Raw genomic sequence first — 132,678 nt, forward strand, 5'->3', positions numbered from 1 at the left:
TCACCCCCTCTCCTTGCCCTGCTTGCTTCCAGCACAGGATTAATTTTACCTTCAATATTTTGCCTAGGGCACTCATGCAACACTCAGTCTAACTTGGTGTCAGTTAACAAAAACTAGTCATTTGTAAAAATGGCCTTTGATGTGGGGCCGTTGATTATCCTCAGTGAGACTCTGTAGTGCTCAGAGTTTGAGGTATGCTGAATTAAGCCCACATTGGACCTAATTAACGATGAGACTGGCAAGGAAAGGCAAAGTCCTGTCTCCCGAAAGCAAGATGCACCAAGAAAGTGTTGGAGCAGCTGTGTCAGCTGCCAATCAGAGGCATCCCGCCCATCAAAGGAGAGCAGGTGAGGCCCCTTGGCATCTAAGAGAAGTTCCTTGAAACCCCCTTAGGAGAAGCAGCAGAGCCTCACCTGATAAAACAGCAGCAACAATGCGAAGCTAATGTTATAATTAACAGCACTCTTAAAGGAATTCTGGGTACCCGAGGCTTTTCCATGCTCACAGTCCTCTTCTTCACAAGCATAAACTTCCTTGAAATTCAATGTTGCCAAATCTTCAGAATTCCAATCTGCACAGAAAGGCAGCTTCTGCCGCCTGCTCTAACCTGCCCCCAACTTGGCTCCTCAAGCATCTGCGCTCCCACTTCCCACTCCATCTTCACTCCCTTCCACAGGTGGCCATAACTTCCTTCTCCAAGGCCTGAACCCTGAAACCTGGCTTGGAGATCTGAAGGAGCAGCAATGAAAACCACTGCCCAAGACACAACTGAGTGGAGCTCAGTTAGTCCATCCTACCTGCTCCTCCTCCTCTGGAAGATGACTTACATTAACAACAAATGCACTTTAAAAGCCCAGCTTTTCTCCAAACATAGCTGAGCCATCACTGCTGTTTTTTACAAATGACTGAGATTGCTAACTTTAGCCCACACTAGCTTCGGTTCAAGGAACCTATTTTATAGTAAGGTTCTCTGGCTTAACCTCAATCACTTATTAAGAAAGATAAAAATCTGTTATCCCAAAAGCAGACTTTAAAAAAAAAAAGATAAATGAATGTTTAAATAAAGGCTTTCTATTTCTACTTACAGGGCTCTCCTCACTAAAGGACTGGATTGTGCTTTTAAGTGATAGGTGCAGCTCTCTGCAAACAAGATTATATTTGGATAGGGTTCAAGGGAACAGAATATTTGAAATATTCATTAAAACTGACTTGAACAAGCCATAAAATACAGTCTCAACCTAATTCCTTAGGTAATTCCTTAGGTAAACAAGCAGCCTTAACTCCCATTGGAACTGGCTAACAATGAGACCGACAAGGAGCAGACAGGTCAGCTGCCCGTCAGAAGCAGCATCCCCCTCAAAGGAGAGCAGGTAAGGCCCCTGACAGCCGAAACCCTTTTGACTTTACTCTTTTTCCTCATTCTAGTTTGTCCCCCTTGTCCTGTCCTCCCTTTCCTTAGCTTTACACCTGACGCTGAGCCATTTTACCAGCAAATAAACCTCAGCGAAGCCAGTCTGATGATAGTTTACAATGGTGTCATTTCAAAGTCATTAAGTCATTAAAATTCCTGGTAAACATAGCTTACCAAAACTCACACATTAAAATGACAGCCAGTTCACTAGCATGGCTGTGTAAAAACTATCACATCAGCAGGGATAAACGCCCTTCTAAGAGTATGTGTGGCAACATGTCATTCTCAAATAACCGATCCCTCCCAAGGGGGTTAATAGCCTTCATTTCTAGGATCTCTCAGTTACCTCATAACTCTCTCTCTCAACCCTAATATCTACTTAAGCAGTTTAACCCCCAATACCTAATTAATCATTTTTATTTATTTATTTATTTTTTGAAAAACAGATATGAATTGACTCTGGAAGTGTTTGAAGGAAGAGAGTAGCAGCCACGACGTTACAGAGTTGTACTCAAAAAGCCAGAGCCCCTGTTTTAAGTTGTGAAAATGAAGAAGGCATAGTTTGGCTAGAGAGTGCCCGTTTATCCAGGTTCTTCAAAGCCGAGCCACCCCACCTCCTCCAGCATGTACTACTCAAAGCTGCTGGCTTGCTCCTGTGAACACTGAATGTGATAGCTTGTGTAACTCCATACTTATCCTCCTTGGCCAAAGCAGGAAGGAGCAGAGATGTGGGTCAGAAAATCTGGTCTCTGCTGATGCAAACAAGAGGAACCAGCCCAATCTCTACTTCCCTCGAAACTTTTCAATGAGGTAGGTGATTTTTTTTTTCTTCTGTGGAAGACTCCAAGAAGTTTTAAAAATGAAAGAATATACCTGAAACCACGTGGTTCACAATAAGCAAATGAATGTTTGGAAGCCTTCAGTTGGCCCCAGCACTGCAAACATAATAAACAATGCATTAAATGAGTACTATTTGTGACTTCAGTACTCATTAGCCCTATTTTACTGATGGGAAAATCTGGGCAAGCCTATTCAACTGGATGGAACCAGTTTTCTAACAGATAAAGTGAAAGCGATTCTCACATTAGCTCTTGCAGTGCAAAGTCGGCCATGCTGTACACTCTACAGAAGAATGTCTCTCCTTTCCTCTGAACGCAGGAGAGTGTTACGCTTGCTTTAGAAAGGCAGTGGTAGCGCACACCTTTAATCCCAGCACTTGGGAGGCAGAGGCAGGCGGATTTCTGAGTTCGAGGCCAGCCTAGTCTACAGAGTGAGTTCCAGGACAGCCAGAGCTACATAGAGAAACACTGTCTCGAAAAAAACAAACAAACAAACAAACAAAAACCCAAACAAACAAAAAGACAGGAACCGAATCTTGGAAGGACGAGAGCTTGCTTAGGTTGGAGGTAAGGAGAATCCCGAAGTCCTGTTTGGAGTCAGATTTGTTCATTTCTAAGTCAAGATTGTCTCCATCCCACCAGGCCCCGTTCTGGAAGATGCTCAGAGATTTCTGTTTCCGCCCAGCGGTTCCCCCAGAAGGCTTTGCGAGCTCCCTGGCAGAACTGGCCTTCCTTTGTTTTTGTTAGGAAACGCGGCTTTAATTGGTTTGTTGTTTCTTACAGGATGGTAAGATGACAATGTCGTTTGACATCATGTCTCCGAGACAAGAGATCTATGTCCATCATTTGTCAGGCAGGTTGTTGTTATAGGAGGAGAGCTTTTGGAATATCAAACCGGGTTGCTGTGAGACAACTTAGGAATCACATTAGCATTTTTGCCTCTCTACAAACAGTACTCTTTTCTTTAGCTCAATGTTAGAGCTGCGAAGAGAAAACGTTACAGTACTCCACGCGGTTAGTACGGGGGCAAAAACAAAAGCCAGGGGTGCAGGCCTACTTGAGAAACTAGTAAATGAAGACACTGCCAAGCTTATTCAAGACAAGAGTAAAAGCAGCTTTCTGCTCGCTCAAAAGGAGACTCATGCTGCCACCTAGTGACGCTGTGGAAAAATGCTCATACGATACCAGAAGTAGGTTGGAGCCTGAGGAATGGCTGGAATTATTCTGTGATGTATGAACAATAGGCAAGCAAGAATAGGTAGGTTTTGAAGATCGGGAAACTGGTTATTTATTTGCTAGATATCTAATGGATGTCTGCTATGTACGCTCCTAACACTTCCAGGAACTAGGGGTGTTGTGGTGAGTCAAACAGACTAAACAAGCAAATGAACAGGTTAGTTCCTACCTTCATGGAGCCTGTAAGCATCTGGCTATAATACCCATGAACTCATCTTAAATTCTAAACAACCACAGGAGCAAATCTTTTCCATGTTAAAGAAGAGATTGCTAAGCACAGAGAGGTGAAGAAACCCGCTGAAGGTGGCCAAGGGCTGAGTCCCAGACTTGAACCCAGGAAGTGAGGAGACATCAAGATTTTAATCAGTAACCAACACTGAATAACCTTTGCCTTCTGTCAGACACATGAGGAGGAAGATAAGTGTTCCTGAGTGACTGCTTATTTGTGTTTGTCTGAGAGGACGTGGTGGGTGATCGTGTGCACATGTGTGTCCATATGAGCAATGAATTCACAAATAGGCACACTCACTGCATTTCTGCGTGCATAATTACTCATTGTACACATACATGTATTTTATCACTGTTTCACCACCAACCATGTTTTTCTGAGCACCCGTGCTGTGTTAGGACTCCACATAAGACTCAGGGATAAACGTACCAAAACTTGGGGTTGCATCCTTTATAGGCATTGGTTGTTTTGTTAGGACAGATGATAATCTCAGACATAAATCAAAGTATGTGCTTCACATGTAATATGACAAGGCTTCAAGCACCAGTCATGATTCGCCACAGGGGCACAAGAGAAAGGCCCACCGTGCATACAAACCGTGATTGTACAGCATGGCTGGAAAGGCGTGTCACAACTTAAGTGCACAGAAACAGACACAACAAATTCTACCTCACACACATCCTGGTTGATCTTTCACACTTTTAAGTCTTTGATTGTAGAAAAGTGCACCTGTGCTATGCTGTGTGAGTAATTAGTTGTGAGCCTTTAAGTTGACTTGTTAATCTTACACTATTAGCTTTTATATAAATATGTGTCTGGCCACAAACTACATCCAAATCAAACACCTCAATCGCTTCCCTAGCCACTTCCCAATTAATGATCCTTCACCAAAGTTGAACCTCTTACAACCAGTATCCAGTATACATGAGGATAATGTCCCTATGTTACCTTATTCGATATGATGTCTGAAAGGACCATCCAAATTCTTTTGTGAAGCTATACGTCATTCTTTTGTTTCGTTTTGTTTTTTGTTTTTTGTTTTTTCGAGACAGGGTTTCTCTGTATAGCCCTGGCTGTCCTGGAACTCACTTTGTAGACCAGGCTGGCCTTGAACTCCAAAATCCACCTGCCTCTGCCTCCTGAGTGCTGGGATCAAAGATGTGTGCCACCACGCCCGGTGCTATACGTCATTCTTTTTTCACTTACTTTATGTTGTCTTACTTCCTGATTGGTCATAACTTACTTGTTCTAAATTGGGTTCTTTCTTTCTTTTTAAGAATTATTTATTTTATATGTATGAGTACACCATAGCTGTCCTCAGATGTACCAGAAGAGGGCATCAGATCCCATTACAGGTGGTTGTGAGCCACCATGTGGTTACTGGGAATTGAATTGTGGACCGCTGGTAGAGCAATCAGTGCTCTTAACCACTGAGTCGTCTCTCCAGCCCAAATTGGGTTATTTCTATTTGCAATCTGTCATAGATAAGGCTGCTAATGAGCCTCCCCTTGCACACATCTTGCAGGAGCGATATTCTTGTTCGGTTAGGCAACCTGCACAGGATGACTGTATTTCCATGTAGTAAATACTATTCCAGAGGGTTTCAGAATAGCTACACCAATTCATACTCTACCTGGCTGTGTCTTCAGCATGTGATATTGTCAGGCCTTTGGGGTTTAGCCATTCTGGTGGGTATACATGGGTATTTGACTGTGGTTTTAATAGGCATTTTTCTAATGAGCACTGTGTTATGTGCTCAATAGACATTTGTCTGTATTCTTTAGTTAGGTGCATATTCAAAGGTGTCTGTCCCTCCTTTAAATGTTTTCTTAGGGATTATATATCTTCTCTATGGAGGATATATTTCCCCTATCTGTAACTTACCCTTGTACTTTCTTGATTCTACATTTTAGAAGTCAGCAGAATTTTTCTAAATAGTGCCAAATAGTAGCTATTTTAGGCTTTGCAGGGTGTGTGATCTTCGTGGCAACTAGCCAACTCTCCCATGGTATTACTATAGCAGTTAGAAAGTCTACCATTGAGGAAGCTTGATGAGTGAGTTGGGCTATGTTTCAATCCAATTTATGGACGCTAAAGTGGAATGTCATTCTTGTCTCACATATTACGAAATGCCATCTTCCGATTTCTTCACCTATATAAAAATAGAAAAACTAGTCTTATTTCACAAGCTGCTCGCTGGGACGTGGCAGGCTTAATTTAGCTGCTGGTTCATAACGTGCCAAGTTCCAGTGTATTTTATAAACCTAGGTTCTTCATTCTAATGAGTACCAGTTTATCCATCGCTTTATCATTAATGCCTTGTACCAATGTAAGAACTCTCTGCCTAAAGCACTATATCCCCTTCATTTTACTCTGCTAGTTGTATTGTCTCCATCTTGTGCTGTCTATAATCCCTCTGGTATTGAGTTTTGAGTGGGATGTGGGTCAAAGGTCAGTACTTTTGTTTCTGGGTATCAAGCGATCACCATACCTTGTGCAACTATTACTTGTGTGTGCCCTGGCCCTTTTCTCTATGCTCCTGTATTGAATCAAATCTCTTCTAGTCTCAGACTCGACAACTACTCACTGAGCCTTATTGTGCAACATGGCTATATGTGCTATGTATAGGGAAAGGGGAAGTAGGGGAAATGTCCAAGTTTTTCAGAGTGTTAGCATTGATTATATTAGCAATTTGATGTATAGTCAAACAGAAAATAATTATTCTAGAAAATTAACCTAGTTTGTCATTCTAAGTCCACAATAAAAGTCAAACTAACCATGGACTTGGATCACATTAATAATTGCTACAGGCACATGAACATCTCTACCTTAGGTCACTCATCTGCTTCATTTAGTTCTACATAGATCCTGAGTTCACACAAGCATTCACATACACACACACACACATAGACAGACACACAGACACACACACTGATACACACAAAGAGACACACAGACACACACAGATACACAGATACACACACAGACACACACACACAGACACACACACACACACACACACACACTTCTGGAAGGCAATCTTTTACCCTGGAAGGAAAAAGTATGGGTGTGAGAAAGTTCCTAATAAAAGCAAAGGAGAATTTCACATTTTTTCCAGATTTATTTATTTTTATCTTATGTGTTTGAACGTTTTGCCTGGATATGCATATATGCATCATATGTGTGCCCTTCTGATGTGACCCTTAGAGGTCAGAAGAAAGCATCAAATCCCCTGAAATTAGAGTCATGGCCAAGTACAAGCTGCTGTGAGGCCGTGTGGGTACTGGGAATTGAACCTACACCCTGTGCAAGAGAAGTGGATGCTCTAACTACTGAGCCATCTCTCTAGTCCAAACTTCACATTTTTTATTGATTATAACAAACTGAAAGGTAACCTCTAAGAAAGATAAGAAGTTCATCCAAAAACCTATGAAATTTCCTTACTTGGAAAAGACAGGAGGTGTGATTGTTTCTGATACAGTTGCATTGAGGGTCTTGTGGTAAATTTATTTTGCACGACATGTGGGGCCTAAATCTAATGACTGTGTCCTTACAAGAGATAGAGAGGACCTGGGGCTGGAGGCCAGCGGTGGGACACTTGCCTAGAATGAACAGGGCCTTGAGTTTGATCCACCAGTACTGAGAGGCAAGCTAGCACTAAAGCAAAGACATGAGAACACTGGGAAGCTCACAAGGCAGAGGCAGAGATGGGAGGAGTGTGGCCGGCAGTACAGCCCCAGATCCAGGACTCTGGCAGAGATAAGCAATGGGGTCTTCCAAAGACCCTTGAAGGAACTGAGGACAGCAACATGGCCACTCATCTCTCATGTCCTAAGCCACTGTTACAGCATTCCCAAGCCTAAGCCACTGGGAAGCTACACATAATTATCTCCCCCAGTCCACTTTTATTTAAGTGAATAAAAGTTCCCTTAAATCTTGGATGATCAAAAGTGGGTTGCAGGATTACAGGGACACGTTGAGGAGCCTATGCCTTGAATGTCCACTCTATGACCAGGCCCACACATCCCCAGTCTATCTTCTCACAGAGGTTAGCTGGCCCTGTATTTTTTATTAGATTTTTAAACCTGTCTTCCTCTACTAGACATCAAACTCTCCTAGACTAGAGGGATTCTCCACCCCCACCCCCTGCCCCACACCCAACTCCTTGCTTATCTCTTTCTTTTCTTTCTTGAAAATCTTTGTTGTCGCAACAAAAAATTTTAACCTTGACACACATTCCATTGACCTTGTCACCAAACATTCTAATAGTATGTATTCATATATTCATGTCTTCCTTTACAAATCCCCCACACCTGTGGTTTCTTTGAATGGTTACTTTTCTTTTTTTAAAAGAAATTGTTTTATTTATTTACATCCCAAATATTGAACCACTTCCTGGTTACTGCTCCAAGAGTTCTTCACTCCCCCCTTCCCCCTCCCTTTTGCCTCTGTTCCCACCCCCATTCCCCCCCTTCCCCCCTGATTATCTGTTTCTAATATCTACCACTCAGTAAATGATAAATAAATTAGAAGAAAAACAAAAGTATGTGAATATATGAAGGACCTGTGTCACCATGCACAAAGACTTCAGGGAGAGGTCATGATTCTTTTGACACTGTGGAATGAGTGTTTTCACATATGGAAGCCTGCTTCTTCATTGTTCCTTAGATTAAAGAGCACAGCCATGGCCTGAGAGATTCATCTCACCACGTACTGTGTTCCAGCACAGTCAATTTCCCCCCATGAATTATATCCTTTGTCTTGTCTCTGCATGAAGTTCCAAGTCTTCTGTTTTATGTTTTCTCCCCTCCCCTCCCCTCCCCTCCCCTCCCCTCCCCTCCCCTCCCCTCCCCTCCCCTCCCCTCCTTCCTTCTGCCCTCTTCTCTCCCTCCCCTCTTCTCTTCTTCTCTCTACCATTCTTTCCTCACTTTTCCCCTCCTCAGGCAGAATTCACTGACTTTTTCTCCCATCTTTCGAATTCTCGGTCACTTTCATGTACCTTCTGTGAGGACTGATTGAACTTGCTGTAACTGGAGTTATATTGTGTGGCCTCTTGCCATTGTCTCTTTTCATTTATAATGGTTTAAAGGCCCATCCAAGTCCTAGTGTATGTCAGCACATACCTTTTTCTCATTGCTGTATGTTATTTAGCCAAACCAATATGATATACTTTTGTTTATACATTCATATGGAGAGTTTTAGATTGTTTCCACTTCTTGAGAACTATGAACAATGCTGTTAGCCCTTCCTTCTTCTGAGTGAAATGTGAGCCTACTTTAGATGAGTCAAAAGAGGGCTGTTCTGACTTGCTTTAAAAGAATCACTCTTTGTTTTTTGAGTACACTAGGTATAAGCAAAGGTGAGAACCAGGACTCTGGAGACTGTTGTACCAATGAAGAGAAAGATGGCTATGAGTTGAGTTAGGCAGGGAGAGAAGTATGGGAGGGTGGTCAGTTTCTGAGTGTATTTTTAAAGTAGAACCAACAGGAAACATCAAAGGTAATTCATGACATTTTATTCTTAGTAACCAGGATGATGAAGGAGTTGCCATCAACATGAAGGAGAAAGATTCCTTTGAAGTGAAGCTGATCTGGGTAGTGGAGGGCTGGAACTGTTTGAACATGCTAAATCTAGAACAATCTTTTAGACAGCTGAGTGACTGGATGGCATGTAGACAGCTAGATCTGTGTTATAGATATCACTTAATTTTTCTTGATAACATCAAACAGCGAATACTAATGTATTTTTTTTTAAATCCATTCAGTGGATGATTAGTGGTTGCCTGCTATGTATAAGGAGCCATTGTAGGCATCTCATGGAGTGGAGTAGTATCTTTGCCCTGGTCTGTGTGCTGCTGGTTGTCAATTAAATCTATGTAGAATCTGGAACCCTATTGTTCTGTGTCATTTCCACTGGTGATGTGAGGTTGGGTATTGTACTGGCTATTTTTGTGTCAACTTGACACAGCTGAGTTATCACAGAGAAAGGAGCTTCAGTTGAGGAAATGCCTCCATGAGATCCAACTGTAAGGCATTTTCTCAATTAGTGATCAAGGGGGAAAGGCCCCTGTGGGTGGGACCATCCCTGGGCTGGTAGTCTTGGGTTCTATAAGAGAGTAGGCTGAGCAAGCCAGGGGAGGCAAGCCAGTAAAGAACATCCCTCCATGGCCTCTGCATCAGCTCCTGCTCCCTGACTTGTTTGAGTTCCAGTCCTGACTTCCTTTGGTGATGAACAGCAGCATGGAAGTGTAAGCTGAATAAACCCTTTCCTCCCCAGCTTGCTTCTTGGTCATCATGTTTGTGCAGGAATAGAAACCCTGACTAAGACAGGTATGTATCATATATTTCCCACCCTCTGCCTCAGGTTCTTCAGCTTTAAAATGGGGCTCATGCAAGATGGTAGCTGAAATCTTCCCACAGTCTTGAATATTCTTCTTAATGCTTATTGCAGTGAAAACTGGGTTCCCAGATGACATCATGTCCTTGGCCCTTTGCTAGGTTTGGATGGCTTCCTCTCCTTATCTTCATCCACCAAGCAATGAAAACAGAAAGTGTTCTATGTATCCTTGATGTTCCATGATCTCTTTCCTGTGGTTGCCTCCCTACCATGAGTTTAAAAAAATATCTCTCTCTCTCTCTCTCTCTCTCTCTCTCTCTAACAACAAGCAATTCTTTATCCTCTGATTACATACGTACTATTCAGGGTAAACAAAAGTTTATATCACATCGCCACTGGTTTTGTCTCCAAGTCCTTCATCACAGGGCGCCACACCTAATGTGGTATTTCTAATACTCTGCCTGCTGACTGTGGACCTGGGTGAACTCTGAGGTTGTGTTTTCCTGAGAATGATGATTGCTATCACACACATGATCTAAGAGTTCAGTCACTGCGATGTCACTAACAGACACATCCCCCCAGAACCTAACCCTAACCTAAGGGTTTCAAAACAGATAAAGCAGAAAAAAAAATGATACATCCCAACAAATAACTTATAATGTCTAAAAGTGATATGCAAATATTTACATTTATATATTCAAATATGTGGAATTCTACTGTAGTAAGAATTTTAATATCTTTGAAAAGCACACAAGTATTATGGGAATATGCTTTCACTTTAATCCTAGAGGTGGGGTATGGGGCTGTTTTACATTGACCACAGCAGCTGACTATGATTTGCCTCATGCTCTAGCAGGGGTGTGATTCTGCCAGCTGCAGATAGTTTCTGCAATTATGCAATGTTTGGAATTCTGGGGACTTTTCCAACGTATATAAATGCTAGATCCCAGATAGGTGGGTGGTTGTTGTTGGTTCATTTGCTGTTGGCTGAGGTTTGTTAAGTCATCATGTGCAAAGAAGAAACAAACAAAAACAAAAGAAATTAGAAATCCTGATGGTGAAGAAGGAACTTGCCATCCCTCATCAGCAAGACGTAGTCTAACAATAATGTCACCCCTTTTCCCTCTATCCTTTTTATCTCCTATTTAGTATTAGGAGGATGAAAAGGAAGAACTCACTAAGTAGCCAAGAACTGCTTCTACGCTTTTCAAGCCTGAGGTACTTATTGTGTGCTTTTATGGTTAATAGGCAAGCACTCTACACCAGGCCACATTTCTTGTCCTCTTTATATTAATTTTGAGATAAGGTTTTCCTAAGTTGCCAGAGCTGGTCTTGAACTTGTCATCCTGGTACCTCAACCACCTTAGTAGCCGAGATGCCTTAGTAGTCATGTGCCATGCCCAGCCAGCCACAATGCATTCTTTAAAACCGTGTTTCATTGATCTAGCCACTCATTTGTATAATTACCTATTGGACCCGTGTTCTATGTTAAGTCTTATGAATAGAAATTTGTCCCGTGAAAGACTCATTATCAATGAGTCTTTATTCTTTATGGGTCTTAGTACTGTGGCAAAACAGGAAGTCAATTTTAAATGTGACTATGTAGAATATAGCAGAACGCTGTTTAAAAAAGAGGAGATAGGCAACGGGCCATTCTCAGCCGGAGGGAAAAGATGAGAAGACACATGAGTCTAAGGCTTCTAAGAAGGGTTCTAACTTAAGAGGATCCTTTGGACAGGAATTGTCCAAAGTAGGACACGGAATCACTATCAAATGTGTTTCATTCCTGCCAGTGATGAAAACAAACCAGGCAGTGGTAGCCCTGGCCCAAGCCTTTAATCCCAGCACTCAAGAGGCAGAGTGAGGTGGAGCCATGGGTTGGAGGTCAGCCTGGTCTATAGAGAAAATTCTAGGGCATCCAGGGATAGACAGAAAACCTTTGTTTTATCAGTGGTGGTGATGGGAGGTACAGAGCTAAAATATCTGAGGGCTGCAGGAGAAGACCCTTCCTCTGTCCTCTACACAAGGAGCAGAAGAGGCCAGCAAGAGTATAGAGGCAAAAAACACATGGAGCAACAGCAGAAGGGAAAGAAACCCCATTTAGCACCTATTGGGGAAAAAACTACACTTGGTTACCCTGATGGCTCTACTGGGAAAAACTCATAGTGTTAAAGGCAGCAATAAAAAAGAAAGGTCACGTAAACTGATCAAGGTGTCCTCCAGTCTCTTAGAGGAATAAAAAACTGATTTATCCCTTACAAAATAAAAGAGAAGTATCTTTATTATAATATATAAATCCATTTTATTCATTTGTTGATTGAGTATATGGTACTGCAGTATGTATTTTATAATTGAACATGGGGAAAATATTTTGTCTAATTCCCTAGCCTGCAGACTGGCATGCAAGCAAAAATAAGTATTTCAAAGTTCATTTAAAAAGTTCTATTCTGGGGCTGGAGAGATGGCTCAGGGGTTAAGAGCACTGATTGCTCTTCCAGAGGTCCCGAGTTCGATTCCCAGCAATCACATGGTTGCAGGAAGCCAGTGCGGCCGCATGGGCCTAGATGGCGCCCTGGCCCATTGCCAGGCCCCGTTAACCCCACTTGTTTACTGCCCTGCCTGAGCATTTGCAGTGGAGCTGCATGCGTGGGCTGCCTGCCAGGGGGGATTGTTCCTTGTGATCCGGACCTGTCAGCCTATCGTTGACCGACCTGAGCTTGTGCCTGGAGCGTGTGTGATTTCTGATTGGATGAGGTGGGGTGGAGCGAGATGAGGTCAGTCAGCGTGAGTATAGGAGGGTTGTTGTTATTGTTGCCCTTGTCGAAGTGGAGAGAGCTGTAAGGAAAAAGCCACGAGTAAAAGAAGAAGCTGTTGCGTGAACCCGACTTGGTGTCCATGTCGTTCTTGTCTCCGCAGGCGGCAAGGACTGCGCCACATGGTGGCTCACAACCATCTGTAATGAGATTTGATGCCCTCTTCTGGTGTGTCTGAAGACAGCTACAGTGTGCTTATAAATAATAAATAAATCTTAAAAAAAAAAAAAGTTCTATTCTGCCCTGGACCGTTCTTTCTAGATTGTTCTTCAGGAATAAACAGTAATTATATAGGTTGTTTCAGTACTTGTTCCACTTCCTCTAACTTATGACAGGAATCAGAGGACATAACTGTAAGCCAGTGTTGAGAACACATCTTAGCTTTCAATGGACGTGTCTCCGAGTTCTCTTTGGAAGAGGGTGCATGTCTTCAAGTTAACTAAATGGCTGATTTAATTCCCCTTCATGTTGCCTAGGTTCAGAGATGAGGTCAGACTCCCCAACCTGCTCATGGCTGTAATCATGGGTAGGTTAAGTCACCTCCCTGTTGCTGCATTTTCTGTCTCTTAAGTGAGAGGTAGAGTAGGTCCTGCAGTGCCTCGTGTCTATGAAGGTAAACATTTTACAACTCAGCATCACAGTGGAACTTGCCTTCTGTAATGGACATAAAGTCTTCACGTTTGCTAATCAAAATGCTCAGATTTCTAGAATACAGGCAAAAGATGGAAGGCGTGTGACAGTATTTTAAATCATGCAAGCGTATGCACAATCATGGCCTAGAGTTTCCAGTGTGATTCAGAGTTCCTGTCAGCCAACAACAGCAACCAATGATCTGCATTTGGGAAGCTGGGACGCTGTGTAAACTCCTCCTGGGCTTTGTTACTCTGACTCTGGGTTACTTGGTTGCCTCTGCAGTGAGGGACAGGAAATGGAGTCTGAACATCCTCTCTAATTCACAGACTGCAAAACGAGTCTGAGGGATCACTTTGGGCACAGAAAGAAGGCACCTCACAAAATTATTCCTTTATATTTTATTTAATATATGTATGTGAGTATCTTGCCTGCATGTATACATGTGCACCATGTGTGTGTCTTGTGCCCACAGAGGTGCCAGGGCATCAGCTTCCTTGGGACTGGAATTATGAATGGTTGTGAGCCTGCTGGGTGCTGGGAATTGAACCAGGATCCCCTGGAAAACCAGCAAGAGCTCTTAACTACTGAGCCATCTCTCCAGCTTCCAAACTATTTTTTTAGTGCACAAAGCCCATCAACTCGTAGAACTGGCAAGACTGTGATGGCATCTTACACCATCTCATACTATAAGCAGGAAACTAGTCCAGAGAATCTGAGGGGTTTGATTAAAGTAGAGGGGAAAAAAAAAACCTCTCAAATCTCATTCTCCATCCATTCCACTTCCCAGCACACCACACTGTCAGTTCTGTTTTCAGTGAAAAGACTCTGCTTCAACAAAAATATAAGGAAAGGGAAACTTAGCCTTAGACGCCCACTTCCGGGCCTTCTAATCTTCATGTGGTTTTCAACCCCCCAAACTGTAAACATGTACACTGGTTCGTCTGTGCGTGTGGTTCCCCACTATGACTGGAGGTTGACCAGAACACATGAATGTCACGTAACACCATATAATAAATGACCACCACGCAAAATGGCCCTTCAGGAAAAGAATTGACATGCCTGATCACTGGCCAGGCATTGTTTTGCTAATGGTTTCAATATTTCGCATATCAGTTTATTCTCACAGTAAGGACAGGTGATATATGAATTTACCCTTTCCAGGGTAGGAAACAAAGGTACTGAGCTATTAGCTTATTTCTTAAGACCATTTTAAAAGAAGTATATAAGTACACATGTTCTGAAACATAAAAGAGAGGTCATTAGTTCATTTCCTACCACCTCATATATTAGCTCAATTGTATGTTTTATGCATTCCCTTCTGATATCCTTTCATAATATGTATGCAAACATTATATTCTGATTTTTTTTTCCATTTGACCTAAGTACCACATCTCTCACTGCTGTTTAGTTTTCATAAGACTCTCCCTGTGCCAAATGTCAGACCTGGGTTTTGTTTTAGCAGAAGTCTAACCAGGACCCAAAAAGTACAAAGTGATTTAGACAGAAAAGTTCAATATACAGAATTACCAATGATCTGAGCAGAGAAAAAGATGAGTGCCTAGGGCTATAGGTGAGCACCCCCAAATGACAAGGAAGGGAGCTGTAGCCCTCATTGGTGAAAACACAGCAGAGCCCACTGGACTATCGGAGACTCTCTGTCGTCCAGGACAGAGCTGGTTCACAGCCACTGGGCAAGAAGGAAGTGATTACCTGGTACCCAGACCAGGCACAGCCAGCAGCTAAGTATGCCTAGGGTATTATGCAAAGGGTGGAGGAGAAAGCGACTTTTGCAGAGAAGAAAGCTGAAAGTTATGGAAATTTTTCACTTTCCTACTCTATTCCTGATCATGGTCTTGATACCTACTGTGCTGCCATACTGGTCAAACGCAGCAGACAATGGAGTTTCCAAGACATGCTCATAGTCTGTGGGAAGCCACATATGCCATTACAAGGTGGCGCTGGCTACCACTGGCCACCACCCATAAGTTTGGGTAAACAACCAATGTGGACATGTGCAGTAGAGTTTTTTGCAGAGTCACTGCCTGGCTCGGGGCATGTAAATGAGGTACTGAATGCATAACCAATCGGGTGTAGATATGTAAATGAGGTATGTAAATGAGGTACTGAGAGCTTAACCAATCGGGTGTAGACATGTAAATGAGGTACTGAAAGCATAACCAATTGGGTGTGGACACGCCTCTCCTAGGCCTATATAAGCAGCACCAGTTCTGGGCTTGGGGTCTTTTCGCCTCTGCAATCAAGCTCTCCCAATAAACGTGTGCAGAAGGATCCTGTTGTGGCGTCTGTTTTGCTGGTGAGTCGGGGGCTCACAATAGTCAACCACAAATTGACTAGTTATGATGCCATCACATGCCACAGGTTACTAGCATCCCACGTTCCGCTAGTTACACAGCACTGCATGCAAGCCCAGGGGTATGGTCACGCCAACCCCTAAATCATGACTTCCTAGGCATGTATAGTAGTTATTTTCCTGTAGCTCGTAAAATGCCATGACCAAAAGCAACTTAAGGAAGAAAGATTCCATTTAGTTTGTGGCTCCAGAGGGCTGGAGTCCATAGTTGTGAGAAAAGCATGCTAGGATGAACAAGGCGCTGGCTGGTTGTGTTGCGTCCACACACAGGAAGCAGAGAGAAAGAACTGGAAGTAAACTCTCACCATCTGTTCCTATGGACATACTCCTTCTATAACTCCCAACAGTGCCACCAACTAGGACCAAACCTATGTGGCTCTCATTCAAATCACAACAGCATACATTCTGAGACAATTCCAATTCTCTATCAGTTCAGATCCAATCAGGACATGAACGCCATGCAAGAACATAAACATGAAAAGTTCAATAGGAATGATAATTTGGCTATTGTAAGGAGTAACTATAAAATACAAGGCTACCCAAGAAGTGAGGGAGACCCCAAGCAAAGACAAATTTGTAAAGAAAGGCATTATCTCCTGAAGGTCAGAGCTCAGACCTCATCATAGCAGAGAGAGGAGAGATGTGTTGGTATGGTATGGACAAGAAGCCCAAAGGGCGCAAGGCCTTCACTGAAAAGGCTTTGACTGCTGGTTATCAGGCTGAGCTGGGTGAAACACCACCGAATGTGTTGGCGAGCAACAACAATACAGCTAGCTGGAGCAGAAAATGCTCCTTCCTCCTAGACCATTCTTCTAGCATCCTCTGCTGGGAACGCTCCATATTTTCTCACTAGGGACATAGGTTATGAAATTCCATGCATCAACACGCAGGAAGTATTGATGGGCGCATTTGGAACTGAAAGGCAACAAATTCATCACCAATGTATAGGAAGGGGCAGTGCTTCCCCTGGAAGGAGGACACTGTAGCACCACAGTAAATACACTCAGAATTTTCAGTTATTTCCCAGAGAGACCATTTACACGGGTAACTACCTACTGGGAAAAGAAAAGACAGACACTTTTAAAACTGTTGGAGCAGGGTCTGGCATTGGACATTTGTACTTTGATGGTTAACTTGGTGCCAACTTTGGTCAGGCTATGGAGTGTTGGGTGTATGGTCAAACTACAATCCAGATGTTGCTGTGAAAGTGGTTTAGATGTGAATGAAATTAGAGTTAGTAGACATTTGACACAGTGAATTACCCTCCCCCCCCTTAATGAATAGGCCTCATCAGTGGAAGGATTTAATATAAGTGATAGATCTTCAGATTGCCTCTGGACTTGCATTACAATATAAATTTTACACAGCGTCTCTGTAATCGCCAGGCTTTGCTATCGCATAGAACAACCTCCTAAATTTCTTTCTCTCCACATGTACCTTCCCCCCACATATCCTATTGGTAAATACTGACATGTTGAGATCAGTGTCATGGTAATCTGCTGTGAGCTGGTTTGCTTTCTATTACTGTGAGAAGGTCATCAATCAGGCTTCATGACAATGACTGCACCTGCTGAGCCAACTCATGGGCACCATGATGGCTCCTATAGTGACTGACAACCTGAATTCTATCTTCAGGACCTCCATGGCAGCAGGAGAGAGTCCACACCTACATGTTGTACTCTGACCTTCACATGCATCCTGTGGTCTGAGCACACACACATCCTCCCCCCCTTCCACCCCATGAAATAGTTAAGTACATGCAATTTAACAACAGCAAGTCCATCATGATCTGGGCTGTGCTAGGCCCATCACATCATAAACCTGGCATTTCCAGAATGAGTTCATACTGAGATGGAAATGTTCTAGCATGAGGTCAAGCAGCAACACAAACAGAGGCACAGGGAAGTTGCCTGATTAGGTGTCTTGAGCCATGTTGCTAAACCCTGGAGGAAATGCTCCCTCAGAAACATGAAGTGCACAAAACAAACACAGTGTAGAGGTCAAAGAGATGCACCTCTACACCTCCTGAGAAAGAACTTGGGGTACGGCTAAAGTTACAAAAAGGAAAGTCAACTAGCAGCCTTCATTTCCTGCTTTTTGAGAGTTCGCTTGCATTCTACAACAGGGATTTTGCCTATTTGAGGCAAACTCAGGCTAGCCTCTAGCTACAATGCATGTTACAAACTGAAAGTTGCTGCCCTATCCTGAAAATTTATACTGGACCCTGACCTGAGCAGACTAATGCAATATATGACAGTGTGACCAATTTTGCCCAGTCAGGACTTTTAATCTTGGCTCCAGCACTTCCCAGATCTATCCCATAGTTTTTGTTTTTGTTTTTTAAGATTTATTTATTATTATACATAAGTACACTGTAGCTGACTTCAGGCACACCAGAAGAGGGCATCAGATCTCATTACCGGTGGTTGTGAGTCACCATGTGGTTGCGGGGATTTGAACTCAGGACCTTCCGAAGAGCAGTCAGTGCTCTTACCCGCTGAGCCATCTCACCAGCCCTATCCCATAATTTTAAGCCTTCTCTGTCAATATATCTTAAAAAATATTGATGATTTGTTATCGTGTGGTTTGGGTTGTTGTTTAGATTGTTGTTGTTATTGTTATTTGTTTGCTTGAATGGAAGTAAACCTGTTTTTAAAAATACATGCACTTATTAATATATATTTGAATCCTCACCTCTGTTGATATACATTAATGTAATATACATGCACTCAGTACTTTGCTTTTCACACTTATTATGCACTAAATAATATATACTTCATGGTCACTTGCAGAAATTTTTGTTCTTTAAATTTCAATTATTTGTTTTAGTATATTAGTGTCACCTGACAAAACTTTCCCTGGGGAGATGAAGCACACATGTCTAATCACCCCAGATAGGGATCCTACAACAAACCAAAGTACAGATACCACTAAAGTCCAACCTGAGGAACCAATGAGTTTTATTGAGGTTACTTACAGGAATAGAAATGACTCAAAGATAACTGCATCACTAAAGCCCACTAAAGCATGAGTTGACAGATCACAAAGCTGGGAACCTGGAAAACTGCATAGTCTGCGGGCAGCTCAACAGATTGGAGGATGTCCTTTCCAGGTGTCTTAGCTGTCTAAACCTTTTTCCAGGCAGCTTGGCTGGTTTCTGCTACTCCCAGGCAGCTGGTCTGGTCTCAGGGCCTACTTTGCAGTCTTTTCTCCTCTTTGAGTGTTCTTTGCAGTTCAGCTTCCTTCCATCTGAGAGTTTTTATTGTTTACTCTGAAAAGAAGGAACCTAGAGATTCTGGTCAGTTTCAGGGACTTCCGGAAGCTAATTTGAATTGTTTACTTTCCTGCTTAAGGAGTTTCTCTTCTGGATAGAATGTTTCAATCTCAGAGAAAATTGTTACACAACAATTAGCGTTTTGTCTACATGTATCTATGTGCGTCACACACGTGCCTGATGCCCATGCACTTTGGAAGAGGGCATTTTATCCCCTGGAACAGTAGTTGCAGATGGCTGTCATCTGCCATTTGAGTGTTAGGAACTGAATCCAGGTCTTCTGCAAGAGCAGCGAATGCTCTAAATGGCTAAGCCAATAACGTGTGCCTGATGTTCTGTTAAATAAATACACTGTAGCATGACATGTTCACCTAATCTGTTGTTAATGACATTGGACTCTTGTCAGTTTTTCTGTCACCTCATTTATTTTAAAGTAGGCTTAAATACATAATTGCTAAGTCAAACTTAGCAACTTTGGTAAATATTAACTGGGATTGACCCTTTTAATGTATTGCTTTGCTTTAATCTGTCACCTTCCTCTGTGGATTTCTATCTATTCAAATAAGTTAGACATTTAGGAATTCTCTCTCTCTCTCTCTCTCTCTCTCTCTCTCTCTCTCTCTCTCTCTCTCTCTCTCTCTCCCCTTCTGCCACCACAGATGCAGACAAAATTAAAATACCTTTATCTCATAATTACATTTATCTCCTAATTATATTTCAAATTGACTTCTGACTTTTAATCCCTAAAATCGCTACATTAAGTCACAACCTTGTGACTCAGTTTAAGATGTACTTTCTTACACTTATCAGTATCTTAGTGCAGAGGAGAGAATATGAAATAGGAATTTGCCCTGGAAATTCTACCCGCCACCCAAAAAAATATTCCTAAATTTGTCTTTGAGGGCTGAAGACAAACTAACTAGACCAAGAATATTCTACTGGAGAGGCAAAGATATCCTAAAGTATGGTTATATGAATATGTGAGAAGAATGAGAGACTCCTATATAAAATTACAACAACAACAGAACAAACAAAAATGATCAAAAACTCAGCGGGTTGGAAGAGCACCAAGGTAAAGAAAACAAACTGCAGAGGTGGTGCTGATAGGTGGGAAATTCTCTCTATTGGCTCAGTGTTGGCACTGTCTGGGGGTCTTCCCCAATGTGACCTTTCGGAGGTGGGGCCTAGCTGGAGGAAGTGGATCTTGGAGGAGCTGAGCTTACTGGTTGCAGCCTCTGTTAGGTCGGTCTGATGGATCTCTCTGTTTCCTGATGACTGCCCATGTGATACAAGCTGCTGCCCTCAGTTCCTGCTGCATGAGCCTGGGAATCCCTCTGAACCCTGTGCCGATGATTAAATCCTCCATCTGTTTAGTTGTTTCTGCCGGGTACTCTGCCACAGCGATGAACAAAGAGTGGTTGGGGTAGGAAGAGTCTACAGTGCGCAGGGTTTGAAGGCAAAGTTAAACACACTTCTTTGCGTTCTAATATATAGAGTCCACTGGAAGAGTTTAAGCTCTTACAATACAAGCAGATTTGGGGAGGGGAAACATCATGCGAGCTGTAGTGTGAACAAAAATATGAGCAGCCCAAGCAAGAGAGATGGATACTGGTGCACTCTGACCTCCGTGATGTGTGGGCAAAGCAGACAGCCTGAAGACATATCCTCAGATAGGTTTAATATTAATTATGAAATTCATTTTCCATAATGAAAGCATGCTAAGAAAACCACTGAAATTTTTCTAAATAAATTTAAATATTTAAAAATATTTAGAAAGCCACTTCCTGAAGGGGTCATTTCAGAGGTGCTCCGTCCTCATCCTTCTGCTTCCATGATTAATGGGAGTTATTACAATCATTAGCACAGGAACCCCAGAAAGGAACTAGGTTCGAGAGTATGGAGGAGGGGAGTGGAATCAGTGTGCTGATTTTGGGGTCAGGCTAAGACACAGGTTTATTTAAATTCTAAGATAAGTTAGTACCAGATGGAAAACAGGGGCAGGGAAGAGGCGTCCACTGATGGCCTGCAGCAGAGTCTCCGCCAGGTGGTTTAATTTGAATTCATGAGCAGATATGAGAATGCCTCATTATTTAGTAAGGAAGGAGAGGTCTAGCCTAGACGCTGAGCATTGACAGTCTGCAGAGCCAGAAGAGGAGGAGGGCACAGAACCAGGGAGAGAGCAGCCTCAGGGTTGAGCTATAGGGAGAAGCAGAGGAAGGTAGTGAAGAAAGGGAAAACGATTTTCTTGTGTTTGTTGGTGAGATTGAATTGTTACCTGAGACTGAGTTCAAAGGGAGCCATAAAGATGACTATTAGACTGTGTATCTTAGGGTTTTCATTGCTACAACAAAACTACCATGACCAAAAACCAAGTTGGGGCAGAAAAGATTGATTTGAGATACAGTTCCATATTACTGTTCATCATCAAAGGAAGTCAGGACAGGAAACTCAAACCTGGAGGCAGGAGCTGATGCAGAGGCCATGAAGAGGTGTTGCTTACTTGTTTGCTCCTCATGGCTTGCTCTGCCCACTTTCTTCTAGAACCCAGACCAGCAGTCGAGGGGTGGCACCACCCTCAAAGGACCGGTCCCTTCCCCACTGATCACTAATTAAGAAAATGCCTTATAGCCAGATCTTATGGAGTCATTCTCTCAATTGTGATCCCCTCCTTTCAGATACATCTAGTTTGTGCGTCAGCTGATCTACGACTAGCCAGCACACTGTACAATAGTCTTCAGCTAGGGAAGATCCCGTGACACCGTGGAAGCGAAAGCCTAAGTCTAAGTTGAGTGAACAATAGGGAGAAAGTTGGGACCGTTTCCTCCTCAGACAACTGTGACAGAAAAGGGAATGCGGACGTGAAGCTTAAACTCTTCCAGGGGAGGCTCAGGTGAGGGTAAGATGGAAGGCTGCTTCACACCACACGGGATGGTGGTCGACTGAGACATTATAGCTGAAAGAAAGGAGGTTAGGAGGAGCTCAGCTTGAGGGGGCCTGGGTGAGTCTGATCCCCATGGAAGAATTGGCTCCAACAAAAGCAAGAACACGGAATGTTGGCCTGCTCCTTTCTCTACTTCCTGGTTTAATAATATAAGGTGTAAGACGTTCCAGCCACAAGCACAGACTGTAAACTCCACCTTTGCTATCCTGCCATGGTAAACAGAACCATCTCACAGCATGGGTGGGCAGGGCTGAGCAGGACAGCTAGGCTCTTGTTGGCAGAGAGGACCCGCTGCTGAACCATCTAGGGGATTCTTGGGTGCCTGGATCCCGCTTCTCTGCCATGTGTTGCCCAGGCTGCTCTTTTGCCCTTTTGCCTGGGGGTGAGTTCAGTGAGATGGCTCAAGCCCCAGTCTCTTTCCTGTGGGATAACTACTCCAATTGTCCTGGGAGGAAATCAGCTCTCATGTTCCCTGAGTGCTCAGCTGTGCCTAGTTCCTTGGCCCCTAAAGTAGAAACAATGCAACTGTCCCCTGGGATGGCCAAGGGCCAGAGGGGTATGGATGTAGCCCAGGATACACAGTAGGTAATGAGTGACTGGTGGTGGAAATTCCTATTAATAGCAAATGTTGTTCTGGTCACAGCAGTAAATTCCTCCAATGTTCCAGAAACCTTAGTGATACCAGCTTTCTCCCAGGGTAGAGTCCACGTGATGTCCCAGCAAGAACATAACTGTTCCTCACCCCTGCTGTTTATAGCCCATGGAACAGTGTGATGTGTATAGTTCTGCCTGTTCTGTAATGCAGAAGTGAGCAGTAACCCACCATAGAGGGGCCGAGTGCTCGGAAGAGGTTGACAAGTTGCTATATGTATGAAATACTGACAAGGCCATCTGTCCTCTACTGGTTAGATGATGAATGTTTTTTGAATGAGTAAGTATATTCATTAACTAAGCATGAGGGTACATACCTATAATTCCCAACTTTGGGGAAGTTGAGCCAGGATGATTATAAGATCAAGACCAGCCTGGACTAGGTAGTAAGTTCGAGGCTACACTGGCAACTTAGTGAGAACCTGTCTCCAAATTAAAAATAAGTATCTGAAAGTGTTGTGGCTGAGTGGTGGACACTTATCTAGCCTGAATAAGACTCTGGGTTCCATCCCCAGCACCATAAAAAAAAAAAGGTGTGAAAGGTATGGATGAATGACTGTCACCCTTCAGCAGGTCCCGGAGTCTTGCACGCGTCCGACTCGACCAGCAAGAACGACGCTGCAACAGGATCCTTCTGCACACGTTTATTGGGAGAGCTTGATTGTAGAGGCGAATAGACCCCGAGCCCAGAACTGGTGCTGCTTTATATAGGCCTAGGAGAGGCGTGTCTCACACCTGGATTGGTTGTGCTTGGTTGATGCTTACCACCTCATTTGCATGCCTACATCTGATTGGTTAATTTCTCTCTCATCTGATTGGTTAATTTTGGTTAATTCTCAAAACCTCATCTTGGCAAAAGAACTTTACTGCCTATGTATGCGTGGTGGCCAGCAGAAGCCAGCGCCACCCTGCAACGGCACATGTGGCTTCCCACACCGGAGTTCCTGCCTTGCATGGGAAAAGAAGAAGGATCCAAACTCAGTGACTTATGCCAGGCCTCCTTACCAGGGTAGCAGAGTTGGAATTCCTGGCCTCTCAACATAATCCCATGCTTGGAACAGGGTATCTTGGACTCAGTCTCCTGCTAGGCCTCAGAAATATCTCTAGGGACTGTCCACATGGACATCAAGAAGATAAAGAGATGGTCCAAGGGCATTGGAACTAGTCAAGGTCAAGCTGAAAGCATATCTTCTTTGCCTTCTTACTGTAGATCTGTATCTATGGAAAACACAGTCCAGTGACTGGACTGGGAAGCCAAGGGCTGGAAGACCCCCTCGCATCTAGTTATGGGACTCTGTAGAATCCATATTCCTAGAGCTATGTATTTAGCAAGACCCCTAGCGTATGTCATGCCATCCCTTTAGGAGCCAGCATCAGGCCTGTCCACACTGTGGTCTTCATGCTAAATGTGTTCATGGCCATTCAGTGGGCAGTCCTTGGTTAAGGCTTAGTTTGTTCATGGAGCTAAGAGGTGCATAAGCCAGGCCTCTGGTGATAGGCTATATAAGTATAACAGGCAGAGATGAACAGGTCTCCCTATGAAGAAAGTACAAGGCAAGGCTATCACTTCTAACAGGCCTTGCGTGCACAACACCCAGCCACAAACTGTGGGGGACATTGGCCCAGATGTTGGCCACCTAGAGGATTGCTACAGAGAACAAAAGAAACCCTGATCACGTCATAGTCTAAAGAGTACAGGCCAGGCCTGTTGGGCTTAGGGTCCCTGGGGTCTGGAAACTAGTGCTGCTTTGGATTATATGTCTCAAGCATCCATATAGCATGTTTGTCCTCCTGAATGCTGGTGTTCTTTCTCTTGTACAGCAGCCAGTTCCCATTGGCAGCTTAAGCTAGGAAGAGAGACAAGAGGCCAGGCACATCCAAGGCATCAGACATCCACAGGCAATGGACCTGGACCCTCTCTGGTCAGCTTCAAGTTCACTTTCTTCATCTCCATCATAATCACTGGTGCACTGTCGGAGAGCCCAAGGACCAAATTTACATTTCAGTAAATGTCCCTTATCACTCTCTGGTTTTTCCCACCCTGGACCCAGCACCCTACTCCAGACAACATCTTCCTAGTGACATTGGAGCAAACCAAACCACAGTTTCCTGTTTATGTGCTCTGGAGGGTCCCAAACAAGGGCCTGACAGAGTTCCAGGTGGTGGTGCTGATGAAGGGCCTGTACAAAGGCAATGCAGACCTACTCCAGAGCCTGCCCATCTTACTTCTGGCCAGCTTTCCTGATGCCAGATACCACAAGTGGATCTGAAAAATATGTTCTCGGACATACCAGTGGCAGCCTGGTCCAGTCATAGCAGGTAAAGATGGAAGCCCTACCAGCTGCCAGTGTTGTCGATGTCTCCACAGTTGCACTTCTTCTGCATCTGCTGGGACATAGATTTCATCATCCTCAAAAACCTAAGGCATCTGATCATGGCACTGGATCCCCAGCCCCAATGTATCCTCAGCGGTGCCTTCCTATCCCCCAGGCACCAGTACAAGGTCATAGCACTGTGCGTTCGCAACTTCACGGCCCACTCCAATGCCTCCATTTGGGATCACCAAGGCCTGAGGCTGCTCATACAAGTCTTCAAGGAGGGGTGCTTCTGCTGGCAGGATGGCTCAGCAGCTAACAGCACTGGCTGCCAAGCCTGAAGACTCAAGGAAACTGACTCCTACACACTGTACCCTGACCTTCACACAAGCACCGTGTGACACATATGTCCACATGCATACACACATACACAAAAAATAAATAAATGCATATTATTATTATTATTATTATTTTTAGAAAAAGAAGTGGGCCAGGAGAAGAGCTCAGAGCAGCCTGTATAATGAGGCTAAAAGGGACAGCAAACATTCCCAAGCCGGCTGAGGAGCCCCATTCTCCCTCTCTTGGGGTGACCTATTCCAATGATGCTCTGGCAGGTTCCTCCAGCACAGGAAGGTAGAATCATTTGACTCATAAAAAAGCATTTTAATTTGTAAAATTGTTATTTTTACTTATGTGTACGTATGCACGAATGTATGGCACATACATTCTCACATACATATGCTTGCCTAAGGAGCCTAGAAGAGGGCAACAAGGTCCTATGGAACTGCAATCACAGACAGTTGTTAATAAACCTAAGATGCTGGGTGCTAAGAGCTGAACTTGGATCCTCTGAAAGAGCAGTAAAGTCTCTTAACTGCTGATCTCTCCAGCCTGGCAACGCATTTTAAAGACTTCTAGCTGTTATAGAAGCTGCAGGCAACAGTAAAAGTGACTCACACAATAAATAAATAAATAAATAAATAAATAAATAAATAAATAAGCAAGGGTACTTGCCAGATGAAACAGGAGGACAGGATTCAGTAGGTGCAGGCACATCTGCTGATCTAGAGATAGGATTGCGAGGGAAGGTCCACCTTCTGGCTTCTACTTTCTCAGTTAAATTTGAAGAGAGGCTGTCCTTTGAACATGATAGGGATTAGGGAGAGGAAGTGTTGAGGGAAGAGAAGCTGTGAAATCAATAGCTCAGAGGAGGAAAGCGAGCTATCAGAGAGATGCCAGGTGGCAGTGTGGTTGCTCTGAACTTAACATCCTGTTGTAAGTCGATCCGAATTGATCTCTGAAAGAGATAGGACTGAATTAACTAGACACGGGCTTCGGCTCTCCACTTTTCCTTGTCTCTTGGGCTGGATCTCCTGAAAGAAGAGCCTAAAGCTGAGAGCTTACGCTGTTTTATTCGAGAGCGGAACTCCTGGGAAGAAGAGTTAAGGGATCAAGACGGTTCAGTAAGGATGATGGACTGAGAGTCAAAGGCAGGCGCTGCAAAGTGACACATTGTTGCAGACAAAGACTGCATTGCTAATCATCAGAACACATCGCTGGTTAGGACTGTTCACTTAAGCGTGCTAGATGTGATGGTTTTATCCTTTATCTACAGCCATAGAGCGACTGGGCATTGTGGCTCTAGAGACTTAAGTTAGAAGAGCGTGTGTTGAGCAAGTTCCAGGCCAGCTCGAGTAATATTATACTGGGATCCTGCTTCACAAAACAAACAAACAAACAAAAAATATTTGTTGACCCCCCTGTGCTTTCTGGTTGCACATGACTTAGTGTCAACACCTAATAGGGTTCAGAAGAGGCTGAGATACAAATGAAGCCCTGGGAGGTAAGGAGACAGGTGGAAGGCAGAGGTGGGGAGTGATTACAACTCAGAACTATATGAGCTTTGTCAGGGCATCTGGGGAAGGAATGGACACTGTTCTAGTGCAGGGTGATAGGAAGCCTTACACAGCCTAGTGAGAGGCTGGCAATGGCACCTTGAGGAGGATTATGGGACACTGATATCTGCCCCCAGTCAGGCTAACAAGGTACTCTTGCCACATACGCCTACAGGCCCAAAGCAATATAGTTCAGGGAACAAATATGAAGTTAGCACAGGGCAAAGGAGTCTTATGGATTCTAAATGCTGACTTATATTTAAAAAAACAAAAACAAAAACAAACATATCATAAAATTCCCCAGTCTTGATATCTTGTGTCCCATAGTTTATTTTAAGAAGGGCTGCTTTACCTAGTTCCGGGCAGCAGGATGGAGTGTTAGGTGTGCAGAACTGGACTGGGTATTTCAGGGTGCTCTATGCCCCTCCCTCTCCATTCCTCCTACATCTTTTATTATGCGCCCTCACCCTGAGCATCCACTAACAGGGTTCAGGGGAACCTGACCCCTACCCAGCCCCTGTTCACACACAGGAAATAGGGTTTAGGGAATCCTTAGTGACAGGTCACGTGACAGGAGAGCAGGCACCTCACAGTCCTTTCTAAAGTCCCCTTTCTCCAGTGTGTCTTCAAGTAACTTTAGAACAGCTAGTGACTTTTTATTATTTATTTATTTATTTATTTAGGTTCTTCAAGACAGGGTTTCTCTGTGTAGACCTGGCTGTTCTGGAGCTCACTCTGTAGACAAGGCTGGCCTCGTACTCAGAAATCCGCCTGGCTCTGCCTCCCAAGTGCTGGGATTAAAGGTGTGCGCTACCACGCCCGGCTTAGTGACTTTTTTATATGACAGTTTGTACAGAATCTAGTTTCTCACAGAAAACGCATTTCCTTAAAGAATCTTTACCTGGAAGCTCATCAGCCTAGCAAAGACCAATGAGAGAGAGAAAACACGTGCACTACAGAGATCATTAAAGGAACCAGAGGAGAGTAGAGCAGAGTGTGGGAAGCCACATATGCCATTACAAGGTGGTGCTGGCTACCCCTGGCCACCACCCATAAGTTTGGGTAAACAACCAATGTGCACGTGTGCAGTAGAGTTTTTTGCGGAGTCACTGCCTGGCCCGGGGCATGTAAATGAGGTACTGAATGCATAACCAATCAGGTGTAGATATGTAAATGAGGTATGTAAATGAGGTACTGAAAGCATAACCAATCGGGTGTGGACACGCCTCTCCTAGGTCTATATAAGCAGCGCCAGTTCTGGGCTTTTTGCCTCTGCAATCAAGCTCTCCCAATAAACGTGTACAGAAGGATCCTGTTGTGGCATCTGTTGGCGATTTTTTTTTTTTTTTCGAGACAGGGTTTCTCTGTGTAGCTGTGGTTAAAATCAAAGCTTCGGGGCAGGTGAGCTGACTTAGCAGGTAAGGCACTTGCTGCACAAGGCTGAAGCCATGGATTTGATCCTTGGAACCTGTTATCTAGGCAGAAGAAAAAAACCGACTGCACGAAGTTGTCCCTGACACCCGCACCCCACACCCCCATGACACACACATGCTAACACACATGGTTACATATGCTTGCACTTGCGTGAGCACACACACAATGGATTTGAATTCTTCCTTATTGCTTACTGTTTTCTCTGGCTTTGGCAAACTTACTCCATCTTTTGTAGCCATTTCCTCAGCAGCCAGGAGGACAGATAAATGCCTCATAGATTGTTTGGAGGATGGTCTCATGCCTACACAGCCTTTGGTGCTCGGTAGAGGTTAAATGATAGCCATCACCATTCAAAATTGAACTTTCCAGAAGGCAGGGGTAACATTTTCTACTGCTCTGTGTTCTTAGTCTCAACAAAGTAAAATGCTATAAAATGTCTCCTGCTCAGTCTATACCTCTAGGCTCTGAGAACAGTGAGCTGTGAGCCCCGGAGGAGAACAAGGTGTCAGGAAGTTTGACACTGATCTGTGTAAGGCTCTCCATTGTCTAAAGACAGAGAGGAAATGTGAACATTGAATCTCAAAGCCACTGGCCCCAGATCATTCAGCTGCTAAAGATGAGTTAAGTCCTGTTGGTGGGAGTCTGTCCATTGTACTCTGTATTGGAAATAAACATGAATAAGGAGAGGGGTGGGATTTAAGGAGGACCCAGGTTTGCTTTTGGAGCCCCACCTGTGTCTATTTATTTACCCAGCACTCCCAGAACTTAGCATGGGGCCTGCTTCCCCCGGGAAGCGCTCAATAAATATTTATCATTAACTGAATAAATAAATAAAGGAAGGAAAGGGCAGAAGAATGAACCAAGGCATGAGTGGATAAAATGACCTCTCAAAAAAGCATTTTTCTGCCTCAGCATTCAGCCTCAGACACTCAGTATTTGCTGGAGTCACGATAATGCTTCTATTCAGTGCCTAGGGAGAGTAGAGGAAGCCATTCATTACCTGTTTACTGTAAGTACAAATTCAGACCAACTGCTTCAGTCACCTGCGCTTTCAGTTTTCATAAAACCAAAACGCAATGAGTCTCCAGCTGCAGGCTCATCAGTCGCATTAGTTAGGCTGCGGGTTTTCTTCTTGGAACAGACCAGGGAATTAAAGAAAAAAAAAAGTGCAGTGTATCCCAAACATATTTTTCTCTTTCTATTCAGAAAACTTTGTGAAAATATTTTTGTTTGTATTTTAGGGAATCATATCTCCCCGGCATCAGTATTCAGCCTCAGGTGAGTAAAGACCTACACAGGCTCCTGCAGGGACCATTACAAATGTCTCCTCTGATTGAAATTAATCCCTACTTCCTCTTATGGGGGAAACGTAGTAAGTCTGACATGAAATAGGCTTGTTTATAATAAATTGTCAACTTAGTAAAAACACATTAATACATCTACAGGGTACAATAAAAAACTATTGCAAAAATTAGTTGTAAAAACAATTTGACTTAAATGACAAACATCAAATAGTTCAAGTGTGCGCAAAGATTCATCTTTGGGGAAGAAATCCAGAACATACTGGTGCACACCGAGAACGGCAGGTATGTACTCTATACACCATGTAGTGAGCCTAGCTGAAGAAAATACAAACGAAGAGATGTCTGGAGACAGTTATTCTTTGGGCAGAGGTCTGGGGGTCTAGTTCATGCCAAATCAGGGACACATATTAAGATCCATGTAAGGTCTCATTTACATTTCATTGGTCAAAGAAAGTCACATGAACAAGCCCTCCTTTAATGTGGTAATGCCTCAAACTGCATGGGGAATGGGGTAGGAGAGTAAAGAGCAGCTGAAAAAGTGTACAAACTAGCATGATTATATTCCAAACTAACAAGAATAATTAAATCATGAAAATATAAATTTAAATTTAATATGTCTTTTATTAACTTATAAAGGAAATCACAATTTGGCAACCATTCTGGAAGTTTATAGAAAGCAATTGAATGCATAAATTTTATACTTAGCAAAGCATAAGATGAAAGCATAGTCATCCTTTTGGAAACTTTAAATTTATTTATTGGTATATATTTGGAACCTAGAAAAATCTCTGGCACAGACTAGGCAGTCAATGATTGCTTTTTTTTTTTTTTTTTTTTTTTTTGAGACAGGGTTTCTCTGTATAGCCCTGGCTGTTCTGGAACTCACAGTGTAGACCAGGCTGGCCTTGAACTCAGAAACTCGCCTGCCTCTGCCTCCCAAGCGCTGGAATTAAAGGCATGCGCCACCATGCCCGGCCAATGATTGCTTTTTAAATGGTTTAATAAACTCACAAATAATACAAAACATGTGCTATGGTTTAGTGTTAATTATTAGTATTTTACTTAAATATGTTTATTTACATTCTGTAACACAGGAAAGCTAACTTACTTTCCATTTTCTTCCCCATCTTCTTCTACCTGAGACTTTATATTTTTGCTTTCCTCAGTTATTTATAAATACACTTTTATTTTGAGAACTTCATACCTGCATCTAATATTGTGATAACTGCCCTAACTCCCTGTCTCTACTTTTTCCTGGATCTCCCTCCCATAGCCCCCTTTCTTGTTATATAAAATATAAAATATATATATAAATGTTGTTTTGTTATATAACTTACTGAGTCTGTACATACATGCCTGCAGGGCCATCCCCTGGGACAGGATCAACCAGAGATCACATCCATAAAGAAAGTTGACTTTCCCTCCCCAGGCAGCTATCGCCTGTCAGTAGCTCATCATCAAGGGATGGACTCTTGTGTCCCTCTTGCCACTGTGACAGATCCACGAACACTTAAATCTTGCAGGGGTCCTGTCTTATAACCACAGCTGCCATGAGTTCATGAGTGGGATCGTCCCGTCATGTCCAGAAGATGCTGTTTCACCTCAGTGACATCTGACCTCCGACTTTCGACTCTTACAATCTTTCTGCTCCCCTCTTTGCTAGTGTACTCAGAATCTTGAAGAGAGGGTGTGGGGAGCGGGTGTGGCGGCAGTCCCAAAGGCGCCAGGGACTGCAGCTAAGTCGTATGACTTGCACCTGACTTCCTCATATAAACCACAAACATCGTGAGAGCTGCGCAGGTGTACCAGGTTACTGGCGAAGCCATTTTGGTGGAGATATGCCCCTGCTGCCCTTATTAGCTGAAGCTGCATACCTGGTGAGGTGATGTGGCCTGCTATGAGTGGATGGGAACTGATAGTATATAAGAGTGAGAGGCCCAGGGCTCCGGGTCTTTCGCCTACACAGTCAATGCTCTCCCAATAAACGTGTGCAGAAGGATCCTATTGTGGTGTCTTTCTTGCTGGCGAATCAGGCGTCCCACAAGAGGGTGTGTGACACTGAGGTCTCGTTTATGGTGGAGTAGTCCACAGACACTGCCTTCGGTACTTTGACCCTTTGTGAGTCTCTGTATTAACCATCATGCTTCTCTGATGAAGGCTGAGAGTTGTACTAATCTGTGAGCATAGAGACTCATGAGTTTGGTGCCTGTCTAGCAAAATAATACCTCGAGCTTCCAATCCATGGGGTCTTGGCCAGATTACAGCACCAGGCATGCATTTCCTCTTGCGGGATGGCCCTAAATCCAATCAGAAAGCGATTGGTTGCCTCTATGATATTTGTACCATTATTGTAGCCATGGGGATATCTAGTTGCTATTGTAACATCCAGTGTTCAGAGGTAAGACTGTTCATGAATTTTCTTCCCAGGCAGCTTGATAGGAAAGAGGAGGGAATGAGAAAATGAATAAACAATCTGCTGTTTTATAAACACACACACACACACACACACACACACACACGCTTGCAAGCACACCTTCACACAGAGTTAAAGGAATGGTGACCTTTCTAGGAGCCATAGATCAACAAAGAAAAAGCCCAGTGCTAGGTTTGGGATGGCTCCATTCAAGATGTAGGTTGGGCACAACAGGGGAAGGAATTCCAGAGGAAAATGAAGGCTACTGTCGTTATCTTGACTGCCTATCAGAACTTGATGACAAGGCCCTATTACTGAAGACACCATACACATCGGTCACAGGCCTTAAGGAAATCAGCTGGCTTTCAACTGGAAGACTCCTCTCTGCTAAGTAGTTTTAAAATACCAGTGAAGCTGTCTTATTTTAAATAAATGGAAATGAATACTGTACTGGCTAGTTTTGTGTCAACTTGACACAGCTGGAGTTATCACAGAGAAAGGAGCTTCAGTTGAGGAAATGCCTCCATGAGATCCAACAGTAAGGCATTTTCTCAATTAGTGATCAAGGGGGAAAGGCCCCTTGTGGGTGGGACCATCTCTGGGCTGGTAGTCTTGGTTTTATAAGAGAGCAAGCTGAGCAGGCCAGGGGAAGCAAGCCAGTAAAGAACATCCCTCCATGGCCTCTGCATCAGCTCCTGCTTTCTGACCTGCTTGAGTCCAGTCCTGACTTCCTTGGTGATGAACAGCAGTGTGGAAGAGTAAGCTGAATAAACCTTTTCCTCCCCAACTTGTTTCTTGGTCATGATGTTTGTGCAGGTATAGAAACCCTGACTAAGACAAATACCTTTTGTTTGATATACACTATTTTCTTGCTGAACGCCGAGACAGAAAGCACGCAGTCCGTGAAAAGAGTTTTCCTACATTTGGAAATATCTCAGGGATGTATTCACTCTCCATTTACTATGCTACCAGTGAGCATCGGTTGTTGAGTCAGATTCTTCTTACGTTTATCCCTTGTGATTTGTTTATTGTGAAAAGCTATGGAGATTGACATTATGTATTTATTAACTCGTCAGGAGAACTGTTATCCTAGTAGGCTATTAAAAGGATTTCAAATAGGCTGGGTAATGCAGTGCCTTTACGGTAAAGAACAGATAATAATGTAAGGGAATGAGAAAGCTGATAAAATTCCAAAAAGAAAAAAAAAAAAAAAAGAAAAGAAAATGGAAACAGTAGACTGCAAACTGGTTTCTATTGCCATTCAACATATAATAAACATTTCAATATCTACAAAATGATTGCTGAACTCGCTTGGCTCCATTGTGTATTTTCGTGATTTGAACTTCACAGTGAATCGAGGAAATACGTTATACAAAATTGCATCTTTACAAGTCATCCAGAAGTAATATTGAAGCATCTTTTCTGCAATTCCCCCGCTCTCCCACACTACAGCCTTCCAATTCTGCTGCCGGTTTTCGATAGATTACATAGCAAATATTGTTTTAATGTATCTACTCTCAAAGAAAACAGATTTTGCTTATGAGTTTTAGGTGCGGAGTCATCTTGATACAGGAAACTTAATTGCTCATGATAACTTTTGAACATTCAGATAAATGTCAATTCTTAGGTCAAAGATTTGTTAATTCTTAGTCAAGTGACTTTGATGTATATTTTTTATTACTCATAAAAATGTAGTAACAGTGTAGACTGAGTTAATTATCCAAAACCCACATGGCTTGTCTCATGAAGCAACAACTTGTGATGAATATTTTCATGTGAGCATGTGTTCTCTATCTGCACTCATGTGCTTGCATGTGGAGGCATGAAGATACCCCGGGGACCATCCTCAGGAATGCTATCTACCTCTTTTGAGATGGAGCCTCTCTTGGCCTGGAGTTCATCAGTTAGCCTAGAGTAGCTGGCCATCAAGCCCCAAAGATCTTCCTACTTCTGCCTTCCCAGTGTTGGAACTGTAATCGCAGACCACCCCACATCCCTGGTCTTTTTCACATAGGTTCTTTGGATTGACTGAGCCGTTCCCCTACCAGCCGAGATGATTTTAATTAAGGATCTTAACTCTATAGTAAGGGAAACATAGTAACTAAAAATAGTTTACATAGCAGGCATGGTGGTATGTGCTTATAATCCCAGTACTCAAAAGGTTAAGGCAGGTGGATTGCTTGGAATTCAAGTCCATGGTGAGCTCTGGGCTAGCCAAGGCTATATATAGCAAGACCCTATCTCAATCCTTCCCCAAATAGTGAACAGCTGAAATATTGGAAGTCTTGGCTTAAACCTGAGAAATATTTTCAATACAATAAGAACAAGGTGCTTCTGTCTACAGATCGTCTCTATTAGGAGTTTTATAGCAGATGCAGACTCAACTAAGACACCATGCCGAAAAGCCAAGCACTGAGCTCCCAGCAGCAGACTGAGAACACACACATTTTTGTAAGGGATTTATTTTTAATTTATATTTGAAAAAAAATGTTCCTAACAGATGGAGAAAAGTAAAGAACTATTCATAAAACTCTTTGGCTTAGTTCCACAAAAATGCCCCATTGATTGAGCAGGAAACAAGGTGTAGAAGGTGCTATTAGCCAAACTAGGAATTCATTTCTCCAATTCATATAAGCTACTCATTTCTCTATAGCCAGTGGAAAAAGCGCCTCATCTGGTACCTCTCAATACCTGCGATTCAATTGCAAATCCACAAATAAATGTTTATGCCACTCTCTTCCATGACCTAGAGAAAAGAGCACTCTTTATTCAGTGTTGAAAAAATGCTGTCAGGGGTTGGCGTTGCCAGCATGGCATGTTCCTTCTTCCTGAGACACTTTGGCAACTCTTTCATGAGAAAGGCCTGAGGTTTTCTGAATGAATCCAAACCTTGTAAAATGAATTTTAAACTTGTGAAATAAGCAAGAGGGTTTTTTTTATTTATTTGTTTATTTGTTTAAGAGTTTGGACAGAGATGCAATGGGAAATGGGCAGCCTTCAAAACTGCAGAGAAGACTTCAGTGGTTAACTAAGAGGCGAAGTAAGGGCCCAGGAATGAGGAGGAGACCCATGCAGAGGACCCTTGTGGCAAGCACTCAGTGGAAGATGTTTGAGTTTGAAGTACACAACAGTTAGAAATGTACCCGTAGCGGGGCGTGGTGGTGCATGCCTTTAATCCCAGCACTCGGGAGGCAGAGGCAGGCAGATTTCTGAGTTCGAGGCCAGCCTGGTCTACAGAGTGAGTTCCAGGATAGCCAGGGCTATACAGAGAAACCCTGTCTTGAAAAACAAACAGCCGGGCGTGGTGGCACACGCCTTTAATCTCAGCACTTGGGAGGCAGAGGCAGGCGGATTTCTGAGTTCGAGGCCAGCCTGGTCTACAGAGTGAGTTCCAGGACAGCCAGGACTATACAGAGAAACCCTGTCTTGAAAAAAACCAAAAAAAAAAAAAAAAAAAAAAAAAAAAAAAAAGAAAAACAAACAAACAAACAAACAAACAAAAATGACTTTAAATGTACATGCCTGTTTTGGAAAGAGCCCTGAGAATATGGGTCCTAGGAAAGTCAAAAGAAGTAGACTTAAACTTCATAATAATAAAAATGAATTGGAAAACAAAATAAAAACTTCCCAAAGCTATTGTTTTCATTGTTCCCCAAACAAAAAATTTAAAGTTTTTTTGTTTTTTGTTTGTTTTGTATTGTTTTTTCTAGACAGGGTTTCTCTGTATAGCCCTGGCTGTCCTGGAACTCACTCTGTAGACCAGGCTGGTCTCGAACTCAGAAATTCACCTGCCTCTGCCTCTCAAGTGCTGGGATTAAAGTGTGTGCTACCACCTCAGGCAAATTTCTTTTTATGCAATAATTTCTGAGCATTTTTCTGCACTCCACCTACAATCTAGTGTACTGGAAATGTTATAATTGTTAATCTCTTTGAACCAACAGGTGGATTCAATAATGAGAACAAAACAAAACAAAAAACCAAAGCAGGGTTGCATTGTGGATGCCGCCCACAATTCTCAAGGGAACTAAAGCTGAAATAACAAATTTCACATTTGCAAGGATCTCCTCCCAGCGCACCTCCTTCTCCCCGCTTCTTCCCACTTCTCCCTCTGCAATGGGAGAACCTTTCTGAGGCACTGGAGTGAAAACACCACTGAAAACAACGTGGGAGAAAGAAAAGTTTCCTCCAGGCTCTAGGCGATCAGAAGATGTTCCCTAGGACCAGAGTCTGTGACCCAGGCTGTGAGAGGGCCCGTGACTAGACTGGACCCACTCTGTGGTTTGCAAGCATGACTGCTGTGGCAGCTTGTAAATGACATCCTGAACACCGTGGACTCATTGTTTGGAAATTTTGATATGGCTTCTGCATTGTAAGGGGCTGTCAAGTAAAAGACAGCCTTTTTTTTTTTTCCCCAATTTTTATTAGGTATTTTCTTCATTTACATTTCAAATGCTATCCTGAAAGTCCCCCATAACCCTCTACCCCCACCCCGCTCCCCTACTCACTCACTTCTACTTCTTGGCCCTGACGTTCCCCTGTACTGGGGCATATAAAGTTTGCAAGATCCAGGGGCCTCTCTTCCCTATGTTGGCTGACTAGGCCATCTTGTGCTACATATGCAGCTAGAGACACGAGCTCTGGGGGTACTGGTTAGTTTATATTGTTGTTCCACCTGTAGGGTTGCAGACCCCTTTAGCTCCTTGGGTAATTGTTACTGTTCAGGATAGTCCCTAAGCGAGGAAAACTTAAGTCCATCAAAGCTCAGGAGGCCAGCAGAGGGCGCCAGATGGACAAGTTCACCAAGGACAGTCTAGCGCAAGTATGGGTCACTTGGGTTCTGCAGTATGCAGAGAAGGTAGAACTTCATCAAACGGCAGGGGGAAACCCAGCACCTGCCACTTTCTGTTTGCTGCCCGAGCTATCATAGGCTTCGTGTACAAGAATACTTTATAATATAAAGTTATCATTTTACTTAGAAATTAGTTCATGAAGGACAGTATCTTCTAGTCTGTACCAATAAATTCTTGGATGTAAACAGTTATAAATATGAGTGAACTAATTTTGCATAAATATGAGTGAACTAATTTTGCATAATTTTGCATAAGTGAACTAATTTTGCTTTCACTTGACAGTGAAAATAACATTCCTTCCATTATTAATTTACCAAATATTTTACAAATGACTATAATATAAGCATTCTCAGCAGGGCAAGAGGCAGTTATAAGTATTAATAATGTAAATGCAATAGCTTATTGATTGTTTAACAGAAAAAAAATTATATAAAGTCATCAGATCAAGGCAGGTGTGTTTGGTTTATGGTTCTGTTAGTAGGGGAGGAGAGAGTTGTGACAAATGAATAGGGATACAATGAAAAGAGCTGGTTTTGTGGGGTGTGTGGCGGGGGTAGGGGGGGAAGGCTAGGGTTTTATAGTCAGTCAGAATGAAGAACTGGTCTAGAAAAGTCTAAGGACAAAAGTGATACAGATGTTTCTCCGCAGCGTCAAGGTTGATCTCTGCCAGGAATAACTAAGAGGTTCTCTGTGATGGTAAGAAAGGATGGGCACGATTGCACGATGACTTGAAAAGGTAAAGCCACCGGATCACCGTGAAACAACACATTGCTGGGACATTTACTGAGTAGCTAGATGCTAGAGACATGAAATGATCAGGATACAAGTCATGCCCCTGATTATTTTGGACAGAGGACACATACACCTGAAAGAGAGGAGGGGGGAGGAGGAAGAAGAAGAAGAGGAAGAGGAGGAGGAGGTGGCAGAGGAGGGTGTGATAGAATGAACATAATGTCACAGCACTCTTTGTTGCTGGAATTCTAAATTAAAAGGACAGGAAACTGAGGACAAAGCTCTGCCGGAATTTTTATTTCACCCATGTGCCACTCCTTTATTCAGCCTCTAAGGATCTAGGACCATGCTTATTGTGCTTGCTCTCAAGGGCCTGGCAGATGGTGACTGGACATGGAACACGCAGATCCAATGGTGGGTTTAATTAAACATACTCAAGGCAGATGGTGTTGCTAAAGACAGACTGATTGGTTATATGTGGGTGTGTGAGGGATGGATTCACAAGGGAGGTGAGTTTCGAGAGACATGGAGATGTCTGTGAAGTAGATTGGGAAGGGAATTTAACCCTGATAGCAAGAGTAGGGAAAACCAGACTTCAAAGCAGAACTGAAGGGAGTTTGACATAGGTATTGATTATTAAACAACACATTGTTAGAATATTAGAACTGCTGCATCAGGAAAAATAAGGTAAGAGTCAAAGCTGGCAGGACCACACATCATAAGAAACCATACATTTAGACTTTCGATGGAAAATTATTTTGTAGTGATTTTTTTTCAAGCTGAATTTCGCCCACTATGGTTTTGAATTCTAAGGAAGTATGTAAAGTAAAATAAAATAAAATAAAATAAAGAACACACCCAGACGATTGATTTATGGGGTGCCTAGACTAGGCTACCATCTTTGCATGTTAATCTTTAGGTAACATAAAGTCTTTGAACACTTTTGGGGAAGGGAGTGATAAGCTACAAAATGTGCTTCATGTGATCCATCCTCCTGCACTACTGAGCCAGAAAGCCATTTCCCCCTTAGCCATAAGTATCCATCAGTTCCTGTTTACCCTCTTTATTTCTCAGTTCCATCCCCTTCGCCTCCTTCCATATAGAGGCTTCCACTAGAATGAGTTCTCATCATTTGATCCCTGATGGAGAGCAAGAGCCTCTAACACATAGCTCTGCACTGTGTAGTCGGTCCTTCCCAGGCACTTGGCATAGCGCTTAGTTCAGTTTTTAAATTTACTGACTGCACATGGCTTTCACTGGAGTGCAGTTTTCTGGAGAGTAGAGCGATGAAGCCCTGGAGGGCTGTCACACTGAGAGGATTGCTACCTGTTCTCCCGTTACTCACTCTTTTATACATTAGCAGGTTTCCCTTTCAGCTTGGGCAAGCCCATCAGCATACCAACATGCTATAGTTTTCTTCATCTTAAAAAACCAAAATCAAACCAGAACTCTCTTTGTCTCCACGTATTCATTTGCTATTGCTACTGTCTTCATGGTTGAATTCAAATATGCGGAGCCGGGGAGATGGCTCCCTGGGTAAAAGTGCTTGCTGCCTAAGCGTGAGGACCATGTTCCCGTTCTCAGACCCAACCTTAAAAAAAAAAAAAAAAAGAGCCAGATGCAAAGTACAAACACCTGCAATCCCAGCATTCCCATAGGAAGATGAGGCAGAGACAAGAGAATCCCAGAAGCTCCCGGGCCAGCTAGCCTGGCATGTGCAGTGGGAAAGCAACCAAAGACCTTGCCTCCGACAAGATGGAAGACTAGGATCAACACTCTTCCCATATCCACACAGGCACCATGCATGCACAAATGAGTGCAGGGTGTGTGTGCAACACACACACACAGAGGCAGGAATACACACACCTCAAATACATCTCTGCTCCTTTTCATAGCCAACTTAATAGATATACTTCTTCCCTTTTTTCCAGAAACTAATTTCACTTACAAGTTCATCTTCATTACTTTCCTTGTGGTTTGTCAAAGTCATCAAACCCATTAGAAACTCTCCATTATCTTGACCTCTGATATCTTGGCTGCATTAGATAGAGTAGATAACAATGTCTTGAAATAACTGGTAACACATCTTAAGTTTCCACCTATCTCAGTGGGCATTCCTTAGAGACCTTCGATGGCACCTCTTCTTTTCCATGTCTCCAAATCTGAAATAAATAAATCCTGCTATCTCTTCCTTTGCTCTCTATATTCACTTCCTAAGTAAATCCAAGACTGAACTCTAGTCCTGCGTATAAAGGTGGATGATTCTGAAACACCGTCATGGTTACTATTGTTCACCTGTTCAGGATCTAGAATCACCAAGGAGACAAACATCTTGGCTTATTTGTAAAGGAATTTCCAGACCAAGTTAACTGAAGTGTGAAGATTCATCCTAAATGTGGGTAGCACTGTTCCATGGAAAAGGAAAAAGGGAGGCTACCTCTCCTCCCCCCAATACCTCCCAAGTGTGAATGCAGTCTAACAAGCTGCCTCACCATTCTGCAGAATAATGAACCCCACCCTCAACCGTGAGCTAAGACAACCCGTTCCTTAGGTTGCTATTATCACCTTGTCAGAGTACTGAGAAAAAGTAACCATGCACTTACATCTTGAGATTAGATAGACCTTCCTCTCTATTGTGCCCTTTTGTGGTTGACCACAAGCCTTGCTGGATTCCTATAAGGTACTATGAACTTACCACAGTTGAAGCAGAAGTTGGTCATTCAACAATTCCCCTCCCACCCCTAATTTTTCAGAAAAAAATAATTTATATCCCTTTTGTAAAATCAAAAGGAAAAGCATTCAGTTGAGCTATAGACATGGAAGAGAGGCTGCCCAGTAGAGGAGGCCTTAGGTTCAAGCCCCTGAGAGCCAAGTTTTTGGTTCTTCTCTTTGTTCTTTATACATTTCATTCAGCCACCAGCAACCTTATGTACTATCTTCAGTCTTTCTACTGTATTTTAGTGCCTTTCTTCGTCTGCACTAGGCCATCCCAGTAAACCTAACATCAGCTCTCATCTGGTCTACAACAGCCTTGCATCAATTCTTGTACCATTGCTCTAACTGCTTAGACAACTTTCCACATAAACACGCCAATGGACCCTTTACATCATCACATCACCGTGTCATTCTCCTGTTTGAAAGTCTCCCGATGCATCCCTTCTAACTGTGAACTTCTTGGTCCTCTTTCATGTTTGCACTAACGAATCATGTCTAAGCTCTGGATGAGCTTTCTCTCCGGTCCTCTGGTATATGCTGTGTGTTGTGAACTTGCTGTTCCTTCTGTCTGAGACGGATTTATCCATAACATTCCAGAAAGTGCCTTTATTCATATAAGTCTTCCTTTACATGATTCTCAAATGCTGCATTCCCAGACTTTCTCTGACAACTAAGTACAGATGAGTGTTCAGTCTCTTCCTCTTCTCTCTGAGATCATTGACTTAGCTTTGGTTTTCCAGGCAGCACCCACCGCTAGCATTACATTTATGGTTGGCTGATTCTAGCAGGAGACTGCTAGAATGTGACAAACACTTGCTTATCAGAGTCCAGCTGGGCCTCATTGTTGGGCATGTCCTTAAGAGGCCAGTTGTAACAAGAATGCTCAACCCCACTATCTAATCAAATCCCTTACCCTCCACTCCCTCTCTTCCAGGTAATGTCTGATCACATGCCATGCCGTCAGCAGAAAATCTTATATCAGTTTAGCAAGGAATTTCCCTACTTGATTAGCAGTATTCCATCTAACAGTACACCCCACCTGTGTAGACAGAGACCTTTTGGGAGTTGATTTCAATCTCTTTTCTTCCATTAACCCCCACAGTAACCACCCCTATACCTATTATAAGAATATTAAGTAAGGGCTGCTTTCCTGTCTCCAGTGAAGGTCTGGGCTTTCTTCAACAGATGCTACCATTCTGAGTGAAAATAAGGAAAGGGCAGCGCCTGTCTTTCTCCTTACTTCACCACCAGTGAATGCACTGAGATGCTTGTTGGCCACTCAATGTCACTAAAGAAGAAATGTCTAGAACAAAGGAGCAGTGCACCCACAGAGCCTGGGGACTCAAGTTGGTTTGATAGATAGTTTCATAGCACTTTAAACATAACAGTATTTTTAAAACAGCTATTCAACATTCATTAGTGGAAGTTTTAAGGCCAATACAAAACCCGAGACTTGAGAATTAAGAACCTTCACATACCAGAGTTCAATTTGAAAATTGAGTTCTCTGGCAAAGCTTTAAAGTCTTTTTCCTTAGACGGAGAAATATTTTGTTATTTATAAAAACATTTGGAATTACCTAATTTATCTTGTTTGCACTAATTAATCATCTAAAGCTTTGTGCTTAAGGCTAACAGGATTGAACTAACAGCCGAAGCATTAATACCCATTTGAGGTCATTAAAAGTGTGTTCGAAAAGGCTTCAAATAATACACACGCTGTTGGTTTTGTCAGGGATCGTTTTAATTCCCAAGGACAGCTGTAACAGAGATGATAATCGCTTCAAGGTGCGGGTGCTCTCCACTTACTCAGACCTCCACAGTTTCAGAGTAGTCGCAGAGATAGTCGCAGAATCCATAAGGGGTCGGGATTTAACTGGTCTCAAAAGGGAGTTTGAGGTCTTTTCACATGAGCTTTCAACACACACATGAAAGCAAGATTTCCAAAATGCTGGCAAGATCCATAATGTTTACACAGCAAAGCAAACAGTCTTTGTTATTCCAATTAATACATCTGCTTGTAAAGAAAGCCTGATCCAAACTGTTCGTTTTTTTTTTTCTTAGATACATTCAGTATTATAATGTTGACTCATATTGAGGCAATTTAGAAATGTATGCAGCTATGAAATGAAAATAGATTATGTTAACTATGACATTTCTTACTAGGATTCTTGCTAAAGATAACATCTCAAACTTAGTACATTCCTTTCAAAGAGTTTTAGGTATCGTCACATGCATCTGCTTCTCTTTAAGAGTTTAGGCCTAGAATTATTGTTCAACCATAAAAATCAGTGATAATAAATGTCAAAGGGTAAAATTATAATCTGCCAGTGTTAAAGCATTTGTTGAAAAACCTTGAACTGTGAATTACTATGCTTTATAGCAATCCTATTCTATCTATCTATCTATCTATCTATCTATCTATCTATCTATCTATCCATCTGTGATGGTTTGTATATGCTCTGCCCAGGGAGTGGCACTATTAGAAGGTGTGTCCCTGTTAGAGTAGGTGTGTCACTGTGGGTATGGGCTATAAGACTCTCATTCTAGCTGCCTGGAAGTGAATCTTCCATTGCAGCCTTCAGATAAAGAAGTAGAACTCTCAGCTCTGCCTGTTCCATGCCTGCCTGGTTGCTGCCATGCTCTTGCCTTGATGATAATGGACTGAACTTCTGAACCTGTAAGCCAGACACAATTAAATATTGTCCTTTATAAGACTTGCCTTGGTCATGGTGTCTGCTCACAACAGTAAAACCCTAAGACACACCAACCATCCATCCATCCATCCATCCATCCATCCATCCATCTATCCATCCATCCATCCATATCTATCTATCTATCTATCTATCCATCATTTATGTAAGTATGTATCTATCACCTATCTATATATCATGTATCTACTTTCATCATATGGAGGACTGAATCTAGGACCTTCCATATACTAGGCAATGACTTAATGCCAAACTAGATCTCCAGTCTTCCTTACCTTTTTAATTAATTAATTAACTAATTAATTAATTAATTAGAGTAGGGTCTTGGTAAATTTCTCAGGCTTGCTTTGAATGTACTTGTAGCTCAGGCTAGTCCCAAACTCATTCTGTAATCCAGGCAAGCACTGATAAAACTTCTGACTCAGCCTTCCAACTATCTAGGATACAGGTCTGTTCTTCCAGGACTGGCTTCTTTTTCTTTTAATAATTCCATTCTAAAATGAGGAGTGAGACTTTGGGGTGAAACTCCTTAATAATGAAAATGTACTACTGTACAGAAAGTCTAGACCAACATCAGTAGTTTAACCAATGAATAGTGAAACAACCGGCTAAAGAACACATACTGTCAAGTGGCTAAGTCGGAACATACGCACAGCATTATCTTACTTTAAACACAGTGCTTTCTCTGCTACATCTTATGATCATAAAGAATTGTCCAACATGGTTCTAGCATATGAGACAGGTAAAATAACTGTAACTTTTTTAAAAAAACAAATTTCATCTTGAAGAAGAGGTGGAAGCCATTGTAGACAAGAAGCTTAAGAGATATACCAACAGAATGCTTGTCATGCCTTTTTTATGGATCTGGTTCAGAATAAACGAAATGTAGAAGTACATTCTTAAGACAAGAGAAATTGAACATAAAACATCTCACACTGTTAAGAAATTATTGTTAATTTTGTAAGAAGTCACAGTACAACGATTCTAAAATAAATTCTTAATCTGTTAAAGCTTTGTAATGAAATATTTACTAATGAGACAATCTATCTGGTTATTTGTTATTAAATATTCCAGGAAACAAATAATGAAAACATAGAAAAATATTGCTGGTAAATGTGAGCAATGTCAACAATCATGCAGCCACTTTTATGATGTTGAAATTTTCTTCTTTTATAGCCTCTCACTACATAGCCCAGGCTATTCTGGACTTCATGATCTTCCCACCTCTAGGTTCATCCATGCTAGAAGTACAGTATCACTATGCCCATCTTTAAACTTATTTTCTCACAGAATGGGTTCTGAGTGTATATTTTGAACCTGTATTACAGACAAGATCCCATCAGCATAATTGTTAAATGCTTAATTTTCTTTTTATTTTGAATTGAAGAATAATAAAAATGCCTTACCACATATCTATAAAATTCAGTAGCTTTTGACTCGTGTTTCCCTCTACCTCTGACTGGGATGCTGAGATATGTAAAATTACGCCTTTTATTTAACCTGGGCTTCTTAACTGCTTTGCATGGCTGTTACAAGATGCCTGTCAGAATGACAGAACAGGAAGTTTAGTTTCAAAGATCATAGTCTGTCACGGTGAGGAAGTAATAGTGGGGCCCAGCAGCTCATGTCATGTCTGTCAGGAAGCAGAGAGAATGCCTATGGCTGCTGGCTCTTTTTTCTTTCCCCCTTTTATTCTACCTGGGCATTAGCCTATGAGATGGTGTTACTCTATTCAGGATAGGTCATCCCCGTGTTTGGTGTTCTTGTCCACAGCTGGGTGGTGGTGGTGCATGCCTTGAATCCTAGTACTTGGGAGGCAGAGGTGGGCACATCTCTGAGTTTGAGGCCAGCTTGGTCTACAAAATGAATTCCGGGATAGTTTGGGCTACATAGAAAAACCCTGTCTTAAAACAAATAAACAAGCAAACACCAACCCCCCCCCAAGAAAAAACAAAACAAAACAAAACAAAAAAACCCACCCCAAACAACAACAAAAAAGGAAGAAAAAGAAAAAAGTAAAAGAAAGAAAGAAATACTCCTGTCAACACCTTCACAGACACACCGAGAAACACTTTCCAACACAATCAATCACACTGATAACCAAGTTGGTAAAAAGTGAACCTGTGCCCTCCTCTCTATTTTTGAACAAAAATTTCTAGGAGGATATATTAAATTCCATTAGGCCCTACACAAAGCAAACGAGCTATGAAAATGTCAATTTCATATGCATTAAAACCTATTAATACATTACTGGACATTTATACTTGAATAGGCTTGACAATTACTAGAGTACTAGCATGAAATATGAGCAGAGAGGCTCATCAAGAGAAACAGAGTAAACTCCTTGATCAAAGTCGGAGAGTGCGTCTCTCCAACATCCAAGTAAAAACTTGGGTGCAATCATAGGACAGATGTGCAGCTCAGTCTTCATGTGAATCCCCAACAACTGGAGCAGGGGCTGTCCCTAAAGCTGTTGCCTGTCTGTCTGTGGAATATGCTGCCCCTTGTCTGCCTCTGGTGGGAGAGGGTGCACCCAGCCCTGCAGAGACCTGCTGTGCCAGGGTGGGAAGATACCCAGAGGGGGCCTCCACCCTCTCAGAGGAGAAGGGGAGGAAGGATGGGGGAGGGGACTGTGTGTGTAGGGGCGACCATGAAGAGGACAGTAATCAGGATGTAAAGTGGATAAATAAATTAATTAAAACCAAAACAAACAAACAAACAAACAAAAACCTGGGTGCAGTAGTGGGCACCTATAATTCCAGTACTGGTTGCATAGTTAATTTATTTTTTACAATGTCCTGAACTTGGAGATACCCTGCTGTATGTATTTGATGACACTAATGCAATCTAATGTAGTCTAGTACTACGTTTCTCAACCTGTGGGTCACGACCCCTTGAGGGAGCGGTTGAATGACTTTTTCACAGGTGTCATTTAAGACCATTGTAAAACACAGATATTTACATTATGATTCATAACAGCAGCAAGATTACAGTAATGAGGAAGCGACAAAAATAAGTTTATGGTCGGGGTTACCACGACATGAGGGACTGTATAATGGGCCCCAGCATTAGGAAGGTTGAGAAGCACTGGTCTAGGAGTATTCCAGTTATCCATTCAGGTCCTGCGTTAGAATATTTGAGGGAAAAAAAATGGCAGCGGTCTAATTGTTGAGAACTAAAGCAGTAACAGCTAGACAAGTGGTCAGAATAGCTAGACCCGTGGTCAGAACCGAACAGTTTCCTAGGCTATGAATCTAAGCAACAGCAGCACTGGAACACCACTGCAAAATAATAAAATAGGATAGAGTGCATTTACAATGTTCTCAGGTGAGTATCCTAGGGGCACAAGGAGATCCAGCCATTTAGTACAGAGTTCTGCATTGCTGAGAAGGGTGAGGCAGCCTCGGAATTACACACGAAGTACACAGGGCACCCGAAGAGTGTATTACCACTAAAGACCTTCCCATCTCCACACCCAGGTAACATTCTACTTCCCACTAAAGAAAGCACCAACAGGATTGAACACTGCTCTGCTCTAGAAATAAAAGTGTCAGAAGGGGACACTCTGGCAATGAACATACTGGAACTCTCTCAGAGCATCATGGGATTCCAGCTGTAATGAACTGGAAGGAAGAGGGCAGGTTGGAACTGGATCTGAGTCTGGCTGGCTTTGCCTTTAGCTTTATAGCCTTGGGGGAAAAATAACAGAGGGAAATCGAGTTTTATCATCTATAAAATGGGGACAATAATGTTCCTTGATGACAAATAGCTGAGACTAAATGAATTTCTTAATCAAGAAAGTATTACTTATGTTTAGCATAAAACTATAAGGTTAGTGTAATAACAATGAAACTTTAATTGCCAGTGAGTCGACAATTCAACATGCTTTAAGATCTCAGTTTATAGCTTTTCTTCGTGTAGCTTCACAATTTAAAGACTCCTCAACATCATTTATTAGATTATTAGGACAACACAGACTCTCAGCAGAAGAGCTATCTCAGCTTCCTTCTCTGAATGGCTAGCAAAGGAGTGGTCTTTAACCAAATAAAAGTTCAGCCTTAAAAATAGCCCGGGGAAGCTGTCTCAAATTTGCCATCGAGGTTGAGATTCATAAGTGAGATCTTCTTGTCAGCAGGAAAGGTGATCTGCAGAATGAACAAAAATAGCCCATATCCAACAGCTGTGATGTCTATAATTTATACGCTGAGATCATCTCTCACTAGATTGCCATGGTGTACACACCAGTTGGTCAGTTGGATGTTTACTAGGTCTCAGGGAACAAGTTGTGTTATACCCATTTCCTGGTTCACTCTTTACATACAGACAGTGTGACTTGAGGCTTCACGTTCGAGGAATGTGACTATGAAACTCTATCGGCATGCACAGTGTCACAGATGTTTGACTAACCTCTAATAATTTATCCCCAAACAGCAAATAATCCCTTTTCTTTGTGTTTCTAAATTATTTTTTTTTCATGGGAAAAGCTGCAAGTATTTAGGTTTTGAAGCACGTTTGTATGTGTGCAGGGAACTGCTAAATGGAAGTCATATGAGTCTTCATATTTCTGTATAGGAAGCAAATAATCTTCAGCTATGGCAAGGTCGGCTAACATTAAGTAAAGGGAGGGGAAGAGTGAGGGGGAGCCGGGAGGAAGAGATTGCTTGCTCATAAGTGATTTGCCTACTGGTAACACTCTGGGCATGCTTTGGATTCCCTTTTATTATTATTATTTTTTTACTTCCACCCTCAATACACTCATTTCTTTAATGTGTTTTTACATCATTTTTGTTTCCCACAATTCTTTGATACCTTCTGTGTTTTGTCTATGTTCTACATTTACCTGCACATGTAAATTATTTCCTATTTCTTTTAGTATTTCTCCCTTGTCCAGTATATAATGCATATCTACACACATGTATGCAAGTGCTGAAATATACTTAGGGCTGTGTCTATGATTTATTGGGAAATTTTGTTCAAATGAGTTAGAATCGAGAGTCCTGAAGAGAATGTCTTTTATCTCTATAACACGATTGTCTATATAACTGAATGAAGAAACAAAAGGAGACCATAACTGCTCCTGGGTGTGGTGGATGTGCTGGCTTGTCATATGGCAACTTGACACAAGGTTATCTGAAATGAGGGAACCTCAACTGAGAAAATCCAGCTGTAAGGCATTTTCTTAATTAGTGATTGGTGGGGAAGGGCCCATTGTAGGTGATGCCCCTGTGCTGGTGGTCCTGGGGTCTGTAGGAAAACAGGCTGGACCAGCCCTGATGAGCCAGCCAGTAAGCAGCGGCCCCTCTCCAGCCCCCGCCCCCCCCCCCCCTCCGCGTGCCTCTGCATCAGCTCCTGCCTCCAGGTTCCATGCACTGAGTTCCTGTCCTGACTTCCTTCAATGATGAACAGTGCGGTGGAGGTGTAAAAAATAAACCCAGCAACCCAACTTGCTTTCTGGTTATGGTGTTTTATCGCAACAATAAAAGCCTTAACTAACACAATGAGGAAGGCCTGTTATAGATAAAATGAACAGACAGGCAGAAGCAGAGGCAGAGACACATGGCCAGACTCAGCAGGGCCATGTGAGGAGAGAGAGGGAGGGAGAGCAAGAGAGGAGCCAAGCCTAAGAGGGGTGGGAGGCCTGGACTAAGAAACTGGCACAGCCAAAATGGCTGAATTATCTAGGGACCAGAGGACCTGAGGGAAGGGGCAGCTCAGTCCCCGGGCTGGAGAGTTCAGGGTAGGGGTCGGGGTATGCCAGGCAGGAGGACCCTATACCAGGTGGGGTCTAAGGGATGCTGAGAGAATCAGCGTCACCTTTGCTATGTTAATGCTAGGCGTCTCCGTTGGCAGTCTGTCCCGGGGTTGAGACCTAACAATAACACGACCAGGAACTACAAAACAATGGGACGCCATCCGAAGAGGGTACGGACTAGAACGTTCCCAGACAAACAAACCTTGGCTAGGGGGAGCGTGCCAGGGGCTAGGGGAGGGCCGCCCTCCCCAGCGCCTGGCCCTCTGGTCCCGAGGCATGGCTCACGGTCTACACCCCGTCACCCCCACTTCTCCTCAGATTCCCCTTCCATCTCGGTCGCGCTCAGATTCATCCCTTCCATCTTCACCGCCCTGGGCTTTCCTCCGGACGCCTCGGCTCTGCTCCCCCAGCCTGCGTCCACACGCGCCGGGCTGCGCTCTCCCCACCGCGCCCCCGGCGTCCCCGTCCCGCCCCCCGGGCCCGCTGCACTGTGGGTAGGCGGCGGCGGCGGTGGTGGCGGCTGTAGCGGCGGCGGCAGCGGTAGCGGCGGCCGCGCTCAGAGCCCGCGGCAGGGGGAGGCCGCGCGCCGAACATGGCTGAGAAGCAGAAGCACGACGGGCGGGTGAAGATCGGACACTACGTGCTGGGGGACACCCTGGGCGTCGGCACCTTCGGCAAAGTGAAGAGTGAGTGCAGCGGCGCGGGCGGGCGGGCGCGAGGCCGGGTGGCAGGTGGAGCGCTCGCGGGCGAGCCCGGGGCACAAGCACCTGGAGCGGCAGCCCGGGCGTGGGTCCGGGGGGACCGGCGGTTATGGGGTGTGTTTTGGCTGGGGGGTGCCTCCGAGCGCCCTGTCTTTTCTCTATGCCTCAGCTCGCTTGTCTGCAGAATTGGGCGATTGGCCCAGTCCGAAGGTCCCCGAAGCGTGGGGAGGATGGGGGAGTCACGGCGGCCGCCGCGGATTGGGAGAGGGGGTCTCCCACTGGTGCCAAGTGCTCTGCGTGGAGCCTCATCTGTGGTCACACTTAATCCTTAACGTGGCACCGGCCGGGTGCGGTCCTCACCTTAAAGGTGAGAGAACTCGAGCTCCCAAGGCTTCAGCGACACGCCCAAGGTCACAGAGAATTGGCAGATTCAGGGTGAGGTCTAAGATGTCCTCCAATTTTGGCCTTGCTGATGAGGTCCCTGCCTTTCCCAGATTCTTCCCTGTCCCAGTCCTTTGATGGTGGAGTTGATCAGGGGCATGCCTAGAGCAGAGAGGTGCCAAGTCCCCCTGCTGGGTGTGTGAAAACGCTGGAATGCAGCGGGTTGGGCAGAGAATTTAGGAGAACCCCTAGCCCTGTAGGTTGATTGGTTCAAGGAAGGATTCTGTGGTCAGGGTCTGGGAGAAAATGTTGCTTGGTGATCGAGTTTGGGTCCCCAAGAGGTCAGACTTGCTTAGGCAAGGGTGATGTTTGTTGGTGAAGGGATTGCTTTGGGGGTTTTGGAAAAAACAGGTTGCTTTTGAAATTTCACACTGCACTAAACTAGTTAAGTATTAAACTTTGCTTTGCTTTCTTATTAGTTAATAAGAGTCACATGGGGTTTGATTACCGGTCCTTTTACCCGTACTACAGCTCTTGTTAAAAAAAAAATACTTGGTAGCAAGTTGGGAATTAAAAGTGAAACATTAGCCTTTTGTTGTTCTTGAATAAATATCAGGTAAGCAGTCTGGGGATTTTATGCTGAGGCTTATTTTCCACATTTTAACTCCAGTGAAGGCTTGAATAGAAGGGAGAGACTCCTCATTCCTGGGAGGATTAACCCCTCTTGGTGTATCTAATACGGGTTTGTACAACTAGAAAACACTGAATGCGCTCACCACATGCGGGGAACTGTTCTGGGCAACGGAGTTCTAGGAAAGAGCAAAACCTGAGCTCTCCTGGGACTTACTGGCTATGAGGGAAAGACAATCAGAATACATATGAAAAGTATATGCCCCCTCCTATTGAGAAAGAACAGGGGAAGGAAGGATGGAGACTTTTGTGAGGTTGGCAGATTATATTAAGGTGGTCGGTCACACGTGGCCTCACCAAGTGGGTATTTTTGTAAAGACCTAAAATGTTTGTAAAATTCTTTGAAGTCTTGTGAAGTCAGGATCTTGTAAGAATTGTGGATAGTTGGGAGATGATAATGATAGAGATTAGATAATGATGTTGACACCATCTTTGCAGAGAACTGCTTTGCTGTGGCATTGCAAAGTTATGCAAACGGCTGCTTTGCCATTTAGGGTAAGTTATATAACTTAGCCTATATGCTTTCATGTTCTGCTAAGTGCTTTTGTTTGCGCTTGCTTTTTTTTTTTTTCTCTTGATGTAGAGTGGAATACCCGATCTGATTCCTCAGGCCATTGTCAAGGGATAGTTCAAAACTATTTGGTTATAGTCTCTGTCTGCTTCTAAGCGCCAGCTTCCTAAAATATAAATGGAACAGAAGGGACCTTTGGTTTATGAGAAAAATCTTTTTTCCTGGAGAACCCTGTTGGAACGAGCGGTTTGGATTTTTCCTGACCGTTTTATCTTCCCTAAAGAGATATTCCCTATGTGGTGTGATAGTTACTATTAATTGTCAAATGCACACAAGGAAGAATCATCTAGGAAAGGAAGCTTAATGAAGAATTATTTAGATCCAGTTAGCTTCTGCGCATGCTCAAGTGGGAAGCCCTCCCCCATTCTGGGCAGCACTGTTCCCTGAGTTTGGGTCCTGCGCTCTGTTAAGTATAGAGGGATGTGCGAGCATGATGGCAGCCATGCCTGCATGTGTTCTCTTTCTCTGCTGGTGACCGAGGATGTGCTTCAAGTTCCTGCCTTGACTTCTCTCAAACGGACTGTAGCCTGGAAATTTGAATTAAAATAAACCCTTTCTTCCCTAAGTCACTTTTAGTCGGGGTGTTTTATGACAGAAATTAAGCTAGGTCAAGCGGGTTTGTAATCAATACAGCTGTAGTTGTTAAGTCAAGGGACTGGTGAAACAAAGTATATGCGTATTAAGAATACATTTTAGGGCTGGAGAGATGGCCCAGTGGTTAAGAGCACCAACTGCTCTTCCAGAAGTCCTGAGTTCAAATCCCAGCAACTACATGGTGGCTCACAACCATCCATAACGAGATCTGGCGCCCTCTTCTGTCTGAAGACAGCTACAGTGTACTCACATACATAAAACAAATCTTAAAACTTAAAAAAAAGAGTACATTTTAATCTATTATTTGACATTTCATACAGTGTGCTTTAATCAGAGTCACTGCTCTTTCTCTTTCCAACTCCTTTAATGCCCTCCCACCAAACCTCCATTCCAATGTCACATATCTCTATCTGTCTATCTATACATATATATCTATCTGCAGATCCGTGCCTGGGTATAGAGCCAACCACTGGAACACAGGTAACCTACTAGAGGCCCCCCTTCCCCCAGCCCCACGAGCAGCTATGAACTGCCTAAGTAGTTTCTCATCGAAGAGTGGACTTTCTTGAGCCCCTCCCCTATCCAAGGCAAAGGTAGCTTTAAAAACATATACTGAGGAATATTTTACATATTGTTAAAGTCACTGATTTTAAGTGTACAGTTCAACAGTTTTTAGTAAGTTTGCCAAGTACCACAACCATCATTGTATCTTAGCTGTAGAACATTTATTTTAGCCATTTACAGTTAATATCATTCACACCCACAACCCTCAGATACCACTATTTATGTCTAATATGTATAAGAAATGTCTTTGCTGGAAAAAGATGAATTGGCATCATGGAGTAAGGTGTCTCTATGTCTAGTATTTTGTTTTTGAGGTTCATATCTAGCATAACATGTAGCCGATTTCTTCCTTTTTATTGTTGTGTGGTCATCCATTGTATGTCTGTGCTGCCATCCTCTTACATTCTTAGCTGCTGGACATTGTCTTGCTATATAGGCTGTTATAAAGAGTGCCTCCATGAAGATTTACATGCAGAGCTCTGTGTGTGGATGTGTGTTGCTCCTCTGAGAAAATACTTGGGAAAATAACTCAAAGGGTAGAAAGATGTAGTTCAGCTGTGTTGAAGAGGTGCCAGTCTGTGGTTACTTGTAAGGGAAACTTTGGGATCACCAGCTCCTGAGTAGTGACATGGGGGCTTATATTTATTGTGAACGCTTACGGGCTTAACTTACGCCTATTCCCACCTAGCTTGTAAATTAACCCATTTATTCTAAGTTCTGCTTAGATGTGGCTTGTTACCGTGTCTGTTTCTAGTGCCACTTCTTCTTCAGCATCTGTCTGGAGAATTCTCCCTCACCTGGTTCTCCTTCCACAGAGAGAGAGTCCTGTCTCTCCTAAAATCCCTTCTGTCCTTTCCTGCTTCACTGTAGGCCATCAGCTCTTTATTAAAACCATCAGAAGGTGAGAGAGGGAGTGTTTACAAAATGATGTAGCCATATGAATAACAATACCAAAGTTGGCTCTGCTTTCAGCTCTCTGCTGGTGCAGAACTCAGCATTTGAGTAATAAAAGACAATCCTTACACAGTGCACAATAATATTATCCCAACTTGATCAATTTGTCCTGTGTTGTAATGAGGCAGAACACTGTGCTAGGGAATATATGAAGCAAAGAAGCTTACCTCATTAAAGAGATAAAAAGATGTAATAAAGCTCGCCTCCCACTTTCTGCTACCACCCCGTATGGCCATCATGATATGAACACAGCAGGGATCAGTCCCTTGTTGGAGGTGGAATCCAATCCACTTCAGTAGTGCCACTAACTGGAGACTGAGTCCTCAACACACAGGGTCTTTTTGAGGGACAGTTCATATCCAAACCTTAACACTGGGGACACACATCTTTTCACACCTTGGATGGGGACTTAGCAATGGAATTGCTGGGTGCTAGTGTAGTTTTATCCTTAGCTTTTTGAGATGCTGACAAACAGTTTTCCAAAATGGTTGTACTGTTTTATATCCCACCAACATTGCTCTCCCTTTCTTTCTTTCTTTCTTTCTTTCTTTCTTTCTTTCTTTCTTTCTTTCTTTCTTTCTTTCTTTCTTTTTTCTTTTGGTTTTTTGAGACAGGGTTTCTATGTGTAGCCCTGGCTGTCCTGGAACTCACTCTGTAGACCAGGCTGGCCTCAAACCCAGAAATCCACCTGCCCCTGCCTTCCAAGTGCTGGGATTAAAGGCGTGTGCCACCACTGCCCAGCTTGTCTCCATTTCTTTATCAATAGCAGTTATCTGATTGTTACAGCTATTCCACTGGGTATGAAGTGTTAACTTTGCATTTTACTAGTAACAGTGTTTTACTGTTGACCATGTTTTCACTTATTCTATCATACACACATATATTTTCTTATCATACATGTATATATTTGTATATATGCATATTTGTTGTTTTGCTTTTTGAGATAAGGTCTCACTACGTAGATATGACTGTCCTAGAACTTGCTATGTAGACCAGGCTGGCCTTGTGCACTCTGATGCCTGGCTATTTGCTAGTGTTTAGTTGGGGTAGGGGTGTACAATACATGACTTGAATAGGGTTTGCCCTGTATGACAACTTATATTGGAATTTGATTCCCACACTGCATTGAAAAGTGCTGGCACCTTTAGGAGGCATCTTGGTCTTTAGTGGAATCAGTGCCTTTCTTCAGTGCATAAGTAATAGTGGGATAGATAAACTTGTTATAAAGCAAGTTCGCCCTTCGTGGTTTGAGGTTTCTGCACGTACTTGCTAGTCCTGATTTTTTTCTTCTATGAGAGCAAGCACCATGGAGTTGTTCCCAGAAGCTGACTCAATGCTGGCACCATACTTGTAGACTTCCCAACCTCTGTCACCACTGGCCAAAATAAACTGCCTTACTTAATAAATTACCTGCTCTCAAATATGCCGTATACCAGTAGAAGGCAGGCTAAGACAAGCTGCTCATCAACTTTTAAGCTGAATTAACAGGATTTTTTGAAATAAAATTTTGTTTACAAGTCTCTTGCCGAATATGTATTCCAAATAAAATTCTTGCTTTGTTGGACTCCGTCTCTCCATCCCTCCCTGTCTACTTCCCTTTCTTTCGCTATAGGATCTTATGTATCCCAGAGTGACATCAAAGTCAAATTGTTGCCAAGCCTGGCTTAGAGTTTCTGATCCTCCTGTCTCTACCCCCCAAATGATAGGATTACAGGCATAGCATGCACCCTCATGCCCTGTTTATGAGGCTCTGAGGCCTGCTAGGCAAGTACTTCACCAATTGAGCTACATCTTAGTCTGATTTGTCATTTTCTCAGTTGTGTTTTTTTTTTTTTTCTCGAGACAGGGTTTCTCTGTATAGCTCTGGCTGTCCTGGAACTCACTTTGTAGACCAGGCTGGCCTCGAACTCAGAAATCCGCCTGCCTCTGCCTCCGGAGTGCTGGGATTAAAGGCATGCGCCTCCACGCCCGGCTTCTGTGTTTTTGAAATATACAAGTTTTGAAGTTTTAAGCTCAAGGTTGTCATTTTAAGAAATGGATCATAACTGTGAGTTCGGGGCCAGCCTGGTCTATCTATCTGGGGCAGGGGAGGGAATCAAATATTTGATATCGTACTTAAAACCTCTTTGCCTAGGAGATTTGAAAGATTTGGCTTACAATCCTTTCTTGTGAATATTTGATTGTCCCGGCTTCTACATTTAACTCTGATCCATTTTGCGTTCACTCGTAAGCATGGTAGGAGGCGAGGTTAGAGGTTGACCCTCTTTCTCCATGTGCTTATTACCCACTTGGCTCAGTGTGTTTTGATGAAAGCTCATACATTTTTAATTGTTACAGATTTAGATTTTATAAAATTAGCCTCTACTATAAACCTTAATAGTGGATGGTTTACTTTTATGTGGCAATAACTATGCGGTATAGAGGAGTGAGGAACACATATGTGCTCTCTCTCTTAACTGTTATGCTATTTAAATTTAATTTTGATTGTTGATATATAAATTTATTGATCTGAGTTAAGATTAATAAGCAAAAATATAAACAGTGTAGCTTTCATGTAATAGCATAGCTTCAAATTACTTTGAAAAACACATAAAATCTTATTTGCTAGTAAGTAGCTTAAAACTTAAGATGGACTAAGTTGAGTTTTCTCTTCCATTAGACTATAGTATTGTTGTTCCTAGACAGTGTCTTTGAAACGGATTATATGGGTTGACAAAGTTTAAAGAGTACTATGCTTTTAATCTCTTAAAAGATCTCCTCTAAATGTATGGTTTAAAGCTTCACTCATTCTGGTAGGGTAGAGCTACTGTGTGGAGCTCCTGTGGTTAGACCTGCTCTATTCTTCTAACTTATGGAAAGGTGGTGTAACTGCAATGGGTCTTTTGTATATGATTTACAAAGGCTGGTTGGAGGAGACTTTATTATATGTCAATTATTCATTTCAAAAGAATCCCTTGTTTTTAAGGTGAGACCCAACATGCGGCTTATGAGAGAATTGTTCTTTATATCTGTGCACCAGAGGATACTTTGCAGTGACATCAGTCTCTTCCTAGTCAGCAGAGGTCACCAAGAACATTAGGTTTGCTGCTCCTTTCTTCTTCTTCTTCTTCTTCTTCTTCTTCTTCTTCTTCTTCTTCTTCTTCTTCTTCTTCTTCTTCTTCTTCTTCCTCCTCCTCCTCCTCCTTCTTCCTCCTTCCTCCTCCTCCTCCTCCTCCTCCTCCTCCTCCTCCTCCTCCTCCTCCTTCTTCTTCTTCTTCTTCTTCTTCTTCTTCTTCTTCTTCTTCTTCTTCTTCTTCTTCTTCTTCCTTCTTCTTCTTCCTCCTCCTTCTTCCTCCTTCCTCCTCCTCCTCCTCCTCCTCCTCCTCCTCCTCCTCCCCCTTCTTCTTCCTTTTTCTCTCTGTGTAGCCCTGGCTGTCCTGGAACTCACTTTGTAGACCAGGCTGTCCTCGAACTCAGAAATCTGCCTGCCTCTGCCTCCGGAGTGCTGGGATTAAAGGTGTACACCACCACACCCACTTAGATTTTCTTCTTTTTAAAGTAGTTATCCATAACACATGGATTCGGAGAAATTAAATAAATATTTCACTAGTTCCCCATTTATTTTTTAGATGAAAAATTTCAAAATGTAAATAACAAGTTTTAAGTGGCCAGTTGGAAGATTAAAAGGTATACCATGCTTTCTTTGAGATTTATGTTTTATTTCTGCCAGTTGAAGGCCTTGAATAGTTAGCTCTCTGTCCTTATTGTATCTCTGTCCTAAAAGAGAACATATGCAACTTATAAAGACCTGGACAAGCTGGTTATTAAGAAAAGAAGTAGATTTAAAGATGTTTGTATTTAATTGCTGACCTTGGCTTAACAGAAATTTGAATTTTTTGGAGAACAGAGCGGGAATGTAGATAAGTCAGATATGAAGGGGAAAGCACAGCTAGTTATGGCCCCACCTAGCCATCTATTCCAGCACTCATAGCTAAGACTGGAGGATTATGGATGCCACTCCAACTTTGGCCTCACAGTCAGTGCCTGTCTCAAAAATAAAACAGAAAGGGAAAATACATTTTAAATTCTTCAATGTTGAAAGTCACAATCTTAGCAGGGCGATGGTGGCACAGGTCTTTAAACCCAGCACTTGGGAGGCTGAGGCAGGCAGATTTCTGAGTTCGAGGCCAACCTGGTCTACGAAGTGAGTTCCAGGACAGCCAGGGCTACACAGAGAAACCCTATCTCGAAAAACAAAAACAAACAAAACAAACAAACAAACAAAAAACCCATACTCTAATTATTACACTTTATGCACTTGAAGTTATTGGTACTGTCGAGAGTAATTTTCTGTTGCAAGTGGTAGACAGATATATTCCAAACACGTCCACAGGGACGCGACACTTGCATACTTTTTAGTGTACGGAGCATTGGAGAGAGATAGCCTAGAGTGGAGCTGTCATAAGCAAGCTGTGTGGTGCATGCCAGACTTTACACAGTTCTTTACACAGTGTGAGAAGTACGCAAAACTAGATAGCTCAGAAGGTCCTCTCATACCCACAGTTAACTCCACTGTGACCATTACCTGTGATCTAGTTCTGAGAACAGCACTTTATTTGATGAAAGGAATTTGTGAATAAATGTGTTCAGAAATCTCTGGTTGCATAGACTCCGCTCACTTTCAGCCTCTCCCGTTGATGTGAAGTACATGTGATGTACTTGTGCCCCAAATTCCCTGGAAGAGATCAGCCCATGGGCTTTGTCCCTCTCATGCTGACACAGCACTGTTTTTCCTCATCTGTGCCCCTGTCACTGCTTCTGTGAAAACAGGCCAAAGCCTTGTTGTTCCTGCCAGCGCTGGCTGTGCTCTGTAATGCAATAATACCTCCTCAATTATCCTGAGATTCCTGCGGTTTCCTTAATGATAGGGAAAATATTTTGCAGAAAAATTAGTTAAATTTTGAAGTCAAGTAGGTAATTTAATTTGGTCTAGCAGAAAGATCTAATCTCAAATCCTGTGAGATAATTAGTAAGTGGGCACCAGTGGTGAATATTCTGTAACAATGAGAGCAGTTTACCATATGTCGATCCAAATACAAGAGAAAGTTTGTGAATTGGGTTTGTACCTTTTCTGTTTAAGCAAATGAGATGAATATGCAAAGCAATGTTTATTCTGATGTGTGGTACACCATCTTATTTTTAGCATGGTGCTACTGAGGAAGGAATTTCAGGCAGTTTTTATCTCTGCTAATAATAGAAACTTCCTTCACCCCCTCAAGGGAGCAGTCTCCTTGCTTAAGCGGGGACTTGTTAGGTGGTGCCGGCCTCTGATGGATTTCCACTTTGTTTCTTTTGCTGGTGTCTTTGTTTTCCAAGTTTTAATGTTTTCTCAAGGAATCTGTTATTAGATTTTTAAAACCAGCCTTTTATGTAATTAAAAACATTAACAAAAGTTGCATTTTTTAAATCCCAAATGTTAATGTGCTTAGTTAGTAAAATATTTTGCTCGTGGTTTTTTTTTGTCATTTTATATATTGTTAAAACCCAGTGAGCAGTACGTTTTCATGCAGTACTTCTGACTTTTTCTAAATTATAAATTAGCTATAACCAATTAGTTACGGTTGTCATAACTGAAAATAATGAAATTAAATGTTTACACGTACCCTCGGTTCTTTTTCTATAATCTTACTTTGCTTGTACAGTTCTATTGGTACACGTTGTTTTGGTTTTCCCTCAAGGTTTGAGTTGGTGCTGTGTGGGATTCCAGAAGTGGTTTCAGCTCTCCCACCCAATTACTACAATGGTGCCAGCAGTACATGTTTGCTGTCTTTAATTATATTGAATTTCAGGCACAAATAACATTGCTATTAATGACACTACTACACACAACTGACTTACTAATTTAATTGAAGTGAGAATGTTATAGAACTGGCTTAAGTGATTCTTGATGTATAGTTAACGTCTTAAGTTACTGTCATCTGATGAGCCCATCGTCTCTCAGAGTCGTTCCAAGTCCTCCCTTTATAGTCTGTTTCAGTGCTCTGTGGACTGCTAGATGATCTCACAGCTATATTGCATACTGTCAATAGATTGCAGCTACAAAAATTGACGGTTTTTTCATGGTAGCTTTGTGATTAAGATGAAATGTGTTCTGGATGGTTTATCACTGCTGAACAACTGTCCTTAAAGAAGTTAGGTATTATCAAAAAGGGATACTCTGTCTACACTTGAATTATCTTAAAGATTTATTTTTAATTTTAGTCATGGGGCTCAGTGGTTAAGAGCACTGACTGCTCTTCTGAAGGTCCTGAGTTCAAACCCCAGCAACCACACAGTGGCTCACAACCACCTGTAATGAGATCTGATGCCCTCTTCTAGTGTGTCTGAAGACAGCTACAGTGTACTTAAGATGTTATAATAATAAATCTTTAAAAATATTTTCTAATCATGTGTCTGTGTCTGGGTGTGTGTATGTGCCTGCAGAAACCAAAGGTGTTGGAATTCCTGTAGCTGGAGTTACAGGCAGTTGTGACTTGCCTGATGAGGGTGCTGGGAATTAAACTCTGGTCCTCTGGGGGAGCAGTAGGTGCCCTTAACCACTGAGCCACCTCTCCAGACCATACTACTGAGTTTTTTTATAAATGATTTTGACATGGACTCCGATCCAATATGAGTTGTTGTTTAGGATGGCAAAAAGCTATTTGAGATAACTAGAAGATAGACCATAGAGCCAGAATTAAACTGAATAAACTGCTTAGGTTGCTTTAAAAGCCAGAAAAGTGAAATTCAATAGGGACATGAGTCAAATCCAGCTCTTAAGGTAAGCCCAAACCAAAACACAGGTGCTGCATAAAGAATGGACCAGTTGATAGGAATTTCAAAGACTTGGAGTCCTAGGTGACCACAAGCTTAAGAACTACACATTAGGAATGCTTAAATGATAAAATTGTTGCCAGCTGGAAAATAGATGTGCAGAGACACATTAGTTGGCAGCTGTAGGAGTAGTTTGGTTTTGTTATACTTTAAGTCAAATTTGGAATAATGGGTGTTACAGCTTGGAAAAGCATAGGCAGCTGTGATTCATTCCGGCAGTAAGTGGTATGTTTAGGAGAGGTCTGAAGGTGTGCCCTGTGATCGCATGGAGGAGATGTGCTCTTTCACACTGAGAAGACAGTGTGACTGGGATGCAGTTGAAAATGCATTTGGGAAAAAAAAAAAGTCGCCATAACTGGCCGTGCCTTGGGGATGGCTGCACGGAAGCACAGTGTGGGTCAGGAGTAGATTTGCTTCCAGGTGCCAATGCCATACATCCATGACATTGCTGTTATTGACTCATTTACTCGGGTTTGGTGGTTGTACACTGTACATGGAAGGTAGGTATCGCTTCCCTATGATGATTCTCTTGCCAACTTGATCATTCTGTTACTGCATATACATTTTTTCCTCGTGTTATTGACATGTCTATGACTTGTATGAAATCAACTTTCATACGTAGTTAAGAACAACTGAAAAAAACTGGAGGGAAAATCCCACGTAATTTCTCAGCCATCTGTTTGAAGGCAGCTGAACCGATTCCAAGGACTCCTGAGAAGAAACATCCACTGTCGTGAGCCTGACATTTTGAGTTTGCTAATTTGTGAGGATGGTAAATCAGAGAAGCCAAGCAGAGAGCAGTAGCCAAACCTCTCAGAAGGACTGAGAAGTTTGAATTCTGAGGAGAAAATAGAATTTAAGGTTTCCAGAGCCAGTCCTGTCCTTGGTAAACATGTGCATTTGTGGTTAGTTACAACACTTGGAAGATTAAAAATTCTGTTTATGATCAGCTTAATCCCAGACTAAGAATGTCTACTTTCTATCTTCACTAAAGGAAAACAGCAACAACAACAACCAAACAAACAACCCACAATGAAGTGGGGTCTCTACAGATGTACATATACAGTGTTCAGCATTCCAGAAGAGGTCTGTGATTATAGGAAAAGCATGAACATGATTCAGATTTTAAAGTTATCAGACATGAACTTTAACTTACTAATATATTTAAGACGAGGCCTTTTATTATCAGGTTTGGAATTTGTACAAATATGCAAAGGAAATTTGTACAACTGAAAAATGCAGTCATCAAAACAGAATTTTGTAGATGTCTTCACAGATTAGATCCTACTGAAAAGATTAGTGAATGATGCAGGTCAGAGGTAAATATCCAGACTGAACCATAGAGGATGAGGGCTAGAGAGAATGCATAAATCACAGATTGGAGCAGAGTGCAAGTCCAGACTATTTGTTAACATAACCTCCACAGAGCAAGTTCATTATAGGGCAGGTGGGTACGAGTGAATGGAGGCATAACCTTAGATTTCCCTTTATTTAGTGATATTTTAAAAACATTTTAACTACATGTATGTGTGTGTTACTGTGTAGAGGTGTTGTGGAATATGTATATGTATATGTATATATGCCGTGGTCCACAGAGGCTGGAAGAGGATGTCAGGTTTCCTGGCCCTGTAGTTACAGGCACATGCTCAGGTCTTTCCTGACTGATTTTAAACAGTCTGTTTTTCTCTGCCTCTTGTCTGTAATTCTTTATGTGTTTTATTTTCTTAGCTTATTGCCATTGGACTAATATTATGTGATATATTTGCTTATTATTTATATTCTCTACTAGTATGCAACTTCTACTTATTTCCAGACTTCAAGACAATTCTTTATATACTTCAAATAATATTTAGTAATTTTGAAAGAATGAAAAATAACTGCATACACTCACATGATGAAAACAACAAGAGAGAAAACTCTTTTGGGATATGGGAATAAATGTGAATATACTGAATATATACTCAGTGTAGCAAAGGACTTTAGCCAGCTTTTATGTCTCCAATTTCAATTTGAGTGTCTGATTCACAAGGAAGAGTAGAGCTCTGTCCTTTGATAAAGCCTTGATTTTTTTAAAGAAAAAAATTATTATTTTATGTATATAAACATGATGTCACTGACACACCAGAAGAGGGCATCAGATCCAACTACAGTCAGTTGTGAACCACCGTGTGGTTGCTGGGAATTGAACTCATGGCCTCTGGAAGAACAGCCAATGCTGCTCTGCTGAGCCATCACTCCAGGCCGAGCCTTGATCTTTGATGGAACAGTAAGTAGTTCTTTTTGATTACTTCCTTCCATCAGGGCTTCATTTAGTATGTCAAGTTGCACATACAATGAGAAGCATGCATGTGTTAGGATTTAGTATCATTGTGAAAGCAATTCTATGGCCATGTCTTGGAGGAGTTTCCTACATTGAGGTGGAGTTGGAATGACCCACATTACCTGTGAGCAGTACCATTTCATGGGTTGGGTGTCCCTATTGAATGAGGAGGAAAAGGCAGCGGGGCTGCACTCTTCAGCTCTCTGTGTGAACACAATGTGATTTGCTGCTATAAGCAGCCCCTGCCATAAGTTATGGCAGGGTCTAGAGGGTCTGGCTCCGTGCCAAGTTGCTGGCAGAACTTGGCAGAATCATCTACATGACAGTGGTTTCACAGGCACAGAAGATACAAGACTGAGGAGGTCATGAGGTCTGTACAACAGTTCCGGAGAGACACTAAGGCCAGGCATTGTGTGCCAGGGCTGCAGTTCCTGCTAGGAGGATGTCCTGAGGTCCTCGTGTGAAGCTGACAGTGAAACTGAGGTTGTAGTGGAGTTCCCAGCATGCTGGTGAATCTAGGACCGTGGGATTTTTGCTGAAGAAAGCTGTAGGCACTGAGGAGAGTTGGATCTAGAGGGGCTCTGTGTACCTCAGGCAGCCCAGCTGAGGAATGGGCTGTTCAACTCTTGGGAGCCCAAATAATTCCACCGGGATCGCCAGATGCTGGAGTGGAGCTGTAGGACTTGCTGGTTTCCTTAATGAACTCCAGTCTCCCTGTGGTCCACTCATTTCTTCCTGCACCCCAGAGCTCCCTCTTAGAATGGCAATATTTATTCTGTGCCTTTGTACATGGTAAGAATGTAACTTAAAAAAAAAAAAAAACATTTCTAGTGTCTCCCAATTAAGAGATTACCTTGACTCTTAACAGAGACTTGGACTTTGGAAACTTAAACGATGTGGCAATTGCTAAAGATTATAAGGACTTTTGAAATTAGATTGAATACATTTTGCATTATCAGATGTCCATAAATCTATAAGGATAAGGGCGGAAGGTGATTGCTTAAACTGGTCTGTTTGTGAATCAGGTTGACAGTGAGTGGAGTTGTTGATGGTTAATCTTGTTTATCAATGTAATAGGATTTAGAATCACCATGAAACAAATTTCTGAACTTGTCAGTGAGGTATTTTCTAGATTAGGCTAAATGACCAGAAACCCTACACTAAATGTAGGCAGTACCACTCGATAGCCTAGGATCCTAGACTGAATAAAGAAGATCATGGAGACGTAGCATTCATTTCTCTGCTTCATCATTGTGGATGCAGTATGACCAGCCACCTTAAGGTCCTGCAAGTGAGACTCTCTACCGTGCTGAAATGACCCCTGTCACCTAGGTTGCTTTCATTGGGTGTTTTGCCACTGCAGTGATGAAAGCAATCAGCATTTTAGTGGCAGTCTCGTCGTGATGCCATCTGCCCTATAGAGCTCAGAGAATTAAATATGTCACAGACTCCTAAGTGTGATACTTACAGGTCAAAAGTAAAAACTCTTCTGCTTCCGTGTTAGAAGTATCTTAAGTTCTTCAGGGAACTTAAGGACTTCCTGAAAAGGAAATTCAGAGACAATCAACCAGTGAGATCATTATGTTTCATTATTGGCAAAGGAGAAAAGAGCCTTGTGCTATTTTGGCAGGAGTCTAGTGATGGCAAGAGTTAGAACATATGCACATCAGACCACTCCTGATTCCCAGAGTTCAAGTTCTGAATATGCATGAGTAAAGGCCAACAACCTGGGCCAACTTCTGCACCAAGTTCCAACCTGCTGATAGATTTAGTAACCCTTAGCATGCCATAGATTAGGTATTGATTCAGTGTCCTAGTTCTTTTGAGACAGATTCTCATTACATAATCCTGGTTGGCCTAGAACTCAGTATGTAGACTAAATTTGGGGTGATTCTCCTACCTCTGCTTCCAGGAAGCCAGGCATATACTGTTATGTCCAGGGTCCCCAGAAGTTTTCAGCTAACTTGTTTTTGTTTTTGTTTTTCTGAGACAGGGTTTCTCTGTGTAGCCCTGGCTGTCCTGGAACTCACTCTGTAGACCAGGTTGGCCTCAAACTCAGAAATCCGCCTGCCTCTGCCTCCCAAGTGCTGGTTTTAAAGGCATGCGCCACCACCGCCCGGCTTCAGCTAACTTTTAAAATTATGATGCTGCCGTTGTTACTTTCTTGTTCTTGTGATTAAATACCTCGGAAAAAGCAATGTGAGGAAGGAAATTTATTTCCACCTAGTTAAGAGAAATATAGTCCATTATAGTGGTGAAGAAGTTGCAGTAGTCACAGGGAAGGGAAGGTGTCAGAAGCAGAAATCTGATTGGCCACATGGCATCTGCCTTTAGGAAGTAGAGCTTGAGTAGGAAGTGAGGTATTGCAATAAAACATCAAGACCCACCCCCCAATGGCTCAATCCCTCCAGAAAAATGTCAACTCCTAAAGATTCCACAACATTCCCAAATAGTGCCACCATTGAACCACAACACCCTCTAGTCCAGAAAGATTCTCACCCTTCTAGTCCTTCCTCAGACGAGTGCTGGTAGTCATACACTAAACACCCTTGAACACTGTTTCCACAAAGACAGAAAGTACTGGCGTCCCGGGAGCACCCTGTGGTCACTGTCTCCATTCTTTATTCCAACTGAACCTCCTCCCCGCTATAAATGCACCCAGTTTTGAGTTTTATTTTTTTAGAAACAGAATCATTTCTATCTTGCTTCTTTTACCTGAGATTGTTTGTGAGCTTTTTGTCTGTGACTGCATATAATTGAAATTTGTTCTCTCTTATTGATGCACAGTATATATAAGTCTCTACTATTTATCTTGTTCTGTTAAGAGACATTTGGAAAGTTTTTGTATTTTGATTATTATGAATAATGCTGCTTCAAGCATCCTGTGTTTTCTATTCATGCCATTTTGCCATGTTAGAAAGACATACAAGTATAACACTCATCCCTATCATTTTAGAAGTAGCTTTTTTCTACCCTATTTCAGAGTTTGTCATTAAGACCATCTTACAGAGTTTAGTTTGATATTCTGATATATGTAGATCACATTCAGTTTCCTACATCCATCGTTCCCAGTCTTTCATAATTACATTCCTACATTTAGGCCATGTTATTTCAGCTTCTACATATGAGGGAGAAGATGTAATTCTTGTCGTTTTGTGCCTGGTTTATTTTACATCATCCAACTTCTTTCATTTTTTTTAAAGGATAGGATTTCAGTCTTCTTTATAGCTTCATTGTGTTCATATACATCCTTTTCTTGAGCTGCTTAGTGGAGGTGGGCACCTAGGTTGATTCCATATTCTCAATAATTTGGAGCTGCAGGTGTTTCTTTGGTATGTCAGGCTTGGGATAGCTGGATTGTCTTTGGATTTGGCGGGGGGGGGCACATCTTTTATAGTAGATGCTTTGTATTTCCAACAGACAGTGTAACAGAATTCCTCGTATTAAAAAAAAAAGCCATTCTAACTAGGGTTTGGTTTATATTTCCCTAGAGGCATGTAGGGCAGGTGGGTGGTGTCACTAGACAGGCATAAGGACTGGTGAGGCTGAGTGGGCTCACGTCCCAGGAATCTCAGAGATTTGAGAATGGCAGGAGTAGAGCCTCTTCTTTTCTCTGGACCTGCTCTGGAACACGGAACTGAGAGGACCACAGGCACCTGGAGTTCTTCTCCATGCTAATGAGGTATCTAGATAGTCTTACCCTTCAGCCAATGACCTTCCCTTCCTGGATATTCGCATGCCCTTCCACTAAGAGTTATGTAATCCCTGGTTCGCCCTGAATAAAGTGTATGTGTCCACATTCACCCCCCAGTAAAGCAGTATGAAGAAGCTAAGATCATCTCCGTGAGCTGCTTCACTAGAGATCACCCCAGCAAAGGCCGTGGCCTAAAGATTCTCAATGCTAAGACTCCCAAATAAGGCTCTTCTCCTATCGCTCTTGTACTTGGCACTTGTTCCCACTCAGACCCTGCTCGGCTCAGGTTCTGTCTTCCCCTTCCTGCCTGGCGTGAAGACACCCTGAGGGGAAACATGGACCTCGGACCCCTATTCCTGATTTCCTCTCCAGGTGCCTGGATAGCCAGAGAGAAGATCGGGAATCACAGCATTCATTCCAGACTGCACTCCACTTCCAGTCTGGTGTGTAACGGTGTCTGATACCACAAAGGGAAACACAGGCTGTGGCATTTTGGGCCTTTGCTCTGTCTTCTCCGACTGGCATGCTGAGGTGTTCGGACACTCCGGCAGAGAGGCAGAACAGATACCTCTTAGGCTATTGATATTGAGCATTTTGCACGTTTGTTGCTTATTTACATCCCTTTTATGAAGTAAGTGCCTGTTAAGGTTATTTGCCCACTTTTAGACTGGACATGTTATTTCTTATGTACTCCGGATAGAAATATTTTGCCAGATGGAGAGTTGGCAGATGTTGTCTCTGATTCTATAGTCTGTCCCTTCATTTTACTGATTAATTTCTTTGCTGCCTAGAAGGCTTTCATTTAGTGTTTTCATTTGTTTATTTTTGCTTTTTTCATGCTTTGTGATCCTATTCATAAGCACATGGACAATTGAAATGATAGTTTCAAGTCCTACATTTAGGCCTTTGGTCCACTTAGAGTTGGTTTTTGTAGTTTGTTAGCAGTAAGTTCTTTTTTTTCTTAAGTCATAAGAGATGTTCAAGTTTATTAAATGCTTTTTAATGCATCTTTTAAAATGATCATATCATCAAATGACTTTACCCACTGAGCCATCCTGCTAGCTCTTATCAAAATTTTAATATACTTAATAATTTTGAACTTATTTCTTTACTGTGTTCATGTCTATTTGTGCACGAATGTATATGGGGTAGTGCATGACACTGCACATATATGAAGGTCAAAGGATAACCCACAAGAGTTGGTTCTTTCATTATACCCTAGAGCCCTGGGATCAAACTCAGAGAGGCTTAGTGGCAAGTGCCCTTACCTGATGAACTGTATCTTTGTTTATGGATTTGAAAATATTGAGCCATTCTTGGATCCCTGAAATAAATCAACTGATCACAGTGATATTGTGTGTGCATGCGCGCATATGTGTGTGTGTGCGTGTGTGTGAATAACCTTTTTGATGTGCTCTTCTGCTGAGTCCTGCGTGGCCATGTAAGGGATGGAATGATATGGTTCCTGCCCCTGGAACATAGCCCTCAGGGCGTGGGCCTCCATGAGTGTTAATGGTTGCTGTGGGCATAAAGCTTGTTTGTATGATACTGTCCAGATTCTCATATTTCTCCTTCGAGGACTGTTCTCTCTGACAAGGCTGATGACTCCAGGATAATCAGAGACAGCACAAGTCCAGGAGATGAACAGGTGTGTCTAATGTCTCAGCAAAATTGTAGAATGTTGTGACCTTCAGGAAAGCCTTGGGAAGGAACTCTGAAAACATGAGCTCAAAAATTTATAATTTCTCAACTATGCAAAATATAAGGATGCAATATGAATTATATAAGGGACTTCACCGATGTAAAGGAACAGAGGCAGCAACACTATGAGCCAACTTGTCAGAAAGCTATTAAGGAAGGAGATAAGGAGATTTAGGGAGTGGTAACCCGCAGGGCAAGATCACACCTAGCTAATTTTTTGTTTGTTTGTTTATGTTTTCAAAGGCTGGCAGATTTAAGGTCAGCCTGGGACAGAGGGAGTTTAGGTCCAGGCCTAGGCGTGGTAGGAATAGTAATTTTAGGACAGGATCCCACCCAGCTAAGTTTATAAAGTCAGCAAGGTCTCTGATTTTTTTTACAATGTTAAAACAAAAGTGCCTTTGCTGTCCTTTTTCTAAGACCAAGGAGCTAGGTCCTGGAATGCTGATTCTAGGGATGGTAAAGAGGGAGCCTGGAGTAAATGACTGAATTGATATGTAAATAAAAGACTGGGCTTTGATCTGTATGAGATGAGCCAGCAGAGAGCAATAGCAGTTTTTTTTTTTTTTTTTGTTCTTTGTTTATTCTTAGAAGAATTTCTAGCAAGAGCTGAGCTGTCTGGAGATCTCCAGAGAGTGAGCATAGCTCTTTCAGATTTTTTTTTTTTTTTTCCTCCTAGAATCTACACAGAATTGCTTGGAGAGCAAACACAGTTCTTTCAGTTTTTTCTAAAAAAATCCAAGAACTTTTTATAGCAGCTTTTCTGAGTTTGGTTGGAAAATCTATGAGCTATCCAGTGAACTTTTAGAATTTTTTTTTTCCTAGCAAGAGAGAGCTGTCTCAAGCAGAAAGCTGTCTCAAGTAGCCTACAGAACCAAGAGCTATCCACAGACCTGCTAGGCAGCCATCTTGTGCAGAACATGGGCCGTCCTCAGCTTGATCCAGAAATCGACTTCGAGCAGTTTGTTTTGTTTCGCAGCTCTCAAACACCCCTTCTCTTCAACCCCTCTCCAAGCCAAGGCTGTCCTTGGCACTCTTCAATGGATATTTTGGGTTTTGTTGGGAAATTTTATTTTCTGTTCTTTAGTGTGTGTGTGTGTGTGTGTGTGTTTGGTATCAGGGTAATGTTGGACTCATACAATGAATTTGGAAGGTTTTATGTCCCTTTGATTCTTTATAAAAGTTTGGGGAGAGAATTACCCTTTATTAAAGGTTTGGTAAAATTCAATAGTAAAGCCACCCTGTCCTGTTGGTTTATTTATTTTTTAGCTACAATAGTTAGTCAGTTTTTTTATTGGTTTGTTTGGTCTGTTTTTTTTTTTTTTAATGTTTTTATAGTTTAATTTTGACAGATCATGTGTGTTCAGAAATCAAGTCCTTGATCAACGTAGGTTTTCCATTTTTTTGGCATATAGGTTATTCGTGTTAGTGTTGTAGTACTGATTGTTAGGTGTTTTTTTTTTTTTTTTCCCCACATCTAATTTTATTTGAATCTTCTCTCTTTTGATAGTGTCTAACTGGAGGTGTATTGAATTTACTTATCTTTTTATAAAACCAATGTTATTTATTCGTTATTTTCTGTAATAAAGTATATAAAATTTAAAAATTGAAAAGATAAAACTTCCGTTTTGTTTATCTTTTGTATTTGTTCTATTAGTATTTGTTCTATTATGTTTATTTCTACTCTGACTTTTGTTCTTTCTCCTTTTCCGTTTGGTTAGTTCTTCCTTTCCTGGGTCTTACGATAACTGATTAGGCTGTGTACTTTAAATCTTTTTTTATATTATATGAGCACTTATTGCTAGAAATTTCTTACACTACCTTTGCTGTCAGAATATGATTTGTTGTTGTTGTTAACATTCGTTTTGTGGTTCCAGGACTACTGTTTGGATCCCTCTACTGTGGTTTTCCAAAGTACCACATTTGCTTCCATTTATGAAGCTTTCTATGACAATTTTGAATTCAAGTGTGATTCCATGGCACTACCATAACATTTCACCTGCAGGGTATTTTATGTCTTATCCACTTACGTTTATGATATTGCTACTGTGTTAAACTTCATAGTATACTCATTTTAAAGCGATCTTTAAAAGATCTTTTAAAGGTTGAGTTCATTTTTAATCATTTATATGTGTGTGTGTCTTTGTGTGGGTTATGTGCATGTGAATTCCAGTGTCAGAAGAGGGTGTCAGATCCCCCAAACCTGGAATTGCAGTTGTGAGTGGCCTGATGTAGGTTCTGGAAACCAAACTCTGGTCCTTTAGAAGAGCAGTGCTGACTTTTAACTGTTTAGCCATCTCACTAGCTACCTTTGAAAGGCTTATGTAGGGTGCATTCTATATAAATGCAAGTTCATTCTTCAGTGATAACTATGTTCTTCACAAATATTTTTTCCATTAATTTATTTACTTTACATCCTAATCACACTTCCCCTTCCTTTTCTCCTCCCAGCCCCTCCCTCTCACCTTCTTTCCTTCTACCTCTCTTCCCTTTCTCCTCTGAGAAGGGGAGACCTTCTATGGATATCAACCTGCCTTGGCCTATCAATTGTAGTAGGACTAGGAGGACTTTTTCCTAAAGGCAGCACATTTAGGGGAAAGGGATCCAAAGGCAGACAACAAAGCCAGGAACATCCCTACTCCAGCTATAAGGAGTACCTTATGAAGATGAAGCTGCATATCTCTTTATGTATGTATAGAAGGCGTAGGTCTATCCCATGCATGTTCTTTGGTAGTTCAGTCTCTGTGAGCCTCTGTGGACCCAGGTTGATTCTGTAGTTTTATTGCATTGTCTCTGGATCTCTCAATCTTTCCCCACATCCCTCTTCCACAAGATTCCCCAAGCTCTGCCTAATGTTTGGCTGTGGGTCTCTGTATCTGTTTCCATCAGCTGCTGGGTGAATCCTCACAGATGACAGCTATGCTAGGTTTCTGTCTGCAAGTATAGCAGAATATCATGAATAGTTTCAGGGCTGGGCTCTCTCATGGCATAGGTCTTAAGTTTAGCCATTCATTCATTGGCCTCAATGTTTACTTCAACTTTATCCCTGTACAACTGTAGGCAGGACAAATTGTGGGTCTAAGTTTTGTGTCTAGGTTGGTGTCCCATCCCTTTATTGGAAGTCATGGGGTGACCATTTCAGCTTCCATATCCTCTATTGCTAAGAGTCTTAGCTAGGGTGACCCTCATAGATTTCTAGGAGATACCATTGTCCTAGGTTTCTAGCTTATCCAGCATTTCCCCCACCCCCCCAAACCAATTCCAGTTCTCTCTCCCAGATCTCTCTTCCTCTTGTCCTCCTCATACTTGATCCCTCCTGTTCTCCTCCGCACCCCTTCCCATGCAGTTTCTTCCCTCCACCACCGCCCCACTATGTTTAGTGAGTACAGACTAAGAGAAACTGAATTGAAGTTTGAAAGACAAATGAGACTGAGGCAGGCAAAACATTGAAGTTAGGGGAAGCCAATGGTTGATGTATTTAGCAGCATGGGTTCATTCTGTTGAATGAGATTCCACTGAAACTGACTGGATGCACATCGAGAACTAGATATGAGAGACAGACAGTCCTACAGGGAGTCTAAGTGGCTCTGAATTATTGAAATGTGGCATTTGAAGGAAGGAGTGGTGAAAATAATACAGAAAAGTTAGGAAAATATCTGTGTATATTGTACAAATGTTATATTTTTACCTACAACTATTCTAAGTCTACATAAGGCATTCTAGCGACCTCTTGGTTCCAGTTTCCAATGATTACATACTATGACTATAGAATACATTCCAGCTGTTCAGAGTCTCTGGATCCTCTATTCTGGGTGAGAATCTGAATGAACTCAGATCTTCTGCTTAAAACTTAATCTTCTGCTTCCTTTCCCCTCTTTACATTTTAGTAAGCTTGTCTTACCTGCATGTGGAGTACACAGAAAAACACCTACTTTTTTTTTTTTCCCAAGTTACTTCTTTTTTTTTTTCTTTTTTTTTTGTTTTTTTTTTTGATTTTTAATATTTTTATTACATATTTTCCTCAATTACATTTCCAATGCTATCCCAAAAGTCCCCCATAGCGCCCCCCACTTCCCTACCCACCCATTCCCATTCTTTTGGCCCTGGCATTCCCCTATATTGGGGCATATAAAGTTTGCAAGTCCAATGGGCCTCTCTTTCCATTGATGGCCGACTAGGCCATCTTTCGATACATATGCAGCTAGAGACAAGAGCTCCGGGGTTCTGGTTAGTACATCATGTTGTTCCAACAATAGGGTTGCAGATCCCTTTAGCTCCTTGGGTACTTTCTCTAGCTTCTCCATTGGGAGCCCTGTGATACATCCAATAGCTGACTGTGAACATCCACTCCTGTGTTTGCTAGGCCCCGGCATCGTCTCACAAGAGACAGCTATATTTGGGTCCTTTCAGCAAAATCTTGCTAGTGTATGCAATGGTGTCAGCGTTTAGAAGCTGATTATGGGATGGATCCCTGGATACGGCAGTCTCTAGATGGTCCATCCTTTCATCACAGCTCCAAACTTTGTCTCTGTAACTCCTTCCATGGGTGTTTTGTTCCCAATTCCAAGTTACTTCTTAATGTATGGCCCTTTAGCTAACAGTAGTTAGTACTGGAAAGAGAACTGACTCCAGTCCCAGAGATGATGAAGCTGGCGGAGGACAGATGACTGTGCTGTCTATGTTTATCTTTTACTTATGTATGCTTGTCCCAAGCTCTCTCCTCAGATCCTTTTCTTCTTCTTCTTCTTCTTCTTCTTCTTCTTCTTCTTCTTCTTCTTCTTCTTCTTCTTCTTCTTCTTCTTCTTCGTGTGTGCATGTGTGTCTGTGTGTGTACTCACATGCTGTAAAGGTCGATGGACAACTTGCAGGATCCTAATTAGTAGCCTTTCTCTACTCAAAGGATAAACAGGCTGAGAAAGAAATTAGGGAAACAACACCCTTCACAATAGTCACAAACAATATCATATACCTTGGCGTGACTCTAACTGAGGAAGTGAAAGATCTGTATGACAAGAACTTCAAGTCTCTGAAGAAAGAAATCAAAGATCTCAGAAGATGGAAAGCTCTCCCATGCTCATGGATTGGCAGGATTAATATAGTAAAAATGGCCATCTTGTTGAAAGCAATCTACAGATTCAATGTAATCTCCATCAAAATTCCAATGCATGTGGATTCAGGGGATTGAGCACAGGTTGTCAAGCTTGACATCAAGCACCTTTATGCACTGAGCTGTCTCTCAGGTCTTTTTTCTTTTTTGACTGTTCTTTAAACTTAGACCCAATTTCAGGATCTGGGCTGAAGACTTCAAGTCTTACGATAAGGAAGATAAACTTTTGACTGTAACCAGGAAACTATGTCTGAGTTGCCAAAATTGAGATTCTGTCTTTTTTTTTTTTCAAATTTCAAATTATTTTATTATGCATGGCACTTCAATTTTGTAATTCTTATTGATGCAGTGGGGCATATGAAATTGTCTGTGTATTGATGCTTTCCCATGCTGTAGTCAAGTTATTATGTACTATTTTCATATCCATTGCAGTAGAAGAATATTTTGGAAATTCTTTACTTTTTCTTTATCTTCCATAGACACGGGATATAAGTGAGACCTGAAATGAATTTTTTTTTTTTTTTTTTTTTTTTTTTGGTTTTTCGAGACAGTGTTTGTCTGTATAGCCTTGGCTGTCCTGGCCTCGAACTCAGAAATCCCAACCATTAATTTTCTTTGTTAGATGTATTTAAAGTCATATGTGAAAATCAAATGAAGTGTTTGATATGAATTCATATGGAAGTATTCCAAACTATGTTTTATTAAATTATATAGAGTATGTGCTTGAGATAAAAAAATACTCCTGAATTTTTTTTATTAAATACCCCTGATTTAATCTAAGTGATATTGGAAATTAGAAAGAGTGTAGTACTGTATTTAATTTGTATGTATATATGTATGTGTAAAATATACAATTGTACATCTCAGATGTACTCATTATATAGCTGTGCAAAGTTTTATACTTTGTATATTAACAAAATGGGTTGAGAATTAGAAATCATCCAAAAAATAGCAGACAAAATTGTCAGGACATGGGGAGAGGCTTAAAAGGTTTCTGTTCTTCAGTATAGAGTGATCCCCAGGGACGTAAATAAAGAGATCTTAGAGTTGGAAGGAGAATTAGGCTTGATTTAGCGGACGCTCTTGCTTAGTATGGGACTATCATATGGTAATGCTGACAACTGGCAGAGCATCCCTTTGAATCCTGGATGATGTAGTTGAGAGTACTGATCCGTAAAGCATGCAGCCCGTGCGTCTGTCCCTGTCCCATACTACTCACTGGTTGAACGACAGTGAGTTTGTAGCCATTCTGTGCCCATTTTCAGTAGTGGTGTCCTTGATACTAAATGAAGACTGTAAGTCACCTGCCTTGAATCCCTCCTATCTACTGTGGAACAATGACCAAGGATTAAGTAAGTATTAAATAATGTATACCTATGAAAAAAGTAGATCCAACAACATAGTTACTTAGGAAAACATTTTTAAGTATAGGCCAGTATAGAATAGGAGATACTACACTCCTGTAATGTAGAGCAGGTGTCTCTGGGTACTTGACTTCCTAATCATTCTGTTTTCTAGAGCATTGTGGAGTCATTTCCATCCCTTCCTCTGTATGATGCTCCTCGCCTTGTAACACAGCTGTAAGGCAGAGGGTGTGTGCTTCTCAGGCTTGCAGTAGCCAAGGCAGAGGACCTTGAGGACAGGCCCTCAGAAGAAAACTCAGGGCTGGGAGGCAGGGTGTGTGTGTGTGTGTGGGGGGGGGTGGTTTGAGGCAGGTGCATTGCTGCAAGTTTGAGGCCAGCCCGGTTTATATACATAGCAAGTTCCAGGTTAAACGTTTGAGGCCATCCTGATCTATATAAATAATGAGCTCCAGGCTAGCCAGGGCTACAGAGTAAGACCTTCTGTCAACTCCCATCCCCACCCAAAAGAAATGGAAAGATAAAGAAATCATAAAAGGCATTCTTCCGTTATAGTTTGGGTGAGTGTGGTTTCCCTCCCCAACGTTTTAGAAAGTATTTTGTGTATTTTGGCTAGCATTTAAGAAAACCAGAAAGGACCATTACTGGATACTCCAGAAAAATTGAAAAATTGAAGTTAACTATTACATATATATGTATATATATATGTGCATATTATGTGTGTACATGCCACAGCATGCATGTGGAGGTCAGAGAACAGCCTTGTATAGTCAGCTTATCTCCTACCTTTGTGTGGGCTCCAGAGATCAAACTTAGGTCACTAGGCCCTTTACTCGCTGAGCCATCCTGATAGCCCTAAAGGGAGTTTTCAAGTGTTCTGTTTAAGTAGTACTTAGATTCATTTGTGGCAGAAATCTGTAGAAAATAAAATATAGGCCCTTCTTCAACTTGTTCAAAGGGCCCATTCCTTTTCAACTTGATAAAAGGTCTTATCCCTCTTCAATTTGTTGGTCAGAGGAAGGGGTCCAATAGATGTTCCCAAACAATGCCGGCTACTGTGATTGCTCTTGGCTGCCCATCAGGAACTGAAGGGTAAGACCTGATTGCAGAAGTCAGTCACCACATACTTGAATCATAAGATAGAGAAATCAAGCTGGTATTGACCTGGAAGCTTCATCTGAACTGGCAAGCAAACAGCGCCAAAGGCTATACAGAAGGCTATGATGCCTACTTGGAGAAAAAAAAGCCATCAACAGTCTTTCCCAACTGTGAAATCTGGGAACTACAATATAACAAGCCTGGCAAGATATGCCCATAGTGGTATCCGTGCTATGAGAGTAACCAGCAACTTTGGATTTAAGGCTTGACCCACAAGATAGAATTCACTCTTGGTACTGTTAACTGAGCCAAAACCATATTGCTGGGTAGATCACAGGCTAGGGCTAATACTATCATTTTGCTAATGGACAGCATCAAGTTTGCTCTCTAAATCCTTACCATTGAACTCATAGATTATTGCAGCTCTCAACTCTCATAAAAGCTTCCGCTTGCAGCAGATAACAATTAATATAGAGACTCAACACCAGTCACAGTACAGACAAATAGGAAACTGGAGTGATCAACTCTAAACCGAACATCCCAAGACTCAAAGGCCATCCTGGAAAAGGGCACAGAAAGTCTGTAAGAGCTAGAGGTTGTTGGGGAAGGACTACCGCAAAACAGTGTTTTCCAGACATCGCAGGGCTGTAGAACATAAAAATCACACAGTTGCTGTTTCTGTATGCATGAAATCCTCACAAGATCAATCCAGCACAAGTTCCAGAATGAACAGAAGAGGGATCTACAAAGTCCCAGCTATAGCTGAAGAACTAACTGTTGGCTCTAGGAGAGGGTCAGTCAGTTTTTTTTAGGGGTGCGGAGCCTGGTAGCTGGCCCTTGACTCTGCACCCACATACATACTGACAACACTAAATGGACAAATGAATTTTTAAAAAAAGCCAGCACAAGAATTTAAGATGGAGATATGGTGTGTGGGTCACAGTGGGTTTGCTCAAAACACATTGTCTATTTTGCTGGAGAGATGACTCAGTGGTTCACAATGCAGACTGTTCTTGTAGAGGACCTCAGGTCAGCTCCTAGCGCTCACATCAGGTGGATCACAACTGCCTGTGACTTCAGCACTGTACACCAGTATTAAATTCTCAAACAATAAAACCTGAGAGGAGCTTAAACAAGATAGTTATATTTAACTCTCTTGTAAAATTCTGCAGATGAATCAAATTATTGTCATGCCTTGTAGTCTCCTTTCCTGTTGTGCCTGGTTATGTAACTCTAATGTTTGGGTTAGGAACAGTTACTTGCAAATCCAGACTTTGAGGTGGAGAAGCTCCTGAGGAGTTTACAAGGCTACTCCTTGACACAGGGTGTAGGTTGCAGCTTTTCCATTTGGTAGTCATGTGTGTAGGTGTAATTTGGGATTTATACCTGGGAATAAAAGTACTGTAGGAATTGCTGGGCAATTGGCAGTGCAACAGAGCTGCCCACCTGGGAACTGCAGCTACCCAGGTGGAGCATCAGTGTGATTAGCATGGCGTCATCATAGTGGGCACCCATCGTAAATGCGTTCAGTGCGTGGGTGCTCCTGTCGTACCCGACAAGCATATATTGATCTGAATCTTTGCTTTTGTACATGGTTTGTCCATGCTGTTGTCACCAACCCTTACAGACAAGCTGTAAGGGTGTAAAGTGCATGGAAAAGTCACTGGAGTTATTTTGTTGCTGCACTTGTTTCGCCACTGATACTTTGAAACCCAATCTTTCTTCATGTGCATATGATCAACAAGTTATTGCACGTAAAAGATGCTTAGCAAATGTTTTAGATTTATTAAGTTTTAAAATTTATTAAGTAAATGGAAGCAAAACTTTGATGAACGGAAACATTTGATTTCCATAAAGGAAAGTTTATGTCTGCCACATACATAGAAGATTTTTTTTTTTTTGGTTTTATATGTGTATTTATTAAAAGATTTGTTTTAGCTGGGCGTGGTGGTGCACGCCTTTAATCTCAGCACTTGGGAGGCAGAGGCAGGTGGATTTCTGAGTTTGAGGCCAGCCTGGTCTACGGAGTGAGTTCCAGGATCAGCCAGGGCTACACAGAGAAACCCTGTCTTGAAAAACCAAAAAAAAAAAAAAAAAAAAAAAGAGAGAGAGAGAGAGAGAGAGAGAGAGAAGATTTGTTTTTCTTTTTGACACAAACTTTCTCTGTGTAGCCTTGGCTGCTTTGGAACTCACCCAGTAGACTAGGCTGGCCTCACACTCAGACACCTCCCTGTGTTTGCCTCCTGGAGTTCTGGGATTAAAGGCAAGTGCCACCACTGCCTGAGTGTTGAAAGATTTTTAGAACTTTCATTTGGCTTTCAGGGGAAAAGTGTGACAAGTCATTGTATGTAATTATTTGTAGCAAAGATATAAGCGCCACGTTACCAAAGGAATCATTAGGCCAAACACTAGTATAATTAACAAAAAAGGGGGAATTGTCAATCCATTTGACTGTTTGAACTTCAGGCATTTACTTCATTTATCAGTGTTGTATCCATTTCTAGGGAAAATGCCATTTCTTTTTCAGCATTTCACATGGAAGAGGCAAAGCAGTACTTTATCATTATATTCTTTTCTGAGTCACTCACTTGCATTTTTGTTTTTAGATTATCCCTGTAAGATTAAAACAAATGACCCAACCGCTTGGCTAATACCATGCTAGATATGTTTCTATCATGTGACCAGAATACCTGGGAAAAACATATAGGGAGGAATTATTTATTTTGACTCCCAGCTTCAGAGGTGCCAGCCCATCATGACTGGAAGAGCAGGTTGGAGCAAAGCAGTTAGTATTTTCTCAGCCAGGAAGGGGAAAAGAGACAAGAAGCCCTTGCAGCCTTAAAGACGCTCCCCACGACGACCTCCTTCCAGAGGCCCGTCTCGTACCTCCACCTGCCAGCTGTACGGTGGTGGTATGAGTGCCACGGCGTTTGCCCATTGATTAGGTCAGTGTCTTCTGGTTTTAATTATCTTGGAAGTGCCTTCACAGACACGCCCAGAATTGTAATTTACAACCTCTCGGGTGTTTATTCAGTCAACTTGATAGGACTAACAATCACAGAGCCCATGGTCTTCTCTGATTTGAAGAAGTTACCTTTCTTTCAGTACTTTTGGTTCGTGGGGAAGGAGAAACGGACTCTTCCCTGCTGTAGTGGTTATGTGGTTATGTGTACATCCTTGGAGAACAGTAATGCTTCATAGAGTTGTTGTAAGGATGGGTGAGCATGGCAGCTAGCACTTAGAATACTGCTTAGTACACAGTCATAAATAGCATTGTCACTCCTATTTATTATTCTTATTTTTTTAATTATAATGTTTAAATGATATTTCTTGAAATACTCAGGAGCTATCCCTAGCTGGAATCTTTATTTCTAGCATACAAGTGGTACACTATTAGTAAAGGACACAGTTTGACAGAGGAAGAGGACAGGAATGCTGCATCTAATTTTGCATTTGTTAAACTTGAGGTGCCTATGGAACACCCATCTTGAAATTCTCTGTGTGAACACGAAGAGGGAGCAGAATCACTAGTTAATTATAAGCCTTGGGTGATGAGCGAGATGATTCAGGTCTCTACCATGGATCTAGGTGAGAAGCCTTCGGATGTTAATCTTTAAAGAGCCAGTAGAGAGCAGACAGAAGAGCACCCAGGAGTTAATAGGAGGGAGTGGTGCTGACCTCAGAGAGTATTGCCTCCTAAGGATCGCTAACACTGGAAACAATCCAGTGAGATGAGCGTGAGCCCTGAACAGAGAGAGAAAGAAGCGGTATGGGAAGTAGCAAAGATTGCATTAACTTGAATTTTTAACAGAAGTTAACTATTTTCTGTTTATTAAAAAATTATTCTGCAGGGCACGGTGGCACAGGCCTTTAATCCCAGTACTCGGGAGGCAGAGGCAGGCAAATTTCTGAGTTCGAGGCCAGCCTGATCTACAGAGTGAGTTCCAGGACAGCCAGGGCTACACAGAGAAACCCTGTTTCGAAAAACTCAAAAAAAAAAAAACCAACCAAAAAACCAAAATTATTATTCTGTAATAGATACAGTGATGTTAAATAGAAGATGAAAAATAAGGAAAATATAGTGAATTCTATTCTGTCTAAAAGATTATCCTGTCTAAAAGATGTTCCATAGTATTCTAATGAAGAAATACAGAATTGAGTAATCCCTTGCACCAAGATGGAAGGAACCTTGCTATGCTTGGCTGAGGATGCTGAGATGATGGAGGCACAGCTTCTGTGTGGAGGGCATGCTTGTTCAAGGGGAAGAGGCTGGGGTAAAAGAGGAGACCTTCAGACCTGTGCTGACATCCCATGATGCTGAAGCACACCCGAGAGGAAACACGCTTAGAGCACAGTGGGAAGATGCACGAGTAACGATTCTGTTCTTCTGACAGCCAATGTCTCTCTTCTCTTTTCTTTAGTTGGAGAACACCAATTGACAGGCCATAAAGTGGCAGTTAAGATCTTAAATAGACAGAAGATTCGCAGTTTAGATGTTGTTGGAAAAATAAAACGAGAAATTCAAAATCTTAAACTCTTTCGTCATCCTCATATTATCAAACTGTAAGTATTTTTTGTGTTTGAAAATATAAAAGAACTGTCCTGAAATAGTTAACTGAAATTTTTATAAATACCTTAAGTTACTTTAGGAGATATCAGTTTTCATATTCATATTTGGTTTTAATGTTAATTCATTCCCCTCTGTCAGTTCTTCAGTGTACATTCTTGGTTTAAAACGAAAGCCTTGCTTCAGAGTCGGCACTAGGCAAGTGGTGAGTGCAGCCTTGGAAGCTGGCTCTTTAGAGTTTACTCCCAAGCATTTGCTAGTCTTACATTGGTTCTTCTCTTCTTCTTTTTCCTCTTTCTATTTTTAATTTAAAACTAATACCAGGCCAGGTGTAATAGTACATTACTATAATGTCACTCAGGGACCAGGGCAAGAGGATTTTGAATGTGAGGTAAACCTGGGATATATAGTAAAAAAGTAAATATCAAGAGAGCTATAAGTGAGTTAGTTAAATTGAAAGACAATTTAACTAATTTAATAAGATATAGAAATCTAGACATTAAGGGTAAAGTAATATTCTGTTATGTTGTTTAAAGTTCTGTAGAGAATAATATAACATTCTAGATACAGAAAATTATCCTTATTGTATTTTAAAGCTTGGATGAAGTTTTTGTAAAATAAATGTTAATTTTATTCACTCAAGAAGTACCTGAGGGTAGCCAGGAACTGTGCCAAGCATTCTACATTTATAACCCCATAATATCATCATGACAGCTCTGTAAGGTAGGCTTACTTTATTGATAAGAAGACAGCATACCCAACCGGGATAAGCAGGTAGAAAAGTTAATTTGTGCATCCAGGGTTTGGCCCAGTTATATTTATATATTGTTACTCAGGTATGTAAACAAAGAACAATATGGTTTTTATAAATGACAAATTAGCGAATATAGTAGTAGAAATAGTAGAAAGAGAGTTAGTGTATATCTTGATTCAAATAAGATTGATGCATAAGAAAACCTATTTAAGATCAGTGTAAAGATATTATTGTCCTTTAGATTTTGTTTGCTAGTATATTAAGATCAGAATAAATTATATTTAGCTTAAAATTATCCAGTGAACAATCCTTTCTTTCTTTCTTTCTTTCTTTCTTTCTTTCTTTCTTTCTTTCTTTCTTTCTTTCTTTCTTTCTTTCTCTTTCTCTCTCTTTCTTCCTTCCTTCCTTTCTTTCTTTCTTTCTATTTTTTTTTTTTTTTTTTTTTTGAAAAAGGGTTCTCTGTGTAGCCCTGGCTGTCCTAGAACTTGTACTATGGACCAGGCTGGCCTTGAAATCAGATATCCACCTGCCTCTGCTTCCTAAGTGCTGAGATTAAAGGTGTGCGCCACCACCACCTGGCTAGTGAACAATCTTTTTAAAAAATTATTTTATCATTTAAGAATTTCATGTGTTTTGATGAAATCTACCCTATTTCTTTCCGTACAGTCCCTCTTCCCCACTCTCCATGTCCAGCTTCAAAGCTCTTTTAAAATCCTCAGTGAGCAATCTTTGAATGCCAGTGTTAATGGGGAGCAAGTTGATAATCCTGTGGCGTTCTTTTGTTTATTTGATGGTAGACAGCAGGATAATGGCCCTCCAAATATCTGTCTTCTCACCTCAAGAACCTGTGAATGTTGTCTGTTATACTAGAAAGACAAACTAAGGTTACACTGAAAGAGGGGATTAGTTCTGGATGGCTTGAGAGTCCGTGTAAACACAGTGGTACTCAAAAGCAGCAGGCAAGGGTAGAGGAGTCCGAAAGAGACGTGAGCAAGGCCATCATGAGTAGATATGGGAAAGACTATGCTGGCTAGCAGAGGCTTACAAGATAGGGAAAGGACTGTGCGACAACACAGGACAGCTTCCAAGAGCCAAGACTGCAAAGTGCACTTTGCTGCTGGAGACTCCCGACGCATTCAAACCTTGCCAACACCTTAGTTCATGGGTCAGTGTACTAATCTACAGAACTGTAAGATAATGCACGTGGGTTCTTTTCAGCCTCTTAAGTTGGAAAGAGAAGGCAATAGAAACAGTAACACTGTGGTTAGTTTTTGTCAACTTGACACAAACTAGAGTTTTCTGGCAAGAGGGAACCTCAGTTAAGGAGTTGCCTCTCAGTTTGGCCTATCGGTATGTCTGTGGGGCATTTTCTTGGTTAATGAGTAGTATTAGAGGGTCTAGCCTACTACTGTGGGCAGTCCCAAGCCTGAGCAGGCAGTCCTAGGTGAAAAGCAAGTTGAAAAAGCCTCAGAGAGTGATTCAGGAAACAGTGTCCCTGTACTGTCTCTGCTTGTGTTCCCGCCCTTATTTGTCTTCATGCTGCACTGTAGTCTGGAAGATGAAATCAGTCCTTTCCTGCCCAGGTTGCTTTTGGTCAGTATTTTATCACAGCAACAGAAAATCAGGCTAGAACAAACAGCTATTTGTGATCTCTCTTCTGAGGACAGGAGAGCCCTCTCTGGCCTGGATCTATTATGTGTAGGCCAGAATAGCCACAAACTCACAGAGCTCTTCCTGCCTCTGACTCCCAGGTAACAGAATTAGAGAGGTGCTACCAAGCCCAGCTTGTGAAATTCCTCAAATGCGTAGTTGGTACAATTTTATAGGCTTTGAAATATTTAGTTTTTATTGTTGTACTTTTTGTCAGTGCTCTATTGCAATGATGGAGCCCACGTAGTGCCATCTTGCCAACATCAAGACTATGCCACCGACTGTTCCTAGTTGGCTGATACTTGGTTTGGTGTGCCACTGGGTGATGCAATTGCCATGAAACTTTCAGTTGTACAGTAGGCTTCAATGCTATATGATACTTACTTTAGGTTCATTCCATTATAAACATAGAATCACATGGCAGTATTTGATTTTAAGATTATCTCTAGTACTAAGTGCTAGAATGTGTGTGTAAAAAACTTGGAAGATTAGTATAAAATGCAACCTGTCAAGGATAACACACCTCTCTTCCCATTTGTTTTCTAACTTTCAAGTGGCGTGCTTCATGGTGTTATGTAAGAAGTAACTGTTGGCATTGGTAGAATGCCAACACAAAAGCAGGCACTGGCCTCCTGTGAGCTGATTCTAGTTTCCTTGAGCTGACTCCAAGTAGTTTTCAGTAAACTGAAGCAGTTGTTTTGTTTTGTTTTGTTTTTTGCTTTAATACAGTTTTGCTGTGTAACCTAGGCTGACCTAGAACTACTGCGTAACACAGTCTGACCTCCCCATCCAACTCACAGTCCGGTGTAACCCAAGCAAACTCACAATCCTATGTGTGCTTCCCTAATGCCGAGATTCTAGGCCAGAGACACTGTGCCCTCTCACATCTGACTTGACTCCATATTGGTAATGACTTCAGTGGCTTGTAAGCTAAATTTCTTTGGGTTTTGCTGCTTACTAGCTATTACGTATAAGAAGAGAAAGGTGAAGTGGCCATACTGAAAGTGTCTTGTACCAGAGTGAGGATAGAGAAGGAACAGATGTCTCTGAATGAGCAGATTCCGACTAGGCTTTTAAAATCCTAGCCCTGGAAGCTCCCATTTGGAGTGTGCGATCTAGATTTGTTCTGCTCTTGAAAACATAGATTACATTTTATCACTGTTCTAGTTTAATTCTGTTGCTGTGATAAAATACCCTGACAGCAAGCCGCTTAGGGGAGAAGGGAGTTTGCTTGGCATGTAATTACAGTTACAGTCTATTGCTAAGGAGAAGTCAGGTCAGAAACACAAGTAGCTAATCACATTACTTCCTCCTCAGGAGCAGAGAGAAATGAGTGCCCCCTGCTGGCTGCCTTCTGCCTGCTTATACTTAGTCAGCCTTTTCCCTCTTACACAGTTCAGGAACCAGCCCATAAAAAGGTGCCACCCACGGCAGGCCAGGTTTTCCTACAACAATTAACCATGACACCCAGTCCCCAGCGGACATGTTCATAGTCCAGTCTGATCTAGATAATTCCTCAACTCGGCCTTCCTTCTCAGGTGACTCTGGGTTGTGGCAAACTGACAATTAAAACACAGTCAATAAACAGCTTATCGTGGGATTTAAAATCTGATTTCTCACATTGTAGTTTATCAGTGTTTTCTTGCTCTTGTTTCCATAATTTGTTAACAATTTTGTCTCATTCTGATTTAGAGTTAGTTATTGTTACATTGTACTAAACTAGCTACAGAACAGCCTCAGAGTGGGTCAGCAAGTAATTAGCAGAGACGAATCAGTGCTCAAAGCTCTTACATTTCAGCCATGAGCTTAAGTCATTCATCTCCATTGCCTCTTGAATTGGGAATTTGAAATTTTTTAAAAAGAAAAACACTCATGTTTTCTTCCTACTGAGACAATTTATTGACATAGCCTCTAGTAATGTCAGTGTTAAACACACACACACACACACACACACACACACACACACACATGGAGAGACAGAGACATATACACAAAGAGATCTGATTCATAATCTTTGTTTTGTTCTTTCTTAACTTTCTTAACTGCCAAGAATAGTCTCACTATTGAAAAAAGGTCCCCAGAATCAGTCAGAGAAAATGAGTACTAACTACCAAACCTGGCAGCTATTTAGTGAATGAGTTCTCTGTGAACTTAAAAGAACAGTGTTTATCCTGAGAGCCACTGGCAAAGGTTTAAAAGTAACAAATGAGATGGAAAGGAAAAGTGAAAACTTTCTGAAGTCTGAAATTTGTGGACTTGATTTTTGGGGTTTTTTTGTTTGTTTGTTTTGTTTTGTTTTGTTGTTGGTTTTTTCTTTCCTCTGTAGTTCTTAGAGAAATTTGATTTACATTCAAAAGGTGAATACTTCTTAGTTAGGAAAAGATTTCTTTCTGGCTAATTATTTTAATCTACTTCTGTAAGCCCGTCTTCAGCTTTTAAGCAGTGTTCACCATCTTAGATGTTGTGACCGACTCTCAGGTTTCCATGACATAATCTCTTAGTTTTCCCTATCTGTTCTCTGCCTAATCTTAAAACATTCTCTTTGTCCTTACCTTCAGTAAATACATTAACTATGGTACTTCAGCCTACTGAGCTCACGATCCCTTCTGCGTGCACACGTCAGTGATTTCCTTTCAGTGACTTCTTTTGCACCAGAGCATCTCTTGTCATTGCTGTAAGGTTTCCCATTTGTTTTGCCTTCCTGAACATAGCTGTAACAATGGAAAAGGGTGCTCTCCTAGGGAGAGACTGAGTGTGGGCATCCAGGGGAAGGGAAGGTTGCTTTAATGGCCAGAGCCCAGTGGAGATAAGGTCACAGAGGAGACAGGCTTGAGTCTTGTCCTAAGGTGAGGACTTTGGGAGAGATAGAGGATTGACTGGACTGTGGTATGGAGGAAGAGAGGAAGCAGAGAGACCAGCAAGAGAGCTGTGGCTGTTGGCTATCTTTGGAGCCTATGGTAGTTTTGACCAAAGTGATGGATAGGTCTGGGGTGTTTAGTATAACAACCACTATCCACATGTATTTTTTTAAAGATAGAATTAATTGTAATTAATAGTTTAATTTTTGTGGTTAGTAATACTACAGACAGAACAGATATGAAGCAATCTATCTATGGATGGTTTCATTGAGTAGTCTTACAAGATAGAGAGATATGGTAAATTCATTGTACATTTTACCTTTTAATTTATTCTTTATAAAAAATTTATTCTTTATATATTATATAATTTATCTAATATGTTTTGATCATATTCACTCTCTCCTATTCTCTTATCCCATCCCTGCTCTAGATATTTTCTTCTCAGTAAGTTCCCCTCCTGCTCCCCCACTTCTGCTTTCATGTCTTTTGGGGTGCTCCATTCCATTCCATTTAATTGAGATTGATTGAGTGAGCCTTGGCTAGGGGGATTTACTTGAGCAAGGATAGAACATCAGTGGCCAATCATAGAAGAGGATGACTATCCTTTCCCTTTAGTCATCTTTCTATAGCTCCTCAGGGAATGGTGGGGCCTCAGGAGTCCCTGCCTGACCATGATAGAATGGTGTTGGGTCCAAATGTGTGCAGAGAGGACTTCTGTGTGCCTATGAATGCACAGCTTTGTCATGAGCAGAAGGGAGTGTTGCACGGTATGCTTTCCCATCTTGTACATTTATTTTACTTTCTTTCTGTCCCTCTTCTGTGAGGTTCCTTGAGCCTAGGAAGGAGTGATACAATGTCCCATTTAAGGTGGATCTCACATAGTCACTTATTTTTAGCACTTTGACTAGTATCTAGTCTCTGCATTAAGCTCCTGCACACAGAAGTGTATGTGACCAAGAAAGCAGTACTAATCAGTCAAACCTTAAAAGGCAGTGTAACACTCTGTCCATTTAGCAAAATTACCTATTATGGATTTCAGAGCCAGAATTAATGAATTTCTGCAAGATAGGAAAGAAGGAATAAAGAAAGGAAATAAAGGGTTTGTAGTTTTGGCTTGAACCACCAAGTAACAATAGTGGTAGCACTTTCTGAGAAGAATGAAAGAAACAATGAAGCTGTGGTGATCATTAGGAACTGTTTTAGCTCAGTTAAGCACTGTGCCCCACTATACATCCAAATGGAGATGTCATATAGAATCGTCTCCTATCTATCCCATAGTAAATGCTCAATAATTACGTGTATATATAAAAAGGGATGAGTAAACCCTCAACATTTCTATGAGGATAGTCAAGAACAAAAGAGTAAATGTGAGTGTGTGTAGCTGAGTGATCTCAGTGTAGCTGGGACACAAAGTATGCATAGGAAAAAGGAGGAGCAAGCTGAAGACAGAAAGGTAGATCATTGATCCAACACTAACAAATAACACACATTAACAGACAAAGGCCATCCTGTATGGAAAGAGGGAGGAGAGAGAGAGAGGGGGAAAACATACATGTACAGGGCATTGAGGGACAGTGGGGCAGTAGGCAATAAACCCATAATAGCCAACTATATCATAGGCAATAAAGAGGTAAAGCACATGGAAGAGAAATTATTCATGGAGCAATTGACAATGCAAAGAGGTCTGAAGTGGAAAATTCAGTAATCACGGAGGAGAATGATCTAGGGCAGTGGTTCACAACCTGTGGGTTGCGACTCCTTTGGGGAACATAGATCAGATATTCAGCATATCAGATATTTATTACTCATAACAGTAGCAAAATTACAGTTATGAAATAGCAACGAACCAATTTTATGGTTGGGGATCACCACAACATGAGGAATTCTATTAAAAGGTTGCAGTATTAGGGAGGTTGAGAATCACTGATCTAGTAAAGTAAGAAATAGAAAGGGAGCCATACCATACAGGACATTATGGAATATTGTTAAGGACTTTAACTTCCATTCTTGTTGAGATGAAAAGCCACTGAAATATGTTGATCAGAAGTGAGATGTCATCAGACTTACCACTTAGACCATATTAGGGCAAGTGTGAAGTAAGGAGAAAGCTATGTGTCAGCTGCAGCAATCTGGTGACGGGTGATGGTGGCATGGAATACAGTATCACACTGAGGAGATGCTGAGGCACACTCTTCTTCTGTATGTGCTTTCAAGGTAGAGTTACCTTTACTGACAGAAATATAGGTTGTGAAAGAAGAATAACTCCAAGTCCCTAGTGTGGGTAAATAAAGGAATCTTGTTGCCAGTGACTGAGCGGGAAAGGTTCCATGAAGACCAGGCTTGGATGGGGTGTAGGAGTTAGGATCAAGCATTTTATTTTGACTTTACGAAGGTGAAAGGAGGCACCTAGTAGAGGTATTTTTGAATAGCTGAGTCCGGAATTCAGGGAAAGTTTTATAGAGATGGCATACCCTAAGGTTGGGCTGATGAAAATGCAAATGGAATCTATATTAATAAGATAAAGGAGCCGGGCGTGGTGACGCACACCTTTAGTCCCAGCACTTGGGAGGCAGAGGCAGGCGGATTTCTGAGTTCGAGGCCAGCCTGGTCTACAAAGTGAGTTCCAGGACAGCCAGGGCTACAGAGAAACCCTGTCTCGAAAAACCAAAAAAAAAAAAAAAAAAAAAAAAAGATAAAGGAATCCAAACCAGCGGCCCAGATGACGCTGTTGCTGAAGCCATAGAAGAGTCAGGGTTGAAATCCAAGACTTAATCAGCTGTGCAGAGGCTGAGGTCAGAACAGTGAACCTAGATTCCAATGTCTAGCAGGTGGATCAGTGACTAAGAGCAGTTCCGTAGACCTCATCTGCAGCAGGAGACCAGACTGAGCTGAAGTGCCAGGGACAGTCATCCTTGATGTGCATGTTGGTTATCAGATGACCAGTTTGGGGGCCATGGCATAACAGTGCTAGAAACCACCACTTTATGGACTCCAGGTGAGAGAGTCAAGACCTGGCTCTGCTGCGTCCCCTACATTCTTCCTCTTTCTCCTCCCCCTCTTCTTTTTCTTTTAAGAATTGTTTTATTTTTAATTTTATGTGTGCTTGTGTATGTGTGAGTGTGTTTGTACATGTGTACACATGCATACATGTGATTGTAGATGCCTCTGGAGTCCAGAAAGGAGTGTTGGATTTCCTGCAGCTGGAGTGGCAAGCAGTTGTGAGCTACCAACATGTGTGGTGCTGGGAACTGAGCTTCGGGCCACTGAGCAGTATTGCCCTTAACTGCTGAGCCATCGCTCTCTCTCATAAACCACCTTTTACTATACTATGGACTAACTTAGGAAACAGCTCCGTCTCACACGTTGTCAGCTGTTCTTACTGCTACTATTGAATGAGATGAAATGAAACCCGAGAATGGACTGATTAGATTTGGTGAACAGGAGGTTACTATTTTTTGTTTGTTTGTTTGTTTTTAAACTTACATTAGAATGTTAAAGGCAAAAATCTTAGATGAAGAAAGAATATGTGATGAGCAGAAACAATGGTTTACACAGGAGAGGGGAAAGAGGACAGTAGTAATTAGAAGAGCATGTATTGTCTAAAGGGGGTGTCTTTTAGGGTAGGTAACGTTATAGAGAAGAACTAGGTCAAGACCAAACAATAGATGTAGGAGATAAGTTCTTTAGCAGGTATAGGGACAGAATTCAGTAGATAATTCAAAGAGTTAATCTTAGAAAATCTATGACCATGGATTTTTGCTGTATGTAGTGGGAGGAGAAATGATTAGAAATGAGGAGGTCTAGGAACAGAGAGAGAGAGGGGTCGGGGAGAGGGAAAAAGATCATTACTATGTTGCATTGCCTGTTACAGAGGCAGCGGGTTTTTGTTTGATGTTCTTTGCTCATTTGTTTTGAGATACCGTCTTACTGTGTAGCCGAAGATGTCTTTGAACTTGCTAGGTAGTGATCTGGAACTTATTCTGAGGAAGATTGGAGGAAATTTTTCTTTGCACCATAGTTTATTGCTAGATTGTTCAACTATTATAGCATTTAAGTTTTATTAATTAAAGGGGCTGGAGAGATGACTCAGCAGTTAAGAGCACTTTTCCTTCCAGAGATCCTGGGTTCAGTTCCTAGTACCCTCGTGTCAGCTGGCAACCATCAATAACTGTAGTGCTATGGGCTCTGATGCCCTCTTCTGCTGTGCAGATATACATGCAGACAAAATGGTCATATACATACAAAGATAATTTTAATATTTAGTTAATGAATTGATGAATCTAGACTAAATGGCTACTTGTATTTCAGAAGGAGAGAAAAGAGAGACATTGTTTCTTTGGCTAGAGGTGCACAGTACCATGTAGTTGTTAAACAAAGGAGATAGCTATCTGATCAGTTCTCCAGCTCTAATAAGAGTTATGCTCTGCTCATCATGATGCTCTAAAGGATGGGTAGTAAAATTGAACTTAGCCTATCAAGGACAAACAGCCTGATGTCCTCTGAAAAAAAAACTGTGAGCAACCTATAGATTAAAACAGGCAGAGCAACCAATTACTATGTATGGATGGTATTTGGATCTAATTCTAAAAAACGAGGAACAGAAACAGGAAAAACATTGTAATTGAGAAGCCTTCTGATTGGATATTTGAAGATACTCATGGTTTTCTAACTGTGTGTCTGGTAGTGATAAACATGTACAATTACATTTTAAGGAGATGCCCATTAGAGTATATTTAATCTGTTTATAGAGAAAAATGAAAGCAAATTCAGTGTGCCTTGATAGCTAGAAGGTATGCTTTATAAAGTTAGTAATCAGTACATATTTATTCTATTTTCTAGACTATTATGGAAATAATTAATATTTATATACATGCATAAATTAGAAAAACATGACCAACCCAATAAAATTTGCCAAAGACACAAGTATTTCTTGGAGAAGAAGTGTGTATGATACTTTGCAAGCACTATAAGCCCCCAAGCTTTCCAGTCATTTTAGTGTCGCTAAGCTCTTTTCAGAAAACAACTGGCACTGAAATAGAGCACTCACATGTGCTATAACTTGGCAGTTCAGCTCATCAGTATATAGCAAGAGAAAAATCTTACCATGTACAAAAATGGTCAAGTAGCACCCAATAGCAGAGCTGTAGGAATCAGCTCAGCACCTTTCTGTGGCAGACAAATGAATAAATAGGCTCTGGGAATAACCGGATAAACACAGTGACCTGTTCTATAAGGGTCACGTCGTAAGACTGTAGCACAGCAATGTTGACTGACTTTCAAGAAGTTCTCCAATAGTACTAATGATATATACCATTTTAAACCTAAAAGCGTTAAGCTAGGTACATGAATACTAATCACTGTTAAATATAAATATATAAATATGGATGTATATATTTTCATACATCAAAATAAAACTAAAACGAAAGCAAGAGAGGGCTGAAGGGCCTCAGGACAGTGCTTTCTTGGGTGAGGGTACAGGGTGGCAGTGGAGTGCAGTTCTGTGTGGCTGGCTACATGGGAGGGATGGGGAAGGCCCTGCCTTACTGCTGGTGAGGCTTTGTATTTACCTATTAGGATATTGTTAAAAACAGTAATCAACTAAAGAAAAGACCAGGATAATAATCACTGCATGTTTATACCGCTGAGTTATAATTAAAGAAAATCTTACTCTATATATACTTGGCAATGTAAATAACATTTTACAATCTTTATAGACATTACCCCTGAACAGGGATGTGCATAAATGTTGATTTTTGGCTCACTTCAGAAATATTTCTTTTTTCCTTGAGTTGTATATATTACTTTGTGTGTTTCTTGCATAAAAATGATTATAACCTTACCAGGTAGACATTGCTTAGGGATTGTCTAGCTAATTGCTTTTTTTTTCTTAATTAAAAATGCTTCTGAAAATTTTCCTAATGCATCTTATTTTCCACTTCTGTCACATTAAAAGAATGCTGTTATGTGTGATGATCATTCTTTATTATATTTCTCATAATATTTCCATGTAGTTACCAGAAGATACCTTTTAGTAACCCAGGAACTTGCCTTTCCCACCAAGTCTCTAATATGAAGCTGTTTTCCTAGGACTCTTCTTGGTTCCCTTTAATAACTGAAATTTTATTGGTTGAAATTTTGCCATGTTTTTCTTTTTACTTTCAGTTCTTTCTGGTATTGATTCGAGCTATTTACATATTTTAAAGTAGTAATTTCTACATTAATTTAAATAATTTGTTGTAAGTACTTTTCCAGATGCAAACTCATTAATCAAATTATCATTATAAAACCTGTAATTATAAGCTGAGAGATATGAGTTGTACAGCCTAGGTAAATGTGTCTCTGCATGCAAGTTGCGTCATTGACACTTGGGAGGTTGCCTGGGAGGGAAAGTCTAAGGGAAGGCTAAGCCCTGTCAGAGGTACTCAGGTCAGTGGAAATAGCCTGCAGGAAGAAGCTGCAGCAGAGGAAAATAAAGCATGATTAATAAGTAGTGGGACTGTAACTGTGGGTTTCATATTTGAGAAACGACAGAGATAACAGGACCTGATTAATTTGGAGCTTTAGGGTTGATAAAAAACCTCTGGGCCTGAAACTCAGATATGTGTCTGAAGAGAATCCTTGTTCAGAGCCTAACTATAGCTAGATTGCAAGTTCCCCCATAGAGGATCCAACCTCTAGTTTCACACTCAGAGAATACAAGAAGGGATTCAATAAGTATTAAGACTCCTTATTTGATTAGTTATGCCTGGCTCATTCATGCTAGCCTCAGTTTTCTTTGCTATGAAGTGGCCTTTGGTGTGTGATCGCATGTGCTGTGGAGTTAGAGGCTTTATGAGACAGTTCAACCCAGCACTATCCTGTGCAGACTTGTGGTATAGTCCAAAGGCTCATCAGTGAAGTTTGAATTTCATCATTTTATTCATGCCTCATTCAAAGTGGATGAGCACAAATGTGACTGGTAATAAATAATAAACTAGACCAGAAAAAGGAGTTGGTAGCAGTAGATGCTTCTGCCTGCTGTATTCAGTTTGTTTGAGCACTCAGTACCTGTCAAAATAGCCTTTATCAGAGCATTTCTGTCAAGAGCTCTAAATAAAATTACCTTTCCACAGTTTACGTGAAATAGTTTCAGCCTTATTTCTCTTATAGCCATTTGTTTTTACATAAAATGGGATACCTTGCCCTTTGTGCCCTTCAAAGACTAAAGATTACCATTTGAAGTATCTTTCCAGACTAGCCCTGTAATTTCACTTGTGATTTCAGAATGTGGGAACCAAGGAGGGAAGATTATGAGTTTGAGGCAAGCCTGGACTCTATAACATCCATCTCAAGGACAGAAAAACTAAGAAAGAAATATTTCTACAGACGGTCTTTTCGTGTGCTTAATTTACACATGATGTTTTTCTCTTAGTATAGATAGAGTGTAACGCATCTACTTGATGGCTGTGAGGAACCCAGCCCACCATCAGCTCGAACATACTTGCTTTATTGCACATTAATAAAATGTGGCCCATTGGTAGACAAAACAGCAAAGGGCTCCCTACTCTAACAAATTCTCTCTCGAGGTGGAGTGCCTGGAGTCTGGCGTCAGCTCCTTCCTGTGCATCCTCCTGAGTAACTTGAAGCCAGCAAAGTCCTTATTGCTGTATTTATCAGCCTTAAACAATAACTCATTATGAAACTAACAGTACTCATAATCAACGAAACTATAGAGAATCCTTTATAAAGAAAACGATACGGTTTTTAAAGTAGAACAGTATCCATTTGTATAAACGTGGAAGCAATCTTCATTTAAGACACTAGCATTACTTTTAACTCATTTTCAAAATCTGATTTTGTAAAATTGTGTATGTGGAAGTAATAATTTTCAGAGAAAAAATATTTTGTAAAATTAAGCTGATTTTGTACTATTTGTTTAATAAGACCAGCTTTAGGTGTCTGCACACACATATGTGCATGCACATGCACACTTTTATTGTAAGACTATTAAATATGTAAGGAACGGAAGCGATGAGCCCGTGTATCTGGCATTCAGCTTCAGGGTCAGCATGCGCTGCTTTATCTTCTCCCCACCATGTCTTCTTACTAGACCATCTCACTCAGATTCAAAGTATTTTTAACGTGTAAGCTGTCCAGTTTCATTTTAAATGAGATAAGCCTAGACTCAATATCACATCTAAAAATAAAAGCATAATGAGTCTTATTAGTAATCCAGTCAGAGTTCAGATTTTCTGTAGTACTTCACAACTTCCTGTTGTTATGTCTTGTGTGTATGTTTGAGACAGCCTTTACTGGTTAGCCCAGGCTAGCTTCTAAGTCATTGTTTTCTTCCACCACAGACTTCTAAGTACAGGAATACAGGGCTGTGCCACACACTCAGATCCGTTGGTTAAATCAGAGCCAAAGCAAGTGTATGTAGTGTAGTGTACTGGCTGTTTTTTTGTGTCAACTTGACACAAGTTGGAGTTATCATAGAGAAAGAAGCTTCAGTTGGGGAAGTGCCTCCATGAGATCCAGCTGTGGGGCATTTTCTCAATTAGTGATCAAGTGGGGAGGCCCCTTGTGGGTGGGACCATCTCTAGGCTGGTAGTCTTGGGTTCATAAGAGAGCAGGCTGAGCAAGCCAGGGGAAGCAAGCCAGTAAGAAACATCCCTCAATGGCTTCTGCATCAGCTCCTGTATCCTGACCTGCTTGAGTTCCAGTCCTGACTTACTTCAGTGATGAACAGCAATGTGGGGGTGTAAGCCGAATAAACCCTTTCCTCCCCAACTTGCTTCTTGGTCATGATGTTTGTGCAGGAATAGAAACCCTAAGGCAAATTGGTACCAGCATAGTGGGGTATTCCTGTGACAACCTGACCATGTTTTGGGAAATACTTTGTGGAATACTTTGGAACTTTGGGCTAGAAGATCCAGTTGGTGTTAAGAGCTCTGTGGGATGTTGTGTAGGAGCTTGGAAGATAATGTTTCAAACAGTGCAGAAGATGGAGGCCTGGCTTGTGAAATTTCAGAGGGAAGATTAAAGACTCTTATCAGATATCTTATTGCTATTTTGATTGTGAAGATTCTGTGGTTCTGGTTAGTTGGGGCTGAAGAGTCAGCTAAGGATTAACAAGATACCAAAACTACTAAAGCAAAACCTTTGCATTACTGGGACTATTGATGCTGGTTAGCTGGAGCTAAGAAATTAGTGGTGATTAAGAAGAGACCAGCATCATTGAGGTGACATCTTCTGGGAAGTGTTTCCTGAGAGCACAAAGAGGCTATGTACCAGACATAGCCAAGATTGTGCCTCGTGCTGCAGCTGTACTTGGTAATGTGTAAGAGCCATCCAGGTGGTACTGGTTTTGAAGGCATGAAGGGATCATGACGAGCAGCTGAGGCTTGGCACTATGAGAGGCCATGGAAGGCCATTGGTGAAGGTGCAGCCTCAGTTGCAATTGATGGCCCAGGACTGAAGGGGTCATGCAAAGGAGATGTCTTGGCACCATGAAGAGAGCTGAGAGGCTGTTGGTGAAGCCTAGTTACAGTGGAAGACAGCAGTGTTTTGGAGATGCCAGTACCATGAGATGACCACCAAGAACAACAGCAGCAATGCAGTACAGGCATCTGAAGCCTAGAAGACAAGGTGTGTGCTACAAAGGGCAGAGCTGGAGAAGTGACCCAAGCCCTTGGAGAAATCCAAAAAATAGTGAGTGGATCCCAGACATTGGACAGTTGGAGTTTGATTTTGCTTTGATTGTGACTGTGCCCTGATATTTTTCCCTCTTGAAGGAAGAAAGTATTTTAGTGGAGCCCACGGTTAAGAGACTTTGAATTTTAAAAGATATTGGATATTTTTAAAGGGATTGAACTTGTAATATGTAAAGACTGTGGGACTTTTAAACTTATTTAGATCTTGGGGATGAATAAGAAAGTAAGTGTTGAGACTTAAGTAGTGATGTGTTTGTGTGTCAAGTTGACAAGGGGTCAATTGTACTGATTGGTTTTTTGTGTCAACTTGACACAGGCTGGAGTTATCACAGAGAAAGGAGCTTCAGTTGGGGAAGTGCCTACATGAGATCCAGCTGTGGGGCATTTTCTCAATTAGTGATCAAGTGGGGAGGTCTCTTGTGGGTGGTGTCATCCCTGGGCTGGTAGTCTTGGGATCATAAGAGAGCAGGCTGAGCTAAGCCAGGGGTAGCAAGCCAGTAACCAACATCCCTTCATGGCTTCTGCATCAGCTCCTGCTTTCTGACCTGCTTGAGTTCCAGTCCTGACTTCCTTTGGTGATGAACAGCAATGTGGAAGTGTAAGCTGAATAAACCCTTTGTGCCCCAACTTGCTTCTTGGTCATGATGTTTGTGCAGGAATAGAAACCCTGACAGAGACATGTAGTTTTCCATCTGCCTGTCTCTCTGATTGCTTCAGTATATAGCTCCTCCTCGCCCCAGCCACTTTTAAGAAAGGATTTGTCAACCTACTGAATTTTGCTAAGTATTATATCTTTATGATATATTTTATATGTCTAAGAATATTCTAAGCATATAATACCTATCTTTATTGGCTAAACAAATTTTTGTTGAAATGGAAAAATGCTTAAGTGAGTTTGTGAAGATTTGAAAGATAACAAGAATCTGTCAAGCAGAAATCTGAAGGGGAGTCTATAAACCTCAGAAAGTGGGAGACTTTTGTAACCTCCTTCCATGCTTATGGCACTGGAATTAGTTTGATAACATTGTAAAATCTGTTGCTGTCCTAGAATATTATACAAACATTAGATGAGTTGTAACAAGAATAGCACATGGGGTTGGTTATTTGTAGGCAGACCATTTTTTACTAACCTGCTTTTTTTTTTTCTGATAAGCTACCAGGTGATCAGCACTCCGACAGACTTTTTTATGGTAATGGAATACGTGTCTGGAGGTGAATTGTTCGACTACATCTGCAAACATGGGCGGGTGAGTGACATATTTTCTAGGGTATCTTTCAGTCCCAAGCTAAGAGAGTGGAAGGAACTGGAAGTAGCTAACCACAAACATATTTCCAGTGCTTTAATTGTTTCTGTAACATGGACTACATATACAGGACATATTTTCTTTCTTGAGAAATATGCCTTTTGTGTACTAATTTGGAAACTGTATTGCACTTAATCACCAAGTGATTCTTGTGCTTTTCACAATCTATTCTGTATAAAATCATCTTGAAGCTTCAATTATTTTCTTTTCATAGCCTTTTCATGTAAGTTCTGTTTTAGTTGTTTTTGCTGACTCCTCCAAAACATTGTGCATATTTAATATTGGTTGAAAATTAAACATCGTTGCCAAGCAGCCAAGCAAAGAAAAAAAAAATCCATCGAATACTATTTTGAGCTTTGGCAAGGTTTTAGCTGGTTTGCTTTGTCTGACTTGTTGGACTTAGTTGATTTTAATTAGCCTGATCAGTTATATTTAGACTTGTTACAAAACTGAAGTGCATAATAAATGATGCCCCAGATAGTCTTGATGCAGCGTCTTTTCCTGCTTGCTAGGTTGAAGAGGTGGAAGCGCGCCGGCTCTTCCAGCAGATCCTGTCTGCCGTGGATTACTGTCACAGGCATATGGTTGTCCATAGGGACCTGAAGCCAGAGAATGTGCTGCTGGATGCCCAGATGAACGCTAAGATAGCTGACTTTGGTACGCCACTCCAGGGTTACCCAGGGCTGTGTAGAACCTGTAAAACCGACCAGTATCCATTCATCCTCACAAATCCTGCACCACAAAAAGGGATTGATTGCAGTTCACACTGGCCTATTTTGTTTATTTAAATCCACTTAAATAGTACTGACGTTTCTAGAAAACAGATCCACTCAACATGCCTTTCCTCCTAAGGAAATGGTACGTATTTTATTTTATTTTGGGAGGGGGATGGGTGCTGGGAAGAGAAGGAGTCCCAAATGCCTTTGGCAAATGTGTTGATGCAGTGGATGCTTTCCTGGTAAATGGACATAAACAAGTGTGTGAACTTTTGTTCTTAGCTTTGAAAGCTTTGTGCTGCTTCTGAACTGAGCTTGGAAAGAAAGGCCTGTCAGTCTTAGGGCAGTAAGTATCTAATAAATTATGAGTAAATGGGACGTTAGTCCTTGGTAAGAGACAGGGTAAAAAGAACATTTTTAATCAGCATACACTTTCTGGCCTAAACACACCTGGAAAGGCTGCCCCAATGGATGTTTGAGGATAAGACAGGATGTGACCATCATGAGAGCATCATGGGAGGTGTGCAGTTCAGGACTTGACCGTCATGAGAGCATCATGGGAGGTGTGCAGTTCAGGGCTTGACCGTCATGAGAGCATCATGGGAGGTGTGCAGCTCAGGACTTGACCATCGTGAGAGCATCATGGGAGGTGTGCAGTTCAGGACTTGACCATCATGAGAGCATCATGGGAGGTGTGCAGCTCAGGGTTGCAAGCTGCAGGTTTTTGTCTGTTTTGTACCTACCTGTTTTTATTTTTTTCTTCACCTTTTCCCTCTTCTCGTCTCTCTCTTGCTCCAGCCCATAGGTTTTTTATTTGTTTCTCATTATGGATGGTTGTGAGCCACCATGTGGTTGCTGAGATTTGAACTCATGATTTCCCAAAGAGCAGTCAGTGCTCTTAACCACTAAGCCCTTGTACCTGTCTTTATACTAGCTTTACGATTTCTTCTAGTAAGTAGTTCAGCTGGAGCTTTGGTTCAGAAGACTATTTTTACTATGTTGAATCAAAGCTCTCTAATTATAAACCTTTCCCGGGAAGTTGAAACAGGAGGCTCCTCCACCTGAATAGCAGTGAGGCCCCATCTCCAAGGAAACCAGCCTGCTTATCAGCTGGAGCTGCTCTGCTGTCTAATTACAATAATAAAAAAAAAAATCGACTTTTACTATGTAGCCCTGGCTAGTCTGCAACTTGCTATGTAGACCATGCTGTCCTCAAACTCCCAGAGATCCTCCTATCTCCTGAGTGTTGGCATTAAAGATGTAATACCCAGCTACAACCTTTGAAGAAAGACTTTTAAAAGCAGTTTTTGTTTACTTGTTTGTTTTTTAAGTAGCAGCCTATATTTTATTTCTTCATATAGAGAAGTAGATAATATATGGTGCTTCTGTTTTTTAAAACAGTAATGTAATTTCAAATAGTCTTTTTTTTTTTATTGTATGTGTGAAATGAGTCAAAGTTTTCATGTGGTGCAGTTCATTCCATCCACACATGTGGTACTCTTCAGTGTTCAGTGTGAATGATGTGTGTTCTCTAAAATGATTTCTTTCTAGTCTAAAAGCAACTCTCTAATTAGTAACACACTAATTTAAAGATTTATGTGTGTGCCTGTGTGTGTGTGTGTGTGTGTGATGTCTGTAGGTATATATGTAAAAGAGTACAGATGTGCATATTGGTCAGAGGACAAGACTCCAGAGTCAGTTTTCTCTTATCTCCCTTTATGATCCATGGATTGAATTCAGGCTGTCAGCTTTGCTCACTGAGCCATCTCTCCACCCACCATTACATTTAAACATAAATAATGAATATGATTTCTGAAGCATGCAATAATTGAGAATTTTTATTATAGTTTTACCTATATCTTCCATATCCAGGATCTGATAAATTGCTTTCATTTTCAGGACTATCTAATATGATGTCAGATGGTGAATTTCTACGAACTAGCTGTGGATCGCCAAATTATGCAGCACCTGAGGTCATCTCAGGAAGGTAATAGTTTTAGAGATAAGTAGGGCTTTTTGTGACCTTGCATCCATTTTAGTAATATTTAATTGTATTTCCTTTGGGAAAAGATTTTTCAACATAATAGAAACAATTGTTCACGTATTTTTTTATTATAGGCAGAATAATTTTTTTAAACTCCATGTAGGCATTCTAATGCATGCGTTTATGCATTTTGATTATAATACATATGTTCATGCATTTTTTTAATTAGTGAAGGCTAAGACAGATCTTATGCAATGCCTATTTTCTAGTCTAGAAAATGTCAGGTAGCTGTAAAGATTTGCTAATATTTAAGCCATTGGCTTTACTTATCAGACATAGTTATTTAATAATAGTGTTTCACACAGTCTCCAGGCAGTTGTTTTATATTCTGTCTTTGGAAGAGTGAAATTTGGGTGACAATATGATTTCAAGCAATTAAACGACACAAATGGAGACAGTGAAGTCTCTCGTGCAATTAGCTCAATGGTGCATTAGGAAATAGTTAGGGCCTGGTTGTATAAGTTAACAGACTGCATTCAGAGAAGTACTGAGTAGGTGCACACATAGAGATTGTGTGAGTCTTAGTTCATCTGGGCTGCTGAAGAGCACTGTACACCATCCTAAAGAACAACCGCAGTCTGCCTGTCCTAGCTCTGTAGCTCCACAAGGATTTGGTGTGTGTAGGGCCTATTCCTTGCAGCCCACTGTCTCTTACTGTAAGTGCATGTAGTCAAAGGGTAATGGGATCTCTCTGGGATAGTCTTTTATAGGACTTTAATGTTCTTTATGAGAGTTCCACCTCAGGGCCAGACCTCCCCGAAATAACCACTTCGTCATACCACCAGTTTGAGGTTAGGATTTCAGCTGATCAGTTTTAGGGAACACATTGATTTAGTAAAGAGCTTGGGTGATGCGGCAAATAAGGTAAATTAGGGGCAGCACTCTAGTGAAACAGATTATGTTCTTTCCACTGGAGCTGTAGACATTTTTTTTTTTTTTTTTTTTTTTACCTCAAACCAGAGTTGGATTTTGGAAATGTGCTGTTGGGAATGTTAACATAGAAGAAGGGCAAGCCAAAAATAGTGTGAGGCATGTGATACAGAGCCAAGTTGTCTGGATCTGAGCTGTCCAATGAATTAACCAATGATTTGGAAAGAGAGTAGTAGGAATTCTGTCATACAAGGGCTGGAGAGATGGCTCCATGGTTAAGAGCACTTGTTCAGAGAACCCAGGCTCGATTCCCAGTACCTACTCAAGGGCTCCCAACTCCCAGGGAATCTGACACTGTCTTCTTACCTCTCTGGGAATCAGACATACAAGACATAGATGCAGTCAAAATACTCATACTTTTAAGATAAAAATTTAAAAATAAATAAGTAATGTTTTAGAAATACAAATTAAACATTGTCTATATGGTACTAGTAAAGTACTTTAGTATTTCAAGTTTTGTTTAAAATGTGTGCTAAAGTGCAAAATTTCTGTCACAATCATTTTCTTTCTTGTAGTCATTCTGGGAGTGTGAAGCACTATATATTATTTTCTCTTTTAGTTTGTGCTTATCTACTTTAATGTTTCCTTAAAGAAATAAGAGAGAAAGTGTAAATGTGATTGTTTGTTAGCTGGTTTGTTTCTGAGACAGGGGCTTAGCACGTTACCCTGGTGGCTTGGCACTGTCTAGATCAGGCTTGCCTAAAACTCAGAGATCTGTCTGCTTCTGCGTTCCAAATGCATGCACCATCTGCCTGGCCAGAAAGTATAATAAATTTTAATTAGTACTTATAACTAATATTTAACAAATAAAATAAGTCTTTTGACAAATTTGTGTAATTAGTTGGGCTGATAACTTTCTTTGAAGAGTAATTATTGAGGTTTGGAAATTGCTATGTATTTCAGTGAAGACTTTAAATAGCAAGATAACCAAGTTGGTTTTGCATTTATCATGTATGTAAGCAGGATAGTAAGGGGATGTGATACCTGCACTTAGGCTTGTGCCTTCCCTCCTCAGGCTGTATGCAGGTCCCGAGGTCGATATCTGGAGCTGTGGTGTCATCCTGTATGCCCTTCTCTGTGGCACCCTCCCTTTCGATGATGAGCACGTGCCTACGCTCTTCAAGAAGATCCGAGGGGGCGTGTTTTACATCCCAGACTATCTCAACCGTTCTGTCGCCACTCTGCTGATGCACATGCTCCAGGTGGACCCCCTGAAGCGAGCAACTATCAAAGACATACGGTGATTATAGTTTTGGGCATTTTGCACATTTTCTCATTGTAGTGATAGTGATTCTAGAATATTTGCGCTCACCCAGGAGGATGAGGCAAGAGGATCTCCAGTTCAAGGCCAGCATGGGCTATAATATGACTGTCTCAATGACAAGGAATTTTAAAAATTTGGACTTAGGCAAACTTGGTGATGTGCCTTACCTTTCAAATGTCTTACACTGCTTGTATGCTTTTGGCATAAGTAGCACAGCATCTGAGGCCTGTGTGAGGAGGAGCCAGGCTCCTAGAGTCTCATCTTGCCTTCCTGACCACATGCCTCACCTTCAATTTTAGGTTCTGTGCCCTCGATTATATTATTCTGCTCTCATTATTTTCTGCACCCTCTCACCTGATAGCATTCAAGTAATTTTATGTTCTGCTCTCGTGTCCCAGCTCTGTGGAATCATGCCTGCTCTCCTCTTGCTGTGTGGGAGCTTCTGGTTGTGCAAGGCAGCCTTCAGCACGTCCCTTGTTGTTTCGCTTTCAGTGTCTGTTCTTTCTCAGAGTGCCTCTCCTCTCTCCTGCATTGTAACTCTCAGGGAACGAACTGTCTTAAGAACCTTTCTGTTTATTTCCCTGCTCCTTAGGACACTGATACTGAAAGTGGACGTTGAGAAGGGATCTGCAGACATTTCAGATGTGGAAAGTGTAGAACTTTGTGTTTTGGGTGTGGTTGGTGATGTACTGCATTGCTTTTTCTTGAAGCCTTACCACCATGTTATAACTGGCTTATCTTCTTTACTTATAGTATCTAACACAGTGAAAATGCAGTGTAAACCTAGTACTGAGGGAATAAGCACAAAACATGTCTGTCTGTGTTCAACTCAGATGCATGCATTGTCCTCACTTGTCCTTTCCACATCCCCTGCCTCCCCCCACCCCACCCTCTGCTTCCTGTATTTCCCTTACACATTATGTTTGCTTTCCAACCCTACCTTTCTCTGTTAAATCCTCATATTTCCCATCTTATGGGCCCCTTTCTAGTTTCCTGGCCTTCTCTCCATACTACCCTTTAGAAGCTGGAGTCCTGGTTGGAGAGGACACGGGATATTTGTCTTCCTGAGCCCCACTATGGTTATATTACTTAGTATATTTAAGAAAATAACTTCTGTTACAGTTTTGATCCAGTAACTACTACTGGATTTGCTGTGGAGACTCACTTGATTGTTGAGGAGTTAACTATTGTAATGGCAGGAATGATATAATGCCCTCTACACAGTCTTTATGTGTTTAGAAGGCTTTTGTCTTATCTAAGGTTTCAAAGTGTTGTTTAGAAGCAGACTCTTCTGACATCTTTCAAAACCTTTCCGCCTTTTCCCCTAAAGCCAGAGGAAATGTTTTGACCCATGTGTCCTGTGGAACATTCAGAGGCTGGCTGAGGTGGTGGTTCCTGCTGGCTGCTGCAGCTCTCTTGCAAGCAGGTGGAATTCTTTTTACATTCCTCACTGCTGTGGCTAAATACCAGCAGGAGGCAACTTAAGGGAGGAAGGACTGATTGTGGTTCAATGCTTGAGAGATGTAGAAGTCCATTGTGGTGGGGAAGGCGGGAGCCTGAGGGGCTGGTCACACTGCATTTGTGTTTAGGAAGCACTGTGGGTAGAAAGGGCGCTAGGCTCAGAGGCCCACCCCCAGTGGCTTACTTTGTCAACTGAAGCTCCGCCTCCTAATAGATTCTATAATCTACATAAGTGGCATCATCAGCGGGGAGCCATGTGTCCTAACACAGGTGTCCCGTAAGGGAAGTGGACATTCCGAGTTCAAACCACAACATTGTTTTCTTTCTCTGTTCTGTTCCAGTTCCAGGCCTTGTGCATAAGAATGGACAGCTGTAAAACTGCTGCCAGATTTAGTTATAGAAATGAGCCAACAAGGGGGAACTGTCTGTTCACAATTAGTTCTTCTAATTGTTTTTTTTTCTCAGAAGAAAAATTAGACATGTTAATATATTTGTACTTGCTTATATAAACACTTGTAAGTTTAGAATAGTTATTTAAAAACAACTCTTCATATATTTATAGACTTTAGAAGAAAAATGTAACTAAATCTATTGGGGTGAATTAATTGACCCATAGGAAGTGCTATAAAATAGTGATAGTTTAGGCTATAGAGGGATAGTTTAACCGTTACACAATAAAGCTCGCAGCCGAAGGACAAGGTAATAACACTTCTATACTTAAAGTAATAACTTAGATTTATAATTTCCACTATTTTATGTTAATGTTCAATATTTCAATATGAGAATTTTTAATTTGGTAAAGTTTACTTCAAAAGGAATAAAAGTTAAAAGTTTTGAAAGTTGATAAACAGCAAGCATTTTGCTATACGTTCAACCTATTTTGTTATATTGACTTTCTCAGAGGTAGCTGTTCTTATTTTCATTTTACAACAATAAACTGAAATTGAGGTTGTGTCATGACTTAGTTATATATCTGTTTGTCTTTAAGTATAAGTTACTTTAAAATACGGACCACATTTTTGTATTAAAATATACCACGTGCACGTGTGACGTATATTTATAATGTGAATTATCCTGCTCTAGAGTATCCAGCTGTGAACATGGCTCAGTGGGCATGCTTCTGGTACAGCATGCACAGAGCTCTGCGTTTGTCCCCTAGCACTGCACAAGCCAGGCATGGTGGTGCACATTTGTTATCCCAGCTCGGGGTGTGGTGGGAAGGGTGAGGCAAAGGGTTAGAAACTCAGGGTCATCTTTACTACATAGCAAGTTTGAAGCCAGCCTGGGCTTTCCTATAAAGGAAAAAATTTGGAATTCAAAGCCTTTTTTAATTAAAACTGATGCTATTTTTACTATCCTAGATTGTTACATGAGTTATACGGCATTTATTTCTCCTTAATTCCCTCATAATACTTTGTATTTCTTTTATTCTGTGATACTTAGTGGCTTACTGTTATTGTGGAAATTGGGTATAATGATCTGACATGCTTCAGGCAGGAGCGTTTTACATATCAGAGTTTTTCAGGTTTTGAAATATTTGCATAGATTTTTTTTTCCCCAGTTAACCCTCCTTATCCAAAACCCAGAACTGCTTTAAATTCAGAAGTCTTAGAGCCTAAAAGATTGGAGATTTGGGAGCATCAAGAGTTTGGATTTTCTGGTTGGAGACGCTCAACTTGTCTGCACAATATTCTCTTCAGCAGACGTGTTAGAAAAGCCTCTCTACCTGTTTGCTTCTCTTCCAATATATGTTTAGCATCTGCTCTGTGAGAGGTCCTAAGTTGAGTGCCAGAAATACAGGGATAAACAGGAGAGACGCGTGCTCTTGGAAATTTGAGATTTGTTTCCTTCAGCTAGTATTAATAGTAGTATTAAAATTACTGTGCTTGAAAACAGTGGATCTGAAGCTTAATGGTGGATATTGTTTTTTTCCCTGGTTACTAACAGTGATCTTATTCCTTAACATATTTGTTTTTTTAATTACTCCCCATTTATAGTGAAATCACTGAGAAGGTATTCCCAGATTGAGCCATGTGAGCTTGCTACTTTTGTAGAACTAAAATTAATTGAATATCAGAACCTTCAACTATTTACCTTACTTTTGCGTGTGTCTTTAGGTGTGAGGTTATACATTTACATGGGTGCCCATGTGTGTGGTAACCAAAGGACAACCATCCATGCTTTCGTGCTGTTCCTCAGGTGGTAGCCAATCTCTCTCTCTCCCTGCTCCCCCTCCAGCTACTGCTATCCATATAGTCTTGGGTGTGTGGTCATCCAGTGGAGCCTTTTAGACCTACCATGGTTCACAGTCCATAAAGCAAGCTAGCAATAGCGTCTTAGCTGGAGGTGAGAATTCATACCCACTTCCCTTCTCCATGCTGGGCTCTTGTCTGGCCTGAACTTGCCTTACCTAGGGGATAAGGTTCTATTAAGCATGTGCCTGCATGTGTGTGTGTTACCCAACTGTGGTTGCCATTCCAGATAGCTGGAATATTAAACAATAGGCACTGATTTCTTTTTTACAAAAACCCTGGTGGCTTTCAGTAATAGAATTCTAAGTTACACCAAAGACAAAGGCATATATGAAAGCATTGAGGAATTGCTAGGTATCTTAGGCTTTCTATTGCTGTAATAAAACACCATGACCAAAAGCAACTTGGGGAGGAAAGGGTTCATTTCATCCTATACTTCCAGGTGACTTACCTCACTAAGGCAAGTCAGGGCAGCAACCTGGAGGCAGGAACTGAAGTTAGAGGCCATGGAGTAGAGCTGGTTATTGGCTTGCTTCTAATGACTTACTCAGCCTGCTTTCTTTTACAAGTTAGGACCACTTACCCAGAGGTGGTATCACCTACAATGGGCTGGGCCCTCTCCCATCAATTGTTAATCAAGAAAATGCCCAACAGACTTGCCTATGGACCAATCTTATCCAGCCATTTTTCCAGTCAACATTCCTTAGATATGTCTAGATTTGTGACAGCTTGACAAAGAACAACCAGCAAACTAGGTATGAAAAAGTGGTGGTTCTTAATGAAATGGGAATTGTAGAGAACTCTGATATTCCACTACTCCATCCTTGTTATTCCACTGATTTCCCTCAGCCATGTTGAGTGTAAGACTGTTGGATCTTAAGGCTTCTGTGGAGGTGAAAAGAATGGATGTTTAGGAGAGACAGTGTAAGAACCCACATCTCACTTTCTTACTGAAGTTATAAAGCCAGCTTTTGAGTGAAACTCCCAGATCATTACAATCCATTGGGAAATTTTTATACTTATAAAAGGTTAATTTGGGCCGGGCGTGGTGGTGCACGCCTTTAATCCCAGCACTCAGGAGGCAGAGGCAGGCGGATTTCTGAGTTCCAGGACAGCCTGGTCTACAAAGTGAGTTCCAGGACAGCCAGGGCTATACAGAGAAACCCTGTCTCGAAAACCAAAAAAAAAAAAAAAAAAAAAAAAAAAAAAAAAAAAAAAAAAAGGTTAATTTGACAGTTTTGCTACAACAGTCTACAATACTTGATTTCTTTTACCATTCTGTCCCATGTCTCACTACTCAATAATGTGACAAAACCCTTTGTTGTCTCAAGATATTTTCATTTCCTGCATCTTTTGATGCAGTAACTGGCTTCCATGCATTGGTCTGTCTGTCTGTCTGTCTACTGCTCATTCTGGTGTTTGTCCAGTGTTCGTTTGTGTGGCTTCCCTGCTCAGCCTCCCACTGGGAGCCATAGGCTTTCATTTACTGGTTTCCACCCCCAGGTTTTATCAGAATATTTGTGTATTTGTAACCATTTATTTTTATTTATTTTTTATTTTTTATTTTTTTATATTTTTTATTAGGTATTTTCCTCATTTACTTTTCCAATGCTATCCCAAAAGTCCCCCATACCCTCTCCCCACTCCCCTACCCACACACTCCTACTTTTTGGCCCTGGTGTTCCCCTGTACTGGGGCATATAAAGTTTGCAAGTCCAATGGGCCTCTCTTTACATTGATGGCCGACTAGGCCATCTTTTGATACATATGCAGCTAGAGTCAAGAGCTCTGGGGTACTGGTTAGTTCATAATGTTGTTCCCCCTATAGGGTTGCAGATCCCTTTAGCTCCTTGGGTACTTTCTCTAGCTCCTCCATTGGGGGCCCTGTGATCCATCCAATAGCTGACTGTGAGCATCCACTTCTGTGTTTGCTAGGCCCCGGCATTGTCTCACAAGAGACAGCTATATCTGGGTCCTTTCGGCAAAATCTTGTTAGTGTATGCAATGGTGTCAGCGTTTGGAGGCTGATTATGGGATGAATCCCCAGATATGGCAGTCCATCCTTTCGTCACAGCTCCAAACTTTGTCTCTGTAACTCCTTCCATGGGTGTTTTGTTCCCAGTTCTAAGAAGGGGCAAAGTGTCCACACTTTGGTCTTCGTTCTTCTTGAGTTTCATGGATTTAGTAAATTGTATCTTATATCTTGGGTATTCTAAGTTTCTGGGCTAATATCCACTTACAGTGAGTACATATTGTGAGAGTTCCTTTGTGATTGGGTAACCTCACTCAGGATGATGCCCTCCAGGAATTTCATAAATTCATTCCTTTTAATAGCTGAGTAGTACTCCATTGTGTAAATGTACCACATTTTCTGTATCCATTCTTCTGTTGAGGGGCATCTGGGTTCTTTCCAGCTTCTGGCTATTATACATAAGGCTGCTATGAACATAGTGGAGCATGTGTCCTTCTTACCGGTTTGGACATCTTCTGGATATATGCCCAGGCGAGGTATTGCTGGATCCTCCAGTAGTACTATGTCCAATTTTCTGAGGAACCGCCAGACTGATTTCCAGAGTGGTTGTACAAGCTTGCAATCCCACCAACAATGGAGGAGTGTTCCTCTTTCTCCACATTCTTGCCAGCATCTGCTGTCACCTGAATTTTTGATCTTAGCCATTCTGACTGGTGTAAGGTGGAACCTCAGGGTTGTTTTGATTTGCATTTCCCTGATGATTGAGGATGTTGAACATTTTTTCAGGTGCTTCTCTGCTGTTCGTATTCCTCAGGTGAGAATTCTTTGTTCAACTCTGAGCCCCATTTTTAAATGGGGTTATTTGATTTTCTGAAGTCCACCTTCTTGAGTTCTTTATATATATTGGATATTAGTCCCCTATCTGATTTAGGATAGGTAAAGATCCTTTCCCAATCTGTTGGTGGTCTTTTTGTCTTATTGACGGTGTCTTTTGCCTTGCAGAAGCTTTGCAACTTTATGAGGACCCATTTATCTTACAGCACAAGCCATTGCTGTTCTATTCAGGAATTTTTCCCCTGTACCCATATCTTCGAGGCTTTTCCCTACTTTCTCCTCTATAAGTTTCAGTGTCTCTGGTTTTATGTGGAGTTCCTTAATCCACTTAGATTTGGCCTTAGTACAAGGAGTTAGGAATGGATCAATTCACATTTTTCTACATGATAACCGCCAGTTGTGCCAGCACCATTTGTTGAAAATGCTGTCTTTTTTCCACTGGATGGTTTTAGCTCCCTTGTCAAAGATCAAGTGACCATAGGTGTGTGGGTTCATCTCTGGGTCTTCAATTCTGTTCCATTGGTCTATTTGTCTGTCATTATACCAGTACCATGCAGTTTTTATCACAATTGCTCTGTAGTACAGCTTTAGGCCAGGCATGGTGATTCCACCAGAGGTTCTTTTATCCTTGAGAAGAGTTTTTGCTATCCTAGGTTTTTTGTTATTCCAGATGAATCTGCTGATTGCCCTTTCTAATTCGTTGAAGAATTGAGTTGGAATTTTGATGGGGATTGCATTGAATCTGTAGATTGCTTTTGGCAAGATAGCCATTTTTACTATATTGATCCTGCCAATCCATGAGCATGGGAGATCTTTCCATCTTCTGAGATCTTCTTTAATTTCTTTCTTCAGAGACTTGAAGTTCTTATCATACAGATCTTTCACTTCCTTAGAGTCACGCCAAGGTATTTTATATTATTTGTGACTATTTTGAAGGGTGTTGTTTCCCTAATTTCTTTCTCAGCCTGTTTATCCTTTGTGTAGAGAAAGGCCATTGACTTGTTTGAGTTAATTTTATATCCAGCTACTTCACCAAATCTGTTTATCAGGTTTAGGAGTTCTCTGGTGGAATTTTTAGGGTCACTTATATATACTATCATATCATCTGCAAAAAGTGATATTTTGACTTCTCCCTTTCCAATTTGTATCCCCTTGATTTCCTTTTGTTGTCGAATTGCTTTGGCTAGGACTTTAAGTACAATGTTGAATAGGTAGGGGGAGAGTGGACAGCCTTGTCTAGTCCCTGATTTTAGTGGGATTGCTTCCAGCTTCTCACCATTTACTTTGATGTTGGCTACTGGTTTGCTGTAGATTTCTTTTATCATGGTTAGGTATGGGCCTTGAATTCCTGGTCTTTCCAAGGCTTTAATCATGAATGGGTGTTGAACCATTTATTTTTAATAGTTGTTTACTTTCATCTGGCATATAATCTCTGAAGACTTTTTGATAACAGTCATGATATTAGACATAAAGGTCCAGAAGTGAGGGAAAGTAAGATTAAGAGAGCAGTGTGCAAACATCTTAGTTTTAATATCTCTTTACCCTCTTAAACGTTATTGAGAATGTCAAAGAAGTTTTTAATGAATAATACACCAGTAGTTCGCATATAATAATTCAAATTAGGGTTAAGTTCACTTACAATCTGCTCATTTAGATGGAAACAAACAAGTAAGAACTGGACCTAGAGCCTGTGCTTCCTCGGCAAACGCTCTTCCACTGAGCTGCGTCTCTGTCCCTCCCCTCTGCTTTCATATGTCATTGGCGACAAGCTCTGACTAAATTACTCAGAGCGGCCTCTAGTTTCTTTTGTAGCTGCAGCAAGCCTTGAACTTGAGATCCTACTGAATCAGACTTCTGAATAGCTAGGATAATAAGTGTAGTAGGAAAACTTTTCAGAAACATTTTGCAAAGCATCATCTTACATTTTTATAAGTCTCCTTAATGTCTAGCTCAATCAGAAGCAGGCAGATTCTCAATCTACTTCTTCATTTAATCTTGCAATATTTTATATTCATTGCAATCACTGAGGAAAATGTGGACTCAGGCAAGTGGTTGGAAAATAAAGGAATATTTTATAGCCATCCACATGATAGTAGTATTCTTGATACTAAACCAAAGCTTTACATACTAGCTTACAGCTTTCAGTATCGACTGAGAAGAAAATGAAGTTTTGTATTTTACCGCATTATAGTTATATAATAATGTTACATTTTAAGTGACCTTCTCATGCATGTGTAATTTTTTCACATCGTTGGGAAATCTTGCAATATTGAAATATACAAATTTTCAACATTTCATTTTACACTATAAATGTCAGGTTCAGTCTTATCAATACTAACAATCAGAACTTTAGATCTTGAGAAACCATCAAATTCTAGGAGGTGGGAACAAAGTACTGTACATCATCTGAATTGCTTGGAAACTTAGGATTCTAACACTGGCTACAAATATTGCCACCATTTTCCTCAAAGTGACAGACACACTTTGTTCATTTTCAGGGAAATATCTTGAGCCTAAATATCTGTATTTATTCAGGGATAGAGATTAATTAACTGGAGTAGGGGCACATGGCCCATAGTGGCATAGAGATTAATTAACTGGTGTAGGGCCACATAGTCAATAGACAGAACTGGGACTTGAGACCAGTATTGTAGTATCTTTATGTTGTATTGCCACATGTCTACATTATGTGGGACTTATCAAAGCATGTTCTTACAATAGTGTGTATGGTGTTTTTCCTAGAGAACATGAATGGTTTAAACAGGATTTGCCCAGCTACCTATTTCCTGAAGACCCCTCCTACGATGCGAACGTCATTGATGATGAGGCTGTGAAGGAAGTCTGTGAGAAATTCGAGTGTACAGAGTCAGAAGTGATGAATAGTCTGTATAGTGGTGACCCGCAAGACCAGCTTGCAGTGGCTTATCATCTTATCATTGACAATCGGAGAATAATGAACCAAGCCAGTGAGTTCTACCTCGCCTCTAGTCCTCCATCAGGTTCTTTTATGGATGACAGCGCCATGCATATTCCTCCAGGCCTGAAACCACATCCAGAAAGGATGCCGCCTCTCATCGCAGACAGCCCCAAAGCACGCTGTCCACTGGATGCACTCAACACAACAAAGCCCAAGTCTCTAGCTGTGAAAAAAGCCAAGTGGCATCTTGGAATCCGAAGCCAGAGCAAAGCGTGTGACATTATGGCTGAAGTTTACCGAGCTATGAAGCAGCTGGGTTTTGAATGGAAGGTAGGAAATCACCGCGCACTAAGGCTGTTGGTCCAAGAGAGTTTTCTTACATAAGGAGTTGTCAAAGTGGTTGAGTATTGAGGTCCACACAAAGTTCGTTTTGATTTAGAAATAATAGTAGCAGGCTTCATGCTTTTGGTTGACATGGTTCATTCTTTTAAATTATACAACACACACAGTTGAAACATTAAAAAGGACAAAGAACTATTGATGCTGGGGACGCATTTCGGTTTCCAGTATAGCATTCTTGGCCGTGCAGTCGAAGTTATCTGCGAAAACAGCTCACCTCTCTCAGCATGGCTCATAGCAACAAATGGTGGAAATCTTGAAAGGCAATTTCTTTGAACTTTTTTCTCTTTTTAGGAAGTTTGTTTTCTCTCCATGCTTTTTTGGTGTAGATGGTCGATGGCTAGGACAGCTAGTGTTTGGTATCTATTTTGCTGCTAAGACATGCTCATTTAATCAGCAAATACTCTTCTTTAAGTCGAGAAATTCTCTCATCTGGCCTTTAAATCCTTGACATGTTAGTTGCTTTATTCATGCTGTGACAAAATACCTGACAGAAGGAAGTGGGGAGGGAGGAAGGGGGAGAGGGGAGGGAGGGAGTGGGGAGAGAAGGTTCATTCAGTCTCACTGTTCTAGGACACAGGCCATCCACAGCAGGACGTCATGGAGGCAGTGGTGTGAGGCAGAAGATCACACCATGTTCAGTCAGGAAGCAGAAAGCAATGGCTGCTGGTGCTCTGCTCACATCCTCCCTTAGTTCAGGACTCCAGCATATGAAATGGTGCTGCCCACATTTAGTCTAGACCTTCCCACTTCAGTTTCCCTCATCTAGGAAATCTCTTACAGACATGCTTGGAGGTGTGTCCATGAGGTGATTGTAGACCTTGTCATGATGACAGTATTAACCATCATAAGTCTACCGTTGTCAACTGCATACCAGATCATATCATTTCAAAGCTATAACCTTCCATCTCTTCTTCCCATAGAAGCATAACCATCTCATGATATAAAGGGCATTCAGTACAACTTCAGAGTCCCCATGGTCTTTATCAGTGCCAACACTGTTCAGTATCAACTATCATACTTCATTATGGCATATTTTTACTACAATCAACAAATAGTTTTACTTTCTTTTCAATTTAGCATTCTGTTGCAGTTTAACTCTATTTGAATATATATGGGACATTTTAAAAAATGAAATATCCCTTTAACTGTTGCTCTTTTCTTGAGGGTGATGTCTGTCTGTCTGTCTGTCTGTCTGTCTCTCTCTCTCTCTCTCTCTATTTTCCCCAAGATAGGACCTGTTCACTATGTCATTGTGGCTATCCTAGAACTCATGTGTAGACAGACCAGTTTGGCCTTGAACTCCTGGAGATCCATCTGCTTCTACCTCTAAGTGCTGGGATTAAAGGCATGTGCTATAACAGGCCTATTTTAGTTTTTAGCAATTTTGTACATGTATAAAATGAATTCTTGCTATTTTCCCAACTCTCTCTTATTCCCCAAGTCCCAGTACCCTGGCTTTTCCCTACTTGTCCTCTTCCAGATTCATGACTTACAGTTTTGTTGTATGAGTCATTAAGGAGAAAAAAATTCAAGTTTATTATAGGAGTATTCAATATATTTTAATACATCAGTTTTAGTATGCTTTCATTTATTATTTTACATGATTAAATAAACTTAATATTTACTTAAATTTAAGCCTATCTCCTTTTTCTGAAGCTATTTTATTTACTTAAAATTTTTTTTGCTGGACATAGTGGTTCATGACTGTAGTAGCACTTCAGAAATGAAATCTGAGGCAGGAGAATATATATTTAAGATCAGTGTGGGACCCTGTCTCATTATATAAATATGTAAATAAAAGGAGATGCCAACATTTTTCAAATATCCATGGAAAGAATTTAGAAACTAATTTGACCAACGTTCTGAAGACCCAGAGCCCTCTTTGTCTGAGCTTCAGTTTTCTGGAGGTAGTAACACCATCCTCTGGCGTTGAGGTATTTGGGTTTTATTGCTCTACCTGATGTAAACCACTAACATTTAATTCTTGGTTATTCCTTCAAAACAACTGAAGAAAAGGTAACTGAGATTATTATTAATACTCTAGAAAGGATCCATATCTAAATTAAGGCTAGACTATAGGATCTAAGTTTTTAACAAATGCTGTTGTTAGTGGGATTAAATATACCAAACTATTTGTAACATAGAGGAGTCAACTATAAGCTCTTCTCTCTCTCACCTATATTTGCTTTTGATGGTCTTTGCTAAGATGGGAGACATTGTGTAGTTTTAAATTTTTATTTATTTCTGACTTTAGGTAGTGAATGCATACCATCTTCGAGTAAGAAGAAAAAACCCAGTGACTGGCAACTATGTGAAAATGAGCTTACAGCTTTACCTGGTAGACAGTCGGAGCTATCTTCTGGACTTCAAAAGCATCGATGGTAAGGAGGCCAGCAGGAACGAGTCCTGAGAAATAAAACCTGGCACAATGTGACCTAGTGTTAAAATCATAACAAAGACATGGTGGGTGGGTCCTCCACTCTTAAAGCAGATCTAAACAAAATATAAGTAAAACCAAACCTGTGGTCTTAGCAGAAAATAAATTGCTGAGGATGTAAGGAATTTTCAGATGTATGCATATTCCCTTTCATTTCCTTATAAATGCTGCATCTTCTAAACACAAGCATCACAGTCCTTCCTCAGCTCCTTGACAGATTGGTTTTCCTTCCCCTTCTGCAGCATCTTCCCCGGGAGGACTTGGGCAAGTACTTGGCTGTTGCTATGTTTACTGTTCTTTGGTCATTTCAGATGAGGTGGTGGAGCAGAGGTCTGGTTCTTCAACACCCCAGCGCTCCTGTTCTGCTGCGGGCCTCCACAAAGCACGGTCAAGTTTTGACTCCAGCACAGCTGAGAACCATTCTCTTTCTGGCTCTCTCACTGGTTCTCTGACCGGCAGCACTTTGTCCTCGGCATCCCCGCGCCTGGGCAGTCACACCATGGATTTTTTTGAAATGTGCGCCAGTCTTATCACTGCTTTAGCTCGTTGATTATCCACCCCTGGTCTCTGTCTTTCTGTCACCGCACTGTGAAATCACATACACTCTTTAAATTATTATCTCACTCTCGGTATTACATGCTCTGCAATAGAAGTTGGTGTGAACATTCCCAGGTGACATGCAGTGTTATTGAAATCACCGAAAACACAGAAATCCGGCGTTCTGTTTACTCTTAGAACTCTGTAACTCTACTGTGCCTGTGACAAGTGTGCAGAGGTAGTAATGGGTGAGTGCTGGTGGCGTTTGTTAACTTACACCTGTGAATTCACTATAGATGGCAAGCACACCTCACTGATGAACCAGCTGAGGTAGGGGTGGTTCGGTGGGCCTCCTTCCTTCATGTTTCGTGTACGTAAATCCGGTTTACCTCCTAAACTTCAGCAGCTGTTAGGCTGCCTGGGCACTCTTGTACAAGAAGATTAAGATCTAGAATAACTGTTAGGGAAATATTATTTCAATAGAGAAATCTGAAAATCCTGTCCCCCTAAATATTAGAAACCAAAGTCTTTTAAATTATTTCTGCAAATACTGCCTAGTATTAGCCATTAAGACTGTGTTTCTGATAATAGGAGCCTAGTCTCCCAGCTTCCTGACAGTTGTGCAAGGCCCCTAGTTAAATCACACCACCACCAAGCAATACAAAACCATGCAAAATCAGTACACAGTTCAATGAGACAAGCAAAATACCAACAGCAGTCTCTTAAAAGAAAATTCTACTCTATGATCTTGTTTTGTGTCTATCAGACTGGGGTAGCTGGGAGGAGGGCCGGCAGTCATGGCCCTCTGGCATATTTGCTAATTCCCTTAACATTTGTTATCAATGCCACCTCCTCCCTCTGTCTTCCTCAGGAGCCTCTGTCTTGCTCATTGCTTTTCCCTCTCATGAATCCTTTAGTTAAAAACCTTGCTTTGGCCATCAGGTCTTTGTATACTTCCAAAGCTTGATCTGCTGTGACCTTCACTGTTGAACCTGATTGGACATGGAAGCCTTAAATATTTAAAAGTATATTCTCCTGGAATATGTATATGTGTTGTTTACATATATATACATATGTATTGACACATCCGTGCTTTTAATCAAAAAAAAAAAAAAAAACCAAACTTTTTTTTGCAAGTTTTTTTTTTTAATTTAAGACAAAAAAAAAGCACTATATTGCAAGATAGATAAAGTTAATTGATTATATGTTGTTTTGGTAAAAGTATTTTAAATTATGTGTAATTTATCTAATAATTATTTATTCATTTATTGTATTTATGTTGTAATTTTAAAAATCACTGATCTGAGTCACCCTAGAAAATATTAAGCTCTTGAAAAAAAAACAGCACCATTGGCCTTGACAGGTTTCTCTTCACCAAAAATAGTGTATTTTCTGTTTACCACGAAGCAAATGAGACTGGTAGACCAGGTTTCTCATGAGATCCCAGAAGACAAGTTTGTCTATCTCTAAATAGCTTTTTGAATCAGGAATTTGCATCATATCACATCAGATAACTTTGTAGTTCTTTTAAAAAGATGGTCAATGTTTATCACTCCAACTTCTCAATAGTAAAATATTTGCCCACTGATTGAGTGTAGAATTTAAGGTACCTTAAGTTTCATCTTTGAAAGATTGCCATCTTGTGGCAATAGATGGTAATTTTAGTAGTTATTTCAATACCAATACTTAGTCCTGGTTTGTCTAAAGTGTTTTATGAATGTGGCATAGTTTTGACTTCTCCAAATGTGTATGTATCCTTGTTTGTGGGGTGGGGGAGAGACCACCTTATAGTGTTTGCCTAAGTATGGTGTGGAAGACCTTGAAGTAAGGGACTGAGTAGATTCCTCCTTACCTCTAATAGCAGCATCCACAACAGTTATGAAGGCAGGAAGGATGCAGAATGCTTTCTTAGTCTAGTGAATTTAAACCAGAATTACTTTATATGAAATGTTATGATGCTATTCAAGAGCTAAAAGTTATTTACTATTGTCTTATTTATTCCAGTATTATGAATACCCAGGTTGACAGTTACCTGTTGAATTTCAGGAGAACTGAAGGTCATTTTGTTCCTTTTAACATTTTAAGACATAATTATTTAATGAATCTAGATGATAGAGTAAGTTGGTTTTCAGAGAGAATTCAGTGACTCATCTCGAAAAGCAGAGGCAGGAATTCAGTCACAGCATAGGGATTTGTTGCTCTTGGAAACAGAGAAGGAAAGAAGTCTTCGCAAATTTACAGTTCCTACATTTCAGTCAATCCTATGGGTATGGTAGATACTGAGTTTAGAGCAGTCTATCCTCTTGGATCGTACAGCGAATAACTATTAAGTTATAGGTGTGGTATGTCTTGGAAACAGAGTCCATCTGTTTCCAAAATAGTATTTCCTAAAACAAAGAAATTCCACAGAATAATTTTGGAATACATTGTGTTCTGCTCTGCACCTTGCAAAGGACAGTGACTATTAACACGAAAGACTTGCAGACTTTGAGAAAAAACAAAACAAAACAAAAAACCCCCACATAACTGCAAAACCCTACTTTGTCCAAACTAGTTTACTCTTTTAAAACGTTTGCTGAGTCTGGTTGCTTACCTGTAATACGACTGGGGAGTATGAGGCAGGAAGATACGTTGGGGCCTAAGGACTAGATAGATAGCAAGACCTTGTTTCAAATGAAAACAATAAAGGAACCATAGCATCCCATAAGAAAATATGAGAAACGATTGTCTCTGAGCGCCACAGTGTGGTCGTTAGTGACAGTGAGTAACATCCCTTCCCCAGAGCCTGATGCTAATTCAGATCTGCTCCATTGACCATGCACATAGGGTCATCCTGAGTCTGGGGCTTGTACCACATGCTGGGGTTCCTAATCCTGTGATGCTTTTTAGGTAAAACATCTATTCTTTTTTCCCCTTAGAGGGTGACTGAAAAGTCATAGACAAGGTTACTTAAGGAAAACCAGAAGAGTAAGAGAGCAGTGGCTTTCTGTTGTGGCTTCATGGATAGCAAGCCAGTTTTATTCATTTTTCAATGGCCACTGAACGTTTTCTACGTCCTTTTATTTAGGAAACCAAAATTGAAGCTATCTCAAAGTAAATCTACAGGGAGAGAGAAAACCAAACCATTCACAAGTTAGGGTTTTGTTCTGATCAAGAACTCTTGTAAAAGGCCCTTGCAACATCTGGTTATCTGCAGAGAGAAGCTAGGAGCCTAAGCTAAGCAGAAACATTAAGACCCTCTGTGCTAGGGAATTGGGTATATGTAGCACAGTAATTCTCTACTTTATGCAAGTAAGTATTCAAGAATATTTAATTCTCAATCTACTCTTTCCTTAGCTAGTTTGTACTCAGGGAACACAAATTTAATACTTGAGATGAAATGAAACACAATTTGGAAAATAATCGTAAACAACCAAATCAGATTTTTATACTGCTTCATCTGTAGTCTCTCCTAACATGCAAGCATGCTTAGTTAATGTGGGCCCCACACTGATGTTCATAAGACTTAACAGCCTGGAACATACCTACCACAGACACCACAGCTCTGCCTGGTCACTCCCAGGGTGAAGTCTCATACCTAAATGTGAGACTGCCCGTAGACTTGTCTGCTTTGTGTTTGGTTCAGCCTGGCAACTTGTCCTTCAGTCCTCTGTGGCTTGTTAAGTAGGGATTATGGCTTAGTAGTTCTTGGCAACTCTGTTGAAAACTCTGGATAGTAAGTATGATCTAGGACTTGGCCTCAATTTAAAGCCCTAAAATGAAAGGGATGGACACAGAGCTATCGTCCCTCTGAGCTCTGAAGTCCTGCCTTGTTTACTACTTCAGAGCGTCAGTGTGAGTGTTCACATTTTATGTATTTGTTTGCTAGTATGAGTGTTTTTTCTTAGTCCAAGGCATTTCAAAGGTATACTAACCAAAACTACTTGGACTACTGGAATGCAAAACTGAAAACATGGTGTGGATTTAGCATTCATTAGAAGATGACTGCTAGGTAGCAGTGGCGGGGCCGATGCGTTTCCAGGTCTGCTAGTGCTCGCTCGCAGTACCCAGTCCAGTAAGCAGGCTCACTGCAGTTGATCATCTTCCGGGCTGAACAGAAAGAGTTTGTGAAACATCTGAGAGTCAAGTAATAAAAATAAACACTGGTGTGTTGCTTGTAAGTCCTGGAATGACATGTAGTAGTTATAACTGAATGTAGTTAGTCTAATTTTAAAAGCTAGTTGATTGCACTAACTAGATGTAATTTTGTGAAATATTTATGATTATATTGATTTTATTATAAGTATTTATAAGTTATTGAGGGTGCTTAAAATCAGAAAAATCTCTAGAACATATTTCTTTTTTTCTGAAATTGTATTTCTGTGATTTTGGTGTAGGGAGTTTTCTACTAGTGATTGAACCCAGGTTTCACGTGTAAGAAGCAAGGGCTTCACTTCAATCTAAATTCCCCGGTCCTTTACATGACTCTCAAAGTACAGCCTCTCTTTGTAGAGGAAAAGTAGCCTTAGTCCTATCTAAATGATCACAGTTTGTGACTGTTAGCCGAATTAGGCTTATCTAAATTTCATTTTGGCAATTTTTAAATTTTGTGCATACATGAGATGACACTGTTTGTATACAGTGTGTCTCTCTGAGCTCCCTAATCACTATTGGCTTTGATAGGAGTTCACCAAGCCTTTTTAAACTTGGAAACGTAACTTAAGTTAATGAGCTTCAAGTCATGCATATATGTATGTGTATATATACATATGGATTATGTAAACAAGTTAGCAGCGGCATCTTTACCAGCCTTTCCTTGAATATTTATGATGCCGTTGATGCTACTGAACAGTAATAGCATGAGGAACAGGCCCCCAGTCTAGACTGGATGGAGTTTTGATTAAGCTTCTTCAGCCATAACCTGTTCAGAATCAGGTCCAATCCAGAAGTTATCAGACTGCAGGCCTGTATTTTGTGAGCCAACATTAATGTTTACTGCCAGCCTTGCATAGCAGTGCCGGTTGTGACTGCATGTGACTTTTAGTAACTGTAGTTTATGTCTAAAAGCAGTTCAAGTTTTATAGAGGTAATTCATGATTATTTGAACAAGCAGGGTGGGTAATTCAAGTATATTTAAAGTGCAATTAAGGAAATTCTAGGGTATAATATTCTCTCCAGTTTAAAAAAAATAGTTAAGAATTTGTACAATGTCCTAGAATGAAAAAAAAATTTTTTTTGGACAGACTTTTGAAAAAATAAGGTTTATACAGAATTTTTTTTTTTTAATTCAAGGTTTGCTACTTTGTGTTTATTTAAATTTTCAAAGAGAAAGGAAGCCTCCTGGGAAAGTGTTGCATTGTTAGTTTTCTCCTGCTAGTCCTAATGCGCATTTTCACAGCTAAAAGTCACTTGTAAATAAGGTTTGTTACCACATTCGAAGCCCATGTTTTCTAAATAGAGAACATTTTCCCAGAATCGAAGAGACATAGACCCACTGTCTACACAAAGAAAGAAAGAGTACCTGGTGCCTTCTCAAATAATTGTAGAGTCAAAGTGAACGTGTTCAAAGTCTGCCCCACCCCAGCCCCTCTCCCGTTCTCGGGTTCTCTGTGACCTACCTGTCCCTCCCACAGACGGTCACAGGGTTTGCTTCTGCCCTTTCAATTCCACTCGACCAAACCTCACAGCATCACCAGTGACGTTCTTCACTGAATACATTTTCTCTTTCATTTATTTCACTTTTTAAAGCCACCTGGGAAAATATTTGGCTGCCTTCTTATGCTTTTAAAATGAATGCAATTACTAGCAGTGTTTATATTTGAAAGTTTATAAAGGAAAGAAATTCAAAGCTGAGGACTGACTCTAATTGGATGGAATTCCCTGTTTGTTACTATAGCAGCACACGTTATATAACCTTGTGTAGTTTTCTCTTGTACAAAGTGTGGATAATAACCTACCTCACAGATGTGTGTGAGAAGCCGCTTCAAAGCCCCGAAGTAGGGGTTTATAGTCCCATCCCCAATGTCAATCTTTCCTTTTTTACTAGACACCTTTGGTAATGGTGGAATGAGTATCTTGTTTTTAGATGTCATATGTAATAAGGGCATAGTGCTGAGAATGTTTAAGACACAGTTTCACAAATCATAGTGTTCTTACTGTAAGACACTTAAAATTTTCTTGAAAACCTCAAATGTTTAAATATCAAATCTGTCTTTTGTTTCAATAAATATTGTTATTCAAAATGTTGTCTGAAGCTGCCTTAATGTACCAAACTACAACTGTCAAAACTGTTCACAACTATATTCATGGTTGTACTGTTTTGAGTGTTCATTTTGAAATTGTTGTGAACTATGACCTTGAAGGATAGTATTTCGATATTTTGGTAGGAATGGTTGTGGTTTTTTTTTTTTTTCATCATGTGTAACTATTATACAGTGACTTTTGTGTGTAAAAAATAAAACTGAAAGTTGGCAGATACTAGGTTGTGTCCATGATCATAACGTAGTGTATTACTGGATAGTAATAATTTGATTTGCCTTTCAGGGGCACCATGCATTTGTTCTTAGCCTATAAGATAGTCCTATAATATATGGTGCAGGGGCAGAGTACATCTCTATTTAAAAACATTGTTAAATTATTGAAATTGGGACTACTTTTTATAATCAGTTTCAGAACAGAAACCAACAGATTTACAGTGATTTTATTTAAATAACTGTAGATTATAATTTTAGTTTTATTTGTTACACATTCTTGTGAGTTCAATGATCAGTGAAAAGGATTCATCTTTAGTAACCGTATAGAAAAGATAGTGAGTTGCATAGCAGTTCCTATGTGCAGGCTACCTCTGATTAATGTTTGCACTTGTATGGAACTCCTTGGCAACAAACACAAGAGGAAAGTGGCCTGTCTAATTGCGCATCTGCATTTTCCACAAAATCAAATTAAAGTCTGTTTAATTTGAAAGCTATTGTTGTTTCTATTCAGTAATTACGCTAATATTCTGTGTTCCAGTTAAGAGAAAGCTGTATTAGGAAGAAATTGCTTGGGACTCGTTGGCTATTTCACACCATCATTGCTCACTTTTGTCTTTGTTACTGTACACTATAGTTTTTTCAAATATATAATGGGTCTCTGGAGCTTTACCTGTGCGTGTGTTTGTGTGAAGGTGTCAGAGCCCTGGGACTAGTGGAGTAACAGATGCACATGAACTGCCATGTGGGTGCTGGGAATTGAACCTGGGACCTCTGGAAGAGCAGCCAGTGCTCTTAACCACTGAGCCATCTCTCCAGCCCCCATACTTTATAGTTTCTTACCTGAGCCATGTCTGGGTTTTCCATTTTTTATAACAAGCTGACACAATTTTAAGGACTTAGCACAGATTTATTATTTTGCTCGTTGGAAGTACCATGGGCATACTTGGGTTCTCTCAGGTGACTAAACACAAAGCCACTACTACTAATTTGTTGTTGTTGTTGTTATCATTATTTTTCCTCCTCTTTGTCTTCCTTCCCTATACCCCCTCTTCTTCTCCTTCCCACTTCTTCTTCACCTCTGTTTCGTTTGGTTTTGTTTGTTTGTTTTTTGAGACAGTGTCTCATGTGACTAACCTTCCCTTGGACTTGGTGTGAAGCTGAGGGAACCTTCAGGTTCTGATTCTCCCGTGTCTACCTCCCAAGTGCTGGGATTCGAGACATGCACCACTATTCCCATGTTATGCTGTGGTGGATATTAAACCTAGAGTCTCATGCGTGCAAGGTAAGCAGTCTGCCACCTAAGTGATGTCCTCAGCCCCTTGGCTTACTTTTAAACTACAAATACTTCATTGATATATTAATTGTACATAATGATGGGTTCGAAGGTTTTTTTTTGTGTAACATGTGCTTTGACCATGTTTCCTCTTACTCTTCCTGTCTCCCTCTTCCTGCTGGTTTTGTTGTTGTTCATTCCTTTAGACAGTTTTGCTTTTACTTTCAAGGCATATGCATTTATATATACACACATATATCATTTTATGTGTCTTTGTAAAATCCAGAATCCATGTGAGGAAACTTGATAGTTGTCCATGTCTGACTTATTTTGCTTACATGATGCCTCGTTGTAGCCATTTTTCCTGAAAATAGCATAGTTTTGTTCTTACAGGCTCATATGTATGTATGTTTGTGCCCTGAGTGTGCCATGTGTTTTTAGGGGCCTATTGAAGCTAGAAAAAGACCTCCGACCCCAGGCGCTTCAGTTCCAGATGATTTTGGGCCCAAGGGTGCTAGGATAGAACCTGGGTTCTCTGGAAGAGCAAGTACTCTGACCATGGAGCCATTTTTCCATCTCCAGTAATCTCTTTTTGGCTGAATAAAACTGCATTCTCTGTGTGTGTGTGTGTGTGTTACACATCACACTTTCTTTACATTCAACTCTTGACTGACAGGTATTCTAAGTAGGGCTGCCTAACCATGGACGGCAAGCACCTCTGTGAGGTGTTGACTTAGGATCCGTCAGGATTGTGCGTACATCCAGGAGTCAGAGCTGGATCATCTCATGTTCTTTTTTTAGGTTTTTCTAGGAATCTTCTTACTGATTTCCGTAGTGGCTGCATCGGATGCACATTTCTATCACACTGTGCAGGGTTCTTCTCCCTGCATCCCACACACATTCCCTAGCGTTTGTTGCTAGTTCTTTTCTTTTTTTTTTTTTTTTTTTTTTTTTTTGGTTTTTCGAGACAGGGTTTCTCTGTGTAGCCCTGGCTGTCCTGGAACTCACAGTTTTCTGTATCAGTAGCAGTGTCATTGTGCTTCAGTTCACATTCTCCTAACCGCTGAAGATGTTAAACCTCTTAGAAACATTTATTGACCATTTATACTTTATGGATTGAGAAGTGTTTGTCCATTTAATTAGCCCATTTGCACTGTTCAGAATGGGGATATTTAGGTTTTTAGCTCTTTATACAGTCCAGATAGGAATCCTCGGTCAGATTTATCGAGGCAGTTTCCCCCATCAGTGAGCTGTCGTGACTTGATTGTTTCTTTTATTGTGCAGAAGGGTTTTGTGTTCCTCCCTCCCTCCCTCCCTCCCTCCCTTTCTTCCTTCCTTCCTCCCTTCCTTCCTTCCCTCCCTTCCTTCCTTCCTTCCTTCCTTCCTTCCTTCCTTCCTTCCTTCCTTCCTTCCTTCCTTATTTCCTCCCTTCCTCCTCCTTTCTTGCTTTCTTTTCTTCCTTTTTTTTTTCATTTACCCATTCCCTTCTCTGACTCCAAACTATCTCTTGCATCCCTCCTTGCTCTCTTTAAATTCATGGCTTCTTTTCATAAATCCATATTGTATATGTGCGTGTGTGTGTGTATGTGTGTGTGTGTATGTGTATGTGTGTGAGCCTGTTCTTAAATACATAAATACAACCACCTCAGCCAGAATAATGTTACTTCTGTGTATATATTTTCAGGGCTGACATTTTGGTTTGAGATGACCAGTTGGTGTGCTCTTCCCTGGGGAAGACAGTCTCTCCCGCTCTTCTCATTCCTTCCTTGCTTGTAGTTCTTTGTGTAGGACTAAGGCTTCCTGACCCTGTCTTCTGTGCACATTAGCATGTCTATTGTTACCCTTGTGTAGCTCCTGTTGATGAGACTTTATGGTTGTAGTTTATGACGTTCCTAGGAGACACAATCTCAGAGCAAACTCCTCATTCCTTTGGCTCTTGGAATCTTTGCATCTCCTTTTCCTCAACGTTTTGTGGGCATCTTAGGATCAGGAGTTGTATCGTTGATGTATCCATTTTAGGACAAGGTTCTATAACTGTCTTTTGATTGGTTGTGGTTTTCTGTAATGGTCTCCAACTGTTACAAAGATGATGAGGACTGTGCTCTACTTTTATGTGTAGGTATGAGGACAAATATTTAGAAATTAGGGATTATGCTGGTCTAGTAGAGTGATTGTAGCTTCTCCAGGATCCATGATTTCACTAGCCCTGGGAAGTTGGCTACTTTTCCAGTACCAGTACTAGGTCTTAAGTTCAATTGGAGAGCTGTTGGTTACCATCAAGGTGTGTGTACCACTACTGTACCCTTAGGATTATTGCTCCATGCAGGTAGTTGCTGGGCTTCATAGACATGATTGCTAGGTGGGACTCTTGTTGCTTCCTTGCTTTGGAAGCTTTCATGGTGCCTTCTGATACCATAAAAGCCAGTCCTCAGGGAGGGGGCTTTGGGGTCAGTTCTCTAGCTCAGGAGCCGCTCAATTTAAGTGCACGGCGTCTTCAACAAATAGGGACTTACTGTCTACCTTTGTGGGGCTACCAATGGCAGGAGCCATAGCCTATCGTGTTTTGTAAAGGAAGGCCGTGCAGATGTTTTTGGTTTCCTGTTACTCTATTTGTCAATTAGTACTTTTATTGAGTCATAGGAGTCCTTTTCAGAAAGAGGTTGCCTGTGCCTTTATCATAAACCTGTTTTTCTCTCAGTTTCAGAGTTCTGGGTCCTATATTAAGGTGTTTGATCATTTTTGAATTGGTTTCTATACAGAGTGAGACAGATGGATTAATTCTTATTCTCTTGCTTATACATAGCCAGCTTGTTATAGTACTATTTGTTGAAGAAGTGGCCTTTGCTCCAAACACTGTTTTTGACATCCTTGTCAAAATCAGATACATTAGAAATATGAATTCTGGCAATCCATGGGCATGGCGAGTATTTTAATCTTCTGGTGTCTTTTCTAATTTTTTTTCTTTCGTGTTTAATTTTTCATTGTAAAGTTCTTTTATTTCCATCGTTAGATTTTTCTCCAATATATTTTGCTTTTTTAAAAAGACTTTTTATGTGCATTGATGTTTTCCCTGCATGTATGTCTGTGTGAGGGTGTTAGATCCCCTGGAATTGGAGTTATAGATAGCTGTGAGCTGCCACATGGGTGTTTTGGAAGAGCAGCCAGTACTCTTAACTGCTGAGGTCTCTCCAGTCCATATTTTGCTTATATGTATACATATATATATTTGCAGCTCTAGTAAATAAAATTATTTCCTTGATTTCTTTCTCAGCATGCTTATTATTGATATATAAGAAGGTTATTGATTTTATATTCTAGTACTTTGCTGAGAGTATTTCTCGGTAGTAAGAGGTTTCGGTGATCTGTTTAGGCTTTTTCATATTATACGTTTACTGTTTATTCAGTATGTGTAGAGTGGCATGCTTGTCACAGTGCTCCCTTGTGCTTCTACAATAGTGCTCTGACATGGATGTCAGAAGACAGCTTTCTGGTGTGGGTTCTCCCCTTCCACCATGTGGGTTCTGGCAGTTGAACTCAGGATGTCAAGTCGTGGTACAAGCAAGCGTCCTTATTCTCTGAGCACCTCACGACAGTCTTTTAAGCATAAGGCCATGCCATCTACAAAGGTGGGATACTTTAACTCTTCCTTTGCAAGTTGTTTGCCTTTAATTTCTTTCTCTTGCCTTATTGCTCTGGCTAAGATTTGAACACTAAATTAAATAATAGTCATGAAAGTAGGCCCCTTAATTGTGATCCTGACTTAGAGAAAATGCCTTTTTTTTTTTTAAATGTAGTATAATATTGGCTATAGGTTTGATGTCTGTATTCTTTATTGTTTTGAGATATGTTCCACCTATTCCCAGTTTCTTCGGAGTTTTGCATGTAGACGATGTTGAGTTTGGCAAATCCTCCACTGATTGATCATATGTTTTTTTACCTTAATTCTTATTTATGTGATAATGTATTACACTTGCTGATCTGCATATTTTATGAACAGTGGAATTAAATAAATTCCATCATGGTGAATTATCTTTTTATATGTGCTGATTTTAGTTTGCCAGTATTTTATTGAAAAATTTGCATTTACCTTCATTAAGGAGATTGGCCTATGATTATTTTGTTGTGCCTTCATGTGGTTTTGGTATCAGGGTAATACTGGCTTCATAAAATGAGTGTGGTACCATTCTGTTTGCACATGCATCCTTTAACAGCTAGTAAGTTGAGTAAGGGATCCTTTGCTGTTGTTTGTTTTTGGTTTTGTTGTTGGTTTGGTTTTGGTTTTTGGTTTTTTGAGCCAGGGTTTCTCTGTGTTGCCCTGGCTGTCTGGAACTCACTCTGTAGACCAGGCTGGCCTCAAATGCAGAAATCCACATGTCACTGCCTCCCGAGTGCTGGGATTAAAGGCATGCGGCACCACTGCCGGCTTTGTTGTTGTTTTATATGAGAGACTATTATCACTTTGGCCTCCCTGCTTGTCATGTATCCGTTTCAGTTGTTGATTCTCCTTGCTTGCCCTTTGGTAGACTGTAGCTGCATGAGATATGTCGGTTTCCTCTGGCTTTCCCAGGTCTTTTGGTATTTAAGTTGTCAAAGTATGTTCTAATGATCTGAATTTCCTTGGACTCTGTCATCATGTTTTCTCCTTTTAAATTTTATTCTAATTAGCATACAAAGTATTAGTTATTTTTGTGGCATTTCCAAACAGAATTTTAGTTAGTGGTCCTCCTGCTGCTCTCATCGCCCCGTCCCCTGTCCTGCTTGCATCTGCCTCTGCCCAACTCTGTCAGCTTTCTGGCCACGGACATCCCCATGTCTGTCCTCAGCATTTCTTTCTTCTTACCCTATAATGGGTAATTTCCTGTTTTTTTTCTGTATTCAATTGCGGGGGGGGGGGTATACAAGCTAAGATCTGCATATAAGAGAGGCCATGCAGTTTTTGGCTCTCTAAGTTTGGGTCACTTCATAGAATACTTCTAGGCCCATCTACTTTCCTGTAAACTTCATTTTTATTTATAACTGACTAAAATTCCATTATGCATATGCAGTACATTTTCATTACCCATCAGTTGGTGGGCATTGGAGCTGTTCCTTTTCCTTGCTATTGTGGATGGTGTAGCAATAAGCACAGATGTATATACACATGTCTCTGTGGGTAGGAAATGGAGACCCTTGGGTCTGGGCCCAGGAGTGGTATGTCCGGGTCCTGTGTTTACTTTTTGAGAAACCGTCACACTGATTTCCGTAATGGCTGTACTAGTTTGCACAGCCACTGGCAATGAATAAAGGTTCCTCCTTTACACACTTTAAGGAGTGTTTGCTGGTGTTCTGTGGAGTGATATGTGTGTCCGTGTGTGTGTGTGTGTGTGTGTGTGTGTGTGTGTCTCTGTGTTTATGCATGTGTCTCTGTGTTTTTTAATCGTAGTCATTCTGAAGGGAATGAGATAGTCTATCACAGTAGTTTTAATTTGTGCTACCCTGATGGCTAGGGTTGTTGAATACTTTTAAAAATACTTACTGATAAATTCCCAGTAATTACTTCTGGAATACATTGAGTGAGTGATCTAGGAGTTCTTTTAGAATTAAGTTTACTTATCTATAAAGTGGACGCAGCAGTGTATAAACTCAAAAGATCCTTATGTTTTTCTCTTAAGGAATAAATAACATATATAAAATATTGTCAGATGCTTGACCAGTACGGCGTATTAATGAATATTACTTCCCTTAAAAATTAAAATTACTTATTGGTGATCTGTGTTTCTTCTTTTGAGGTCTGTCTGTTCATTTTATTAGCCTATGTGTTCGGTGTTTCTCTGAGTGTCTAATTTTCACGGTTACTTTTCAGTTCTGGATATTAGCTCCTTATGTGAAGCATAGGTGACAAAATATTCTTATTGTACAGATTGTTCACCCTGTGTGATAGTTTTGTTTTGCTCTGCAGAAAAAAAACCAAATTTCACACAGTTCCATATATTATTTGGGGTTTGTTTCTTTTGGTGGTGGAGCTCTGTTTTCAGACTTCTTTGCTATACCTATATTTTGAAGGGGTTTCTCCTAGCAGGTTCAGCATTTTAGGTTTTATATTAAAGGCTTTGTTTGATCCACTTTAAATTGCTTTTTGTCCCGGGTGAAGTGGTGCGGGTTTAACTTTATCTGCAGGCCGATGACAGGTTTTTCCCTCACCCCTTTTGAACAGGCTGGCCTTTTCCTCCCCTCTCACTATGTTTTTAAACCTCTGTCAATAATTAGGTGGCCCTAGTTACTGGGATTATTTCTGGGACCACTGTTCTGACCCTCTGGCTTATGTCTGTCTTGATGCTGTTCCTAGGCTGTCCGTGTCCTTACAGCTCTGTAGCATGGCTGGAAACCAGGTGGTGTGGTGTTTGTCACTGTGTTCTCTCCCTTCAGGCTTGCTGTGGCTGTTTGTGTGCCATGATGAATTCTTGTATTCTTCTTTCTAGTTCTGTGAAGAATAACCTTGGAATTTTGATGGGACTTGCATTGACTCTGCCGATTACTTTTAGTGATATAATGGCTCTTACAATAGTCTGCCATTCCCGGAGAGGGGAAGACCTTTCTGTTGTCTAGCATTCTCTCTCAGTGTCTTAACGACCTCATTTAGAAGACTTTCACATCCTTCTTTTTTTTTATTATTATTATTATTTTTTTTTAATTTTTAATGTTTTTATTACATATTTTCCTCAATTACATTTCCAATGCTATCCCAAAAGTCCCCCATAGCGCCCCCCACTTCCCTACCCACCCATTCCCATTCTTTTGGCCCTGGCATTCCCCTATATTGGGGCATATAAAGTTTGCAAGTCCAATGGGCCTCTCTTTCCATTGATGGCCGACTAGGCCATCTTTCGATACATATGCAGCTAGAGACAAGAGCGCCGGGGTTCTGGTTAGTACATCATGTTGTTCCAACAATAGGGTTGCAGATCCCTTTAGCTCCTTGGGTACTTTCTCTAGCTTCTCCATTGGGAGCCCTGTGATACATCCAATAGCTGACTGTGAACATCCACTCCTGTGTGTGCTAGGCCCCGGCATCGTCTCACAAGAGACAGCTATATTTGGGTCCTTTCAGCAAAATCTTGCTAGTGTATGCAATGGTGTCAGCGTTTACAAGCTGCTTATGGGAAGGATCCCTGGATACGGCAGTCTCTAAATGGTCCATCCTTTCATCACAGCTACGAACTTTGTCTCTGTAACTCCTTCCCTGGGTGTTTTGTTCCCGATTCTAAGAAGGTGCACAGTGTCTACACTTTGGTCTTCATTCTTCTTGAGTTTCATGCGTTTAGCATATTGTATCTTATATCTTGGGTATCCTAAGTTTTGGGCTAATATCCACTTATCAGTGAATACATATTGTGTGAGTTCTTTTGTGATTGTGTTACTTCACTCAAGATGATGCCCTCCAGGTCCATCCATTTGGCTAGGAATTTCATAAATTCATTCTTTTTAATAGCTGAGTAGTACTCCATTGTGTAAATGTACCATAATTTCTGTATCCATTCCTCTGTTGAGGGACATCTGGGTTCTTTCCAGCTTCTGGCTATTATAAATAGGGCTGCTATGAACATAGTGGAGCATGTGTCCTTTTTACCGGTTGGGACATCTTCTGGATATATGCCCAGGAGAGGTATTGCTGGATCCTCCGGTAGTACTATGTCCAATTTTCTGAGGAACCGCCAGACTGATTTCCAGAGTGGTTGTACAAGCTTGCAATCCCACCAACAATGGAGGAGTGTTCCTCTTTCTCCACATCCTCGCCAGCATCTGCTGTCACCTGAATTTTTGATCTTAGCCATTCTGACTGGTGTGAGGTGGAATCTCAGGGTTGTTTTGATTTGCATTTCCCTGATGATTAAGGATGTTGAACATTTTTTCAGGTGCTTCTCTGCCATTCGGTATTCCTCAGGTGAGAATTCTTTGTTCAGTTCTGAGCCCCATTTTTTAATGGGGTTATTTGACTTTCTGGAGTCCACCTTCTTGAGTTCTTTATATATATTGGATATTAGTCCCTTATCTGATTTAGGATAGGTGAAGATCCTTTCCCAATCTGTTGGTGGTTTTTTTGTCTTATTGATGGTGTCTTTAGCCTTGCAGAAGCTTTGCAGTTTCATGAGGTCCCACTTGTCAATTCTCGATCTTACAGCACAAGCCATTACTGTTCTATTCAGGAATTTTTCCCCTGTGCCCATATCTTCAAGGCTTTTCCCCACTTTCTCCTCTATAAGTTTCAGTGTCTCTGGTTTTATGTGAAGTTCCTTGATCCACTTAGACTTGACCTTAGTACAAGGAGATAGGAATGGATTGATTCGCATTCTTCTACATGTCAACAGCCAGTTGTGCCAGCACCATTTGTTGAAAATGCTGTCTTTCTTCCACTGGATGTTTTTAGCTCCCTTGTCGAAGATCAAGTGACCGTAGGTGTGTGGGTTCATTTCTGGGTCTTCAATTCTATTCCATTGGTCTATTTGTCTGTCACTATACCAGTACCATGCAGTTTTTATCACAATTGCTCTGTAGTAGAGCTTTAGGTCCGGCATGGTGATTCCACCAGAGGTTCTTTTATCCTTGAGAAGAGTTTTTGCTATCCTAGGTTTTTTGTTATTCCAGATGAATTTGCAGATTGCACTTTCTAATTCGTTGAAGAATTGATTTGGAATTCTGATGGGGATTGCATTGAATTTGTAGATTGCTTTTGGCAAGATAGCCATTTTTACAATGTTGATCCTGCCAATCCATGAGCATGGGAGATCTTTCCATCTTCTGAGATCTTCTATAATTTCTTTCTTCAGAGACTTGAAGTTTTTATCATACAGATCTTTCACTTCCTTAGTTAGAGTCACGCCAAGATATTTTATATTATTTGTGACTATTGAGAAGGGTGTTGTTTCCCTAATTTCTTTCTCAGCCTGTTTATTCTTTGTGTAGAGAAAGGCCATTGATTTGTTTGAGTTAATTTTATATCCAGCTACTTCACCGAAGCTGTTGATCAGGCTTAGGAGTTCTCTGGTGGAATTTTTAGGGTCACTTATATATACTATCATATCATCTGCAAAAAGTGATATTTTGACTTCCTCTTTTCCAATTTGTATCCCTTTGATCTCCTTTTGTTGTCGAATTGCTCTGGCTAGGACTTCAAGTACAATGTTGAATAGGTATGGAGAAAGTGGACAGCCTTGTCTAGTCCCTGATTTTAGAGGGATTGCTTCAAGCTTCTGACCATTTACTTTGATGTTGGCTACTGGTTTGCTGTAGATTGCTTTTATCATGTTTAGGTATGGGCCTTGAATTCCTGATCTTTCCAAGACTTTTATCATGAATGGGTGTTGGATCTTGTCAAATGCTTTTTCCGCATCTAACGAGATGACCATGTGGTTTTTGTCTTTGAGTTTGTTTATATACTGGATTACGTTGATGGATTTCCGTATATTGAACCATCCCTGCATCCCTGGGATGAAACCTACTTGGTCAGGATGGATGATTGTTTTGATGTGTTCTTGGATTCGGTTAGCAAGAACTTTATTGAGGATTTTTGCATCAATATTCATAAGGGATATTGGTCTGAAGTTTTCTATCTTTGTTGGGTCTTTTTGTGGTTTAGGTATCAGAGTAATTGTGGCTTCATAGAATGAGTTGGGTAGAGTACCTTCTGTTTCTATTTTGTGGAATAGTTTGTGAAGAACTGGGATTAGATCTTCTTTGAAGGTCTGATAGAACTCTGCACTAAACCCATCTGGTCCTGGGCTTTTTTTAGTTGGGAGACTATTAATGACTGCTTCTATTTCTTTGGGGGATATAGGGCTGTTTAGATCATTAACCTGATCTTGATTCAACTTTGGTACCTGGTATTTGTCTAGGAACTTCTCCATTTCATCCAGGTTCTCCAGTTTTGTTGAGTATAGCCTTTGGTAGAAGGATCTGATGGTGTTTTGGATGTCTTCAGGATCTGTTGTTATGTCTCCTTTTTCATTTCTGATTTTGTTAATTAGGATGCTTTCCCTGTGCCCTCTAGTGAGTCTGGCTAAGGGTTTATCTATCTTGTTGATTTTCTCAAAGAACCAGCTCCTTGATTGGTTGATTCTTTGAATAGTTTTTCTTGTTTCCACTTGGTTGATTTCACCCCTGAGTTTGATTATTTCCTGCCGTCTACTCCTCTTGGGTGAATTTGCTTCCTTTTGTTCTAGTGCTTTTAGGTGTGTTGTCAAGCTGCTAATGTGTGCTCTCTCTAGTTTCCTTTTGGAGGCACTCAGAGCTATGAGTTTTCCTCTTAGAAATGCTTTCATTGCGTCCCATAAGTTTGGGTATGTTGTGGCTTCATTTTCATTGAACTCTAAAAAGTCCTTAATTTCTTTCTTTATTCCTTCCTTGACCAAGGTATCATTGAGAAGAGTGTTGTTCAGTTTCCACGTTTGATTCATAATTTCTCTTAGTTTCTCTGTGTCCCTGTTTAGTTTCTGTTTCCATGATCTGTCCATTGGTGAAAGTGGTGTGTTGAAGTCTCCCACTATTGTTGTATGAGGTGCAATGTGTGCTTTGAGATTTACTAAAGTTTCTTTAATGAATGTGGCTGCCTTTGGCTTTCTATTATTTATTTTGTTATTGAAGATCAGCTTTACTCCATGGTGATCTGATAGGATGCATGGGACAATTTCAATATTTTTGTATCTGTTGAGGCCTGTTTTGTGACCAATTATGTGGTCAATTTTGGAGAAGGTGCCATGAGGTGCTGAGAAGAAGGTATATCCTTTTGTTTTAGGATAGAATGTTCTGTAGATATCTGCCACATCCATTTGATTCATAATTTCTCTTAGTTTCTCTGTGTCCCTGTTTAGTTTCTGTTTCCATGATCTGTCCATTGGTGAAAGTGGTGTGTTGAAGTCTCCCACTATTGTTGTATGAGGTGCAATGTGTGC

At 41.2% G+C, this 132,678-nt stretch overlaps 1 protein-coding gene across 2 annotated transcripts; it reads left to right on the top strand.

Annotated features, from left to right (window-relative positions):
* The first annotated feature begins 49,346 nt into the window (after positions 1–49,346).
* Prkaa2 (protein kinase AMP-activated catalytic subunit alpha 2) lies at positions 49,347–120,970 on the top strand. 2 transcript variants are annotated; one of them, XM_021160008.3, is made up of 9 exons: positions 49,347–49,538; positions 79,859–80,000; positions 96,112–96,205; positions 96,775–96,919; positions 98,878–98,965; positions 100,968–101,192; positions 110,478–110,982; positions 113,309–113,435; positions 113,803–120,970. In XM_021160008.3, exons 1-9 carry the CDS (start codon positions 49,445–49,447, stop codon positions 114,039–114,041), a joined length of 1,659 nt encoding a protein of 552 aa, XP_021015667.1. In that variant the 5' UTR covers positions 49,347–49,444; the 3' UTR covers positions 114,042–120,970. The 2 variants fall into 2 exon arrangements, with proteins under 2 accessions (XP_021015667.1, XP_029331732.1); XM_029475872.2 differs by lacking the exon at positions 79,859–80,000 and having other exon boundaries at positions 49,396–49,538.
* The last annotated feature ends 11,708 nt before the right edge of the window (positions 120,971–132,678 follow it).

The sequence above is a fragment of the Mus caroli genome, unplaced genomic scaffold (assembly GCF_978045245.1).
Source record: "Mus caroli unplaced genomic scaffold, Mus_caroli_1 scaffold_6, whole genome shotgun sequence".
Taxonomy (NCBI): Eukaryota; Metazoa; Chordata; class Mammalia; order Rodentia; family Muridae; genus Mus; species Mus caroli.

What these genes read in the sequence shown, in the direction of transcription:
- Prkaa2 (XM_021160008.3), top strand. Translation starts at nt 49,445, where the DNA reads ATGGCTGAGAAGCAGAAGCACGACGGGCGGGTGAAGATCGGACACTAC. An exon ending in ACATCTGCAAACATGGGCGG is followed by an intron (nt 96,206 to 96,774) that starts GTGAGTGACATA and finishes CCTGCTTGCTAG; the next exon opens with GTTGAAGAGGTGGAAGCGCG. An exon ending in AGCTGGGTTTTGAATGGAAG is followed by an intron (nt 110,983 to 113,308) that starts GTAGGAAATCAC and finishes TTCTGACTTTAG; the next exon opens with GTAGTGAATGCATACCATCT.